The sequence below is a fragment of the Equus przewalskii genome, chromosome 27, assembly GCF_037783145.1.
Source record: "Equus przewalskii isolate Varuska chromosome 27, EquPr2, whole genome shotgun sequence".
In the NCBI taxonomy this organism is placed as follows: domain Eukaryota; kingdom Metazoa; phylum Chordata; class Mammalia; order Perissodactyla; family Equidae; genus Equus; species Equus przewalskii.
Window position 1 is genome coordinate 38260924 of NC_091857.1, and position 141257 is coordinate 38402180.

General features: G+C 50.6%; 3 protein-coding genes across 14 annotated transcripts in view; 2 read left to right on the forward strand and 1 right to left on the reverse strand.

Moving 5' to 3' along the window:
* The first annotated feature begins 4292 nt into the window (after positions 1–4292).
* PKNOX1 (PBX/knotted 1 homeobox 1) lies at positions 4293–65018 on the forward strand. 8 transcript variants are annotated; one of them, XM_070597323.1, is made up of 12 exons: positions 4293–4507; positions 32481–32547; positions 33650–33754; positions 36867–36994; positions 39854–40025; positions 42035–42205; positions 46205–46304; positions 47516–47613; positions 53264–53392; positions 56768–56844; positions 59121–59293; positions 61713–65018. In XM_070597323.1, exons 3-12 carry the CDS (start codon positions 33704–33706, stop codon positions 61922–61924), a joined length of 1311 nt encoding a protein of 436 aa, XP_070453424.1. In that variant the 5' UTR covers positions 4293–4507; positions 32481–32547; positions 33650–33703; the 3' UTR covers positions 61925–65018. The 8 variants fall into 8 exon arrangements, with proteins under 8 accessions (XP_070453424.1, XP_070453430.1, XP_070453428.1 ...); XM_070597327.1 differs by having other exon boundaries at positions 4378–4507; positions 46208–46304; XM_070597324.1 differs by having other exon boundaries at positions 4378–4507; positions 32484–32547.
* A 12867-nt stretch (positions 65019–77885) lies between these two features.
* On the reverse strand, positions 77886–104008 carry LOC103545085 (cystathionine beta-synthase-like protein). Of its 2 annotated transcripts, none has more exons than XM_070597604.1 (16): positions 103765–104008; positions 99366–99567; positions 95984–96090; positions 93790–93924; positions 92311–92390; positions 92086–92220; positions 91470–91539; positions 90163–90254; positions 89217–89342; positions 88481–88565; positions 86733–86838; positions 84755–84832; positions 84407–84541; positions 83603–83711; positions 80692–80776; positions 77886–78718 (listed from the first exon to the last, which is right to left on the reverse strand). In XM_070597604.1, the coding sequence occupies exons 2-16, from the start codon at positions 99557–99559 to the stop codon at positions 78588–78590; spliced, it is 1668 nt and encodes a 555-aa protein (XP_070453705.1). In that variant the 5' UTR covers positions 99560–99567; positions 103765–104008; the 3' UTR covers positions 77886–78587. The 2 variants fall into 2 exon arrangements, with proteins under 2 accessions (XP_070453705.1, XP_070453706.1); XM_070597605.1 differs by lacking the exon at positions 103765–104008 and adding an exon at positions 102614–102754.
* Positions 104009–139591: 35583 nt separating this feature from the next.
* Positions 139592–141257, forward strand: part of U2AF1 (U2 small nuclear RNA auxiliary factor 1) — a 13516-nt gene continuing 11850 nt past the window's right edge. Inside the window, exon 1 of one of the 4 annotated variants that reach the window (XM_070597616.1) lies at positions 139592–139783. In XM_070597616.1, coding sequence (XP_070453717.1) covers positions 139740–139783 — 44 coding nt within the window. In that variant the 5' untranslated portion in view covers positions 139592–139739. The remainder of the gene's footprint in view (positions 139784–141257) is intronic. The other 3 variants (XM_070597617.1, XM_070597618.1, XM_070597619.1) reach the window with 3 other exon arrangements.

The following is a 141257-nucleotide window of genomic DNA, read 5'->3' on the forward strand; positions in this document are numbered from 1 at the left end:
AAATGTTGCAGGCTAGATTCAGGGGGCCTGTCGTCTACCCAAGGTTCGGGCAGCCGTCATGATGCGACTTCTGACTGAGAAGTTCTGGAAGATGCTGTGAAATAGGAGACGCAGAGAGAAGCTTCTTGCCGTCAACACAGCTGTCCTGGGGCAGGTGGCTGGGACAAAGGCTTTTTCCCGGGGAAGGCTGGCCAAAGCCTGTGCAGTCAGAGTAAAGCCAGGAGTCGAGGTTCCTCCACTGTGGCGTTTCATCTTGATGGCTGTCATTTCAGGTGAACACGTCTTGCCTTGCCGGCAGGTAAGCACTGAAGACAAAGGGACAAAGGGCCGCCTCTCCTGAGTGCATCCTCAATAAACATTTTACTGCCGAGCAGGTGTTAGGTTACTGACTGAGAGACACATGGCCCTGCTGAAACATTGATCTTGGACTTCTATTGTTCAAGCCACCGAGTTCGTGGTACTTTGTTACAGCAGGCCTAGCAAAGTAAGGAGGCTTGGAATAAGCAAAAAGGATTACTGGGTACCTCCAGTGGGAAATGTCCATTGCTTAGAGATCACCCTCTGGGTTATCTGATTCTGGCTTTTCATTGCCTTTGAGCTATTTCACAGTCTACATAGAGAACGGGTGATGATGCGAATGACTTTAGTCTATGGATGTGAAAATGAATTGTGTGGTGGAGGGACAACCCTCACCCTATGCTCCTCAAATCCTGGTGGTCATGTCCTCGTGTGATCCCCTGCTCTAGAGTGTGGGCAGAACCTGCGACTTGCTTCTAACCGAAAGAACAGGCAAAGGTGATAGCATGTCGTTCTGGGATTACTTTATATAAGAGGCAGCTTCTGTCTTCCTGGCAGACTCCCTTCCCTGCTAGCTTCCATGAAGCAAGCTGCCATGTCCTGAGTTCCTCTCTGGAGAGGCCCAAGTGGCATGAAACTGAGCCCTGCCAACAACCATGTGAGCCTGGAAATGCATCCCTCCCCAGTCAAGGCTTCAAGTGAGACCCCAGCCCCGGCTGACACCTTTGTGAGGGCCTGAAGCGGAGGACCTGGGCAAGCCATGCCAGGATTCCTGACCCACAAAAATGGTGGGATATAAATGTGTGTTGTTTTCAGCCACTAAGTTTCTGATAATCTGTCATGAAGCAATACATAACCAATACCCCATGTCTTAGAAACATTCATTCATGCATTCAACAAATATTTATTTGCCAGGCACTAGTACACGTGCTCAGCATACATCAGTGAACAAAACTGAGTAAAATTCTTACTCCTATGGAACATAAATCCTAGTGTTTATGTGTGTGTGGGAGAGGTGTTGGACAATAGATAGAAGTTCTCTGGTTACGCCGTTGCCTCATATGTTACATGTATCTACACAAGTACCACGGAGAAGGAAGGAGGGGGACAGGGAGTGGGTTAGGAGTTTTCAACTTCAAGCCTCTTTGGAGAAAGTGATGTTGAGAAAGACTTTGGGGAGGTGAGAGAGACAGCCATGCAGTTATCTTTGGGAAGAGTCCTTCAGGCAGAGGGAATAGCTAGTGCAAAGGCCCTGGGGCTGAATCACACCAGGAGTGAGTGAAGAGCAGCAAGGAGGCAGACTGGAACAGAGTGGGTGAGGGGGAGGGTGGTGGGAGCTGAGGTCAAAGGTGCAGGGGGAGAAAGAAGATCATGTAGACCCTTGAGGGCCACTATAAGGACTTTTTTCTCTGAATGAGATGGGGAGCTCTTGGAGGGGTTGAGTCAAGCAGGGATGTGGTCTGACCTGTATTTTGAAAAGGATCATCCCCTACTCATTGCTGGTGACTTCTCGCCCTAGCCACCCATGCAAACCAAAGCAACTTATGCATCAGCCACACTGGCCGCCTTAAGCCGAGAGACTTGCCCTCATTTGTAAGTGGTTTTCTCGCTCATTTTTCTTTTTTCTTTTTTTTTGAGGAAGATTAGCCCTGAGCTAACTACTGCCAGTCCTCCTCTTTTTGCTGAGGAAGACTGGCCCTGAGCTAACATCGTGCCCATCTTCCTCTACTTTATATGTGGGACGCCTACCACAGCATGGCGTGCTAAGCAGTGCCATGTCTGCACCCAGGATCCAAACCGGTGAACCCCGGGCCTCCGAGAAGCAGAATGTGCGAATTTAACCGCTGCGCCACCGGGCCGGCCCCTCGCTCGTTTTTCTTATGGAAGCCTCCAGATCCCAGCCATCCTATAAAGACAGCCCAAGCCCGGCCTGCCCACCTCCCCCAGCTCAGCCCTGCACAGCACAGCACCTCTCCTCGTGCCCAGCCAGGCAGCCACTTGCTTTGTGTGCTGGATCGTAAGTTCTGCCAGGCAGGGTCCAAGTCTTACCTTTCTTTTACACCCCCCCCCACCCCTCTGCAGCCTGAGACACGGCTGGAACCCCGGCAGAGTTCCTTCTGCCTTTCCCAGTGGCTTCTCTCAAGCACTCCTCTGCCTCCTGGACTGCCCCCCACCGCATCATCCCGTTTCTCTGAACAATTATGTGTGGACTTTGCTTCACACAGCTAAACGTGGTCCTTGGGAAAACAGTAACAAATCTTTAGAAAAGAAATTGGAAAGAGAAGAGCCAGAATGTCTGGTTGCTACAAATGGTCTTTTGGTTTGGAACCACCTGGGGCTTAGCATGAGGGAGGCGGCCTGGGGGAAGCAAAGGGAAGCTAAGGAAGCATTGCCCTTCCAAGGCCCCACACCTACTTAATCTGGAGTGATTTTCCCTGAAGAGGACCCCCAAATGTGTGAGCCCCAGGGCCAGAAGACCTGGAGGTGACTGCTGATGGTGCTTCCAGCCCTTCCTCTGTTTTCTGGAGATAGCCAGGAAAAGAGAAAAAGGAAGGGTGCAGATCATGGGGTGCAGGCAGAGAAGACCAGATGGGCCTCACGTGCCTTGTGGCTTGTACCACACGGACAGCACACACCCAGGTCCTCCCGGTTCCAAAACCCCTGCTGCCTCCCCTCCTTGATGGGAACCAGATGAAAGCTTCAGACCAGGGTGGGGACTAGGGTGAGGCGAGGGAGACCAGGGCCGCTTCATGGCCCCCTGGACCAGCAGTCCCACAGGGCCGCGGCTCAGGAGGGCCCCCACTTGGTTTACTGTTCTGCTCTCCCTGTCTTAAAATTCTTGGTAACACTGGACCCCGCACATTGGGTAGCGGCCGATCACGGAGTTTGTGGCGCCCCCTCTAACTTCGGGTCCCAGTCCGTGCTCACTGGCCTCCCCTCGGCCAGGCCCTGCTGCAACCTTCTCTCTGGAGAGCGCCGTTCTGCAGGGCCCCGCAGATACTGTTGTGGCATCACCGCGTTCGTGCAGCCCTGAAGACTTATGAGGAATGTCATTCCGGGCTGTTCACGACTGGACCTACCCAGGCTCCTCCAGGCACACGTTCCTGTCCTGGGTCTGCCTCTTCCCGGGGCAGCGTGGGAGCCGCCAGGGGGGCCCTTCTCCAAGCTATGTATGGACTCCAGACGGCGGAGCGAATGTTCCTGCAACAATGAATGGCCAGTAGGACGACCCTTGACGTTCGGAGGGCAAGGCCACCGGCGGGACCTGGGGGCGCACTGCAACAGTCGTTGATCGTTCACCTTGGAATGCAGACGACACTTGCCGCGTACCCCTAGGGAGGCCGCTTCACCTGCAGAGAGGGCCTGCGTGGGTCACCCGGGGGACAGGTGTATTGAAGGCAGAGCGCGGACCAGTGGCGAGCCTGCAGCAGTGGCCGGAGCCCGCACCCCGGGGACACATGACGCCAGGGGTCTGGCCGGTCGTCGGCAGACCGCGGGCGCCGAGCACCCCACCGCCGCGGTTTGGGGCCCAAATGCCCACCCGCCGAGCCGCCCGGGCCGCGCCCACCGGGACAAGCCAGGGCTGCCGCGGGCCTGCACACACAGGGGGCGCCGCGCAGGAGAGGGAGATTCGGCGCCGGACGCCCGTGCGGCCCGGCCTCCGAGGGCCTCCGAAGGCGCCGGGGTCCGCCGGGGCCCACCTGCCGCCGGGGGCGCGGAGAGCGGCCGGCGCCTCCTCCGCGATAGTACCGCCCACCCGCTCCGCCGCAGCGCAGCGCGTGGCTCGGCCCACCCGAGCCGCTTCAGGCTCGCTGGGCAGCGGAGCTGAGCGAGGGGGCGTGGCGCGCGCCCAGGTCACGCCCTCATCTGCATAGTCATGAGGAGGGAGCCCTGCCTGCGGGGGGCGGGGTCTGGCTCGGGCGCGAGGCGGGGGCGGGGCCGGCCGCCGCCCGCCACCGCCTCGCTCTCCGCCCCCGGCGCGCGGGCCCCGCCCCACGCCGCCGCGGCGCAGGGACGGGGCGGGGCCCGGGCCCGGCAGGCCCCGCCCCCTATGTGAATATTGATGCGGCGCGCGTCGGCGTCGCCCTCCTCCCATTGAGCGAGGCTGTGTCGCGTGGCCCAGCGTCGGCGTGACGGTTGGACGCGGGCGCGGCACTGCGGGTCCCGATTGCTGCAGCCGCTTGTCAGTGTGATGAAGATTGGCACCCAGGTAAGCTGTCACTCAACCGCTCCGCCGCCGCCGCCGCTCCGCCGCCCCGTCCCTATCAATCACGCCGGCCCGCAGGCGCCGCGGCCGCCGCCCCGCCACCGCCGCCTGGGTCTCCGCGGGCCGCCGCCGCCCGGGAGGGCCGCGCCGGACCCGCCGCCCGAGGCAGGGGGCGGGGAGGGGGCGCGGGTGGGGGAGGGGAGCCGAGGCCGCGGGGAGGGGCACTGTCCGCCGGGCCGGCGCGGGGGCGCGCCCCGCTTGTTTTTCCGTGTGGGTTGAGGGACGCGGAAATTTCTGGAAGGCGCGGCCGCCGCCGCCGCCGCCGCGCGGGGCCCGCTGCTGAGGCGCGCGCTCCTAACCGTCCCTTTCGGAGCGCGGCGCGCGCCCCTTGCGCGGGCGGGGGCGGGGCGGGGGTTGGGGCGCGGGGGCGCGCGGCGGGGGCGGGACCGGGCTGAGAGGCGCGGGGGCGGGGCCGGGCTGAGGGCCGCGGGGGCGCGCGGGCGGGGGCGGGGCCGGCGTCCAGGGCAGGGGGCGGGGCCGGAGCTGGCGTCAGGGGCAGGGGGCGGGGGCGGGCGGACGCGGGGCGGGCGGGGGCGCACGGAGGCGGGGTCGGCGTCAGGGGCACGCGGTCGCGGGGCCGGGGGCGAGCGGGCCCGGTGGTTGGAGCGGCGGCTGCCCGGGGCGCTCGGCTGGTCCTGGGGCGGCGGGCGGGGAGATGGCGGGCGGGCGGCCTGCAGGAGGGGGCGCGCCTGGCCGATGCCCCGCGCCCCTCGGGCTGCGAGGGCCCCGGCCGGCCCCGCTGCGGGTGGGGCGGGGCGTCCTGGGGGCCCGAGGTGCGTGCAGACGGGCTGTGCTGCCCTCCTCCGCGGGCCGGGGTCGTCTTCCCGGAGGGCGTTAGGACCGGATCGCTGTAATAAACGGCGGCCGTGGGGTGGGCGCGTGGGTGTGGGCTCGGGCGGCCGCTCGCCGCGTTTCACGTTCCTGTAGACAGAAGTCGTGAGTCACTTCCGAACAATTCGGAAACGTCGGGTCCGCTGTATCTCATCCTGGAGGCTGCTGAAATGCCCTGTTTGGTTCGTGGCGCCGCTAGGCTCTCTCGCGCAGTGTTTGGCTCCCAAATACGTCTTGGGATGTGTTGCTGGAGTCGCGTCCGTGGAGGTGAGGGCGCAAGTCAGATACTTTGGGGGGCGGCACCCGGCCTGAGCACATGGGCACTGGGTAAATGGATCGAGCCTTGCAGCCGCCCGGGATGTGCTTGACTTGTGTAAGGGGGTTGTAACTTAATTGAGATTGCAGGAATTCGATTTCTACGAAAGCCACTGTTTTGTCCTGAGGAAATGAGGACTTGCCACTTCAGGGTGAAGGAAGCCCTCAGCTTTAGTTGGGTGTAACTTTACGATTTTTCCTGACGTATTGAACAAGAAAATATTTTATATGTTTGTGTAATACATGATATTTTAATAAGTTGCGTTATGTTTTCTATAATCTAAATATTGTAAGGGAGAATAGAGGCGAAATGTAAAAGTGTCTGCTGTGCAGTTATTGGGGAGGCACTCAAGTCCGCGTGGAGGAACGATGACGTGGAAGCCGGCAGACTGACTCGCATCAGCCTTTCATCACTTTTTCCTTGATTTACTGAGCGCGGAGAATGATGTGTGCATAGTCTGGTTACAGTATGATTGCCTCTGCCATGCCCCAGCGTGTCATATTGACTGACACCGTGCTTTCCCACCAGCAGTGGAAGGACCCTTCCTACCTGAGAGGTTTAAAAATGGGAGTTAGTAAACGTGGTGGGGGACATAGGACTTGAAAGAGTGACACTCTAGGCTTGTGATGGAAGTGTCAACAAGTTGCATGGCTAATGATCCTGGACGCAAACGTTTCGTGGGACTCCTGTCCCTGTTTACTGTACTTACATTTCCGTGTCAACGTAGCAAAGCTTTAGAAGAGCGCTGCATGTGAGTAGCAGAAATGGAAAGGTACTGCGGGTGCCTGGTCACATTCCAGCTACAACTTTCACTTTTGTTGCGAGTTGTTAAACTGTTTGAAACTGTCGAGGAGAACCCTGACACAGTGATGCAGAGCCTGTGACCCAGGGGGCCTTTGCTGTGCTCCGCCCGGCCTCCTATGGAAAGGGTTTAGATGAAATGACTAGGATCAGGAAGGGAAGCCATTCTATTGAAATAGTTAGCAGAATACTGACAAACTGGTGATAAAGTGCCCTCCGTGCCCTTTCTTAGCTCACTCAGTAACACATGGAGCACCTGCTCTGCTAATTCCCTCTGGGGCAGCGACGAGCCTGCCTGCCTGTGAGACTTCTGTAGCAGCTTTAACGCTTTGTGAAAATATCTGTGGTTTCTGTTGGTGAAAAAGTCCCAGGTACTACTAAGGCTCCAGGATTTAATGTCTCCCTTCCTAATTGGATGAGTGCTAAATTTCAGCCAGAGGTTATTGCAAATGAAGATGTGGGTCTTTCTGACTCAGCTTCGCAGAGAGCAAGTTAAGAACCTCTGCACTGGAAGTCGGTTTACTCTCAGCAGGTCCATTAGTAGGAATATGTAGGTGCCCTTTGTCTCGTTCCTCAAATGATGGTCGTGATGGCAAAGGTGATGGGGAAATAGGAGCAGTGCAGCTGAGGGAACTCGAAGCTGAGCAGTTGGAGTCCCGGAGGAATAAACGTTCAGGGGCCACGGGGCGTGGTCATTTGGTGGAAAGGCCTGGCTGCAAAGGCTGTCAGTTGAGGCCTCACCTGCCACACTGGACTGCCCACCACGGTGTGCATGGAGTAGCTCGCCTGCAGCCCACTCTTGGCCAACAGCCGCCGGTTTCAGTGTGTCGGCGCCTCCCCAGTCTGGTCAGTGTTTCTGGGGAGCTGGCTCACAGCGCCGCATGCTGTCGCAGCAGTGTCCTGTCTGACGAGGTTTGAACTGCAGTTGCTCGGAAGTGCTGTGGTTCTGAGGACGTGCCTCGGGGGTCCTGGGGAGGGGACAGAGTAGCTTCTTAAGGCTATCTGGGATTCTTTGGGGAAAAGGTTTTACAATTTCAGAATCTTGAAAACTACTGATCTACCAGGTTGAGAGACTGAAAGTCTGTGAGTTAGTAAAAACTTGGGGTTCATTTTATTGTCTCGGGTCTTTCTTTAAATGATAGAATGTGATCATCCCAACAGGTCCAGCCACCAGGCCCTGCCTTCTTCCCCTGGGGTAAGCCGCTCAGCGTGGATTGATGGTGCTCCTGTCTGGGGGAGATGATTTCTGCTCAGGGTGATCCCATCACCCGAAAGGCATGTGTCATTTGGCGCAGCCTCTGGCTGAGTAAAGCCATGTGCGGGTACCGCTGCAGGGCACGATTGTTGGAAATGCTGCTTTTGTCATTTGCCCTCTGTGACTGATGCTTACGGGACAATTGTCTGTTTTAGTCGGGTCTCAGGGTGGCAGGGAGCAGGCTGACTTCAAGTCCGGGTGTGTACGGTCGCACTGGAATAAGGAAAATAGGAATCTGCTGGGATCCCGGGATCTGCCGGAGTGCTGGGCCCTGGCGCTCAGCTCCACTGCTGCTCTCCAGGGTCTGCTCGTTCGCACACTGTTGGTGGCGTCTCCTCCCCACGGCTTGGGCCCTGCTCTGCCCACCTCGTCCTCTTCCTCTTTCCCAGCGCAGACCCCAGAGAGAGTGACGGAGCTCTTGCCCACACCCCACTTCCCAGGTGCTGGTCAGGGGCTGCCTGGTCCCCAAGCTGTCCCCAGGGAGGGGTGGGCTCCTCCCATCTGCACCCCCGTCCCCTTTCCGCAAGGTCTACAGTGGGGTTGGCTCACTCAGAGGGGACTGTGGATTGGTAGGGACTGTGAGTGCAGTTTCCAGAACAGTCTGATCAGACTTTTGCAGAAATGATGCCTTAACAAGAGCTTAGTAAGCTCTCAATATATGTTGTCATATGTTGTCTGATACATTTCATCAAGGTTTGTATTTTTTTGCATTAAAAAAATTAGGAATTTAACTCTGCATTCTTCTGAATTCAGTTGTGTGTTTGTGCATACTTTTTTTGACATTTATTTCAGCAGCAAATACCCCTGTGATCCTGTAGGGCATGGGTTCTCAACTGTGGCACTGTTGACATTTGGGGCCAGACACTTCCGTGTTGTGGAGGCTGTCCTGTGCATTGTAGGACTGTAGCAACATTTCTGGTCCCTACCCACTAGATGCCAGTGGGACCCCCTCCCCCAGTTGTGACAACCAAAAATGTCTTCAGATAGTGCCACACGTCCCCTAGGGGACAGAAATCAGCCCTGGTTGAGAACGACTGATCCTAGTATAACATTTCCCAGAATGTATCGTGTGGAACCCGAGTTTAATGGGACACGCATACATTTTTACATATCAATCAGTTAAGCTATTTTGTGTTGCATTTTTAGTCAGCATTATCATGTGTGTTTTCATGTATTTACATAATCCACACATTTCTCATTTTAAAAATTTATCTAAGATCCTGTCACACAATTCTGGGATTCTATTTTTTTTCTATATTATTTTATGGTCATGCCTGATGTTTCAGAGCCTTTTGGGCATTTAGATTTTGATATTTTCTACGTTTATTATCCTCTGGCTACCAAGCTTGGTGCTAGTCAGATGACGGGGGACGTGGGTAGGAGGGGTGGCGCCGCTGGGCCCGTGTCTGTGGCGCTCTGTCCCTGAGCACACCGACAGTGCCCTGGGAGAAAGATTGTCTGCGTGAAAGGGCCCTCATCCCAAAGAGGTGGCATTTCTATTCTCCAAAAAGCATTCATTGACACTTAATAACAAATACATCAAGTTTTGAGTGCCAGTTTTTAATGATGCCAATGATAGTCACGGTCTTAACAAAGCTGCGCTGTGAATTTAAAATCTACCAGCTGTAATAGACCATCCAGCTCAGCATTTACTAAAACAGATTCTAAAACCATTAAAACACCTTTGTTATTAGAACTTTGCTGTGTCTTTAGTGGATGTATGCGGACTTTTGGCTTAGAAAAACTTTATTTGGACAGATTTTGTTTTAACAGGATTTAATGCCTATGATTTTTTTTGAATATTAACTTCAAGTTGTACCTCTCCAAACCCTGTTTGAAAACTAAAGTGACTTCTTGAGAGATGTTTTCCTCAGAACAAGTTATTGCTGGAACTTCTGCCTGGGCCGGGGGCTGTGAAGCCAGGACGGAAGCCGGTGGGCAGGCAGCTCACGTGTCTGAGCGGTAGTCACCTAAAACGTCCTGCACACCGAGTGAGACCTCACTGAGCTGTGGTGACGCACAGGTAGTGTCCTGAAAGGCGTCTCGGAAAAGATCTCCTTTTTCTGAATATAAAATTTTGACAGTTGCCTTGGATTCCTCGACAGCTTTTCTAGCTTTATTAATGAACAGGTTTAGTGTGGCAAAGGATCATCAGTTAAATGTTTTTGGGAAAGATTAGTAACCAAAAAAAATCTGCAGATAGAGTTTGGAAGTGTCTCTTGACTCTTGCTGTTATTTCCATCTTGTTTCTGGCTTTATAACCACCTCTCTTACAGACACTAACACTGAAATTACCCTAGAATTTCCTGTGTTTTTCTGTTAGTGGAATTGGTCATGTTCATTAGTTAAAGCAGCTTTGAGAGCAGCTGGGAGGCTGACCTGCTGGGAAAGTAAACCCTTTGCTGGGATGGCAGCAGGCCAGTTTGCAGATTAAATGAAAAATGCAATAACAAGTGTTGGAGAGGATGTGGGGAAAAGGGCACTCTCACACACTTCTGGTGGGAGTACAGACTGGTGCAGCAACTATGGAAAACAGCATGGAGATTCCTCAGAAAGCTAAAAATAGAAATACCACGTGATCCAGCTATTCCACTGCTGGGTATTTATCCAAAGAACTTGAAATTGAGAATTCAAAGAGATTTATGTACTCCTATGTTCGTTGCAGCATTATTCGCAATAGCCAAGATGTAGAAGGAACCCAAGTGCCCATCAATGGATGAATGGATAAAGATGTGGTGTGTATATACAATGGAATACTACTCAGCCATAAAAAAAAAATGCCATCTGTTCATCTGCAACAATATGGATAGACTTTGAGGGTATTATGCTAAGCAAAATAAGTCAGAGAAAGACAAATGCTGGATGATTTCATTCACATGTGGAAGATAAACATATGGATGAGGAGAGCAGGTTAGTGGTCACCAGAGGGGAAGTGGGTGGAGAGGAGGTGAAAGGGGTGAAGGGGCACATATGTAGGTGAGAGATCAAGACTAGACTATTGGGAAGGCAGCTGCAGTGGCCTGGTGGTTAAGTTCAGCACACGCTACTTTAGTGGCCTGGGTTCAGTTCCAGACCTATACCACTCATCTGTCAGTGGCCACGCTGTGGTGGCGGCTCACATACAAAAAGAGGAAGATTGGAAGTGGATGTTAGCTCAGGGCGATGTCAGCAAAAAAAGCCCCCAAAAACTAGACTATTGGGGAACACAATGCAGCCTATAAAGAAACTGATACATAATAACGTACACCTGAAATTTATACAGCATTATAAACCAATATGACCTCAATAAAATAATTAAGTAAAAAAAAAAAATCCAAAAGACTTGATGTCACCAAACTGAGAGAGCAAATTTTGGACGGGTTAAAAGGAGTATATAGTTTGTATTTTTAAAGGATAAGATGTCTCTTTGGACAGCTGTACTTTAGGCCAGGGGTTGGCAGAGTACCCATCGGTGGGCCAACTCCCGCTGTGACCTAGGGCCATACATTCTGCATTTTAAAGGATCATAAAAAAAGAATATGCAGTAGAGACAGTTTGTGGCCTGCAAAGCCTAAAATATTTATATCTGGCCCTTTAGAGAAAAAGTGTGCTGACCCCCACTCAGTTCTCAGTTCTCAGTCCTTCTGGATGTAAATAGAATCAAATAGCAGAACTCTGTTGAAGAAATGTGAATGATAAAGGGGAAAGGTAGGACATTGTCCCTCGGTGGACTGTATGGACTTCTACGACCTGTATGTGATGTCGTCGCCGTAAAAACAGCCTGTGCAAATAGCTCTTACCTCGTAATTAGAATCATAAAGACAGACATGTGAATAGGGGCTGGAAGCTGAATCTGGAATGTCCGCTTTGGTGGCTAGTTGCCGTCCCCTTGTGGGGCTGTTGTTTTTCTCTTTTGTTGGCGTCTGAGGCTGGGAAACCCTGCTTTGTTGATGAAGTCGGGATATAGGGTCGAATTCTTTCCTCCGGGTGTCACCGCCTCACCCAGAAGCAGTTGTTCTGAGACCCCAGATGCCACCAGGAAAGCATGAGGGCTCCTTCCTGGGGGGCCTCTCCTGTGGCCTGCGCCTCCTGCCTCAGCCGGCCGAGCTGGCCAGTGCCCGCGGGAGGGCCCCTATAGGGCTGGTAAGGGCCGCCTTCACTGGTCTTTGGCTTCTCAGGGCTTCTTTTTTCTTTCTAGAATCCCTCCCACCCTTTTTTTCTGTCTTCAAGTCTTTCTCAGCATTTCTTCTGTAAAGGGAATTTAAAAAGGAGACTGAATCGTCGTACTTCGGTGACATTTATTTTCTTGTGGACCTTTTGACTTGTCAAGACAATGTTTAGTTAACTTGCCTGAGAATGTACTTTACCTATTGTTTATCTAGATGTTTGTTTTTCTGTTTCAACTTTAATGGCAGTCAAGTCTATCCTACGCATATATCCTGTAACTATTTTAAACTTTAAAGGTCTCTCCATTTTTATGTATGTTATTTTTCCTTGTTTTAAAAAAATTCTTCTGTGAATCATGTTCCAAGTGGAGAACTCAGTTATTGACTTTGCATGGAGTGGAATACATGCTATGGAATCTTCCCAGTATATCTGCCTTCAAAGCTTAAAAGAACGTTTTTCTAATGTAGTTTTCTTGTACAATAAATAATACTGAAAGTCACGATTATAATGGGAACAAAACATTTAAATATTTTCTGTTTTTAGTATTCCTGATAGGGTATCATTAAAATTATCTGAATTCTTGTCTAGACTAATCAAAATAAAGATGTTCAAAAGTATTGACTGTAAGATGCTGTGCCAAGTTTGATGTGATCCCCTATGAAAGGTGGCAGTGTAGTGCTGTGTTGACGAGTATGTGGGGTATTAAATGTGTGTGTGTGTGCTTGTGTGTGTATGGTAGTATATGGGTTATATGGCATTAATTGTGAATGAGCATTACAGCTAAGTAAACCCCACAGATAACAAAGTTGAACCTTTAAATGCCCGGAAATTCATTTTAAGGGTTTGAAAAAATGCTCTAAAACAGTCCTAGATGTGTTTGCCATCCCAGTTTGTTGTATGCTCACTACCAGCACTGAGCGTGTAAAGATGAATAAGTCGCAGTTCCTGCCACTAAACAGCACAGATTCAAGTATGGAAGTGTATGAGCGTAAGTGTACATCTCGTGGACGGAACGGCGACTGTCACAGAAATGGATTGGGACATAGGTGTCAGTGTTGACTTCAGGTCATGTGAGAGTAACCAGGAGAAGACTGAAGATGGGATCTGTACCTCCCAGAGGGCCAGAGGGGAAAATGGAGCAAAGGAAACTGTATCATTTCAACATAAGGGAGTTAAGGAGAAAGAAGAAGGCAGAGATGCCTGCTTGTGTATTAAAAAACAAGCAACTAATGTGAGATGGCATGAACAACCCCAAATATGTCCGAAACCACAATGAATGTGAAGGGGTTAAATCTCCCAGGTGATAAAAACTCAAGATTTAGTAGAAAAATGAAATTGAACTAAATGGAGTATATAAGTGACACATCTAAAACTGACACAAGAAGGTGCTGGAGACCAAAAACTCTATCAGTCCTAAAAGAAGAAAGCAGGTTGAGCAATACTGGTATCAGACAAAACGAAACTCATAGTGAAAAGCACTGGAGGAATTCTTCATACCACTCAAAGGTATAGTTAATAATCATAAACTAACAAGGAAATGTAGAAATATATAACATAGGTTGCTTGAAATAGGAGAAGTTGCCAGTTCTACACTTGGAGGGGGAGATCCTAGTGTGACTCAGCCAGCCGCAAACCACGTGGGCTGAAAAGAAGAAAGGAGGTGGAGCAGGAGCTCTCAGCCTGGCCCTGTGGACAGCTGGCGCCAGATCATTCTATGCTGGGGACCGTCCACACTCTCTGGGATATTTGGCAGCATCCCTGGCCTCTCCCCACCAGATGCCAGTAGCTACCCTTCTCCCTCATTGTGATAACCAGAAATGTTTGCAGACATTGCTGAATGTCTCCACTTGAGAACCACTGATATAAAAGATTTAAATAATATGGCTAAACGGATATGTGTAGAAATTTGTGCCCAACAAACATAAAGTATAGATTCTCTTCAGTTACGTGGAACATTTAACAAAAACTAGCCATGTACTAGGCTGCAAAGAAAAATCCCAAGTTTCAAAAAGTAAATCCTATAGACCAGGTTCTCAGACCACAGTGCAACCTAGTTAGAAACCAAGAGTGAAAGGATAGCTAAAAATTTCTGCCTGAAAATGGTAAGACCCCTTCTTTATAATCTCTTGGGTTAAAGAAGAGATCAAAAACTGTTTTCAGAGTCTGTGTAAATGAATGACAGAGGGCTCTATACCACAGAATGGAGCAAAAACAGTTCACAGGAGAAAGTGTATAGCTTTAAATTCATGCATTAGAGAACGAGAAAAATAAATGAATTTGGCTTTCAAAGCAAGAAACTAGGAAAATAAAATTAACAAAGAAAATAGAGGCAAATTTTGTAAAGCTGATTAAGAAGAAATGAGAACACAATTATTTACAAAAGGGACCTAACTACAGATATGAAGATTTTAAAGTGAGAACACGCCATGTACAATTTGGTGGTAATACATTTGAAGAGCTGCAGATGGTGTGAAGACATAAATGACCCAAACCGACTTGGAGGTAGAAAAGCTGTACAGAGCAGCAACTTTAGGTGGAATTGAGAAGGTGGTCAGAGTTCTCTCTTTAAAAAGGCACAGGTATGGATAAGTGAGTTAGACCAGACTTTCACGGGACAGGTTGTTACTGTATTGTATAAATTGTAGGAACCATTCACTAAACAAAAAATTAATGAGTGCCTGCTGTATACCAAACCTTGTGATAGTGGCTGAGGACATAATGGTGACCAGGAACAGATAGGGTTCCTGCCTGCCAGGAAGTAGTAGAGATGACAGGCTAATCAAAGACCCATCCTAATAGTGTAAAATCCCAGCCATAGTAAGGAATGTAAAGAAGGCGTGTTTTGCTCTGAGATGTGGGGCAGAGGTCAGGACAGCTCTCCTAAGATGGGGTGATGGATGTGAATGGGAGTGAGCAAGGGGACGAGGAGAGAAGACCATTCCAGATAGGGGTGGGGACTGTGTGTTCTGAGGCTTAGTGGGAGGGAGAGCATGGAGCTGTGGAGAACTTGGAAGGGCCCGGTGTGACTGCAGTGCAGAGAGCAGGGGTGATGTGGGGGGAGGGTGGGAGGAGGACAGGTGAGAGCCCAGTGATGCTGGACAGTCATTGACTGTGTTGAGATTTATGATCTGTATCTTGTAGGCGGCTGGAATCCCCTGAGGGGTTTTAAACAGTTTGTCATGATCAGATGTAGGTTTCCAGAAGACCCCTTTAAAGACTTGGAGACATGCCCACGTCCACAGTAGGGGACTGGTTAAATAAACTCTGGTGAGTCTATGCCGTGGAGGACTCTGCAGCTTTAAACAGGAGTGAAGGTGATGCTAACCTGCTGGGAAGCATCTTTAGGATACAGGAAGTGAAAAACGTGAGGCTGGAACTGTGAGTAGAGTATGGAGTTTTATCCAAGAAAGGTGAAAGAATATTTGCTTGTGATAAAAAAAGGAAGGTTAAACCCTAGACTGGTTAAAATGAGGTTCCTTATTGGGGAGGGAGGGAGTGGGATCTAAGTTGGGTTTCTGAACATATCATCTATAGCTTTGATTCCTGGAGCCATGTGAATGTTTTATGTAGTTTTAAAATAAAATTAAATCAAAATGGGGGAAAATAGGATCTAAAAATTAAAAAGGAAAATGAATCAAAAGAACCTAATTAGGAATTGAGTTGATGGCTTGACTACACAGAGAAGAATTATACTCAAGTGACTTCAAAACAAATTGGATTGTACGTCCTCATGGGATAAATCCTAAAGACAAAGGAGCTGCAAAGAAATCTTAAGGGCTGGCCCGGTGGAGGAGTGGTTGACTTCACAGGCTCTGCTTCAGCTGCCCTGGGTTCATGGGTTCAGATCCTGGGCATGGACCTACATGCTGCTCATCAAGCCACGCTGTGGCAGTATCCCACAAACAAAGTAGAGGAAGATTGACTCAGATGTTAGCTTAGTGGCAATCTTCCTCAAGAAAAAAGAAGAAGATTGGCAACAGATGTTAGCTCAGGGCCAGTCTTCCTCACCATAAAAAACACAAAAAACAAAAAGCAAAAATATCTTAAATGGTTTCTAGTACAGTCATGTGCTGCATTAACAATGTTTTAGTCAACCACAGACTGCGTGTACAATCGTGGTCCCATAAGGTTACTACCGTATAGCCTAGGTGTATAGTAGGCTATACCATCTAGGTTTGTATAAGTACACTCTGTGATGTTCACACAATGACAAAATTGCCTAACAGATGCATTTCTCAGAACATAGCCCTATCGTTAAGCAACACGTGACTATATTGATATTGTTAGTAATAGTATTTGTATTGTTATTTTGAAACTAGATTTTCAGGGTAAGAGAAAAGCTATACAAATACGAAATCAAAGCAGTTAAGTAAGTACCCTCTAATCCCAAATTTGAATTGGAGATATCAGTGTTAACTTGTTAAAAATTTTTAATGAGAAACTATTTCCTATCTCTGTCCATTGAAAAGGCCTAGAAACAGAGACCGACTAGTAGCAGTGGGTACACATGTGGGATCTACGTATCATTTCCCGCTCTACGGAGAGCCCCTTGGATGAAGGGCAGAAAATGAGCAAGATGAGCCTGGAGTATCTTATTTTACCCAAAAGCAAGAAAGCTATCAAGAATTACTAGGGTTTGTTAAAGGCTCTAGGAGGTAACTGAAGGGGCTTGCATCGGCCAAAGATGGGGTAGTTTGGAACATCAAAAAAAATATATATATATATATGTATATATATATGTATATATATAACTATTTATTTAAAAAATGTCCACACCCCTGAGATCATAATGTACTAAAAACAGCCTCCTGGTCACTATTGGAGAATGCTAGGAAACCAGCACTTTCTTCTGGAAATTGATAACCAGAGGGAAGAAGCAAGCCTTGAGAAAACCCATCATTGGGGCTGCAGGGTGGAGAATGGATTTAGGGTGGGATGGGCGTTGGGAAGAGTGGCCAGGGAGAAAGGTCTGGGATGGAGACGAGATGGGAGCACTTCACCCCCTCTTCAGCGAGATGATTGTTTCTCTAAACGTAGCCGTTGAATCAAAGCTGGCTGACTCTTCTCCAAGGTGGAATTCCAGAAAGGAATCTTTGCAGTTGCAACTGGGGTGTTTGTTGCCCACCATTTTAACCCTCGTCTGCTCAGGGGTAGCATCAAGTCTCCTTCCTACACTGTCAGTATGCGTTTGCTACGTCGTGCGTTCCTCACACGCGTTGAGCGGGCATGAAGGAGGAGTCCCTTTCCTCTTCAGTAATCTGTGTTACAGTATTTTGGAGATGCCCAACTTCCAAACCTTGGCTGTTATCAGCAGATGCCACTTCTACCAGTAAGTATCAGGCCGTCATTTTCTTTAGACTCTGATGTTTGCAGAGCAGAGTTACATGTGGCTGTGGCTTTGAATGTTGCATCCTTGCCGTGATTGCAAGTCATTCTCGTTTACCAGGTGGATTGCCTTCTTCATCTATTCTCTTAAATAATGTTTCCCATTTTGAATGACACCATAATTCGTAGATTGAATTGGTGAAATTAACATTTGTAGGCACCAAAGTTGTACACATTGTCAAATACTGTGCTGATTTCCCTGTGTGTTCTACAGTTATCTTAGAAACATAGTTATTGTATTCTTAGAGATAATGTGTGGAAGAAATGGCAGGGCTTCGGATCCAGAGAGACTGACCTCATGAAGGTGTTTAACCTCCTCGTATCTCTTTCCTCATCGTAGTCTGAGGACAGTGTTACACAGCATCTGCTGGAGTGTTCTGGTTACCACTATTGTGAACCCAGATACACCGTTGCTGGTATGAAACATCCATTTCATTATGCTCACTGACCTGTGGGCCAGGAATTTGGAAGGGGTGTGGTGGAAATGGCCCGTCTCTCCATCTCTGCTCCATGACATTGGGTCCTCAGCCAGGCAGACCTGGAGGCGAGGGCAGCTTGATGACTGAGGGCCGGAGGCTTCTGGAGGCATTTTCTCAAATCCAGCGGTTGATGCTGGCTGAAGCTGGGACATGAGCTGGGGCTGTTGACCAGAGCACCTCCGTGTGACTCCCCATGTGACCTGGGCCTCCTCACAGCATGGAGGGGGCTTCCTGGTGTAGTCAGGCTTCTTACATGGGGACTCAGGGCCCCAGCAGTGAGTGTCCCAGAGAGCAAGGCAGAAGCTGTCTCACCTTTATGACCCAGCCCTGGAGTCTCACCCCGTCACTTCTGATGCATTTTCTTGGTTCCTGGTAAGTCCCTAGGTCAGTCCAGATTTAAGGGAAGGGGACAAAGATCCCACGTCTCAATGGAAGGAGTGTCAGAGAACAGGGATGTGTTGTAAAGTGCCTCATGTAGGCCTCAGCGTACTTAGTAGACACTCAGAAGGTATGTCTTGCCTCATTTTTCCTTGCCTACCTTCCCTCACTAAGCCCCGCTGGGATGGTGACTGTACGAAGTGAAGACTGAACCCTTAGAACAAATCCTCGGTGCATCTCTGCATTAGCGTGGGCTGTGTAAAGAGGACTGTGACACAGAGCCGTGCGACAGCATCCTTCCAAATCCCCAGGGCTTTAACCCTGCGAGTGCTGCTGCTTTCCCAGCCCAGCTCGCCCGTGTCAGTGTGCCCGGGTTAGACAGCGGCACACGACCAGACACTTGTGCAGCATGCTTGGAGAGCGGCGCCGGAGCCCCGGGTTCCCCAGCACTCTCAGTCTGTACAGGAGTCCGTTGAGTTCAGAGAGCTTTTGTACACACAGCAAAATTCCACAGCTTTGTGCACTTTTGGCACTTTTTCTTCAAGCCCTGCCAAGTCTAATGTCTTATTTCTTCTGTTCCACTGGCCTGTTGATCTGTTCTTGTGCTGTTACCCACTTTTTGTTGTTACTGTGGCCTTGTAGGATATTTTAAAATTTGGTATTTCTTAAATCTTCTAAGGGTACTTTAGCTGTTCATGGACCTTTATTCTTCCATGTAGTTTTTTTCTTTCTTTCTTTCTTTCTTTTTTGGTGAGGAAGATTGGCCCTGAGCTAACATCTGTTCCCAATCTTCCTTTTTTTGCTCGAGGAAGATTGTTGCTCAGCTAACCTCTGTGCCAATCCTCCTCTGTTTCTTTTTTTCGTCTGTGAGATGCCACCACAGCATGGCTTGTTGAGCAGTATGTAGGTCCACACCCGGGATCCGAACCTGTGAACCCTGGGCCACCAAACTGGAGCGTGTGAACCTAACCACTGTGCCACCAGGCTGGCCCCTCTTCCATGTACAGTTTAGAACAGCTTTTTTGAGTTTATCAAAAACAACATGAATCTTGATTGGGGTTGTATCTGCACGATTTATAGACAATGACATATACCAAGAAAAACCTGTAGACTCTCCATAAACCGTTAGACCTAAGGGGGGCCCAGCAAAGTTGGTGGGTACAAGGGTAGTCTGCACACACTGGGGACACATCCAGCAGTCCATCAGCAAGTGTAATGACAATGAGATGCTTTTGACAGCAGCAAGAAAAACCAGAAAATGTTTATGAGTTAATCTAACCGTGAATACGGAGACCTTTGTAGAGAAGACAATTGCTCTTAATAAAGGATGTAGGAGAGGAGCCCAGGCTCTTGGATAGGGTGCCTGGGACCTGTAGAGTGGTCCCTTCTCCAAAAATTCATCCGTAAATACTTTTTCAGCGTTGTTATAAAGTTGTTCCTCCACGCAGGGACCTTGTCTCCTTTTCTGCATCAGCTCTAGCATTTAGAGCAGCCTGGCACAGAGAAGACCTGCAGTAAATGTTTGTGGACTGGACAAATGGTGCAGCCAGATGCCCGGCGGATTGTGCACCCTGCCTGTCCACTCGGCAGGCCACGTGAGCTGCTCCTGGGTTTTCCCATCACATTAATGGTTGATGCTGGGTGACTGTCATTGATTACACGTCCCCCTATGGATGACATGTAGGTCTGTTTCCATTTTTTATTAATGTGGATAAAAAACATTGTTTGCGTCTAGCTTTTCTTGCCATGAATTTTTAATGCCCTTTGAAGTGAGGCTTTTGAGCACAGAAGAGATTGAGATTATTATTTTTTTGATGAAGAAGATTGGCCCTGAGCTGACGTCTGTGTCAATCTTCCTCTGTTTTGTATGTGGGACGCCACCACAGCATGGCTGATGAGCAGTGTGTAGGTCTGCGCCCAGGATCTGAACCCGTGAACCCTGGGCCACTGAAGTGCAGCACACAAACCCGACCACTACTTCACACTGTGCCACTGGGCTGGCCCCTACTTGAGATTGTTTTTAAATCAACATTCATTAAAGCTACAACGTTACAGGCCTGTTTTTTTCCTCTACAGTTTTCTGTGGAATTTACAAATTTTATTACTCTCTTTAAATTTAGTAAATTTTAACCTTCATCTTTAAGACAGCCTTTGATCAACTCAAGACGATCAGACTGAATATACCATGTTTGATGATCAGTCCTGTCTACCATCTAAATTCTCTTACACATTTTGAGCCACAGTTTTACGTTTGGTAGATTTAATTTTCTTTTTAAGCACCTTAAATATTTGACCAAACAAGAAAAACCTTCTCAAGGAGATCTAATAATTTAAAATTATACATACAGCAGTCTCCCCTTCTCCATGGGGAATATGTTCCAAGACCCCCAGTGTATGCCTGAAACCGTGGATAGTACAGAACTCTATGTGTACTGTGTTTTTTCCTACATGTACATACCTATGATAAAGTTTACTTTATAAATCAGGCACAGTAAGAGATTAACAACAATAGCTAATAATAAAATAGAACAATTATAACAATATACTGTAATAAAAGTTACCACAGACCTTAGCAACCTCAGCATATGATTTTTTTCTTTCCTTATTAAGTTCAGAATTTCACCTTTTCTCTTAAAGGAAGCAGTTTACAACTTCTCTTTGGCATATCCGAATTTCCAGCATGACTGCTCTTGCGCTTTGGGGCCGTTGTTAAGTAGAATAAGGGTGACTTGAACACAAGCGCTGTGATACCATGACAGTTGACCTGATAACCTAGATAGCTACTCAGTGACTAATGGGCAAGTAGCAGGTAGCATGTATGGTGTGGGTCCGCTAGACAAAGGGATGATTCACGGGACAGGGCGAGAAGGCGTGAGATTTCATCACGCTGCTCAGAAGGCATGCAGTTTAAAACTTAGGAATTGTTTATTTCTGGAATGTTCCATTTACTGTTTTCAGACTGCAGTTGACCATGTGTAACTGAAACCACAGAACGCAAAGCCACGGGTAAGGGGGGACCACTGTACAGTGAGTCTCAAGTTCTCAGATTTTCCAAACCTGTCTCAGGAAGTGAGCTCCATGGGATCAGGATCTCTTGTTTACTGCTGTAATCCAGGTACCTACAATAGTGCCTGGCAATCAATCAACGACTAAATGAAGAAATGTTTACAGTCTTCATCAAAATCTCTTACACGTTTTCACTAAAACAATCAAGTCTGAAATCAGTAACTCAATTATACATTTTAAATTGCGATGAAGGCCAAGTTTTCTTAAATACCACAAACACCTTAAATGTCAAACACATAGGTTATTCTGAAGCTAAATACAAAAATATTAAAATTTGCATCTTTCCCGGGGCTTAGAGATGCCACTAAAGCAATAATTAAGTCGTCTCGACACGTAGGGGTTCCCCTCGGGCCACATTGGCTGGAGAGTTGTGGCTGGGCTGAGAGGAGCGGAGGGCCACTGCCGTGGGGCCTTCCTCTGCCCTCCCACCACACACTGTGCCTTCCTTCCCAGTTTCTATGGACTTCCCAGCCAGTGGGGACCTCCCCAGCTTCATCCACCTGGTCTGAGCAGGAAGGATTCACCACCTGGATCCAACTGGGCAGTTTATAGCTGGCTCTTTTCTGGAAAACTTCCTTATTCTTCAGTCAGTCTGGACTAGGATGCTTTAAAATATTAAAATGCCAGCCTATTAGATTTGGCCCATATTTTTTATTTTGTCTGACTTTAAGGTCACAACACTAATGCTATATTCTTAGGTTGATTTTTAACATAATTTTTTTTTATGCTCACTGTACATAAGGTCAAATTGCTTTCCAAACCAGTTACATGGTTTATGAATTCTAGGATTCCTTCAGAGTTCCAGGTTTTACTTCATCTTTGCTAGCAAAGTGTAGTACTGTTGTCTTAAGTTTGATAATTGCTAGATGAAAAAGAATATATTATTTAAAAATTTGTATTTCTTTAATTACTAGTGAGTTTTTGTTTTGTTTTTGCTGAGGAAGATTCTCCCTGAGCTAACATCCATGCCCATCTTCCTCTACTTTTTAGCATGTGGGCTGCCAGCACAGCATGGCCTCTGACAGAGCGGTGTTGGTCTGTGCCTGGGAACCGAACCAGGGCTGCCAAAGTGGAGCGTGCTGAACTTAACCACTAGGCCACTGGGGCTGGCCACTAGTGAGTTTTAACATTTCTGTACAGGAAGGTTGGAAAGTTGTGTTTTCTTCATTTGTATTAGCCTGGCTGGAACTCTTGAATGGGTACCAAGGTGATAACTTCAGTAAATGATGTGTCCTTTTTTTACTGCATGAAACTTGTAGAAATAAAATGGACAAAAGCTGTGCCTAACCCTTAAATACCCTAGGATTCTAAGTCCATTGGGTTAGCACTTCTTCGACTTGGAGTTTAGAGCCCCACGTGATGCTAAGAAGTTAAGACACTGTTGTTTGAGTTTGAACATAATAGAAACATTTTTCTGTGTAATAGGGGAAAAATAGGGACTGATTGTTTCTAAATCTCGTTAGCCTTTGGTTTTTACACAGTGCCTAATAAAACAGTTTTTGATAAACCAAGGGGGGCCTGCTGACTGTTCATTCTTGGGTCGGATGCTTTCAGTTACTGCTCACTTTCCCTTAGGCACTCAGATTATCTTGGGCCTGCACCTGAGCAGATGGACAGAGGCCTTGACGGGCAGGGAACACCTCCTGAGCCCCAGGAGTCATGCTGGGATGAGCCCTGTGAATGCTGCTGGGAGCTATTTGCCTGCTTGCTCGCGGGTACCGGTCGGTGTTATGACCCAAACATACTGGATCGTTTCGCTGGAGGGTGGAATCTGGACTCTCGGATTATGAGTAACCAGTTTGCAGATAGCCCCTCCAGGGTGCTGGTGCCCCTGCCTGTCTCTGCCTCCCTGTGAGCCTCCGGGCAGACGGCGCCATCTGCTGGCAGCCTCTCTCCGGCTCCTGGGGTTCCCGTGGGGATGCTGGTCCCCTTGCACTCTGCCCCCTGTTTTTACACCGCAGTACGTCTTAGTCATGTCAAGTTGCCCTCTTTTTTTCAGTTTCTTGCATGGTGTGCCGCTGCAGAGAGATCACATATTTTCAACGTTTTTGACACAAATTTCAAATTTTTCCTTTAGAACAGTTGGACCAAGTTGTATCAGATATTGAAGTATTAACCAGTTTTGGGAGAGAGAAGGACTGCAAAGCCATATGGTTTTCTTTCTTTTATTGAGGTCATATTGGCTTATAACATCGTGTAGTTTCAGGTGCACATTATTATATGTCAGTTTCTGTATAGACTATATCACGCTCACCACCAGTAGTCTGGGTTTTATCTGTCACCTACGTACGTGCCTCTTTACCCCTTCCATCCTTCCCCCCACCCCCTCAGCCTCTGGTACCCACTGATCTGTTCTCCTTAGCCATATGTTTAGATAAAACATTTCTTTTAAACTAGTATCCTTTCATATTGTGAATATATTTTGTTTCCTATTAAGCACAAAATGGATAATTTTGCTGGAAATCTCAATATCGTTTTGGTCATCTGATCATATAAACTTTTTAGTTTGACTTTAGCTTGTCTTCCAGATAAATTGCCAAAAATGACTCCAGATCAGACAGACTGATGTTTTTAAGAAAGGACTTGCTTTACAAAAGAGAATGTTTCTTGTCGGGTGGGTGGTTAGATTTTTAATATAAATACAAGAAATATATAGGAAAGTGGATTTTAAGTTCTTTCCTGTGGTTTTGTTTTGTTGTAAAAGGTATCCAAAAAATTCGTGGCCAAGTAATAAGGTTTTTAAATTTTGTGTGTTATTTGAACACTAGCCTTTGGGAGGATTTCATAAACAACTTATGCTTTTTTTCCTTTTTGGTATGATTTTTCTGTGTGGTCTGAAATTTTTGTTTCTTTTTTTTTAATTGAATTCATAATAGTTTACATCAATGATATTTCAGTTGTACGTTATTTCTTGACTGTCACACATAAGTGCTCCCCTTCACCCCCTGTGCCCACCCCCACCCCCCTTCCCCTGGTAACCACTGAACTGTTTTCTTTGTCCACGTGTTTGTTCATATTCCACATATGAGTGAAATCACCTAGTGTTTGTCTTTCTCAGTCTGGCTTTTTCGCTTAGCATAATTCCCTGCAAGTCCATCCATGTTGTTGCAAATGGGATGATTTTGTCTTTTTTGTGGCTGAGTAGTATTCCATTGTATATACATATACCACATCTTCTTTATCCAGTCATTGGTCGATGGGCACTTGGGTTCCTTCCACATCTTGGCTATTGTGAATAGTGCTGCAGTGAACATAGGGGTGCATATGTTACTTTGGTTTGTTGATTTCAAGTTATTTGGGTAGATACCCAGTAGTGGGATAGCTGGGTCATATGGTAGTCCTATTTTTAGTTTTTTGAGGAATCTCCATACTGTTTTCCCTAGTTGCATTCCCACCAGCAGTGTATGAGGGTTCCCTTTTCCCCACACCCTCTCCAACATTTGTTATTTTTAGTCTTAGTGATTACAGCCATTTTGACAGGCGTAAGGTAGTATCTTAATATAGTTTTGATTTGCATTTCCCTGAGAATTAGTGATGTTGAACATCTTTTCATGTGTTTATTGGCCATCTGTGTATCTTCTTTGGAAAATGTCTGTTCATATCCTCTGCTCATTTTTTGATCAGACTGTTTGTTTTTTTGTAGTTCAGTTGTGTGAGTTCCTTATATATTATGGAGATTAACTGCTTGTCAGATATATGATTTGCAAATATTTTCTCCCAATTGATGGGTTGTCTCTTTGTTTTGATTCTAGTTTCTTTTGCCTTGCAGAAACTCTTTAGTCTGATGAGGTCCCACTTGTTTATTTTTTCTTTTGTTTCCCTTGACTGAGAAGACATGGTATTCGAAAAGATCCTTTTAAGTTCGATGTCAAAGAGTATTACACCTTTATTGTCTTCTAGGAGTTTTATGGTTTCAGGACTTATCTTCAAGTCTTTGATCTATTTTGAGTTTATTTTTGTGTATGGCCTGAGATAATGGCCTAGTTTCATTCTTTTGCATGTGGCTGTCCAGTTTTCCCAACACCGTTTATTGAAGAGACTGTCTTTTCTCCATTGTATGTTCTCAGCTCCTTTGTCGAAGATTAGCTGTCCATAGATGTGCGGTTTTATTTCTGGGCTTTCAGTTCTGTTCCATTGATCTGTGTGCCTGTTTTTGTACCAGTACCATGCCGTTTTGGTCACTCTGGCTTTGTAGTACATTTTGAAGTCAGGGGTTGTGATGCCTCCAGCTTTGTTCCTCTTTCTCAGGATTGCTTTAGCAATTCAGGGTCTTTGGTTGCCCCATATGAATTTTAGGATTCTTTGCTCTATTTCTGTGAAGAGTGTCATTGGGATTCTGATTGGGATTGCATTCAATCTGTAGATTGCTTTGGGTAGTACGGCCATTTTAACTGTGTTTATTCTTCCAGTTCATGTGCATGGAATCTCTTTCCATCTCTTTATGTCATTATCAATTTCTTTCACTAATGTCTTATAGTTTTCATTGTATAAGTCCTTCACCTCCTTGGTTAAATTTATTCCTAGGTACTGTATTCTTTTAGTTGTGATCGTAAATGGAATTGTATTCTTGAGTTCTCTTTCTGTAAGTTTGTTAGTAGAGTATAGAGAAGCAACTGATTTTTGTAAGTTGATTTTGTACCCTGCAACTTTACTGTAGTTGTTAATTATTTCTAATAGTTTTCCCATGGATTCTTTGGGGTTTTCTATGTATAAGATCATACCATCTGCAAACAGCAAGAGTTTCACTTCTTCACTCCCTATTTGTATTCCTTTTATTCCTTTCTCTTGCCTAATTGCTCTGGCCAAAACCTCCAGTACTATGTTGAATAACAGTGGTGAGAGTGGGCACCCTTGTCTTGTTCCTGTTCTCAGAGGGATGGCTTTCAGTTTTTTACCATTGAGTATGATGTTGGCTGTGGGTTTGTCCTATATGGCCTTTATTATGTTGAGGTAATTTCCTTCTATCCCCGTCTTGTTAAGAATTTTTCTCATAAATGGCTGTTGGATCTGTCAGATGCTTTCTCTGCATCTATTGAGATGATCATGTGGTTTTTATTCCTCAATTTGTTGATGTGGTGTATCATGTTGATTGATTTGCAGATGTTGAACCATCCCTGTGTCCCTGGTATGAATCCCATTTGATCATGATATATGATCCTTTTGATGTATTGCTGAATTCGGGTTGCCAAAATTTTGTTGAGGATTTTTGCATTTATGTTCATCAGTGATATTGGCCTGTAGTTTTCCTTTTTTGTGTTGTCCTTGTCAGTCTTTGGTATCAGAGTGATGTTGGCCTCGTAGAATGTGTTAGGAAGTGTTCCATCTTCCCCAATTTTTTGGAATATCTTGAGAAGGATAGGTATTAAATCCTCTCTGAAAGTTTGGTAGAATTCCCCAGGGAAGCCATCTGGGCCTGGGCTTTTATTCTTTGGGATGCTTTTGATTACTGTTTCAATCTCTCTCCTTGTGATTGGTTTATTCACATTATCTGTTTCTTCTTGATTCAGCTTTGGGAGGTTGTAAGAGTCTAAGAATTTATCCATTTCCTCTAGATTATCCATTTTATTGGCATATAGTTTTTCATAGTATTCTCTTATAATCCCTTGTATTTCTTTGATGTCTGTTGTTATTTCTCCTCTTTCATTTCTAATTTTGTTTACCTGAGCTTTCTCTCTTTTTTTTCTTTGTAAGTCTGGCTAGGAGTTTGTCAATTTTATTTATCTTCTCAAAGAACCAGCTCTTTGTTTCACTGATCCTTGTTCAGTGGCATGTTGTTTAGTCTCCACATCTTTGTCTGTTTCTCAGCTTTTTTCTTGTAATTACTTTCTAGCTTTATGGCATTGTGATTGGAAAAGATGCTTGTTATTGTTTTAATTTTCTTAAATTTGTTGAGGCTTGCCTTGTTTCCTAACATATGGTATATCCTTGAGAATGTTCTGTGCGCACTTGAGAGGAATGTGTATTCTGCTGTTTTTGGATGGAGTGTTCAATATATGTCTATTAAGTCCAACTGGTTTAGCTTTTTATTTAATTCCACCATTTCCATGTTGATTTTCTGTCTGGATGATCTATCTATTGATGTGAGTGGGGTGTTCAGGTCCCCTACAATTATTGTGTTATGTTTGATATCTTCTTTTAGGTTTGTTAATAGTTGCTTTATGAACTTTGGTGCTCTTGCTGTGTTGGGTGCATAGATTTATAAGTGTTATTTCTTCTTGGTGGAGTGTCCCTTTGATCATTATATACGGCCCTTCTTGTCTCTTTACCTGTCTTATCTTGAAGTCTACTGTGTCTGATATAAGTATTGCAACACCTGCTTTGTTTTGTTTGCCATTGGCTTGGAGTATTGTCTTCCATCCTTTCACTCTGAGCCTGTGTTTGTCATTGGAGCTGAGATGTGTTTCCTGGAGGCAGCATATTATTGGGTCTTGTTCTTTAATCCATCTCACCACTCTGTGTCTTTTTATTGGAGAATTCAATCCATTTACATTTAGGGTGATTATCGATATTTGCAGGCTTAATACTGTGATTTTATCACTCGTTGTCCGATTCTCCTGCATTTCCTTTGTTTCTCGTCCTGTGTGTTTTGATCTACCCATTGAATTATGTAGTTTTTTATGATGTGTTGCTTTGTTTTCTCCTTATTTTATATTTGTGTCTCTGTTCTGCTTTTTTGTTTAGTGGTTACCATGAGATTTGTATTCAGAATCTCGCGTATAAGGTAGTTCATTTTCTGAGGGCCTCTTAACTTCCTTAGTCTAAACTGATTCAGTCTCTTTGCTCCTCCCCTCCTAAGTTGTTTTTCTCACATCTTATTCCATCTTGTGTTGTGAGTCTGTGGTTAAAATGACAAGATTATCATTGTTTTTTGTATTTTCCATCTGTTTATCTTTTTTTCTTTTTGAGGAAGATTAGCCCTGAGCTAACATCTGCTGCCAGTCCTCCTCTTTTTGCTGAGGAAGACTGGCCCGGAGCTAACATCTGTGCCCATCTTCCTCCACTTTATATGTGGGATGCCTGCCACAGCATGGCTTGCCAAGTGGTGCCATGTCTGCACCCAGGATCCGAACCAGTGAATCCTGGGCCACCAAAGTGGAACATGCGCACTTAACCACTGTGCCACTGGGCCGGCCCCTGTCCCTTTATCTTTAATGCTGTACTTGAGTATTTGCTATCCTGTTCTGATTCTGTCTACATATTTATCTCCTTACTCCATGGTTTGTAACCCTTTTCTCCCTTTTTTTTTTTTTAGGTATGAGAGCCTTCTTGAGGATTTCTTGTAGGGAGTGGTCTTGTGGCTATGAAATCCCTTAGCGTTTGTTTTCTGAGAAAGTTTTTATGTCTCTATCATATCTAAAGGATTTTTTGCTGGATAGAGTATTCTTGGCTGAAAATTTTTGTCTTTCAAAGACTTGAATATGTCATTCCATTCTCTCCTATCTTGTAAGGTTTCTGCAGAGAAATCTGCTGAAAGCCTGATAGTGCTTCCTCTGTAGGTTATTTTCTTCTGCCTTGCAGCCCTTAGTATTTGTTCTTTGTCATGAATTTTTACCAGTTTTACTACTATATGCCTCGCAGTAGGTCTTTTTACATTGACAAATTCAGGAGATCTGGAAGCCCCTTCCACACAGATTTCTGTCTCTTTCCCTAGGTTTGGGAAGGTCTCTGCTTTTATTTCTTTGAACGCACTTTCTGCTCCATTCTCATTCTCTTCTTATGGAATACCTGTAATTCTTATGTTCCATTTTCTCATTGAGTCGGATATTTCTTGGAGACTTTCTTCATTTCTATTTAGTCTTAGTTCTTTCTCTTCCTCTGTCTGGAGCATTTCAATGTGTCTATCTTCGATTATGCTGACATGCTCCTTTGTGATGTCTACTCAAGCGTTCACGGAATCTGTATTTTGTTTTATCTCTTCCATTGTATCTTTCATCTGTAATATTTGTGATTGATTCTTCTTTATAGTTTCAATCTCTTTTGTGAAGTAGCACCTGAGCTTGTTGAATTGTTTCTCTACATTCTCTTTCACCTTGTTGAGTTTTTTGATGATAGCTATTTTTAATTCATTGTCATTTAGATTACATATTTCTGTGTCCTCAGTACTGAATTCTGGGTACTTGTCGTTTTCTCTCTGGTGTGGAGATTTGATATAAAGTTTGATATTGCCAGAGGGGGTGGCTCTGTTTTTACGCATCCTGATATTATTTGGTTGCAGTACTGCCTGTCGCCACTGTGTTGGGGTCCAGAGCTGCATTTCTGAGCCCTGTGCTTTCAGCCGAGATCCCAGACAGTGGTGTGGGTGCAGGGCAGGTGGGCAGAGGGGCACTTTCTCCTGCGTGCACTCCAGGCTTTCTTGCTCTGATCTCGCTGTCTGGTCTCCTGGGGTGTTGGCTTGATGAAGTCAGTCCCCGTGAAAGCTCTCGCCCTGGTAGAGGCCTTCCCTCTAGGCTGCACGGGCCCTCGGGGTCCTTGATGTTGCCCTGGACAAACGTCCCCTCGGTGGCAGATCACAGTCTGTAGGGGAGGGAGTGAAGTTCTCTCTAACCCCATCCAGCTCCCCTGAGGGGCTCCAGCCTCTCCACCCTCTGTCATATGACTGCGTGTCTCTCCGACGTTTTTGTGTTGTGTTTTTTGTGTCCTCTGTTGGAGTAAGAATGTCCCTTTTCATTGTATGTTGGAGGGGAGAATCCTGGGCAAGTTCATTCCACCATGATGCTGGCATCCTTTTACTTCCCAAAGCTATACATTTTTAAATTAAATTCTGACTTTTCTCCAATGTTTATTATGGGCATTTTGAAACACAAAAATGTTGGAAGAGTAAAAGGTGACCCCCTACAACAGTTGTTGTACCCTGGCCACGGTTTGGTTAGTTGTGTGTGCTCTTGACCATTTAAAGTAAGTTGTGGATATTGTGACCACACCCCTAAACATTGCAGCCTGTGCTCCTTAAAACAAGATGCTTCCCGTAAACGCGCAGCATCGTTACTGCCTGTAACACAGTCTGCAATGTCGGCCCATATTTGCTTCATAGTCACAGCTCCCCAGAGTGCCCTGTTGTCTCTTACAGATTTTGTGTTTTAAACCAGGACCATGTACTGCATTTGTTTTTTGTTTATTTAGTCTCTTCTAACCCAAAATAGTTCTCTCACCTTTTTTATAATTCTGAAAGTTTTAAACTTTAAAAAACTTTTTGCGTTGAATTTCAGACTTAGAGAGAAGTTGTAAAAATTGTACAGAGACTTCCCATAAACTTGTCCCAAATGTTAACATTCTGCCAGACTTTCTTTATCATGCACACTCTCTCCATCTCTCTCTTTCAACTCCTCACCCTGCCGTGTGTGTGTGTGTATCTGTGTCTGTGTACACGTAAATACATACACACACACCCCCCCCCCCCAACACATTTGAGAGAGTAGCTTGTAGACATGATGCCCCTCTGTGGCTAAATTCTTCAGTATGCATTTCAAAACAAAGATACTGAATTAATTAACCATAGCACAATGATTGAACTCCGGAAAGTCACATTTTACAATACTCTTGTCTACTCTGACTTTGTTTAAATTTTGCCACCGTGTCTCACTAAAAAGCTTTATAGCAAAAAGGAAATAACATTTTGGGGTCTAGGACCCAACTCAGGATCCCACATTTTCTGCTGGACGTTTGTCTGTAAACAGACGTCTCTATGTGGTGCCTGCTGTGCATCAGAGACTGCTGGTTGCTGGGGACACAGCAGAACAGGGCCCTGGGCCTTTAAGGAGTGTGCAGTGGAAATGTGCCTTTGAGATCCCGTGGGGCTGAGTGCAGGGTGTAGGTGGGGGTGTGGGGAAGGCGTACACTCCAGGTGGGGCTGAGCCGCTGGGAAGACTCTGGAGAGAGGGTGAGGGTGACGACATGTGTTCATGGACTGGCCATCACGGAGAAGGCCAGAGTGCTGGGCAGAGCTACCAGGCTGGGGGAGAATGCGGCCTGCCTGGAGAACTGAAGATAGCCATCCCTTTACTGACACAACGTGGAGTAGAGTGGAGTGGGGTGGGCTGGACAAGGGTGCTCTGCTGGAGGGCAGGGTCGGGCAGGGCCACCCCAGGCTTGATCTGCAGGGGCGGTTTTGACTAGATGTGTGATTTCGAAGGGTGGAGAATGGAGGGGAGGAGGGTAAGACTTGGGGATCGTGGGGCTCCTGCTGTGATCAAGGTGTGCTCCCCGGTGCTGGCTTGGAGTCAGTGCCCTGGGGCACAGGGGCTCAGGACACTCGAGGAGGGCCAGGTTTGGGTCAAGGCAAAGACCTGTAGGAGAGGTTGAGTGACAGGTTTGCAAATGGCGCCTCTGTCTCAAGACTGGGGCCAGGGGTCAGAGGGGGCAGCTTGGGTGCTGACTCCTCCTGAGTTCACGTCCCAGCAGGGGGATGGCTGAGTCCCGGGCCCCTCTCCCTCCCCACTCTGTGCAGGATTTCCTGTCCCCACCGCTCAGACACCGCTGCGGGTCCCTGCGGCCACACTCAGCTGCAGAGAAGTGGCTGACACCCCCTCCTCGGTCCACCTCCCCCACCATGTTGGTGGCATCACTTGGTTCCACTCTTGCACTGGCTGCTGCCTCCTTCTGTGCCAGGTCCTCTGATGTTCCCGCCTTCTCACATGGCGTGGCTCCCCTCCTCTCTCTTCCCAGGCGGTCTCACCCAGCCCTGTGGCTGTACCTCCTGCCTTAGTGTGCTGGCTGCCATGAGTCCCACATGCTGGGTGGAGGTAAACAACAGAAATGTGTTCTCCAGCGGTTGTGGCGGCCAGAAGCCCCCAGTCAAAGTGTCGGCTGGGCCTCACTCCCTCTGAAGGCCGAGGGGAGGGTCCTCCCTGCTCCTCTAGCTCCTGGGGACTCCTTGTGTGCTTGGCTTGGAGTAGCATCACTCCAGCTCCTGCCTTGGAGTCACACAGCCGTCCCCTCAGTGTGTCTCAGAGCTTCCTCTCCCCTCCTGTCAGTACACCAGTCATGGGACACGGGGCCTCACTTCCATCCAGCAGGATCTCCTCTCAACATCCTGGACATAGTCAACGTCTGTAAGGAGCCTGTTGCTCACTAAGGTCCCACGTGCTGGGATGGGGGCTAGGACTGGGCGGGGCTTGGAGGACACCATTCGACCCTCTGCACATACTGACCCCACCCTGAGGATGACCAGGCTTGTATTTCTGGCCCAGACTCATTTGCTCAGAATGTCCTCTGAGCAGCACCTCACTCCTAATGTGTCCCCACTCTTGCTTTCTCCTCCAGCAGAGAAGCTGCTCCTCACCGTCTGCTCCATTTCGGGACATGTGGCTCTGCTCTGCCAGCTGCTCAGGTGGGAACCCTGGACCCCTCCCAGACCCCACTCCACCTCACCCCAGGCCATCTGCTCCCCTTGTCCATACAGCTGCCTGCCCAACCATGGTGGCACCCCCGTCCTCTTTGTGTCCCCAAGTCACGCAGTCTGTCCTTCACACAGTCAGAGGGACCCTCCTGAGCTGTAACCCATGCCACCCTTCTGCTCAGACCTCCCCTGGTTTCTGGTCTCTCCAGGAGCACCGACAGTGTTCACTACAGCCTCCGAGTCTGGCTGACCTGGCCCCGTGTCGCCTGCTCCCTTACCTTCCCCTCTGCCTTGACCACTCTGCTCTGCTCACTACCTGTCCCTCAGACAGGCTGGCCCTGCTGGTCTCCCTGCCTCCAGGTGTCACAGGCAGCTCACTCCTTCCCTGCCTGGTGTCTCCCCCAGGCGCCAGCACTGGCCCTCCCCCAGACATCCTACATCCCTCTGCTCATCACCTCCTGACACCATTGACCTGCGTGCGTGTGACGGGTCCCCGAGCCCTTGTTTCTGTCGCCGTGTGACATGCAGATGTGAAAAGAGTGTCTGGCACAGCTTCCCTGGGCGCACTTCATCCGTCCTGTCTGAGACCTGGCTCCCTGACCTCAGCAGGGGCTGAGCTCTCAGTGTTAGGCACCTGCTCAGAGAGGCCTGCCCGTCACACAGCCTGGGAGCCACTCACTCACCCTCTGTCTTACCCTGGGCGGCCCCTGCCAAGTCTCCAGGCGCACGTGCTGCCAGGGTCCTGCTCCTCCTGGCCTTGTCGCCTGTTGTTCACAGCTGCGCCCCAGGGCCCAAAGCCGTGTCCCGCATGTGGGGACATTTACCAGATATTTGTTGGGTGAGTGACTGAACAAATCCTAATGGCTGAGGAATGTGATAACAGGTCGGGGCCTGGGGCCCATACAGATGCGTGGTCGCTGAGTAAATGGGGTGATGCTGAGGAGCGTTTGCCTGATGACCCAGTGCTAAGGATGGTGTTTCCTCTTCATGTAAAAATATGGATTTTAAAAAATTGTATGGGTGCTGTGGAATAAGGGAGACACAAAATGCTGTGCAAATATTAACTGATGCTTTTCTGCTTTTGTTTTCCCAGAAACCATTTGCTTTTGACTCAAGATGATTTGATGTTATAGTAAAACTCCTAACCATGATGGCTACACAGACACTGAGCATAGACAGCTATCAAGATGGGCAACAGGTGAGAGCTTGAGCTTCTTCTGCCTTCTAAGTACAGTCCATCGACCTGGTTCTCAAACACGCACAGTGCTTCGTAGACTTGTAATTCGGTTTCCGTGAGCTGGCGGGTTCAATTTAAGTGTGTCGTGCATTTACTAAATGTCGGTGCTCAGAAAGATGAGCTGTAGAATTGTTCAGATCATTCCCTGAGTGACACCAAGACTGCTGGTCATTCTGGCTCCCCCTGAACCACAGTTTCTTGGGAATTTACCTTTTTAATGTCAGTGTCAGTCAGTATTGTTGCTTTTAAAGAAAAACTGGGTGTTGTTGACGGTCACAGGTTCCCGTGTCCGGCAGTTGCTGGTCTGAGCGGGAATCGTGGTTTCGTTTCCCCAGGTGAGAGCGCAGGGCCCGCCCCGAGAATAGAGGTGGCACAGTGCAGAGCTGTCTGTATCTCTGACCTGCTCGTGCTCAGACGGCTGTGCCCACACAGCTTTCTTGGCTGCCTGGGTGGCTTCCTGACTGCCTTCCCACCGTCCAGGAGACTTGCTTTCCCTCAAAGGGACAGTTAAAGCCTGTACAGGTGTTTTGTCTTCTGTGACCTGAAGGACTTGGGGAGCAGAGGGAGGCGGGAGCAGCTCAGCGGAGGCACACGCAGCCTCTCTTGGGGGCATAGGGGCTTGGCTCATTCCCCCTCTTACTCTGGAGCCCTGGAGCTCCATTCCACTGAAGACAGTCCCCCCTGCCTTTGCTCCGCTGACCACAGGGTCCGGAGGCGGTAGCAGAATGCCCAGCGGCTCTGTCCTCTCCCGCCTGAGGACATTGGTGAGCCGGATCAACAGATCAAGCCCGGTGTGCTCACCATGTGTGGTCACAGCCCCACAGCGGTGAGGTTCCATGTGGGCAGTCAGGGCCTGGGGCTGCACCCCTCCTCTCCCAACTCTTGTGTCTTTCATCGGTGGCCAGTTTGGGACTGTTCCTGGTTTGGTTCTTGTCGCACAGATTTTGTTTGTTTTTCTTGACTTTTTTTAAAAGTTTTTAAGTGTTTTTCGCTTCTTAAAAGAATTGAGGTGGGGAATTCCGTTTTAGCCAGCTCTCTCACCTGGGAGTCCTTTGATATTTCCAAGTGATTTTGTGTCTAAAATGCAAATCTCTGATGTCCCCTCCTCTCCCCCTGCTGAGGCCGACCCTGAGGCCCTGCCTTGCCTGGCCCTGGGACCCTCAGGCCACCCTGCAGCCCCTCAGGTCACTCACCTCTGCCGCCCTGCTCCTGGGCCTCACTGCCTTGTGACCTGGCGCCTTCTTTCTCCTTCGCTCCTCTGCCCTCAGGCAGCAGCTTGGCCAACTCCCTCCTGACCTGCTGGTCTTTGCTTCCGTCATCCGTCCCCCGCCCCCACCCCTGCCTGCCCTGGTCCCATTGCAGCCCGCTCCCTCCCGTGTTCTCCTGCCTCCAGCCCCTTCCTCGGAGCTCTGTTCTTCTGTAGCACTGGTCACCTTCTGACACGTTGTCTCATGGGATGGTCTTCTCTGCCTACCCGTGTCCGTCTTCCTCTGGCCAGTCTGCACCCCAAGGCTGCCGAGTGTCCAGTGCCATGCTGGGCGCAGCGAGGGACAGCACCTCGCCTTTAGTAGCTGGGCACTTCCCCATGAAGTGGACAACTCTTTGCAACTATTATTTTAAATAAGCATTGAATATTCAACAGTGTAAATATGAAGATTTACTCAGCCATTCCTCTGAGGTTGAACATTTAGGTTTCTCTTTTTAATACAATCATTAAAAAAAACCCTTAAATAAATCTTCTTAGGGGGGCTGGCCCCGTGGCTGAGTGGTTAAGTTCACGCACTCCGCTGCAGGCGGCCCAGTGTTTCGTTGGTTCGAATCCTGGGCGCGGACATGGCACCACTTATCAAACCACGCTGAGGCAGCGTCCCACATGCCACAACTAGAAGGACCCACAACGAAGAATGGCTTGGGGGCTTTTGGGGAGAAAAGGAAAAAATAATAAAATCTTTAAACAAAAATTAAAAAAAAAAATAAATAAATAAATAAATCTTCTTAGGGTGTTTTATAATACTGCCTGATTTCCTGCCAGAAAGCTTCTGTTGGATTGGTCTTTAGTTAGCTGCTTTAGTGTTTTGTATTTTCATGAGAGAGAGAAAAACAGTCTCCCCAGTGCACCGTTCCGTCTGAAGGCAGCAGAATGGAAGGGTCCTTGCTCACTCTAGATGGCAGGAGGGACGAGATGAGGCCCAGAGCCTGGAGCTGCAAGGCCGCCCCTCAGCCCACAGCCCTGGACGTCAGGGTGGAGGCCGTCGAGAGCTCCCCCCCAGCTGCTCCAGGGGCTGCTTCCTCGAGGGGCAGAGGTGTGGCAGCAGCGGGGGGGGGGGCAGGTGCATCCCGCCCCTCTGGTCCTGAGGAAGCCGAGGGGTGGTCGTCTGCTCATGGACACTTGCAAGTCCACTGCAGCGATTGTGGGTGTCTGTAAACTGAATTCTTTATGTTAAGGATTTAAATACTTTTTAACTAAGTTACAAACAACACATTTAAACAGCAAGTGTAAAGTAATTTAAATGATAATATCCTTAAGGGTTCCTCTTGTGTTTCATATTATTTCTTTAAACACAGCTGGTCTTTCCTTTCTGAATACAGTGACTTTTCTTAAAATTTTTATAGCGTGTGTATTCCTGAAGTTTAAAGGTAGATAGGGGAGAATGTGGGCCTGTCGCAAATGTTAGCATGTCGGGTTTGAGTTGTTTTTGTGACTAGAGAAGAAGAGCTTGGGCCACTTGTTTCTCCTCCTCTTGTTGTGATGTGCTTCGGTCTGGACGCACAGCAGGTGGGGATCCCGAGCTAAACTGCACACACCTGTTCCCTTCAGTGGGGCACGGCTGCTGTGCTGTTGAAAATCAGAAGCATTTCACAAATACTGGTTCTCTCCGTTTTTAAATGGTTTGCCCATTTTAAATGCCTGTCAGAGTCAGACGAGTTCTGTTGGTGGTGTCCTTTGGCGTTATTGCCAGGTGTGTAATTGTCTGGCAATTTTCCATCCCGGTGCTTTCCTGTTTGAGAGTAGAGTACTAGGTAGCAGTTGATTTTGTGTTTAGTAACAAGAATTCTCCTCCTGATTTTGCAGATGCAAGTAGTAACAGAATTAAAAACGGAGCAAGACCCCAACTGCTCTGAACCTGATGTGGAAGGAGTGAGCCCTCCCGCCGTGGGGGCCCAGACGCCGATGGACGCAGACAAGCAGGCCATTTATAGGTAGGAGGGATGTGAAGCGTGTGGGTCGTAGGAGGCGGAAGGAGAGTGGGAAACCCAAGTGGAAGCCCAGAGCCGTCAGCCAGGCAGAGCAGTAAGGCAGGATGCGACGACTGCTGGGCCGAAGGTTTCTCACATTAAGATGCTACTCCTAATATCTTAATAAAAAGGGTTTGAGAGAATAAATCTACATTTAATCATCCTTGCAAAAAGAAATCTTCAGGCCCAGATGATGTTAGTGGAGAATTCTACCAAAAATATAAAGAATTCCAAAGCAGCCAATCTATACAATCTCTTCCAGAAAATAGAAGAGGGAACGCTTCCAACTCATTCTGTGAATGAGCATCACTCTGACACCAAAGACAACATGAAAAAAGACAAGTACAGACAAACGTTCCTCATGAATTCAGACATGAATATCATCAATGAAATATTAACAAATTGAATCCAGAAATATGTAATAGCAGAGTAATATTGGAATAATATAGAATAATCTCTGGTGACCAAGTGGGGTTTATCTCAAGAATGCAAGACTGTTTCAGTATTCGAAGATCAATCAGTGTGATTTACAATGTGATCGTAACAAGTGAGGCAGAAAAGCATGTGACAAAAGTCATCAGCCAATTATCATTAAAAACTGTCAGGGGCCAGCCTGGTGGTTCAGCAGTTAAGGGCACACGTTCTGCTTTTCAGCGGCCCAGGGTTTGCCGGTAGGGATCCCAGGTGCGGACATGGCACCACTTGGCAGGTCATGCTGTGGTAGGCGTCCCACACATAAAGTAGAGGAAGATGGGCACAGATGTTAGCTCAGGGCCAGTCTTCCTCAGCAAAAAGAGGAGGACTGGCAGTAGTTAACTCAGGGCTACTCTTCCTCAAAAAAAAAAACTGTCAGGAAAGTGATAATAGAGGGGAACTTTCTCAACCTGATTAAGGGCCAATGCAAAACCCTACAGCTCACTTCATGCTTAGTGGTGAGAGACTGAATGTTTTCCCCTAAGATGGGGAATAAGGCAGCGATGTCCACTCTGCCTCTTGTCCAGCCCTGTGGTGGAAACCCTATCCAGTGCAGTTAGGCAAGGAAAAGAAAGAGAAGGCATGCCAGGTTGGAAAGGAAGAAGTGACAGTGGCTCTAGGCATAAACAACACGAGTGTCTACATAGACAATCCCAGAGAGTCTGCCAGAGGACTTCCAGAACTAAGTGAGTGGGTTTAATCAGGTCACAGCGTGCGAGGGCCCCACATAGAAACCAATCCTTTCTCCACACCAGTCATGTACAGTTGGAAACAAATTAAAAAGACAATACCATTCACAACAGCTCCCAAAACATTTAGATATAAATCTAACCAAACTCGTACAGATCCTTTATGCTGAAAACTATAAAATGCTGATGCAAAAAAGGGAAAACATAAATAAATGGTGGGACATACCATGTTCATGGAGTAGGAGACTCAACACAGTAAGGATGTGGGTTCTCCTGAGATGGATCTGTAGATTTAACACCATTCCGATTAAAGTGTTAGCACGTACTTTTGTACATATAGAGAAAATAATTCTAAATTTTATATGGAAGTCAAAAAGAACTAGACCTGGTAAAACAATTTTGGAAAGGAATAAAGTTGGAGGAATGAACAATAGCTGAGACTTGGAAGCAAGCCAAGTGCCCATCAACAGATGAATGGAAATGAAGAGGTGGTGTCTATACACCATGGACTACTACCCAGCCACAAAAGAGACAAAATCGTGCCGTTCTCGACAACATGGATGGACCCTGAGGATATTATGCTAAGCAAAATATCTCAGACAGAGATAGAAAAACAGTATGATTTCACTCATGTGGAAGATAAACACACACATAGACAAGGAGAATAGGTTGGTGATTACCAGAGTGGAAGGGAGTTGGGGAGCTGAAAGGGTAAAAGGGGCACATATGTATGGTGATGGATAAAAACTAGAGTATTGGTACCAAACACGATTCAGTCTATACGGAAACTGATATATAATAATGTACACCTGAAATTACACCATGTTATAAACCTATACGACCTCGATAAAATAATTTTTAAAAAAAGTTGAAAGAGTCAGTCTACCTGATTTAGGATCTGTTGTCATGTTATAGTAATTAAGATCTTGTGATATTGGTGAAGGGATAAACACATAAGACCAGTGTCCCAGAAAATCCAGAAATAGATGTACGCAAATGTGAGTCATTTGCTCTTTGTCAAAGGTGAAGAAGCAATTGAGTGGAGAAAAGTTTGACTTTCCAACAACTGGTGTTGGAACAATTGGACATCCATATGCAGAAAAAGATCCTTGATCTGATCTCAAATCTTATACAAAAATTTACTCATAATGGAGTGTAGATCTAATTGTAAATTTTAAAACTGTGAAACTGGCGCATCCCTACAAGGGAATACTATGTGTCCATAACTAGGAGTGAAGCACTGACACATGTTGCTACGTGGATGAGCCTTGAAAACGTTATGCTCAGTGAAAGAAGCCAGACCCAGAAGGTCACACATTGCGTGACTCCATTTATCTGCAACGTCCAGAATCGCCCATCGATAGAGACGGAAAGGAGATGATGGTGGCCTGGGGCTGGGGTTTGGGGGGAAGTGGAGAGTGACGGCTGATGGCTACAGGGCTTCTCTGGGGATGATGAAAATGTTCTAGAACTGGCTGTAGTGATGGTTGCACAACTCTGTGAATATACCAACAACCATTGAATTGTAAACTTCAAATGGATGAATTGTATGTGAATTATATCTCAAAGCTTTTACACAAAATAACACATATATACCTACTAAAACATTGTTGTGAAAAGGTAGAACATACTTTAAAAAATTTTTTCTTTTTTCCCCCAGGCATCCACTGTTTCCATTGTTAGCTTTGTTGTTTGAAAAATGTGAACAATCTACACAAGGCTCAGAGGGCACGACTTCTGCCAGTTTCGATGTGGATATTGAGAATTTTGTAAGGAAGCAAGAGAAGGAAGGAAAACCCTTTTTTTGTGAAGATCCAGAAACTGACAATTTAGTAAGTAAAATGTTTTATTTGTATTTTCTATTTCTTCCAAATGTAAAATCTGTTGAATGAATTTTAAACTTCTAATTAGAACTTCAGACTGTTTGTAGTTCTGCTAAAGGGGAGGATCTCGTCCATTCATGGCATAGCCTGTTTTATGTGCGTGTGGCTGGAACGTCTCCAGTGTCCAGCCTTCTCTGGTTTCACTCTCCTTCAGGGGGCAGGTGAGACGGTTGAGCCTGCATCCCGATGGGACTGGGGAACCCAGTTCTCTCCTGAGTCTCTGAGGAGGTCCTGCGGGGGAGTGGGGGCCTGCTCACCTGTCCTGCTTCTCGGGGAGCACGTCTGCCCAGCTTCTGTCTTTGGCTGTCCCCTGATCCTGGATGCAGGACTTTATTCTCCAGGACAGCTGTCTTGAGGCTGACGCTAATATGAGTGGGTGACAAAGCTGTGTGAAGACTCCGGGAGACCCAAGATGAGCACAGAGCAGGGGCTGGCTTAACAAAGGCTCCGAGGCCCTCACTGCCTCCCCGGGCCTTTCCTCTGAAGTCAGTCTGTCCCATGATTAGCACAGAGCAGGGGCAGGCCTAATAAAGGCTCCGAGGCCCTCACTGCCTCCCCGGGCCTTTCCTCTGAAGCTGGTCTGTCCCATGACAAGCACAGAGCAGGGGCAGGCGTAATAAAGGCTCTGAGGCCCTCACTGCCTCCTGGGGCCTTTCCTCTGAAGCCGGTCTGTCTCATATGAGCCCCCTGCTCCCAGGGCCAGTGCTCCAGCATTCAGGCTTCTCTGTGCGTTCCGAAGGAAGGGGGAATTCTTGGGGTTAACATTGTTGCACCTGAGGGAGTGGTGCCTTCCGCGCTGGGGGAGCCCTGTCCCCTGTTTCTGGCGTGCGGCCACAGCGTAACCAAGAGTTTCCACTTCCTGTGGAACCTGCCAGCTCCTCACCAAACCTTAGTCAGGCCCTTAGCAGCAGGTGGAAATCTTTTTCCAGAATAAATTGCCTGCATCTTAGTTTTTTGCTTTTTGTTTTAAATTTCTCATTACATATTCTTAGAGCCTAATAGATTTTGTAGGCGAGAGTCTGACTTTGTCTCCTCCTCTCTGAGATGGGGCTACAGTGCCTGCCGTTTTGGGGTGAGGCCCAGAAGCTCTCTCTGCCTCTGAATCTCCGTCCTACGGCCATCCTTGACTGGGGCACTTGTAGCAGAGTCTCCCAGGCTACAGGAACCGAGTCTCTCCTGAGGGTGTCACAGCATAGGCCCCGCAGTGCTTAGTGACTGATAATTCTCATTACTGACCGAGCGACTGATCGGTTCGTTCCCCAAATTCCTGTGAATTACCACCACCAAGGTCACGGGGAAGGAGCTGAGCTTTGGGTTGTGGCTTCACGGGAAAGTGGTGCTTATGCTAATGGTTTCATTATTTGTGTCAGTTATTTACTGCTGTGGGACAAATTACCCCAAAACTTAGTGACTTTCTATAAAACTGTGAAACTTTTGGAAAAACGGTAAGAGAAAATCTTTGGGATCTAGGGCTCGGCAAAGAGTTTTTAGACTTGACACCAAAAGCACAATCCATGAAGACTGGCAGAGTTGATAAGTTGAACTTTATCGAAATTAAGAACCACCAATGAGGTAGGTATGGATTCACCCCCATTTATAGATGAACAGGAGCAGAGTGAGGGTGAGTAACTTGCCCGTCATGGAATGAGTCTGAGATGGAGCTGGTTGAGGCCCGGCTGTCTCCTGGTCCTGTGGCTCACTGAGGCCAGTCGTGGGATTGTCTGTTTTCCCCGCACACCACATGGAGCCCAGATCCCAAACCACAGGTCAACGAGGCTGGAATGATTTGCTGCTTTGCCTTATTTCTCGTGTTATTCCCCCTCTGTTATTGCCAGTACAGACGCCCTGGCTATGCAGTGTTCCCGCTACTAACTGAGAGTACTCGTGTGCTGATGAGTGTAAGTTACCATCATGCTCTCTTTGTCTTGTCTGAAAGTCTTCATTTTCTCTGCTTGTAGATGGTAAAAGCAATCCAGGTTTTGCGCATTCATCTTCTTGAGCTGGAAAAGGTTAATGAACTCTGCAAAGACTTCTGCAGTCGATATATCGCTTGTCTAAAAACGAAGATGAACAGTGAAACTCTGCTGAGTGGAGAGCCCGGAAGCCCGTACTCCCCTGTCCAGTCCCAGGTATTTTGTCTGGGTCCTGCTCTGCTGCTCAGCTCCTGTACCCTCTGCGAGGGTGAAATGCATTGATTCCTGAGACCTCCATCGCTTTCAGAATAGTGGGCCTGTCGTAATGGCTGTGCTACTCAAAGGAGCTTCTAGGTCTCTGAACCCGCCTGGGCTGGACGTGAGCTCCAAGCTGGGAGACTGTCCATCAGGCTTCGTGCATGAAGGAAGTGAGGCCTCCATCTGGGTACTGGACCCGGATCCCATGTTCTGGAGGATGGAGTATCATTCTTTCCTTTCTTTTTTTAAATATGTTTTTTATTATTTTTTAAAATTATGATAAAGTACACGTATCATAAAATTTACCGTTTGAACCATTTTTAAGTGTACAGTTTAGTGGCATTAAGCACATTCACACTGTTGTGCAACCATCACCACCATCCATCTCCAGAACTTTCCATCTTCTGCAAACTGAAACAGTGTTCCCACTAAACAGCTCCTCATTCTCCCCTCCCCCAGCCCCCAGCACCCACTGTAATACTTTCTGTCTCTATGAATTTGACTCCTCTAGGGACCTCGTATAAGGGGAGTCGCACAGTATTTGTCCTTTCATGTCTGGCTTGTCTCACTCAGCACAGTGTCCTCGGGGTCCCTCCGTGTCAAAGCACTGTGTTATGTCTTGGTCATTCTGATCGTGTGTAGTGACATTTCCTCGTGGTTGTAATTGGCACTTCTGTGATGGCTCCTGATGTTGACCATATTTTCATGTGCTTATTTGCCATCTGTACATCCCCTTTGGTAGAATGTCTGCTCATGTCTTTTGCCCATTTTCTAAGGGGATTTTTTAAAAAATCTGTTGAAGTTTTAGAGTATTCTACATGTTAGTCCTTTGTTGGGTGTATGATTTGCAAATATTTTCTCCAAGTCTGTAGCTTAGCTCTTCATCCTCTTAACAGGGTCTTCTGCAGAGCGAACATTTTTAATTTTCATAAAGTCCCATTTATCAACTTTTCCTCTTAGGAGTCGTGCTTTTGGTATCAAGTCTAAGAACTCTTTGCCTAGCCCTAGATCCCAAAGATTTTCTCCTATTTTTTTCCCAAAAGTTTTATATTTTGGGGCCAGCCCGGTGGCATGGTGGTTAAGTTCACACGGTCCGCTTCAGCAGCCCGAGGTTCTTGGGTTCCAATCCCGGGCACAGACCTACACGTCGCTCAGCAAAACATGCTGTGGGGGCATCCCACATACAAAATAGAGGAAAGATTGGCAATATTAGCTTAGTAACAATCTTCCTCACCAAAAAAAAAGTTTTATATTTTACATTTAAATCCATGACCCATTTTGAGTTAACTTGTATAAAATGTGAAGGTTTAGGTTGAGGTTCATTTTTTTGCCTATGGATGTCCGTTTGCTCCAGCACCATCTGTTGAAAAGGCTGTCTTTCCTCCATTGAATTGCTTTTGCACCTTTCTTGACAATCAGTTCGGCTTATTTGTAGCAGCTATTTCTGTGTTTCTCTTCCATTGATCTGTGTGTTTATACCTTATAGCTTGATTACTGTAGCTACATAATATGTCTCAAAATTAGGTAGACCGATTCCTTCTGCTTTATTCTTCTTTTTCAAAATTATTTTAGCTATTCTAGTTCCCTTGACTTTCTGTATAAATTTTAGAATAATCTTGTCTATATCTACAAAAAATGTTACTGAGATTTTGATAGGAATTGCATTAAACCTGTATACCATTTTGGGGAGAATTGACATCTTTACTATGTTGACTCTTCCAGTCTGCAAACATGCTATGTCTCTCCGTTTATGTACTCTTCTGTCATTTTTCATCAGTGCTTTGTAGTTTTTGCCATAGAAGTCTGGCACGTGTTTTTAGAATTCTACCTAAGTATTTCCTGTTTTTGAGCAATTGTAAATGTTATTATATTTTTAACTTCAGTGTCCATGCTAGTACGTGGAAATACAGTTTATTTTTATATGTTTATTTTGTATCCTGTGACCTTGCTGAATTCACTTACTAGTTCTAACAGGTCCTTTTTGTAGATTCCTTAGGATTTTCTACCTATTCAGTTGCGTCTTCTGCAAATAGGGACAATTCCAATTCCTCCTTTTTGGTCTGTATGCCTTTTATTTCCTTTTCTTTCCTTATTGCATTGGCCAATACATCCAGTACTATCTTGAATAGGATCAGTGAGAGTGGACATCTTTGCCTTGTTCCCAATCTTAGGGGACAGTATTCATAAGCCTTTCACTACTAATTATAATTTTAATGGTAGGTTTTTTCTAGATACCCTATCAAATTGAGGAAGTTCCCCTCTCTTCCTATTTTTCTGAGAGTTTTTATTATGTTGAATTTTGTCACATGCTTTCCCTCATGGTGTGATATGTCTATGTGATTTTTCTTCTTTCACATGTTAATGTGGTAGATTACATTACTTGATTTTTTGAATATTGAACAAGCCTTGCCTTCCTGGAATAAACTCCATTTGCTCATGGCACATAATTCTTTTTATATAGATTCCTGAATTCTGATTGCTAATATTTTGTTAAGCCTTTTGTGCCTATGTCGAGGGATATTGGTCTGTAGCCAGGATAATACAAGCTTCATAGAATGAATTGGGGAGTATTCCCCCCTTCTTCTATTTTCTGGAAGAGGTTATGTAGAATTGGTGTTAATTCTTCTTTGACTGTTTAATAGATTTCTCCAGTGACACTACCTGGACCCAGAGATTCCTTTTTTGGAAGTTTTTAAATTACGAGTTCAGTTTCCTTACTAGTTATAGGGCTATTCCAGTGATCTATTTCATACTGGATTTTGTTGAAGTTGTCCGGTGTGTCAAGTTGTTCAGTTTGCCGTTTTCATCTCTTGATGTCTGCAGGGTCTGTAGTGATCTCTGCTGTTCATTCCTGGTATCGGTAATTTGTCTTCCCTCTTTTTCCGTCAGTCTCACTGGAACTTTGTCAATGTATTGATCTTTTCAAAGAACCAGCTCTTTTTTCATTGATTTTCCTCTGTTCTTTTTCTGTTTTCAATTTCATTGATGTCTGCTTTGATCTTTATTATTTTCTTCTGTCCACTTGCTTTGGTTTCATTTTGTTCCTGTTTTTGTAGGTTCTTGATGTGGGAGCTTGGATTATTGATTTGGATGGCTTAATTTTTACTCTGACCAAACTAATGTGGCAGATGTTGTGTGTACCTTCCAAAGCTGGTGCATTCAAATGCATGTGGTAGCCCACAGAGTGATCGTCTTTGGACACGTCCACTTAGGCTATTTACCTGCTCAGAGACCTGGTGCCTGTGCTGCTCAGGCCCCGTGCTGGATGCCAGGTGCAGGAGAGGCCTCCCTCGCCAACTGCCAATCCAGCCACCACAGTAGCCCATTTGCATCTAACTTCACATGAAGAGGGTCTCCAACGTGGTGTTGACAGACATTTTCATGGAGCTTGCTGCAGGCCAGGCCCAGCCCAGCACTCCACAGACATGAACCCCAGGGGCACAGATGTGCTTTCTGCTGTGGGAAGGGCAGGTCCAGAACTGTGTCAGCACCAGGGGTGACCCCCAGCACTGCTCAGAACGCCCCATTGCTGTGGCATCATCTTTTCAATATGCTCATCCTGTCCAGAGGCTTTGGTTCTTAGAAAATCATGAGTCTGAGCCAAATGGAATGGAAAAGGTGTGTGGTGAGATGAGGCGGTTTTGGTCTTCCTAGACACACCTCCCAGGTTTAAGGTGTGTTTAATATGGTGATGAGTTGAAAGATAATCTTTTTGGAAGCCAAATTGAAACTGATATCTCAATCCTGATCATCATATTTAATGTTCGATTTCACACCTCTTGGTCTCCAGATATGTAAGTCATGCTCTATGGAGGGCTTGTCATCTGATTATGCTCCTTCTCTCAAGCAGCTTTCCTTTACTGACGATACCTTTTTGCCACTTGTTTTGAAGTTTTAAACATGGATTTTGTTTTCTGTTTTCTCATAATCCCGTCTCTCTGTGTTTCTGATCCGCAGCAGATTCAAAGTGCCATCACAGGCACTCTCGGGCCCCAGGGGATCGTGGTGCCAGCATCCGCACTGCAACAGGGGAACGTAACCATGGCAACAGTGGCAGGTATGACGGCGGGAAAAAGGATGATTTTTCTATGAGCTTTTGCAGAAAAAAGTCCTTTATATTAGAACAAAGAAGTGCATAAATATAATTTTTAATTAATGCCAATTCCTGAGGTAGGAGTGCCAAAATCTAGAGGTCTTTGAGTGCTTTTTTCTTGTTAATTCTCAGTAACAATATTTTCTGCAAATTGTCTTTCCCTACCAAAAAATATCGGGAGAAAAGGTTTCATATAGGGGTTGAAAATATATAGCGAAAACCAATTGTAATTTTCAAATAGCATAGTTTTTAATTGTGCTCTTAGCAGCACCTAGAAAATCCTAAGTTGTGTCATTAATTGATGACAGGCAAATAGAAATGCAGTCTTAGTATTACTTGTATAATAAAAACTATTGCAAGAAGGGGACAGGGGCCGGCCCCGTGGCTGAGTGGTTAAGTTCGCGTGTTCTGCTGTGGCAGCCCAGGGTTCGGACCCTGGGCACAGACATGGCACCGCTCGTCAGGCCATGTTGAGGCGGCGTCCCATATGCCACAACTAGAAGGACCTGCAACTAAGATATACAACTATGTACCAGGGGGGATTTGGGGAGATAAAGCAGAAAAAAAAAAAAAGATTGGCCACAGTTGTTAGCTCAGGTGCCAATCTTTAAAAAAAAAAAGAAGGGGACAGATTCTAAGTTCTTTGGTACATCTAGAACATGGCAAATACCAAACCGTCTTGAAAGTGGAATGGGGCATGTAAGGAGGGGTGAGATTTATACTAAAAATCCCCTGTAATAGCACAGAGGGAAACCCCCACAGGAGCATGAAAGCACAATTGATTAAAAATAACTATAATAAAAATATTTGTTATCTAACACCTTTGGCCAAGACCTGTCATATGTGCCAGTTGTGGGGAAAAGTAGAAAGCAGAGGCTAGCAAAAGGAGGAATTGCAGACCCCTAAGCCAACCGTGCCTTGTGCGCGTCGTAAAGGGCATGGGGTGCCTGGGTGGCCCTGTGCCTGCCTGCCCTGGGCACTCGAGCATGGCTTGTCCAGTGAATTCCTTTTAATAATTCGTAGCAACAAGTCAGCTAGCAAAGTATTGCTGATCATTGAAATGATTTAAAAAGCTTGTCAAACTAGAGGTTTTATTTCTTCCATAAGAATATTGAGAAGAATGGTTTTAAATTGTTGAGACTTAAAAGTGGTTTACTTTTTTCTTCCTTTTTCAGGTGGCACAGTTTATCAGCCTGTCACAGTCGTGACTCCCCAAGGCCAGGTAGTGACACAGGCGTTGTCGCCCGGGACGATCAGGATCCAGAACTCCCAGGTGCGTGTGCCATGCCTATGGAAGAGCTTTGGGGGAGCATGCTGTATGGGGTGGGGTGCTGGTTGAACCAGGCTTGAGCTGGTCCCTCTGTGTGAAGACCCTTGTCTCAGCCTCATGTAGCAGTCTCTAGTAAGCTGAATGTCAATGTTTTGTTTCTTTCTTACTCCTCATCTCCCTCGTTGTGAAAAAGTTGCAAAGCTCAGAAAAGTCTAAGGAAGCAGGAAAAGTCACCATGATCCCCCCCAGCAACCACTGTTGTCCAGTTTGATGTTGGTGTGTGTGGTTGTCTTCACCTCAGGGGATTCGAGGCTGTGTGGACGCATTCTTCCCGGCCCCTGGTGGGTCACAGCAGAGCCACCAGTCAGGTCTTCCAGCCCACGCCAAGGCCCACTCGCACTTCCAGTGGGAGCTGCCAGCAGGGCCTGTGGGCTCTGAAGAGCTCTCCAGGGCCTTTCTGCTGTGCACCAGCTGGACAGAGCCCGGCTTCGGCCTGTTCCTCTGGTTGTCTGGGCACTTGGTTGTCGCCCTCCCACACCCTGCTGAGGAACCTGTGGGAGGGCTCCTCCTTCCCCTCTCCACCCTGCTCAGCCCCCTGCCTCCTAGTAACACCAGCTCCCAGAGCATAGGAGGCAGCTTCCGGGCAGAAGCGACAGAGCTGGATGCCCGCCATGCTGTCCCTCGACCCCACCCACCCCCTCTCCCCGTCATCTTCCATCCATTACAGTCTCTGTGAGCACGAAGCAGTGGCAGTCGCAGAGCGTTTCCCGGTGTCGAAGGGCACTGTTTTCAGAGGAGCGCGTCTTAAAGTCAGGCCTCGCTTACCCAGGAGGGCTTCCTCCGCCTGCTGTTTCGGAAGGAAGTTTTCTACGTGACTGAGTGTTCCTGCAGATGGGCCACCAGTGCAGACAGCGGTTGGGAGAGTTCAGGGGGTCACCCTCTCCTGCCACCTGACCCCCTGCTCCCTCAGGGACCTGCGACCGTAGCTCCCGTCCTGGCTGCCTGTGGGCTGCCTCTGCTCTGGTCCCAGTGGCCCTGGGAGGCCCCGTGAGCTTGTCGCCTCCCCATCATGTCCCCAGCTGTGTGTGGCTTCCAGGGTGGAGGGCTCGGAAGCTGCTCAGGGCTGTAACAGGAGAGCGAAGAGTTTCAATCCCGAGCCCTGGTGGGGTGTTTTTTGAAGGAAACATGCATTCGACGTCCAATTCTAGCTTAGCTATTTGGGCTGTTTTGGGCTCTTTTCTTCCTTCTCTTTGAGCTAAAATTTGAGTTCTTGCTGTGCTTCAGATAATCAGGGCGAGTAACTTACCAGTGACAGTTTCTGTTTTTGTGTCAGAAACTGTCAGGGTTGGTTTTGTCAAGAAAATTGGTGATTGTCTATCAGGACTCGTGTTGTCGCTATGGCAGTCACCATTATTCCTGACTGAATCTCAGCAGTGGTGGCCGTCGTGGACACGCCCTCGCAGCACTTGCTCCCGTGCCGTCCCCATCCCCCCTGGTGGATCCCCGCTCAGGGTGTCTGGCTGGGCGCTGGGGGTCGTGGGCACACACGGAGGCCATTTTAGCGCAGCCTCCCTGCCCCAGAAGAGGATCGGCCGCCATGGGGGCCCAGAGCCCATCAGAAGCAGCCAGAGTGTGACTCTCTTCCTCGGGCATCTCGGCTGAAAGTCTTTAGTTACATTTCTAGTGCAAACCCACTTAAAGACAGTTTGGAGAAAGTGACAAGGAGCCGGGGGGCTGAGATTTTGTTGACTTCCTCTCCCTCCGCCCCTTCCCTGTTCCCAGGAGAGTCTGATTTGTACAAGCTATTTATATATTTTAGGTTTTCGCTGTGGTTTGGCCTCTGATAAGGTTTTTTGCCTGTTTTTCTCTGTACAATGATTTTTAGTTGCCTTATGCGGTTGCTGTGCCGTAGCTCAGCGTGTCTGGGTGCGGACAGGTCCGGGACAGGTTCCCGCAGTTCCTGCCGCCCTCCACTCCCCTCAGGCAACCATTTCAGATCTTTTAGCCATTCTTTTGCATTTTGCCCCATATTTCTAAATAAAAATCCCCTCTCCTGACTCACCCCTTAAACGTCTCATTCTGGCTTTTTGTTCTGCTTGGTGAGGGGCCTGTTCTCTCCATCCCATGCCTTGCCATGACTTGTCACGTGTCTCCCCAACTCCTTTAGATCCCAGTGCAGTCAGAGCTGTTCCAGTGTTAGCGTCGTCATGACCAAGGACACCCCAGTTTCTGATTACAGTGCTTTTCTGGTTCAAATGTTTGTTTCTGCCTGAGTTAATAGCTGTTGTTTTTTCCCTTTGCTAAGTGTTCACGGTGTCGATGGCTAGATCCTCCCATGTTCTCCAACACCCTCTCTGGTTCCCCTGCGCCTGGCCTGTGAGGGAGCACGTTGGGGCCGTGCGTCCAGGAGCCCTCCAGCCTCCCAGACTCCTGGGCCGGGCGCAGGGCACGGGGCGCATTCTTGGACTTTCCTTGGACATCCCCTTGAGGACTCCGTCTCCTGGAGCCCATGTCTTCTACTTTCTTGGTTTTATTCCCCTTTTGAAAACTTCTGGAGAAAATGTGCATGAGAGGTACATTTTGTTGAGACTTTGCAAACCTAAAAATGACTTTATTTTGGTTTCATACTGATATGCAGTCTGCTCACAAGGACAATTCCGGGTGGAAAATGGATTGCCCAGAGTCCGGAGGCCTGCTGTGGGTGTGTTCTGGCAGCAGGGTCGCTTTGAGAAGGTCTATGTGGCTCTGTTTTCCAATCTTTTGTGTTTTCTCTGCTTTTAGATGTTCCTCTTTTCTCTGAGTCTTTGGTACTGAGCAGAAGGAGCTTGTGTCCTTGGGTCTAGGACATTTTCCTGCACTCGCTCTGTGACAGTCTCCCCCACATGCACCTTCTCTTTCTGGAGCCGTAGTAAGTGAACATGGTGCCTTCTGAACCAAGTCTCTTGGTTTTTGTATTTAAATTCCCATTATCTACTTTTTGTCTGCTTTCTGAGAGATTTTCTTTTATCTTCCAACTCGTCTATTGAGTTTTAGATTTTCGGTGTAGTTTTAATTTCTAAGAGCCCTTCTTCCCTCTCTGTGCTTTTCTCTTTGTTTTGAAGTAGCATCTTATTTTTGGTTCATGGATGGTGGCAGTTTTTTTGGATTTGCCTTCTCTCTGTTTCCTCTGCATCTCAAAGTTTGTTCACTTTGGTGTCTGTTTTTTGTGATGGGGGCTTTCAAGTGTTTGGGGCCATTCGGCTGTCCTTTTAAATGTAAACATGAGCCACTTGGAAAGCTCTTTGGTGCTTGTCCGGTGCTGGGCTTGGCAGGCTGCCTTTTCTGTTGGCTGACCTCCATATTCTGCCATCCCTTCGTCTTGTCTTCAGTTTCTCCAGAGAAGGACTCTGATTTCTTGCCTATGGCATAAGCACAGTGGCAGGAGCAGGTGTGGGCTGGGCTGGCTCTCTTCACCCCTCTTTCTGGCCCTGCCCCTCACTCCCACCCTCCAGCTGTGCTCAGTCTGCCCTGAGTCTGCAGCCTCTAGTCTGTTTCTTCGAGAAAGAAACCCAGAGTCTCCTGCAGAGGTGGAGGCAGGTGGGTCATCTGCAGAGAATGATGGGGGAGGGGTGTTGTCTGGAGAGCTCAGTGCTTCTTAAACGGACTTCCAGCCAGTTTCCTAGGCTTCTGAATCCCCCTGCCTTGTCCAGGCCAGGCTGGGCTCGAGTCCAGCCGGTGCCAGTGGGTCATCTCTCGGCCCTCAGCTTGCTTTCCTCTCGCGGCTTAGTTGGCATGTCCCAGGTCCCCTTGGCGGCATCCGTGAAGGCGAGCCACGCAGCCAGCTGTCACTTTGTCTATTTCTGAGCCCACATCTGCTTTAACCCTGCACAAAAAAAGCAGCACTGAAGCACATGTCAGATTTCATGGGGAAGATCATATATTGAATTGAGACAGATAAGGCAGGCAAGCTAAATTTTGGGCCTGGTGCTTTAAAACTAGTTTTAAAAGTTCATTTTCCATTCTTTTTCCTGTACACACAAACCTGAGTGTACAGGCGGTGCTTAATACCTTTTGCTTTCAGTCCTTTAACAAATAAACAAATACATTCCAAAAAACAATTATGCCCTTAGTAATAATCTTGAGTTTTAAGAAATTATGGATATAGTTAGTGGTCTTACTGTCTCCTTTAAGTCATAAATCCTGTCTGTTTAGAGGTGGGTGTTCAGGCCTTTTAAGAATCTGTCCGGGGCCAGCCCCATGGCTCAGTGGTTAAGTTCACATGCTCCACTTCAGTGGCCCAGGGTTTTACTCAGATCCTGGGCACAGACCTAACACCACTCATCAAGCCACGCTGATGTGGCATCCCACATAGCAGAGCCAGAAGGACCTACAACTAGAATATATAACTATATACTGGGGGGCTTCGGGGAGAAGAAGGAGAAGAAAAAAAGGAAGATTGGCAACAGATGTTGGTTCAGGTGCCGGTCTTTAAAAAAAGAAAAAAGAGGGACTGGCCCCGTGGCTGAGTGGTTAAGTTCGTGCGCTCCGCTGCAGTGTTTCGTTGGTTCAAATCCTGGGCGCGGACATGGCACTGCTCGTCAAACCACGCTGAGGCGGCATCCCACATGCCGCAGCTGGAAGGACCCACAACGAAGAATATACAACTATGTACTGGGGGGGGCTTTGGAGAGAAAAAGGAAAAAAAAATAAAATCTTCAAAAAAAAAAAGAAAAAAGAATCTATCCAAAATGATGTAAATCTAGAGGAAGTGCAGAAAATCCTTTAACTGTGTCTATGAGTAGGCCATACCGAGATTGACCTACAGAAGTTGACGTTCATTTATTTATAGAGTCATATGTGAACCCTGAGTTAAAGCGTGAGAACAGCAGAGATGTCCCTCATGTGCCTGTGCTTGTGTCCTCCCCTGGTCTGAGTGGTGGACACTGGTGACCCCGTCTCTGCAGGCCCACTGGGGCGAGACGCTGCACCTGGGACGCGTGCCGGGCCTGAAGCACGGCCTCGTTCACATCAGCGCTTTTCTCACCTTCATGTGAAAGACACTTGTCCAAGAAACGCTCCGCACGTCCTGGCCTCTTGAAATGGATGGACAGGATGTGTTTCATGCTTTCTCAGGGGTGAGGGAGGCACTGTCTTAAGTGGCTGCTGAGGCCGTCACCCTGTTGCTTTGTGGTGCCTTAGTCTGCACATTGTGTGTTTGTTTCTTTCCCCTCTCTTCAATGGGCATGACCTCCTCGTCTGTGGCACTTTCAGCTTCCCTGTCCGTTCTCACTGGTTGTTTGAAATCTCTTTTAGGCTAGGAAATCAGGTGTAATCATGTCCATTAGTAGAGGGTGCCAGATGAGAGCAGGTGGTGGACCAGAGGAAAGTGGGATTCGCCTGTGTGCAGAGTAAACGACTCGAAGGCCTTCTCAGCAGCCATCCTGTCTGCCTCACTAGACCAGGGGCCTCTGTGTAGTTGAGACATAGTGTAGACAGTGATAATGTGGAGGGAGCCATATCCTCAAAAAATTAGCCCATACTGAGCATATGCCTTTACTGAAATAAGTCCTTTATCCATAGCATCCTTGGTTATTTTCTCCATCTGCATTCATAAGCTGCTTGGATATGTCATAATTTCTATGCTTTCTAACATTGTTTTTCAATTGTTTAAAAGCTCCAGTTACAGTTAAACCAAGATCTAAGCATCTTGCATCAAGATGATGGCTCATCTAAGAATAAGAGGGGAGTTCTGCCGAAGCACGCTACCAATGTGATGAGGTCGTGGCTCTTCCAGCACATAGGGGTAAGAATGGGGTGGCCTCGCCGTCAGCAAGACCCTCAGAGAGCCTTTCCTTCTGGCTTATTTCCTAGAAAACATTTACTTGTATGGGCTAATAGACCTGGTTTTAAGTATCAGTGTTTCGTTGACTGTCCATAATGGGTTGAGCATGGGACAGAAGAGAGAGTTACCAAAAAGTGGAGGACATCGCTTCAAGAAACTTAAAATAAACGAGAGGTCCCCCTGGTGGAAAGGGAATAAGTTCAGCTCCTATTGACTGTATATGTGCGCCTGAGAGAAGGTACCCATGCACGATGACCGGTGAGGTGAGGTTAGTTAGAGAAGTGGGCAGAGAAAAGAGGCATTTGGGCAAAACCCTGGAAAATGGCAGTTTTATGTATTGGATTTGACAGGGAGATGTGATGAGGTCAAAGGTGGAGATGTACAGTTGAGCCTGTCGACAGCAAGGTCAGCAGAGCTGGCCAGCAGGCAGTGCCGACTCCTCCGCATTGTGTCCGTGCACCACCTGTCCTCCTTGGCTCGTGGCCGTGTCTTCTCTGTGAAGACGTCCTATCGTAGGAAGCACATGCTTGCCAATGGATGTCATGGCAGGACTCACTCGTTAGCTGGTTGAGGCCCCTGTCCTCACACTGCTGGGCTTGGGAGAGACGAGTGACCCAGAGCAGCTTTCAGGAGCGACACCCCGGTTTGGCAGCCAGGGTCAGAATGACCAGGAGCTCGTGGTGGGACAGGGTGGGAAAGTGGACGTCCCTGCCCTTACAGCCGTGTCCGTGCAGGGGAGGAGAGCCCACCAGGGTGTTCGGGCGCAGAGGCAGAGGCCACTTGTGTAGTCGGGAGTGCAGGAGTCCAGGAGGTCTGGCAGAAAGCTGCCTGGTGGCTCATGACCCAGCCTTTCAGCCAGGCACTTCCATCCTGCGCTCAGGGTTCTCTGGAGTGTGCATGGCCCAGGCCACCAGGCTGCTCCTAAGAGCTGTGGGGGTCAGCCTGGACCTGCCCCTGTGCTTCGTGCCGTCATCACCCTAGTGTCTTCGGCTGCACCCATTTCCTCACCATCTCCATCCCAGTGCCGGTGTGGCTCAGCAGAGGTGTCTGTCACCCTTCTGGAGGCACCTGCCACCTGGGCCGGAGACCTGCATTTGTCACCTGTCTCCATCCTTGCCCTGACTGGGAACCCTGAGACCAGCACCTGGTCTTGGTCGTCTCATGTCCCACTGGGAGGTTAGCCCTTGTCACTGTTGGGCAGCCCCCTTTTCTTCTAACTGGAGTCAGGCTCCTTTGCTGAGGGACGGGGGTCTGAGGGAGCGACTGGCTCCTGGCTTTGAACTGGCACGTGATGTTGCTGAGCAGTTCTAGGGAGGGGGGACCCTCTCCCTTTCCCAGAGGGAAGCCCCGAGGAGCCCCAGCTGCCCCTCCCTGAGCACTAGGACCCTCAGCTCCTCTCTTCTCTGTTGCTCTGGGGCTCTGGTCTCTGCTGAGCCGTTCCCACCACAGGACACAGCAGGACATGTAGGGAGGAAAAACGGTGCTATCTTTGGGTGGTATGACCATGTGTAGACATGTATCCTAAAAAGATTCACTAGAAAATGAAAAGTTTTGTGGATAAGATGGTACAGTGGTGGTCATCATACTAATTGGAAATGAGTCGGTGTGTGAATTAGGACATATCAATTTGATGGAATATTATACAACTGGTTACCCTGATAAATGAGAGCTGTAAGCACCAGGAAGCTTCCAGTAAATGGTAGTAAGTGAAAAGTGGAGCATACGTATTTCTGTGTATACTGATTATTACAACCAATAACTCTATCTGTAATATAATGATTAGAATACAAACAAATAAGTGGTGGGATTGGGTATTTTCCTTGTAAGTTTCTCTGAATGTTTTAATAATTTCTAAAACAATAACCCCTGCTCATAGGTTCAACTAAAATGCCATTTTTTGTCATATGAACCACTTTCTATCTCTCTGCCCTTATTTCTTTGAAACACTGTCCTCTCCTTGTGGTTTTCCTAACACTATGACAGCACTTACTACCTTTTTTCCTCTCATTTATGTACTTAGGTTTCCTGCCCCCTTTTTATTTCATGAGGTTTTAAAGGGCAAGAACAACATTTATGTTTCCATAACCTCCAACTCAGGGCCGTATGCTCGTCCGTAGAATCAAATTGAATTGGTATCAGTTTCAGGAAACTAATAGTCTGCTGCTCAGATCAGTCCGATGCTGTTCCATCATCACCAGATGTACAGTGACTCTTCCAGCAGATACTGAGAGTTCACGTAAAGTAAAAGCCAAAGTAAACTCCCACTTCCTTACCCTGTTGGTGCCATTCACTCTGTGGGGTCCCAGTCGGTCCAAAGTAAGGGGCTTCTGTGCATATAGATTTTCGAGTAAATGTCTTATTGGTTTCAAATGTGGATGGTAATCAGTCTTGGAGAAATTGTTTATTACTGTAGATAGAAATCATTTTCCTTTGGTACTTCTGTGAATTTTGATAATTACTTCTGGTTTAATTCCATTTTTTTTAAAGTGAAATGTTCTAATCATATGTAGAAGAAAGAGTCATATAACAGACACTCCCATCCCCAGCCCTTGGTCCAGTTCTTTACTGGCAGCACATGTTAACCTAGCAGAGGTTTGTTCTTGGAGAGCTGTAGATGACCTCAGTGCATCCCAGTGTGCGTGTATCCTCGCAGTGACCAAGGTAGAAGTCTGTCCCCTGAATGTGCTGGGCCTGGAGCTGCCTGCCTAGCCCCTTCCTGCCGCCTCTGTTGATCCAGCTGTGGGATGGGGGGAGTGTCTGAAGTCTCCCACCTGTTTCCTCTGCTGTAAACTAAGGTGATGACCCTGTCTGTCTCAGAAGGTGTTTGTGAGGAATTGGTGAATGACTATAGAATGTACAGGGATGATACACGTGGTCTGTCTTGCTGGCAGAGGTTTCATGGGTGAAAACTCAAGCATTTATCCACTTTAAATGGATGCAGTTTATGGTTCATAAATTATACCTCAGTGAAGTTGATACAGAAACTGTCGATGGCATCAGGTGCTTAGAACAGCACCTGGCCCAGCACAGAGTGGCCCCTGGGTGGGCAGCTGCCTCAGTGGCGGTGTCACCATGGTCCTCACCCTTGAACGCTCAGTCTCTGTCTCGCCACTCCTCTGCCCGTGCTTTGACCAGGGCAGCTGGGAGAAATGCTTCATTCTGTTTGGGGCATTTCTAAAAAAAGTTAGAAGACTAAAGTTAGGTTTTAGCTAAAATCACTATTGACACCTAACAGTTTTTTACTAATGATGATTTGCGTGCTTCTACTTTCCCTAGGTAGTCTTGAGTTCCTTTTTAAAGACTGAAGTTCATGGTAACCCTTCTTTGTATTTTTAGCATCCGTACCCGACAGAAGATGAGAAAAAGCAGATAGCTGCTCAGACAAATTTGACACTACTCCAGGTCAACAACTGGTAAGAGTGCCCCTTTCTGAGACTGTGCTGTCAGCACAAGGGAGCACCTGGCAATGCTGACATGAATACATAGTACAATTTGGTTGAAAATATGAGTTCTTTTAACTAGGAATCCTTTGTTACCATAGCGCTGGAATTGGTGGCAGGATACTTGCAAATAAATCAGCGCACACTTTCAGCATTTTTAATGATCTATACTTCCACTATGGACATTTTGCCTACTTCCTGCTTCCCGATTAGAAATGCCTTTCTCTGTTGCATTACTACCCCCAAACCCCCACATTCATTCAAAGATGTGACATTTTCGCGGATGAGCTTTGATTGGTGGATGGCCAGTTGAGGTGTCCTGATCTCTGGTGGCCCCCTGCAGCTCTGCCACCTTGTGAACCCCTGTGTCACTTTGTTCAGCTGTAACTGAGGGAGGCAGTCCTTCGGCCTTCCGTCTCTATATGGTCTTGTGCTACAGCAGGACTTGGGGTCCTAAGAGGGAGACGCCCGGGGTGACAGTTACTTTATAGAGGAACCATCCTGTTCTCGCTCTGGTGTCACAGGTTACGGTGGGCCCCTGTGCGTCCCCTTAAATGAGAGCTGTTCACCTTACTACATGGCGTTAGGGTCTAGGGGACACTTAGATCTTGTTTGTTAGTCATTTGTCTCATTTTGGTTGACTTACTGTTCAGGTGTTGGAAACTATTTCAGCTTGATAAAGTTGGCGTGCATAAAAGAAAAGACAGCACAAGTTCTACCACTTGTAAACATTGTTATCTTTTTATTTTAACTGTTAAAGTGTAAACTTGAAAGTCAGGTAAGTTCCAATATAAATGATAAAATCTCCCAACTTATGCAATTATATGTGCGGGAGATATGCGTGGTGTTGCATTAAATGCTTCTGTTATCTTGCATTTGGGCCATTATTTTTAAGTAGGAATAATACACCACACTATTTGAATTATTTCCTGTTAAATCTTTTTAGATAGTGTTAACAAAAATTTAAAGCTTTCAAGTATATTCTCTCAAGAGCTTAACTACCTTGTCGCTCATACCCCAGGGAAAAGAAGACAGAAAAAGCGCCTTGGGCTGGGTGGTCTAGCTGTTTCTGGATTGGTCAGGGACATTGTGTGCATCTGCACAGCCTCTGCTGTGGTGGGTGCTTTCCAGAATGGCTGTCATTTCACTTCTATCACAGGTGTGTGGTGGCCGTGTGGCCGAGGGGTGTAGATGGACAGGAACAGGGAGCATGTGCATTAGGCATCTTCTGGGTGCTCCAGAGACTGCGGGGGAAAAAGACGGGACCCAGGCTGCCTCCTGGGCTCTCCCTCCCCTGCTGTCCCACATGTGCAGGCCAAACTCGGGTTCTGGGAGGGTGGAGATTGAGGAAAGCAGGCTTTTCTCTCTACATCTTTTCAGATTACTACTGTCTTTATTGATGGGAGGCTGCATCCTGCACGCCTCGTGGCCGTGTACTTTGTGCTCTCTACGTGGGGCCAGGGCACCGAGTCAGTGCCTGGTCTCTAAACGCAGCTGAAGTCTGTTGGGGATTTTGTCCTTGTGCTAGCCACGTGTCTAGGACAGTTTAATGACCAGTGACTTCAGCTGTCTAAGACATAGCTCGTCGTTGGGAATAGTCTTTTAAAGAGTTGAAACTCTGACCTCAGAGCCCTAATTTGTGGTGGCCCGAGACAGCAGTCCACAGCCATGTGCTTCAAGGCCTGGGTGTCTGTCCATGCTCAGGCCATCTGTCCACTCTCAGGGCATCTGTCCATGCTCGGGCCATCTGTCCATGCTGGGGGCATCTGCCCACACTCGGGCCGTCTGTCCACACTGCGGCCCGGCCGAGCGGGGCTTTGAGATGGAGACAGGGCTGCGAGGCCTCGGGTGTGACGAGCCTGCAGGCCCGACAGCTCTGCTGCTTTAACCTTCTCCTCCTTAGAGAAAATGACGTCAAACTCGCACCCTCAACAGTCTCATCAGTGTCGGCCCGGATATCGTTCACAGACCTGGAGTAAATGAGTTAAAGTGAAGAAAAGGGCCACAGCCAAGCTGGTCTTGACTCAGACGAGTCATTTTAAAAGCAGCCTACCCTGTTTTTCTGGATATTCACACAGTATGCTTGTCATTACTCTTAAATATTTGTAATAGAGAATATGAGTTATCCTGATTGCTTGGGGGTGGTTTGTGAAGCAGCCTGTTTACTGGAAGGACTTGTCGCCCCTGCAGAAGGTCTTTAAAACGGCCATTTTGATGTAAGTTTTTCCTTTGTCCACGTCAATGCTCAGGTTCATCAATGCCAGAAGACGAATTCTTCAGCCAATGTTGGATTCTAGTTGTTCAGAAACTCCGAAAACGAAGAAAAAAACTGCTCAGAACAGACCGGTTCAGAGGTTTTGGCCCGACTCCATTGCGTCCGGCGCTGCACAGCCGCCACCGAGTGAACTCACCATGTCGGAAGGTACGGACAGCGGCCGTGGGGCCAGGGCCACGAGGTCAGGGGCACAGGGCAGGTGGTGGCGAACGTGAGAGCGAAGGGGCTGGATGACCGTGGCTCCCCGTGAGCTCTGGGTCTGGGGAACCGTATGCAGTGGTCTGTTTTTGCACTGAAACGTGAGGAAGGCCCTGTCTGCAGAAGCCCCCTCTGGATGCTCGTTAAGGGGGGGTGCAGAGCTGTTGACGGTGTGGCACTGGGGACCGAGAAGATACACAACATGGGTGAAATGTCACCTCCGTCTCAAGACGCAACTGGACGGTGAATGCTGTGCCTTGTTCCCTTTTTGTCTTCCTTCTCCCTCGGGCTTCGGTGCACAGCACTGAGTCATGTTCTCACCCCTTGGCCTTGTGCCCGTCTCAGCCTGTGTGGACCCTGCAGCCCTCGCCTCACTTTGCTGGTTCCCGTTGGCCCTGCCCCTCTCGCCTTGTCAGCATCCTTCTGATGTGTGTAATAAGCATCTTTCTGTTTCCGTGAGTTCTCCAAATCTTGCAGGGTTCTGTGCACGTGTATTTTTAAGTGTATATAAATGGCATTATCATCTCCTTCTTCCTTTTTTTCACTCAGCAGTGTACTGTAATGAGGTTGGGAAACTTTGGGGCCGTTATTTCTTCAAACGTATTTCCCACCCCCACCCGCCCCTGCAGGGACTCCAGCTGTCCCTCTTGGGTCATTAAACTCACATGGTCACGGATGCCTTGTCATCTTTCTTTCTGGATTCTTTTCCTTTATTTCATTTGGCTAGTTTCTATTTCCGTCCTTCAGCTTCACTGAGCTTTTCTTCTGCAATGTTGGACCTCCCACTAATCCCATCCAGTGGATTTTTCCTATTAGACAGTGCAGTCTTCATCTCTAGCAGTTCCACGTAGTCGTTCATCTTTCATGGGTCTACTTAGGTTTTGAACATAGAAAACAGTTGCAGTGAGTGTTTTGATGTCCTCCTCTGCTGACTCCAAGCCCCATCAGTTCTGGGTCGGTTTCTGTCGCCAGTGTCTTCTCCTCACTGTGGGTTGTTTTCCTGGCTGTTGGCAGGCCTTGTCAGCTCTGCCTGGGGGCCAGACGTTGTGGGTTTTGCCTTGTTGGGGGTGCTTTTGTGTTGGAGCTCTGTCCAGCAGTTCGGTTACCCGGGACAGTCTCATTCCTGTGTGCCTTCCTTCTGAGACTGTCCTTGTTCCACGGTCCCTCAGTGCTCTGCCCCAGGCTGGGGCTCCACCCGGTGCCCCGTGCATTCGAGCTGTTTCCTGTCTGGCAGGGTGAGCTCTGATCTTTCCGGTGGTTCTTCCTGGCCGCCGTCGTCTCCTGCCCACCCGCACTGTCCGTCCTCTGCACAGGGCTCAAGGCGGCCACAGCCGCGCTGGTCTGGGGTCGGGTGGGTCCTCACAGTGGGCTGTGAGTCGCGCTTCTTTTGTTTCCATCTCACCTCTCTTAAGTTGTGTTATGTGCATTTAAAGCTGCGGCTCCATCATTTGGGTTTTGATATGTAGTGGTCTCACATTCGTATTTAACTAATTTCTATTTTTCAGGGTTTGTTTTCTCTTTTAATCCAAGAATTAGTTAGAAAGGTATTATTTCTCTCCCTCCCTCCCTGCTTGGAAAATCAATACTTGTCTATCGAGGAAGAAGTTCAAACAGGACCAGCCAGTGAACAGTGAACCTGTCCTCCCTCTGGCGTCTACTCTTGTCCAGAGACAGTCCTTATTCCCAGTTTCCTGTGTGTGCTTCCAGTGCATGTGGGATCAGATGCTCTGCGTAGACAAGAATGAGCGCATCTCTTTAGAAGTTTTCCCCCAGGACCAATATAGCGTATCGTACTGTCTCCTCTTGCTTTCATCGCTTGTTGGTACACCTGGAGATCTTGCAGGCGAGCACCTGAGGTCTGCTGGGTTGTGTTTAATAGCAGCAGAGCATTCCATGGCTCAGCATCCCTCCTCCCTGCCACCCGTAGGCCCCTGGGTTGTCTCCGCTCCTCTGCCCTTGGCCTGGGGGACAGGCAGGCCTTGGCCCTCACAGGTTTGCTTTCTTTTTCCTTTTCGTGCTTGTCCTTGCCTTGACTTGTTTTCCTTGTCCCGTTTGCCCGTCTAGATCCGTCTTGTCAGCCTCTTTCCTGTGCTCTTGGGCCTCTCGTTCTCCTTGTAGCACTCACTGTCCGCCCTGGGCGCCTGGCTTCTTTATAGTCCTGACCCCCAGAGGCCTGCTGTAGCCTGAGTTTATGAGCCAAGCAAGGTCTGAGGCCGATTCTAGAGGCAGTTTCCTGTCGAGCATCCCAGAAACACACGGGGGTCTGGGCATGAGGTCACACAAGCAGACAGCACCCAGCTGAGTAATAAATGTGTTCCCCTGCCAGCGCTAAGCTGAAGAGTGACCACCCGTGTCCTGCCCCCCGCAGGAGCTGTTGTGACGATCACCACGCCTGTGAGCATGAATGTGGACAGCCTCCAGTCTCTGTCCTCAGATGGGGCCACCCTGGCAGTACAGCAGGTCATGATGGCGGAGCAGAGCGAGGATGAGTCTGTGGACAGCACGGGGGATGGCGGGGCTGCGCTGGCGCCCACCCACATCGGCGGGCTGGTCCTGGAGAACAGCGACTCCCTGCAGTAGGGGCCGGGCGCCAGGACCTGGGCGGACGGCCTGACTGTTTATAGTTTGCACAGCAAACATTTTACACAGTTTTATTTCTAATATGTTTTATATGTAGATATAGAAGAGTGCACTTTTGTATTTCATAGTCGGCTTCAAGAGCGTCTTTGCTGGTGCAGCGACTTCTTTCAAGTGTGTGTGTATGTATGTGTGTGTGTGTGCGTTGTGTGTGTGTGTGTGTGTATGTGGATTTTTAAGGAAGTTCTTTAAAGGTTTAACGCTAAAAATGTGATGAACGACAAACACCCCTGTGAACCCCTGATTAGATTAAGGACTAGTGCTGCCATTTTCTAAGAAATCATGCAGTTTTCATTTAGTTCGGTGGTCACAGCAGGTCTCAGTGGGCTGCTTTACTGTGTGGCTCATGGCTTTGAAAGAAGCATCTGCACCTTAACGCTGCCAGTGTGAGGTGGATGGCAACACATGACAATAAACTGAGTGTGACCTCGTGGTGAATGTACGCGATTCCAATATGCTTAAGTTCTCTCATATTCCGTGAGCCTGTTTCGTTTGCTATATATAAAAAGAATCTCCTATTTTTACCTTGCTGGAATTATTGGATAAAAAGCTATTTTTATAAATTCGTTATGAATTGGATTATGACTATATTGAGGATGAGATTTCTAGAGAAGAAACAATACATGCTTACCATTTCCATTTGGAGTGTGCTGAATTGACCAAATTTAATGAACCTGCCCAAAGTTAGCTAGCAGTCCATGGTTCTCTGCTATCCTAGGGTAGTAATTGACATTTACTACTGTAAAAGAAAAAGCTATGTAATGAAATTATCTTCAAATTTTAATTTATATGTAAATGCTCAGATTGTAGTTTACACTTGATCTGAACATATATCTAAAGGTATTTGCTACATAGGACTTAGGGACGTTAAGTGACATGGTCGCCAGGAATCAGTTGAAAGCTGTTACCATACACATTTCAGTCTAATTTAAATTTGACTACAGTTAAATGGTTACTATACCATGTTAGCTGTGTATTGCTCTAGAATTTTTAGTTAGCCATATGTTACGCATAGAATGTTTATTATAAACTAATATAAAATGTCCTCCATCCCATTGGCTCAGAGCTCGGGTGAATAACACACACTCAGCTTTGTTACATGATTCACAGATGTTCATGCAGTGACAAAGATGGACTGGGCCGTGATGACGGCGCGATGGCAGACTTCCCTGCCATCGGCTCTCGCACGCTTGCTATTGGCCCTGGTGTCGATGTTTTCTCCTTGTACGTTGTTGCTTAGGAATTTCCAGAGCCCTACCCTCTGGCTTGGTCATAGGAGAGTTGGAATAATTTCAGGACTTCCGTTTCTGGGGACAGGATGAACCAGAAGAGTAGACTGGGTTTTGTTTGCCTTGGTTTGTTTTGTGTTTGTTTTACTTGCAAGTGGGCTTTTTCTCAGAACACAGGCCCCTGGTTTCACAGAGAAAGTCTTTACACAATCTTCAGTGGGATGCCCAAAACTCAGGCGTTTCCGAGGGATGGTTTTGCGGTTGGGAAGATCGTCAGCTCTTGAGGTCCAGCACTAGCGATTGTTTATGGACCAGGGTTACACTGAGGGATATTTTGAGCTAGGGCAGATTTTTTTCTGGAACTGACTTTTTCTCTAAAATTTATTAATTTAAGTAAATCATAGGAGAGTACTTCCTAGATAACTTAGAAGGCAGCAAGAAATACATAGAAATTTCTTTTAAAAAATTTCATGAGCTTTAAAAGAAAAACTTGTCAACTCTTTCTGGGGAGAGAATAACATTTTTAAGCAGGTATTGCTTTCCTTATTTATAAAGAGTTTTCAATATTTTAAGTCAAGTCTACACAAGTTTCCAAGATCATTTTAACTTCACTTAAATTCTGATGTTGTTGGACTTGTTAAGACGAGGCCCTGTGGAAGCCAGCAGCCGCCTCCTTCTCCCCTGCTGCCCGCACCCGCTTCCTCTGCCCATCTCAGCCACGGGGCCCTTGCGCTTGGCTCAGTGAAAGCACTCGGAGTGGACTCGTGCTCGGGTCCTTGCTTCGTGCCCCCACCAGCAGTCACCTTCGCTGGGGCGGAGGTGGTTGGCTGAGTGCTGTGCAAACCATGTCGGTTTGGAGACCGGGCTGTGTCGGGTTCGACCAGCCACGCCAGCCTGGGTTCCACCTTCCATGCCCAGCGACACAGCGTCACTCTCTCCAGCTGAGGTCAGTTTTCTTGAGCCCTCAGTTCTTACTCACCACATCCAGAGGAACAGGGTAAAGGTCACTTAGAGAGAGGGCCCATGTGTGGACGTAGCCTGAGGCTCCTTTCACGTCTTCCCGTGACTGGCTAAGGTGCTTCTGAACAGCATCGACACGGAGAGCCGTTTCCATTTACAAAACCACTGCCCGGCATATTTGTGTTCAGTTTGCCTCTGTAGACCCCATTTTCCAGCCCTCGGACAACCCCGCTGAGCTTTCATTTTCAGTGAACAGATTCGATCCTGACTTTGCTCCTGTGAAATCCTTCCTTATGAAGGATACTTTTGAATGTGCTTTGAGACCCAGATGAAGCATGTTGTTATCCCGGCTGCTCAGCTGTCATACAGAGGTCCGGACGGGCTCTGCTGGAGCCCAGACAAGCTCCAGCTGACGGACTAGCTCAGCTTTCAGTGTTTGGTTCCAGAGGGTAAAATGAATGTAAGTATTTGCCCAGTGTGCAGAGTGAAGTGAGCAGAGGCAGCAGCCAGCTCACAGAGCACAGAGCAATGTCGCTAAAACCGTGCCCCAGAGGGTCCCAGGGGTCATCTCTGTGTCACCTGTCAGCTGACCCGATCCTTCCCTGTGTGAGAGGGCGTGGGGGCGCTGTTCTCTTTAGACACCCTCAAACCTCCCCAGAGGGTGCGGACGGTCCGTCTCTGGCAGGTGGTGACAGAAATCACCCAGCGATCTTCCTGTTGAGTCATGTTTGTCCATGGACTGACAATCTTTAAAGTGTGAATACTGTAACCATATGTTTTCTTGGATTGTTGTCTTTCAAAGGGATTTTTGTGAAGCAATTGATTTATCAAAGCAAAAAAATTAAAAATAGAAACACGCTTCATGGACGTTTCATTTCCTAAACTTCGTGTCACCACAGGCTGCTTTTCTATCCTCAGTAAGACGTGCAGATTGTTGACATGTTTTTCTGGTGACACGTGGGGTTCGTAGTGCCCCCAGCACATTTTAAAGATTAGGATTGCACCGCTCTGGGACATTCAGATTATTTACTTTTTCAAGAGTCTTTTCTTCAATTACTTCAGGTAGTCATTGGTTTTCCAGGAAAAAATGGGAAAGTTTTTGTTTGTTTGTTTTTTGTTGTAGTTTATCATAAATCTAGTCACTTTGATAGTAATGAGAAGAAAATGGTTTGTCTGGAGGTGTTCCCTTTCACAGTTGATGTTGTAAGCACCTGCCAGGACCGGCCCTGAACAGCCAGAGCAGGCGCATTGAGACGGTTCCACAGGGTTTTTTTCTTTGTAGTCCCGCGTGTTTTAACTCCCCAGACTGCTTATGCTCAGAGGCTGGAGCAAGTCAGCAGGCTTCACTGCTTTTAAAAAGTGCATCTAAAATTGTGAATCCTGGTGCAGATGAGTGCCAGCGATGGAGTACGTGGTTTCAGGAGATGCTGGTTGATGGGACAGAAAATGGAAGTCGCTGTCTTGTCTCCCCAACTCCCTTAGGCCGGAGGCCAGAGGGTGGGTGTGAAATTGAACCAGGTGAGACCTTGGCCCGGCCCTCGAGCCCTCTGGGCTTAAGTGCTTCGTTTGTCAAAGGAACGAGCTGGTTTATAGGGTTTATTCCAGCTCAAAAATAATGTTTATGACTAATAAAATTCTATCTGTGTAGAGAGGGACGAGTGAACAGGTAATAATCTACACATGCTGAAAGCAAGCAGTCTATTTGGATTAACTGTTGAGTGTTTTGCACTGGGATGTGAGGCCGCTGTCCTAAATCGTGGATGCTATGTTTAGTCCACATGCTGGGCTATACACGCTCCAAGAAGAAATTCTTAGCACAAATTATCCTTGCCCTTTTGCAATCAGATCCTCTTGTCTTCACTGAGACCTAAGATCTCCACTCCATTTTTAAAACAAAATTTGCGACCCTACAGTGCTGCAGCATCTCGGCGCACGAGACTTAGTGAAGCTCCTGCTGTCCCGGAGGCAGGCCGTGGGCTCCGGCGCTGCAGCATCTCGGCGCACGAGACTTAGTGAAGCTCCTGTCCCGGAGGCAGGCCGTGGGCCTGCGGTGGGTCTCCGTGAGCCCGCTCCTCCTCACACTGACCCAGGACCCGCCTCTGCAGAGGGGAGGGGACGGACTATCCCCTCTCAACTAGGTCTTTTCCAGCTCTGCCCTGCTTAGTCCACATAGGACCGGTTAGTGTCGCCTAACTGAATAATTTGATAAGTATTTTACATACAAATAGTATTTAGAAGGCCTTATCTTGCACAGATGTTCCTGTTTCTTTATGTCATTATTTAAGTAGACCCAAGCCTTCAGCCCACAGAAGCCAATCGTGGCTTTCACAGAAATCAGGAGCCTTGCGTCCGGTGCGTTTGGAGAGGAGCGTCTTGATGTTGGTGGCTTTAGTTGCTTGCACATCTTTAGAAAATGGCCAGTAGAAAACATCAGGTATATTTCAAAATATTTTGCTTCATGTTAACTCATTTTTTTCCTGATATTATTTTAACACCATCAGAAAAAGCTGTGAAGCCCTCAGTGGTTTCTGCACTCTGTGTGTTAGTGTAGACCTGAGTTTTCAAACCCCTGTTAGGAGAGCCCGTGGAGCTGGAGGAAACCCACCACGGAATCGAGCCGGGGAAGCGAGGAAGAGGGGTGTTTGCAGAAGGAGAGGAGTGTCCGTCATCCCCGCCCCGGGGGCAGCTGGAGCTGTGACAGAGCAGCGTCAGAGAAGCAGCAGAGCCAGGAGAAGACAAGGCAGGAATTCATCTTGTCACCTTGGGGTGAGGAAGACCTTTTAAGTCCCCAGATACATAAGTCATAAGACAAAACATTGGTGGATTTAGCCAAATCCCAAGGTGGGATTTCTGTTCTGTGAAGGACACCAAGGACTGTTAACAGTCAGCAATCTGAGAGAAGAGTTTTTGCCTCTCTTTTTTAACATCTAAAGCAGACACGGAGTTCATATTTAGGATTAAGGGGAATTCCTGGAAACCAAGAGAAAAATGACAGAGGATGTCAACAGGTGGTTCACTGAACGGAAACCCCAAACGGCCCGTGAGCGTAGGAAGAAGTGCTGAGCCCCAGCCTTGTCAGAGAGGCGTAACTCAACCACAGAGGGCTCCCCTCTGTCTGCCAGGCGGACTTGGAAAGGTGGCATCAAGGGTGTGAGGAAGTGGGAACGGTACCTGCTGCCAGGAGCGTCACTGGGACAGCCTGTGCGGTCCTTCTGCCAGGCCTGTGGGACCTTGTCCGCTCTGCCCTGGGTGCCACCATCTCCCCAGGAGCGGTTGGTGTAAGGACCTCCACCGAGATGGTCTCAGCAGCGTTGTCTGCGGTGGCAGCGGCTTACGGAGGCACCTGGGTGTCCAGACCGAGGGGAGTGGCTGGCAGATGTGGTAGGCGCATGGCTGTAGGGGCTGTGGGGCAGCCGGATGCCAGGAACCAGCTGACCTGTGGCAGACGGGTCTTCTTGGGGCTGATTCTGAGGGCTGCTTCATCTCTTGACCGTGGGTTGCTGTTTTCTTTGTTGTGTGTCTCATGGTTTGTGAGTGAGTGCTGAATATTGTTTTGTAGGGACCAAACAGTAGATGCACTCACGCCCAATGGGCCGCCTTTCTGACAGGCCCTCGCTGAGGGGTTGAGTGCGTCTGTTGAGCGCATGTGCTGGCTTTAGGTTTGTCGTTGTTTGTGTTACCTTCAGCCTCTCCAGCCAGAGGGTTTCCCTCTGTGCTCCCACCTCGCCTCCAGCTTTCAGCAGGCCCTGCGCACCTGAGCCACCGAGGGGGTCTCTCTGCCCGTGCCCCTCCCCCAGGGGAAGATGCAGTGTGGGTCGAAGTGGGGGCAGGCTGTTCTGGTTTAGCCCCTGCCGTAGGTGGGTACTGTGTCCTGGGGCTCAGGGGTCAGCCTCTCCAGCGGTCGCGCCCAGTGCTGCCTCTGCCCTCAGACTCTGCCTTGTGTCTGGGTGGGGTTTTGGTCGGGAGTGTGCCTTAGCAGGACAGTGGCTCTGAAAGGGCTTCTGTGCCTCCCCTGGAAGTGGTGGTCTTTAATTGGGTGGGGGGGGGCTTCCTTCCCTGGTGGATTAAGGCTTTTGCTTCACGTGAGGGAAGGGTCTGGATGGTGGGTGGGGTATTGTGCCTGCGCACCCCAAGGAGGGTCTCTCCAGTCCCCGCCCTGCTCCCTGTCCTCCTCACCAGCACCCGTGTGAGTGAGCGCTGACCCCCCATGGCTGGCCCCTGAGCTCTGTGTCACCTCCCAGCCTGCAGGGGCTTGTCGCCTGGTAGCCTTGCAGTCACAGCTCTCTGAGCCCCAGAAGAATTAGGATTTTGTAGATTATCCACTTTTTCTCATTGTTAGGGTGCAAGGAGTGTTCTTGTGGCCTTCTACATTGGGAATGGAAGCAGAGCTGCAAAATGATTATTAAAAACAAGATTTTAAGATCAGTTAGAATGGAGAAAAAAGCAGAACGAGATCTGTAACAACATCACATTTAGGTAAATGAGACATGCACGGCACGCTGTTTTTGAAGGACATGTACAAATATGTAGAAAAAAGGGAGGGAGGGCAGCATTAGGAGTGGGTCCCGAGGCCGAGCCAGTGTGCAGTGAGGGAGGTGCGGCCTCGTCCACGCCGGTGGACAGCATCAGGAGCGCTCTGCATGGGGGATCCGAGAGCTCAGCAGAGGGGAGCCAGGAAGCAGAGAAGGAGGCTTGAGGTCACTGTTGTTCAGAATTTAAAGGGTGGTTTCGTTGTCTCCCACCTTACTGTTGAGCACTCTGAAGCCATCTGGATCCTGATTCTGTGGACAACAGTGTTTATTTTCTGCAGGGGTCGGGGTCTTGTGACAAGGTGTGTTTTTCCACAGCCATATTTGCAGTCCCACAGGCCCTTCTAGGACTGTGTCCATCGAATGAGTCCCCTTCTCCTGAAACTGGGTGAGGTTTTATTGCTGCTCGACGTCAGAACGGGATGCAGTGGCTGTGACGCTGGGAGACTGAGGTTAAGACCAAAGGTGGATAGCTTCCACCTGGCCCTTTCTCTCCTGGGACACTTGCCCTCGGGTCCCAGCCGCCATCTTGTAAGGAAGCTCAGGCTGCACGCTGGGGTCATGGATGGGGTTCCAGCCACAGCCAACACTAACTGCCAGACCTGCAAGACTGAGTGAGCTTGCAGATGCTTCGAGCTGCCGCAGGGACAGCTGCTCATAACATGCTATGCCATTATTAAGCAGCCCTGGTAAGTGGAGCAGGCCTCTCTGTTGCCTGGGCTCTGCGAGGCCATGGCCTGCCTCCACATGGGCCTGCTTTCCTCCACTGCACCGCGTCGAGCACTTGGTGGGCCGTTCCAGTCGTGTGCTCGCCTCTCTGAAGCTCCTGCTCAGACCCATGAGAAGACACCCAGCCGGCCTGGTCGATCCTGATGCTCATTCTGATCTAGTCACTAACCATCCCCTGACAGTGCTGTTGGGCCCAAGAAGAGCCATTTAAAGGCACTTGGAAAGGAGTGGGCTGCACATAGGCCTGCGTTGCAGGGACCTCACTGCACCAGCCAGACACCTGCTTCGTCCCCCGTGCGAAGCTTACATTTGACTGTGTGGTGCCATCTCAGCTGAATAGGCAGCGAGGCTGCTCTGCGTGCCAGTTCACTTAATTCCTGACGGAATGCATTTCTGATTCAACCTGCTTACTGAGAGCCCACCACGGGCCAGGTGCCGGGCTGAAGATGCGGAAGAGCCCCGCACTCCTTGCTGAGATGCTCCTGATCTGACAGAGGAGGCAGAAGGGAAGATCCCGCGTGCAGGCCAGCCCGGCACCGGGAAGGAAGAGCCTGATTGTTGTGACTAATTCACAGAGGCCAGACTGAGTTAATGAGCAGCCCAGAGCATGACACACAGTGATGGTCTAGTTCTGTTACTAAAATGCTTGGGAAACAAATCAGTTGCAAACCAATGTGTCTACACTGAAGTCTTTAGGGGCCTGATCTAAATAATGGGCCCATTTGTAAATAGCATCTGTGTCCTTAGGATTACTTGCGCAGCTAAGTCTTGGAAGCAATTGGTTGTTTGAAGTGGGTCACGGGGGTTCTCACTAGACATTTGCCCAGCAGACCCGTTTTTTTTCTTCTTTAAACATTGAGCACAAATGTGAACAGCACCACTCTCCACTGAGCCCAGAGTGCTGGCTTCCTCCCCAGGGGGGCTCCCGTGTGGCCATGGGCGGCTGCCATAGCAACTGGGGCTGCAGGCTGCTCGTTCGGTCCCCCTGTGGGTGCTGCTGCTTCCTGGCTGAGTCCCGAGGTCACGTGCCCTGTCGGGACACATGCGATGACTGGCTTCGGTCAACTGAGGCCCTTGCCCAGGCAGCACAGAGTCACCGCCTGCCCCACCCCAAATGTCACGCTTTTGGGCGCCAGCAGGGTGGCTGGGCTGATGGGGAGGAGGAAGGGATGGGTGTTACACAGATCGGCAGTACCCACCACCCTGGGTTTCCTCTTCCTGCCTCGGCGGCTGGGCGTGATCCCAACAGGGACATGAGGAGAAGCCGTGTGCCCGGGCCTCTGCGTGGAGTCCAGCGTGGCATCACTCGCGCACACAAGGATGACTGCAGGCACTGGCACGCCCACGCCTGCTGGTCCTTTGCAGGACGAGTGCTGGGGTTTGATGGCCCTGCAGCGTTTTCCTCTTCTCATTTCCGATTGTCCTTCCCATCAGCCGTTCTGCCTTCTAGCCACAGTGCTTAATTTCAGCCTCAGCGTCTGTCCCTTCTCTCAAGTCTCAGAACATGCCTCTGATAGTTTCTCAGTGTTCATACACGTGGTTCCTCCATCTCTCCCTCTCCTTAAAGTTGTGAATCTCTAAGTAAGTAAACACCTGTTCAAAAATGCAACCTTCGGGCTGGCCTGGTGGCGTAGTGATTTAAGTTCACGTGCTCCATGCTTCAGCAGCCCAGGGTTCATGGGCTTGTATCCCGGGTGCAGATGTGCACACCACTCATCAAGCCAGGTTGTGGCGGTGACCCACATACAAAATATAGAGGAAGATTGGCACAGATTTAGCTCAGGGACAATCTTCCTCAGCAAAAAAAATTATGCAATCTTTGGTTTTATCCACTAAATTAAGTTTAAAACAGCTGATGTATGTTACACAATACAGAAATGCTAAATTTTAAATTTAAAAAAATTTAGAGGACTTCAAAAATTCTGAGCTTTGCAAGTGCAAATTGCAAATGAGCCTGCAAACACCGTGCCTGACCACCTTGCCTGCCACTGCTGGCCTTCAGAGGGGTTGCCTTTTCAAATTCACCCAAGGGTACCATGTGTGTTGGCAGCCAGATCAGCCAGTGTGTTCCAAGCGTGTGTGACTTCAGAAGTGCCGACAAAGGGCAGAGGTATACTCTTTATCCCTTCCTTCTCCCTGCTTACTGGAATATAGACATAATGGCTGGCACTCAAGCAGCCATCTGGGATCATGAGGTAGAAGCCGTGTGTTGAGGATGGAGGAGCAGCAAGGTAGAAAGGTCTTGGGTTTCTGTGCTGATGGAACTGCCCTATCAGCCTTGGCCTGCTGGCCTCTGAACCGTGATTCAGTGAGAGAAATAAACCCTCTAACTTGAATGGAGCCATCCTTATCTGGGATTTCTGATCACTTGCAGCAGAATCAAATTGTAACAGATAGGGAGAGTCAGGATGCTCATTAGCATACTGAAGGCTCTGAGAAGTCCTGCAAACAGAAACAACCCAGTTTCACCCAGTGCTGCCAGACCTAGTCAGCTGCAGAACTCTTCCCGCCATGCTGCTCTATACCCCTCAGCAGTCCTCAGCAGAGGAACAGTGCTTCGGGCCACAACTTGGCGCAAATGGAAACTCCGACTTTGGTAACTATCATGCATCGAAGCATGCTTTCTACAGAACTTCATCCAGGTGACGGGTTTCAGACGTCCCTGGGACCCCATTTCTCAGTGATGGATGGGGAGGGAAACAGGGCCAACCATCTCAGGAACAGACACTGTGAGATTTGGGGCTCAATCATGGTTTGAAAGTCCTCCAATAGCAAGCTGTGGAGCTGCTCCCTGCAGAGTCTGGATCTAGGGCGGTGCACAGTGACGGGTGATGGAAGTCCAGCTGTGGAGCTGCTCCCTGCAGAGTCTGGATCTAGGGCGGTGCACAGTGACGGGCGATGGAAGTCCAGCTGTGGAGCTGCTCCCTGCAGAGTCTGGATCTAGGGCGGTGCACAGTGACGGGCGATGGAAGTCCCAACAGCGTTCGGGTCCTGGGGGTGAGTGCCTGGCCCAGGAGTGCATTCTATGAAGGGGGCCTGCAAGGAGGAGAAACACGGGGAGGATTGTGGTAATCTTACCGAGTGCCAGGACGTACCGTGGCGCGGGTCCCGATCGAGTCTGACTTGATTCTAAATGCCTGTGATGTGGATCTTGTTAACTCCATTTCAGAGACGTGGACATTGGGGCAACTTGCCCGAGAACCCCAGACTGATAAGTGGCGGAAGCCGGATTCAAATCCTGATGGGACTGGTTCCGGGACTCCACTCATCTGGGAACAGAAACTCTCACACGCTGGGTAGGGGGTGGGGAGGCAGTTATGGGCTGAACTGTGTCCCCTCAAAATTCATATGTTGGAGTCTTAACCCCGTGCGTCAGAATGTGGTCTTCTTTGGAAACAGGGTTATTAGCAATGTACTTAGTTAGGATGAGGTCATTAGGGTGGGCCCAGCCTAGTGCGTGGGGGCCTTATAAAGAGGGGTGATTTGGATACAGAGACACATGCAGAGGGAGAAGGCCATGTGAAGGTGGAGGCAGAGATGGGGGGGATGTGTCTACAAGCCAAGGAACCCCAAGATTGCCAGCAGCTGCCAGAAGCTGGGGGAGAGGATGCAACAGATGCTCCCTCACAGCCCTTGGAAGGAACCAGCCCAGCCCACACTTTGATCTTGGACTCTTTCCTCCACACAGCAGAGCACACATTCCTGTTGTTTAAGCCCCACATTGGGGCACTTTGTTGCAGCTGCGCTAGCGGAGTGACATGAGTGCGAGCCACGTGGCCGCCTCGTGGAAAGCTGGAGTCCCGCTTCCAGTGACTCCTCCCCTCCTGTGTCTAAGCCGTTCCTGTTACGTTCCCGTTATGCTGGGCTCAGCCGTAAGCAACAGAGCCCCGAAAGAACGGTGGCATGACAGGGAACTGAGTTTCTTTCTCATAGAAGTCCAGAGGTTTGTGTCATGACAGGACCTCCCTCATGGGGCGCTCGTGAAATTCAAACTGAGCAAATATACCTGAAATGCTTAGGGCGCTGGCTGGCTCATAGTAATCATCTGTAGGCATCAGCCACTGTGTTTAAAAAGATGCATGGCAGCATCGTTTGTCAGCAAAACTCTGGAAACTACCTAACTGTCGGTCATGGGAGGCTGGGCGAAGAGCTGGGGTGAGGTCGCTTAATGGGACAGGACCCAGCAGCAGAGACGAGTGGGCTGGCGAGCTGTCTACGCACATGGAAAGTCTCAAAGCAGGAAAAGACAGTTGTAAATGACACAGACCAGCACTAGTTCAAGAATGCCACATATCGCTTAGGGACACGTCACGGGCGGCGAGAATAATACAGGCGCGGGAGCGTTGGCACCAGATCCCGGCGAGCAGCTTTTCAGGATGCAAGTCACACACGGGGCGCCAGCTGCCTTTGTAAGGTTTTATTTCTTAAATACGGTGGTCATCGTTCTCTACACCTTTCCGTGCGTCTGAACCAGCCCTTCAAATCAGCAGTGTGTTACGCTGAGCGAGGGAGGCAACACAAGCGTGTAACACTGACAATTCCCTGTATGTGCACTTGTGCTCGTTTCCTGGGGCTGCGGAAACGGCGGACCACAAACTGGGTGGCCTAAGCCACAGAAGTGTCCTCCCTCCGAGCTCTGGAGGCCACAAGTCCGAACTCAAGGTGTCGGCAGGGCCGTGCTCCCTCTGAAGTCTCGGGGGGAGATCGATCCTGCCTCTCCCAGCTTCTGGTGGCTCCAGGCACCCTTGGCTTGTGGCTGCATCGCTCCGGTCCCTGCCTCCCTGGTCCCACTCCTCCTCCTCTTGCTGCGTGTGTCTCAGGTCTCCCTCTCGGCACCTCCCTGATAAAGGCCCTTTTCCTAGGCACCTCCCTGATAAAGGCCCTTTTCCTACGCACCTGAGGGCATTAGGCCCATCTGATAATCCAGGTAACCTCCCCACCTCGTCAGCCTTAACTTAGTCACAGCTGCAAAGACTTTTTCCAAATGAGGGAAGATTCACAGCTCCAGGGGCTAGGATGTGATATCTTTGGGGGCCAGTATTCTACCTACCACAGTTCTTTAAAAAAAATATTAAAAAAAAATTTTGCCATCCTCAGTCAAATCACCAAATCGGTCATCCCCCAGGAGGACACAGCACATCTTACGTTGGCTTTGCACGGTCCTGATCCCTCCTCGGACCCTGGTTTGGAAGGCCTCTGCTTGGAGTGTTATCTCTGGGGTGAAGCCCGCTCTTTCACAAGGGACCCGGGAGATGGGGCTGTGAGGGGCTCCGTGTCACCACCCAGCAGGGCAAGGCCCCCACCTGCCCGGGCATAGGACGCTGGTAGGAGCCTCACTCTTCTAAGGAGCTGATGACCAAGGAGCCCGCCATTCCCAGAAGGCACAAGCAGCTGTACCAGGGATGCCGTGAATGCTGGAAGGAGGCGGAGAGGAGGAAGCCGTGTCAACAGCAGCCTCTAAAGGACATGGAGGGAGATGGCCAGGGACATGTCAGAGGCAGCTTCTGAGCCCCACGGCCCAACTCTGCCCAGCCAGAAAGCTCCTGAAGGAGTATGACATGACTGCCCCGAGGGTGAGCCTCCAGACCATCGTAGGCCTGCCCACAGGGCTTCTTGGCCTTCGGAGGGGCTGTGATTGGCTGTAGAAATAAGGACGGGCCCCTCAGGCTGCTGTTCTCAGCGTGTTCTACTACAAGGGTTGGGGGGCCACCAGGAGGTTCTTTCCCACCGGCCTCACAGTGCAGACCCCAGGTCACGGCCAGGCTGCGCTGGATGGGGAGTGGGTGGCTCTGAGCCCACACTGGCCATCGTTGTCGTACTGTACACTCGATGGTACCCAGGGGCCAGGCTATGAAACTGTCATGTTAAAAATTGTTGAACATCAGTACTGTCGCTGCAAAGTACATTGTGGACCCTTCCAGGGTTCTTGCAATTGCGGGGTGACGATGTGGGCCACCAGACAGGATTCTCTTTCATCCGTCTGGTTGTTGGCTCACAAAAGCCTAGTATAGAGACTACTGAGTTTCAAAAATTCCCCAAGACATTTTCCCCTTTCTCCAGAAACTAGGTTTTACCAGCTTTGTGTAAAAAGATCATTCTTCATCAAAGTCATACACAGATAGAGGTCCAGTCCTTCCAAATGGCTTCTGATGAGCGAGAGCAGGCCCTGCCCCACCGCCCGCTCCGGGGACGCCCAGTCTCAGTTCTCCCAGCTGCATCTCATGGTATTTGCACCCAGATTTCAAAGAACTTGCTTATGCTACTTGTTTCCCAAGTACAGATATTTCTGGCAGTGTCCTTCTGTGGAGGATGAAGGTTCGTCTCCCCATATGCCCTTCCCTCTAGTACAAACATACTCCTCTTCCCTGATGCTCCAGTAGAGTTCATGATCATTTTGGAGTAATCAGTATTCAGTGTTTACACAATTATAATGAAGCAACTATTATTCCCAGCTTAGTTGTGTTACGTACTGTAATTACATTCCTTACATAGCCTTCAAATCGTCTCTTTTTTGTTTGTGGTGTTTTCTAGGTCCTATCACAACCCCAAACTCTCCATAGGTTCACAGACCTCTGCTAAACTTTGTCTCCTTGCCCACCTCGATGCGTTGCTCCTGGAGCCTCCATCCTATCGCAGTCTATGGCTACCCAGCCCTGTGGTCCTGGAAGCTGCCTTCCCCATCATTCTGGGGGTGCCCTTGGTGATCCCACCTGGTGGAGCCCGTTCCCTCATTTTACTCCCTTGTTTTGGTGGAGTGCACCTTCCAGTGCTTTCCGACAGGCCACTTGCCTTGGTGGAAATGGGCATGTTCCCCCTCCGTTGTTAAGGGGGAGAGTGCTTGCATCAAGGATTCTGGCCTGTTTCTCTCTTTTCAGATGCTTCCAGGCTCTGTTCGCTTGCCTCCAAGCCTGCACGTGCTAGAGATGGTGAAGTCAATGCCCTGCTTCCCGAGACGTTCTGTGCAAGCTGGGTTTCCCCACCCTGCTCTGGAAGCTTTTGTGTTTGGATCTTCTTGTCCCAAGCAGTTCGACATTTCACGATGATGTTCCCTGTGTGGGTCCTTCCCCATCCATTGTGCTGGGTCCTGGGGGGGCCCTCTCAATCTGCAAAGTCATGTCTTTCAGTCTGAGACAGTTTGTTGAATTATTTCCACTGGTGATTTCCTTCCCTAAGTTTTCTCTTTCCTCTCTGGAACTATTACTAGTCAAATATTGCAATCCAAGAAGCTCAAAGAATTCCAAGCACAAGAAACATGAAGAAAAATACATCAAGATACATCATGATTTCCAAAACAGTAGTGAAAATGAGCAAAGGTGGAAGACTCACACTTCCTGATTTCAAAACTTACTACCAAGCTACGGTAATAAAAACAGTGTGGTGCGGGCATAAGGATAGACATGTAGGTGGATGGAATAGAATTGAGAGTCCCGTACATCTATGGCTGATTGATTTTCAACAAGAGTGTCAAGACCAGTCAATGGGGAAAGAATGTCTCTCAACAATTGGATATTTACATACAAAAGAAAGAAGTTGGACCCTACCTCACACCACGTGTAAAAATTAACTCAAAATGGATCAAGGAGCTAAATATAAGAGCTAAAACTATAAAACTCTCAGAAGAAAACATAGGGGTAGATTTTCATGGCCTCAGATTTGGCAGTGGGTTCTTATATATAATACCAAAAGCATAAAAAAGAAAAAAATAGATAAATTGGACTTCATCAAAATTAAAACACTGTGGTACACCTAAGATCATTATCAAGAAAGAGAATAGACACCCCATAGAATGGGAAAAAATATTTGTAAGTCACCTATCTGAAAAGTCTGGTACCCGGAATATATGAAAAACTCCTACAACTGAACAACAAAGACAAACCAGTTTAAAAATGGGCAAAGGATTGAACAGACGTTTCTCCAAAGACACACAAATGACCAACAGGCACGTGAAAAGATGCTCAGCATCATTAGTCATTAGGGAAATGCAGATCAAAACCACAATGAGATGCCACTTTGTGCCATCATGGCTATAAACAAACAAAATCCAGAAAATAGCAGGTGTTGGCAAGGACACAGAGAAATGGGAACCTTCGCGCATTGCTGGTGGGAATGTAAGATGGTGCGGCTGCTGTGGGACAGTTTGGTGGTTCCTCAGAAGATTAAACAGAGTTATCATGACCCAGCAATTCCAGTCCTGGGTATATAACCAAAAGAATTGAAAACAGGCATTCAAACAAAAACTTGTACATGAATGTTCACAGCAGCCTGACTCACAAGAGCCAAGAGGTGGAAACAGCCCAAATGTCCATCAGCTGATGAATGGATAAACAAAACCCAGCCTATCCATACCATGGAATATTATTCGGCCATGGAAAGGAATGAAGTCCTGATTCATGCTACGGTGTGAATGAATCTCAAAATTATGCTAAGTGAAATAAGCCAGACACAAAAGGCCACAAATTGTATGATTCCATTTATATGAAATATCCAAAGTAGGTAAATGACAGAAAGTAGATTAGTGGTTGCCAGGAGACGAGGGGAGAGACTGCTTAATGGGGTGATCAAATGTCCTGGAACTTGGTAGAGGTGATGGCCGCACAACATTGGGACGTTAATAAGCACTACCAAATTGGACATTTTAAAACTGTTCATTTTAGGTTATGTGAATTTCACCTCGATTAAAAAACCCGTCAAGCCACTCTAACCACCCAGCCCCGAGCGGACGGCCCTGCCGTGAGAAGGGCCAGGGAACCGATCCCCACTTCCTCAGCCCCCTCGGCTGCTCCCCATCCTGGATCTTCTCCATCAAAGGCCCTCCCCGTCTCATCCACGCTGCCCATTCCCTGCCCGGGGTTCGTCTGCCTGGCTGAGTTCTCTTTTAATGAGATTTCCTTGTTGAAACATTGTAAGAGAAAGTTAAAGAAAAGCACATCTGATCTAACAAACCATAAATACATTCATTCAGGTAGCCAGATGTTACTAAAGGGAGACTAACATTTGAGCTGGCCCCGGCTACTCGATACCTGTCACGCTAGAGCGATGCCCAGCGCCAGGTGGGGAGAAATCGCACATCTGTTTGTTTAGTGTTGACGAAAAGCAAGAGAGCCTGGACCCCGAGCCGACAGTGGGTGGGTGTCAGGGCTGGGCCACTGCCCCCGCAGCTCAGGGATCCAGGACACTTCCTGACTTGGTCTTCTGGTCCTGCTCCCGGGCAGCCACAAACTTCAGCAGGTCAATGGCAGTGACCACCCCGAACACTGCTTGCCTCTTACTGGACTTCCCGTTGTTGTTGTCTGAGGAGGGAACAGGGGCAGGTTTAGAGGCGCCCGTGTATGGAGCTGATGGAGTGCCCCCACCCACCTCCACTGCCAGAGGCTGAGCCCAGACTGCTGCCTGGGGGCCCGGCCCAGGCAGGGAGGGCTCCCGAGTCCCAGCCCTGAGCCTGCCCGAGTGTGGCACCCAGGGCAGCCAAGGATGAATGCCGCCCTCTCCTGACTCGAGCTGTCTGGGCAGAGCCACCCAGAGCAGCCTCCTGCCTCTCTGAGCCACACCCACCAGCAGACGCCCGCCGAGGCCTCATCGATTCCAAACCGCGTACGGCTCTTCCTCGGTGCCCAGGGCTCGAGTCTAGGCAGGAAGCTCCAGCCCTGCCCACATCCGTGACCTGCATCAGCTCCCATCTCTGGCCTAGGATTCTGACTCCACCCACGCCTGGTTCTCAGGCTCAAAACGAATGCCGGCCCCCGGGCCCCACCCCATGCAGCCCATGGGCAGAGAGGGTCGGGGGATGGTTAATTTTATGTGTCGACCTGACTGGGCCACGGAGGGCCCAGATACTTGGTCAGATGTATTCTGGGTGTCTTTGCATGAGATCCACATTGATCGGGTAGACTGAGTAAAGCGGCCAGCCCCTCCCCAGTGTGTGGGGGGCCGCATGCAATCAGGTGAAGGCCCGAATGGAACAAAAAGGCCAACCCTCCCCGAGCAGAGGGAACTTTTCCTGCTTTGGACTCGAACCGAAGCACTGGTACTTCCTCGGCTCAAGCTGCCCACTCAGCCTGCAGACCGTGGCACTTGCCAGCCTAATCCTGGAAGCCAGGTCCCTACCATGGGTTTCTTTCTCTGGATACACACATCATATCAGTTCTGTTTCTCGGGAGAGCCCTGACGCATAGTTGTCAGGAAGCACCCAGAGGGCCAGAGTGAGTGGGAAATGCAGGGTCGCATCCCATTCCGTCCGACCCCCTTTGCCAGCACCTCCGGGGCCATCTGTCCCTCATGCCTTTGGGGGCAGAGGTCGCACAGGTGGGGATGGGGGTAGGCTGGGCATCCCACCGGCCTACTCAGAGCATTTCGGGAAAAACAAGGGGACACAGAAGAGACCAGCCACCCGCACTTCAGGGACTTTCGGGCAGGGGGCGGCTGTGGAGAAGCCCGTGCAGGCCGCTTCCCTGCTGCTCGTCCCTGCGGGGAGGGCCGTGTGCAGCAGCCCCGGAACCTGGCCCTGCCGACCCCTCGGGAGACCCGTCCAGAGCCTGGGTAGGCAGACTTTCTGCAGAGGGCCGTGCAGTCTCTGTTAGGACCACTCGGCTCTGCCAACACAGTGGGCAAGCAGCCTGGACAGCGAAATCAAGCACGGCTGTGTCCCAGGAGACTTGATTTCTGGACTGTGAGACGAGAACCTGTCATTTTTCTTGGAGATGTTCAAGTATAAGTAAATAAGAGACAAAGAGGAAGAGCCCTCCTACCCAGGCTGGGGGGCCCGGGACCCTGGACGCCCTCCTGTACTCTTGGGGGCTACATTCTGACTGCAGCCATGCACAAGGGGCGGGTGGTGGGGCGTACATAGCCGCAGTCCCCCCGCCCCTTGTGACCAGGCCTGGCCCCGCGCTGTGGAGCCAAGGGCCAGGGAGGGGCTGGACGCGGGCCGCTCCAGGACGCTCCTAGTTCTCCTGATTCCCACGAGCCTCGTCCTCCCCAGAAGCAGGACGGCACCCCGGGACTGCAGAGGGGCGCTGAGGAGGCTCAGGAAGCAGCTTTGGGAGCAGAGTTATGAAGACCGGTGGCCTCACTGGGGTCCCTCTGAGACCCACGCCCAAGGCTGGGTGGCTGAAGGTCAGCACCACCGACTCCCTAGATGCCCTATGAGGCACAGGGGCCTCAGTGCCGCACAAATGCTCATGTCAGGTAGGCGCCTTCAGAAGCCTGGGGATGGGGACGCAGCGGCCAGTGCCCCGCAGGGCTCCCACCTCCCGGCCCCACTTACACTGGATCTGCTCGTGGACCACCAGGGCGAAGTGGTCTATCTCCAGGATGTGCAAGAGCTTGCCTAGCGGGTCAGTCAGGAAAATCTGGAAGAGAAGCCGTGGTCAGCGCTCACCAGGGCAGCCCAGCCAGGCAACAGGAGAGGTTGGGCATTGCTCCAGAAGGTTCTCATGCTGATTCAGAAACTGAATGCAAGCCTACAAGTCACCACCAACTGACCCAGAGGCCCTGATCCTTCCACTGGGTCTGGTGGGGATACGTGTGGCCATCCCCTTGGGAAAGGCTGCCAGACCCCTTCCTCCCCCAACATCCCAGCGCCCAGCCTGCAGTGCCTGGCCCAGCTCACACTCAGGAAAGACCCTGGGGATGTGGGCAGCAGGGAGGGGATTGACCCCAGGGCCCCTCTCTCGGCCCAACTGCATGGAAGTGGAAGTCACAGTGACCAGATGCCCGGAGGGAGGATGTCTGCTACTGGGGAGAGGCCGACGCGCCCCCAGTCTGTGTCTCCATCTTCGAGAAATAAGTCTGAGGAGGCTGCCCCGGTTCCAGCCTCCCTGCCCTCGGGAGGGTGTTCGTCTCACTCCCGGCATTTCACATGTCAGAGCACAGGCGGCAGTAGGTTCAGGTGAGGACAGAAACCATCCCCTCCTCTTAAACCTTCAATCAGGCTTAAGGTGACATCTCTGCAAGTCGAAGTCGTCTGAGGCCATAATTCATTTCCAGAGATCTTTCTGGTTTGGAGTGACGCAAAGGGCAAAGAAAGCAGTAGGCGGGGACAGAGGAAATGGAACGAGCTTTCCACTCCCCACCCAGCGCTGTGAAGGGGATGGACACCGGCAGACCTGGGCAGCCTGGGACCCCACCCGCTCTCACCACCGGCCACAGCTCAAGGTCCTTAGACAGGTATTTACAGACGGAGGGCACGGGCAGTGAAGCCCCAGGCCACACCTGGTGTTAACAACCGTGTCAGGTCACCTGTTTCCTGTCCCTGGACCTGGAGAGTCCTCCGCCCCGTGGCCTTCCCTGCTTCAGTTCCCTGGGGAGGGTCAAGGGCTGGATGACCCCCTCCTGGGGGCGGTGAGGGCTGCCCATCAGACGTGGCTGCACAACCCCCAAGGTGACTTCCAAGCACAGTTAGCCCTGGAACCTGACTGGGCGCCCTTCCCATCTCAACCCTGGCGACGGGGGTGATGTCTCCATACAAAGCCATGCACTACAGGGCTGGGTGAAAGGTCAGCAGACCTTACACAGCGGCCGCCAGCTCTGCCCTTTGGCCCTCAGCTCTGCCAGCATGAAAACAAAACAGAAAATCGTGGTGCCCACCAGAGCAGATACCCATCCCAGTAGAGAGGGGCAGCAGAGCCAGAGGAGGCCTGGTCCCGGGATGCGGGATGCAGGAGCGCGGGCTCAGCCCTTCCCCGAGGGAGGGGCTGGGCACACACAGTGGAGAATCAACACGAAGGCCAGAGACACAAGGGAACCGGACTCTGCCACGGAAAGTAAGGAACAGTGTGCACGCCTCGCTGTAGATGGGTCTCAACACCGTGCTGCGTGCAAGAAGCCAGGCAAGGGGTCCACACGTAGGGCTGTGTGCAGACACCGTCTACCGTAACAGGAAGCACATGAGTGTGCCCAGGGACGGGGTCAGGGAGGGGCGGAGGCTCAAGGGGCACGAGGAAGCCTTTGGGGCCACGGAGACGTTCACTCTTGACTGTGGTGATGGCTTCGTGGGTGTACATTCATGTCCAAATCAGGAGAGGCCGAGGGCCTCTCCCAGGGGACTGGCAGGGCCGGGAGAGCAGGACCCACCCCTGTCTTCTGTGGTCTCTCCAGCTGCAGGAGCTGGAGGAGAAGGGGTGAGGGGTCTGCAGGGACCACGCGAGAGGCAAGGGCAGCGGGGGTGGAGATGGTGAGAAATACATGGATTCTGGTGACATGTCAGCTGTGGGTGTGACGGGGAATGAGGAAAACCAAGTTCCTTCCCAGATTTGGGCTCAACTCCTTAGCCTTCCTAATATGAAACAGCCAACAAGGGCCTGGCCCAGTGGCCAAGTGCTTAGTTCACACACTGCTTGAGCAGCCCAGGGTTCAAAGGTTCAGATCCCGGGCACAGACCTGCACACTGCTCATCAGCCATGCTGTAGTGGCACCCCACATACAAAAGAGAGGAAGATGGAACAGATGTTAGCTCAGTGACAATCTTCCTCGCACACACACACACACACAAAGCCAAAATAAGACCAAGAACACCCCAAACAGCCAACAAGCTGCCAATGCTGCTCACTGGGAGGTGGGAGGGGAATATGGTTATGAAATGTCAGGTGCCACTGGGACTGGGTGAGAGGATGTCCTGACTCCCCCACCCTCAGGGACACCAAGAGCAGCGTCCAGGTGGTTCTGCTCAGGCCCATCAGAGGGTGGCCACCATTGTCTCAGGATGACCAGAGGGTCTGACCAGCCCTGACACAGCAAGGGGTGACACCACAGAACATTCTAGTTCTTATTAAATAATTAGGCACGCCAGGTATTCTTAAATGAACGCATGCCCTGGAAAAATTAGGGCCATACGTTATGGAAACAATCACGCTGGCTGATGCCCCACATGGCTGAGAGGATGGGCCCCGGGCTGGGCTTGCTAATGACCCCCAGACATCGCAGAAACACGGTGAATGCTGGTGAGCTCTGCGCCCCCATGAGAGCCCCTCCCGACCTGGGCGCCTCCATTTGCAAAGTAGGGGTGAATCCTCAGATTTATGGGTTTGATGGAGTGGAGCCAGCATTGGCCTGCTGACACCTCACGTGGTGCTGCAGGCTGGGGACCCGGCCCCCTCACACAGGAAGCGCTGCGCCCTGCCTTTGAGGACAGAGCTGGGTCTCGGGCGCCCACGGCTCGAGCGGAACGGAGCCCGTACCTGTTGGAACTGCTTGTAGATGATTTTGCGGACCTCGTCCGATGGCTGAATCTTCCCAGCGAGCAGGGACGACAGCATGTTCCCACGAGTCACCATCCCCAGGATCACCCTGCAGCAGGGGGCCGGGGGGCAGAGGGCAGGGGGCAGGGGTCAGTGCAGGGGCCTCTCCCCAAACAGCAGAACACGCCCACGGCCACACTCTGCGTCCGATCCAGGTCTTTGGCCAAACTCGGAACTAACTCCTCTGAGAATTCAGCAAGTATCTGCCGAGCGCCTCCATGCGGCGGGAGCACCACGGGGACCAATGCCTGCCCCTGGAGCTGCCCCCAGTGTGTGGAGACAGTAAACTGAGTCCTTTGGGTATTTTCCTTCTGACAGGTGTCAAGAGTGACCAGCCCACCGGTGTCCTGGGACACGGGACTTTCTGGGCTAGAACAGGGACAGTCCCAGGGAACCCACATGGTGGTCTCCCGGGCAGGCCTTCCTCTGTTGACAGCCTCAGAGTGAAGCCACTATCTACCGCCTGCATCCTGCATGCACACGGCGAGTGCAGCAGGCCGGCACAGGGGCATAAGCCCTACGGGTCACTACGGCAGGCCCCCCGCCCCGCCAGTGCCCAGAGACAAGACATCCAATGGGCGGCCTCATGCAAGGACATCTTGATGCAAAGTGACCAGGGTCAGCCAGGCAGCTGTGGGGTCCACATGGCTGCCCTGCCCAGCATCACTGACACAGAGGAGCGTGGAGCCCAGATCCAAGCAGAGCCCAGTGGGCAGAGCTCGGATGGTGGTGCCCGACACTGACCCTGATTCATCGACCACGGGTGCCTGGTCGAAGCCGTTCTCGCGGAGGATCTCCATGGTGTGCTCACAGGTGACCGTGGGCAGCACCGTCAGTGGAATTGGCAGGCTCAGCTCCTGGACTCTGAGGTGCCACCACCTGAGGGAAGCGGGCAGGGCAGGGAGGGCCATGAACTGGGGGGCGGGAGTCAGGGACAAACGCTTGCACATACGGGCGGCGTCACAGAGGGGGACCGCGGGGATGACCCGCCAGGTGTGGGGCACAGCACAGGGGCCCCAGGTCCCGGGGACACGTGTCCACAAACACCACAGGTGTTTCCAGGGTGGAACCTCTGCTCAGAGACATGCTCACCATGGCTTCTTCGTCAGGACGTCCTCCTCATTCAGGAAGCCCTTCTGCAGCATCCACTTGTCGCTCAGGAACTTGGACCTGCAGGCGCCGGGGCCACCAGGGCCCGGACAGAGGGTCTGACCACCGCCTCTGCCCAGGCTGAGGGCACACGGTTCTCAGGGGAAGCCCAGCACTCCTCCCCGGACCCCGCAGGTCCAGCAGAGACCCCAAGCGGCTGGCTGGGGCTCCAGGGAGAGGCCTGGGAGCCAGACTCCAGAGAGACCCCAGCTGGGACCCGCGGGTCGATGGGGCACCTGGTCAGCCAGGGCACACAGGCCTGCGGCTGGATGGCTCAGAGCATGGAAGGTTCTGTCCAGGGACCTTTGCCATCGGGCCCCCTGGGGCTCCCTGGACCTCTGCCCCAGCCCCACTCGAGTCCACTCTGGAAGATGGAGTCTGTCCCACCTGGGGTCAAAGGACACCAGAGCAGGCCAGGGGACTGCCACGGCCCTACCCTAACAGGGTAAACCGAGGACCAAGGGAGTAGGGAGCAGAGAACCCACCACCAAGACATGCTGAGTGGGCACACAGTCATTCACGAACACACGTGCCATCTCACACACCCACTCCATGTCTCACACACTCTCCATCTCTCATGCACACACTCCATCTCTCACACACACTCCATCACTCACTCCATTTCTCACACACACTCCACTTCTCACACACTCCATCTCTCACACACTCCATCTCTCACGCACACTCCATCTCTCACACACTCCATCTCACACACACACTCCATCTCTGACACATACACTCCAACTCTCACACCCTCACTCCGTCTCTCACACTCTGCATCTCTCACACACTCCATCTCTCATGCACACTCCATCTCTCACACACTCCATCTCACACACACACTCCATCTCTGACACATACACTCCAACTCTCACACCCTCACTCCGTCTCTCACACTCTGCATCTCTCACACACTCCATCTCTCACATACACTCATTCCATCTCACATACAAACCACACTCATACACATACCTCCATGCTTTGTTACTCACTCACTCTCTCACACACACACACATACACGTGTGCATGCACAGCAGGCCGGCTGAGCAAAAGGGGAAATGGGCGTTCTCACGCACTGAGCACAGTAGGCAGTCACCTAGCTCAGGGCAGTGTGGCAGTGGGCACGCAGATGTGAATGCCTCCACCATTGGGAACCCAACTTGGACCCCACCAGTGGCCACCGAGCTCCCTGGAGACACGCAGTCCTGCCCCTGGGGTCGGGGAGGCAGCCCAGGGGGTGCGGGCGGGAGGAGCCCTTTAGGTCCTGGCCCCTACTGCCCAGAGGCCTGCTGCAGAGCTAGCACAGCCCAGTTTCAGCCAGTGACCCCGGGCAGGGCCCTTGGCCCAGGGGACAGGAATTCACGGCAGGAGGCTGTGAGCTGCCATGTGGGGAGTGCAACCTGCGCTCCTGTGAGGCTGGACCGGAAGCGCACAGCGCTCAGCACCGGCAGCCGCGAAGGGCCTCAGAGGCCGGGCACACACATGTCACAGCAGGTTCTGAGGGGTCGCCGGAGCCCCCCCCCCAGCCCTCCCCCCTCCCCGACGCAGGGGAAACCCCGGAACGAGTGGGGGCGGCAGGGAGGAGTGCTTAGGGCGGCGCCCCCTCCCCCTCCCTCGGCTGCGGCTCTCAGAGCAGCGGGGCTCGGGGCTGCGATGGAAGCAGAGCCGCCTGCGCACGGGGCTCCACCAGGCACGTGCCCGCTGCCACCGCGAACGTGCGCTGCCTTCGAAACGCGGCTCTTAGACCCAAGGGGACAAGGTTGGACGAGGAAATGAGCGCCCCAGCCTGGAGGGGCCCGGAGGGCGAAGCAGAGTTCCCAGACCCGCGGACCCCCACCCCGCCCTCCTTCCTGCTGTCAGATCTCAGGGAGCACAGAGGGAGCGGAGACAGCTCCAAGGACGGTGCAGGAGGGAGGCTCACATGTAGTTGCGAACCGAGTCGGGCAGGATCACCACGCAGCGCTGGCCCTCCTGCAGCTCCTGGGCGGCCTTCACGGCCCCGGCCATGGCACAGCCCGAACTGCCACCTGCCGAGGGGGTCGTGAGTCAGACTGCAGTGTGCATGTGTGCACACGCATCTGCACGCACGCCTGCACACCCGGACACGTGCTGGAGGGATCCGCGGGGAACCAGCCGCCATGGCTGCCTCTGGAGGAGGCGCCGGGCTCCGTGCTGGGAGGACCCAGCTCCTCCCCATCCATCTATGGGCCTCTCGTCCCCCTGAGTTTCATGTCTGCTCAGGATTTCATGACTAAACCCTCCCCAAGGAAACAGAGCCCCTGGAGCCAATGGGACGCCGCTCAGTAGGGTGGGGCTGGTGCCCCCAGGAAAACGCCACGAGACCCACCCAAGCACCAGGGAGCCCAGCACGGGCCTCATGTCACTGACCGCCCACAGCCGCCCGCCAGGCAGACGACGCCCTTCCCCACTTTGCAGACCAGCCGTTCCCGGCCCAGGAGCCCGGGTCAGAGGCAGAGGGACGGACCCCGAGAGGTGACTGTGCTCTGCCGTGCGCCTGCAGCCCCTCTGGGCCGCGCTAAGGAGGCACGATGGAGCCGCCAAGAGTGCGCCCCGCAGGAAAAGGGGCCCTTCCTCCTAAATGGTGGAGGCGGGCCTGCTGCCAGCATCCACGCTCAGGCTCCATGTGCACTGACGACGGGAAGCGGGGACACACCAGGAGCACCACACGGGCAACGACTACGAAGAACAAAGTTGCCTTTTCACGACAACATCCTTTTGGAAAGGTTTTTCCAATCACAGGGGCTGGTTTCCGATCTCTAAACTGGGGCTCGGCTGTCCAGGGACCCGGCCACGCTGAGGGCTGATTTCCTTCCATCTCCTCTGTCCCCACCCCCAAGGTGACACAACACGGAGCGAAGGCACGTCTCAAATGACCTCCTGCTATATTCCCGCGGAGATTTAAAGCGGATTCGCTGTGCATCCTCTCGCACGCAAGTCCCCTGGATCGAGGTCGAGCCTCTTCCTTGTGGGGCCCGGACTGGCCTCGGGGCTCCCAGAGGAGGGAGAGTGCGTGGGCACATTGCCCGTCTCCTTCCGGCTCAGACGCCCGAGTGACCACACCCTCCAGCCTCTCCCACCCCCGCCCAGCGTCAGACCCCTGCAGATGGGGAGCCCCCAACCCAAGGTCAGTGCTGGTCTTGACTGAAAACAACAAGTGTCCCAAGAGCGTTGGCCTCACCCCAAAACCCACCGCACAGAGGCCCATGTTGCCAGGACAGTCCTGAGGGGGCGGAGCTAATGCCACTCACTGTCAGCCCCATGGCCCGCTCTGCAGGGGGGCCAAGGCCCCAGAAGCCTACTTCGTCTCTCAGGCCAGCAGGTCACAGACCCCAGCCCCCTCGCATCTCCTGCTCCTTCCCTCTTGGGTCTGGGTGCCATGGCCCCCTCCCCAGAAAAGGTGTTACACATCAAAAACAGAGCACGTGGACCCCAGGGACCCCAGGAATATGGACCCTTCTCCAGCCATGCTCTGGAGGGGCGCTTGATGCCCCTGCCCCACAGCCTCCTGCCCTTGCCTGTGCAGGTGACCCCGCCTTGAGCTGGAGGACAGGAAGTCTGGCCTTATGAACAGCTGGGGTGGACAGACAGCACCCCATCTGTCCTCTGGCACCCCGCTGCCACCCTACAACCCACCCGCCTGCCACTCACCGCACAGCAGTCCCTCCTGCGAGATCAGCATGCGGGCAAAGGTGAATGTCTCCTGGTCAGTGATCTTGAACCATTTGTCCACCACCTGCAGGCAGGACCCAGGGGACAGGCTCGGGAGTGGCTCCAGCAGCTGTGCGGTGGGGGTGGGGGCCCCACAGCCCATGTTTGCAACCTCACAGACGACCTTGGTCCAGGCGGCCGTGACCTTCAGTGGACGCAGCCCCTCTTCTGGAATCTGGGACTCACGTACACAAACCCAGAACTCTACCTCTCCCTGTTGCAACACAGCGACTACAACCACTGCGCCCGCCCCTCTGCACTGCACGGCCTGGTGTCCCTGCAGGGTCCGCTGTAGGTCCCTCAGACCGAAGCACCCTTTAGGGTCCTTAAAAAGAGCCTGTCCTGGGTCGTTACTTCCCCCACCCTCCTGCTCACCTGCCCCACTGCCCGGCGCTCCCTCCCTCTGCAAGCGCCTGCCTTGTGCACAGGGCTGCACCCTTGACGCCAGCTGTCTTGGCCTCTTTGCCGAGCAGCGTCACGGCACCTACTGGGTACAGCACTGCCTGCTGCCTAGTCTGGACCTTGCAGACTACGCTTCCTCTCCCTGCTGCCACAGCGCTCACTTCTCTGTTCCCACTCGGGAGGAAAGCTGGGCCGGCTGCCTGTGGTCAGGCGTGCCCTGAGGGCCGGCTGGTCACCGCACCCGCCCTGCAGAGGGAGCGCTCCGGCCACCCACCTTCCGGTCCAGCACCGTGGGGACGAAGTCATAGCCGATGCCCTCCACCTCGTAGGCCGTCTGCTCCGTCTGGTTCAGCTCCTCAGGCTCTGCCAGGATGGAGCCCACGGGATCCACCCCGACGATCTGCAGGGTGGGTGGGAGGAGGGACCAAGTCTGGCAAAAGTCGCACCTGGACGCGCCTGGTGACCATCAGGGCGGCCAAGCCCGCCGCTAACAGGTGCCAGTTAACGATCTGTCTCTGGGATGCGGGCCTCGTTCCCAGGCCTCTGGGGCAAGACTCCAAACTGAGAAACCCAGGCCCAGGCCCTGGGAGATCACAAGGTAAATGTCCAGCTCGGGGCACTCAGGGGACGCCGGGGGAGAAGCGGCTTCCCAGGGGAGCTCCTCCTGTGCAGGGCACCCCAGGACAGCCCTGAGAGACCACCCTGGGGGACAGCCGGAGTCGTGGGGACGAGAGGCGGTGCTGGCACTGAGCTCTTCCTGGATGGCACAGGAACCGTCAGAGGGAGAAGATGGGCCCAGCACATGAGCTGGGTATGACACAAGCCCTCCCAGGTCCACACTCAGCCCCAAATCCAGGCCCTTCCCCGACTCTCAAAGCCCCAGGTGGGCAGCCGCGGGACCTGAGCCTAAGAGCTTAGAGCTTCTGGAATGATCCTTGGAGGCCACTCAAATCCACTCTCCCAATCAGGGTCGGGGGTTCACTGGGCCCTTTATCTCCCAGGCAGGTGCAGATACACACCCCGTACAGGACTCGAGGCTGCCTAGGCAGAAACGTCAGGAGCGAGCACTTTCAGCTCTAACGCAGAGGCCTCTTGCGGGGGCCAATGCCAAGGACTCGATGACTGAGCCCCAGCCACAGTTCAAGCCTCAAGCCGTCCAGCCTGCCTCTCCTGGGCAGGGCTGCGTGCCTCCCCCGGGCCCCACCACCCCGCTCACTCACTCTGCATCCAGGGCACTTCTCCTTTAGCTTCCTGCCAATGCCCGTAATGGTGCCGCCCGTGCCCGCTGAGGCCACCAGCATGTCCACCTTCCCTGTTGGGAGGAGAGCCCATCAGGGAGAACATTCTCGGGCTGGCCCACCGCTCTTAATAATAACTGAAAACACACTTGATCAAAGTGAAGGCAGTTACCAAAAAGTTCAAAATAAAAACTATTCTCAGAGGTCAACAGCCTCTCATCACAGTCCTTTATCTTTAAAAAGCGTTCACAGTGACAGGGACCCAGTGACTTGCACTGAGTCTTTGCTTAACGACATGCAGCTGCTGAAATCGCGGTTTGCTGTGGATCCACAAAGCCTGTCCAGAGGCGTGGTGGCACCGGGGACAGGGCACAGGCAGCTGAGGGACGAGCCAGGCTCTTCGCTGTGCACCGTCTTAGGCTGTTCGGTTTTGGATGATGGGATTAAGTGCACTGAATTATCAAGGTAAACAGACTCAGGCACTCAGGCTCGGCTCTGAAACCATCCTGGCTCTCCGATTGCAGGGCGCCGGCTTGGCCTCCTGCAGACAAGTCGGCCCGGCGCCTGTGCAGGGCAGAGGTTGTTCGTGCCAAAGGGAGGAATTCTCACACATGAAGCCCGGGGCAGCGGATGCCTGGACTTTGCTGCCTGGCTCCTGGGCGAGGAACGAGCCTGCACTTCAGGGCCAACGCCAGCACTAGGCTCCAAACAGTTGCCAACCCCGGCAACTTCTGCCTAAAATCTCCCAGGGAAACAGCCTGTCCAAGAACATCACAACCCCGAGGGCCGGGGCACCGGAGGTGAGGAAAGGCTCCCAGGAGATGCAAGTCCACACAGAGAGTCAGCCAGTCGCTGACGTCACCACCCCGGTTCCAGAGACCAGTAAACCCAAAGGCTGAATTCAGCGCCCAGGTTGGGGCTTGACGCCGAGGGCCGTTCAGCAACTGAAGCCCTGGCTGCGAGCCCAGCACCAGCCTGGACCACCTCGCACCCTGCACTCGGAGGTCCCACGGGTCTGCAGGACAGTCTGCTGGGTAAATCAATACGACCGAATGGTATGTTTGGTGTTACAGGAGAGGCCAGGCAAAGTCCAAGAGAGCACAACAGAGGGAGGAAACTGCTCTAGGGAAACGTTCTACAGAGCATTTCCCAGAGAGGGGACGTTGGAGCTGTGTTTTGAAGGATGAATAGGAGTTTACCAAGGAGAGGGTAAGTGACTTGTGCTCTCCTAGGCAATCAGGGATTGATGCAGTCAAGATGGACAGAGGGGTTAAGACAGAAATACACACCGTCACACTGCTGCAGGATCTCCTCAGCAGTGGTGTCGTAGTGAGCAAGGGGGTTGTTGGCGTTGCGGTACTGTGCGGAAAGAAGGCAAAGAGGTCATGAGGGAGGTGAAATACACTGACCCGGCAGCAGCCCCAGGACAGCAGGCAAACAGCTCAGTGCAGGCCGCAGGGGGCCCAGCAGCTCAGGGAGAGGGGCCAACGGCACAGGCAGTTTCAGGACCCTCAGCAGGTGCAGAGCATTAAACCCAGCTCTCCAGAAGATGCGATTCCAGAATTAGCCCAGAAGTGAAATGGGTGAGACAGAAGAGCTTCCGGCAGAAAGGTTTCTAAGCATCTTATGCCTGTAGAGAGCTTCAGGGCCTCTGCAAAGGGCAGGCCCAGCCAGCGCACTGAACTGAGCCCGCAGAGGCTGGTACGGACAGAGAGAGCCACGGGCTCGGCCCATCCCGCCAGCTGCATGCCAGAGAACCTGACCCGGCCGGGAGAAGCCAGCGCCCATGTGCCTGAGCAGCAGTCAGCTCTGCAGCGAGCCTCCTGCAGAGGCGGCACCACCCCCAAACCCCGACAGAGATCCCGCCGGGAACGCCCACAATGTCCCGCAGGCCCCAAGCCTCACCTGGTCCAGGATGTGAGAATTGGGGATCTCGTTCTTCAGCCTCCACGCCACCCCAAAGTGTGACTCAGGGGAGTCGAATCTGGCATTGGTGGGTGTCCGCACAATCTCGGCCCCCAGGGCCCGCAGGACGTCCACCTGCAGAGGAAGCCGCTGCCTTTACCCGCCTGCCAGGCTGCTGCTCAGGGGCAGGGGTCCCTGGGAGACGGCCCCGCCCGGCCCGCCTACCTTCTCCATGCTCATCTTCTCCGGCATCACGATGATGCAGCGGTAACCCTTCACGGCGGCAGCCAGGGCCAGCCCGATCCCTGGGGACAGCACACGGGGTGAGAGGGACCACGGTGCCCTGGACCCTGCCCCGTGTACCTGCAGCCTCACCCCCAGCCCCTAAGGCCTGGGAAACAGCACTGCAGGATCCCAGAAATGCCCACGTCATCCCCTTCTGCCCCCCAGTGAGGGGAGGAGAGAGAATGCTGGAGGTAGAAACAAAGAGGTGAGTGAGCTCAGAGAGGAGGAGCAGAGGGGAGAACGCAGGTGGACTCCAATTCCTCCAGCTGTGGCTGGGTCCAGGCCGGGTCCTGAGCACTGCAGGAGATGATGAAACCCACACAACGAGAGCAATAAGAGCCAACACGGTGGAGCTCACTGTGAAAACCCCGGATCCTTCGAGAAACCGAATGAACCTGAGGGGATTAAAGGTCAGCAAGCCTGCCACTCCCACCACGGCCCAGAGGGCACAGGCCTGAGGTGCCTCCTCCCGGGTTCCAGAGGGGTCACAGGGCCACCGTCCAGAGACAGAGCGTGCGGGCCCAAGAGGATGGCTGTCAAGCCTGGAGACCTAATGGAATCCGCCCGCTGGGTTCCAGACTCGCTTGGGACCTGTCGCTCCTTCACTTCTGAAATGGGAACGTCCATCATGCCTGTCCCGCCACCGTATGTTGGAAGCACATAACATGTCCTGTCTCATGGGTTTCCACCTAGAGGGGAATTCCGCTCAGGATGAATGGCGCCTCCAGTCTCACCCCTCTGATGGAGATGAGATTTAGATGAGATTGTGGACTTAGAGTAGATGCCGGAATGGGGTAGGACCTTTCGGGGCTGTTGAGATGGGAGTGAGTGTATTTCGCATGAGAGAAGGACAGGAACTCAGGGGGCTAGACGGCAGTGTGTTACGGACAGAACTGTGTCCCCCAAATTCATACGCTGGAGTCCTAACCCCAGCACCCCAGTGTCACTGCATCTGGAGACAGTCTTTGAAGAGGCGATCAAGGTTACATGAGATCATACGGGGGGCCCTAATCCCATATGTCTGGTGTCCTCGTAAGAAGAGACCAGGAGACACACACACAGAGGGACGACCAGGTGAGGACGCAGGGAGAAGACGGCGTCTACAAGGAGAGGCCTCAGGAGACACCTGGACGGCGGACTCCAGGCCCCAGAACCGTGAGAGAACCAGTCTCTCTGGTTGGCTGAGCCCCCAGGCTGTGGCAGTTGCCACCTCCGCTCTGGGACACGAAGACACACTTTCAGTCCCAGCGTAGCTGCTCGTGAAGACCCCAACATCATCGACGCAGGCCTGGGTGGCAAGACGGCAGGGAGGCGGGCTCCTGCACACCAGGGGCTGAGGAAGCTGCCAGGAAGGAGGCCAGCGCACGCGGCAGCAGGTCACCCCAGGCCAGAGGACCTCCTGGCTTGTTCAGCACCCACCTGTGTTCCCGGATGTCGGCTCGATGATCGTGTCCCCAGGCTTCAGAATCCCAGCCCGCTCGGCGTCCTCGATCATCCTCACGGCAATGCGGTCCTTCACACTCCCGCTCGCATTGAAGAACTCGCACTTGGCCACTGGGAGCCAGAGAGGAATCACGAGGAGGAAGAGGCTGTGAGCCCAGACTGGTCCTGCTCTCCCTCCCCAGGACCTGACGCCCCCCGGGAGGCAGAGACAGGCCGGGTCTTTCTGGTTCTGTAAATCGTCCCCTCTCCATTGCCACCTCCCACCTGCACCTGCACGAGGGTGCTCGCCCCTCGGAGCCTCTCCCACCCGCCCATCCCACCTGCCTTGGACCACGTGGCAACTCCGAGTGGATGACACAGAAGCATCCCAAGGAGCCCCCGCTGGGTGGATGGATCAGAACCCCCCTCCCGAGGGGCAGCCCAGTCCCAACAGTGACGTGGCGTGAAAGGGCCACTGAGTTGAGCCCCTGAATGCGGGGCAGATGGCCCAGCCATACCCAACGGCCCTGCCAACGACTTGACGTCCTGCAGCCACGGCCCCTGGATCACAGCTCCTGACCGGGACCTGCACACCCTGCAGGCCTCCTCCCATCGTCCTCCTCCCCTGGGACAAAGGCCCAGTGACACGGGGCTCTCTGCTCTCCCCGACCTGGCCGACGAGACATCCTCTGCTGGGCCCAGGCCTTTGCTTCTGTCTTTCCTTGTGGGAGGATGCCCTCCCATCCCTTAGAAAGATGCCGTGTTTGTAAAGGGGGAGACACTGCATCCCACGAGACTGGGAGGACCCGGTGCTGGCCAACAGCAACCGCAAAACCACCCTCCTCCTGGTTCGTCCCGGTTTTGAAATCCCACCACTGGACAGACTTTCTCTCCCAGAAGCAGGAGAGGGCCCGGCGGGGACAGTGTGCATGTGTGCACATGTGTGTGGGCTCCCCAATGCCTGACCGCTCAGCAGGACCCACGCCCAGGACCTTTCCAGCTCCCACACTGGAAAGACTTAGTCAGACAATTCTGGCTCTCCCATGGGAAGGCCAGCATGCAGCCGGGATCTGCGCTGACCTGTCTGAGCCTTGGTTTGTCCATCTGTAAAATGGAAACACTGACACCTACTTCAGGGGCTACTGCCAAGCTGATGCAGCAGGCCAACCCCACTGGGCACTAGTTAATGGTCTCTACTATCTGATAAATAGCACAGAGCAGGCGCCCCTGGGCTGGGAGGTCTCCAGGGGCCGTTCATGCAGTCCACATGTCCAGCTGTGCTGGGGGGTGTGGACTGCCCATTGCTTCTCAGAAGAGTCTCTCTCCAGAGGGTTGGGGGGATCATCTGAGGATGATGCCCCAGGGGAACCAGCCATCATGGCCGTAGCCCTCCCCCGGTGGTGCCACTCCCAACAAGCTGACCCTGAGGGCCTGCTCATGCCCACCCCACGCTCTCGTTGTCTGTCCTCTCCAGCTCACTCTGCCTGGCCTACTGTGCCGGGTGCCCCTCCTCGGCCTCTGCACCTGCCGCTTCCTCTGTGACAAAGTTGAAGTCTACTGGGGCCCCGTGTCGGTGAAGAAACCCCCCACCCTCTGTGTTCCTGGAAACAGCTTCCTGCAAAGAAGCCCCTTCCCCATATGACTGAGGTAAGATCCCCAGGTGACCCCCTTGTTTACCTAGGACAAGGCCAGACACGCCCCCAAATTCCCACTCTTTGTCTCATAAATGACAGATGAACTCTCTGTGCCCACAAAATGAGCGGAACAGAGATAACCACTTCTGCCCAGCGGATGCCTGAGACCCCCTCATCTCGGAAGCCGTCCCGTGGTCCCACAGCCCGGCAGGAGCTGGTCTATCCTCCCCAGAGAAGTCTAAGGTGGAAGAGCAGCTCCTCGGGTCTGGGGTCCCCCTCCTGCCACAGCTGAGTAGGGCCAGTCTGCTCTGCCTCCCGGGTCTGGAACGTTCTCTCCTTCATCCAGGGCTCGGCTCACGGGTCACCTGGTCCCAGAGCGGCCAGCTGTGTTATCCTGTCAGATCATTTTCGGATCGTACCTGATGTGGTCTCGGTCCTTCATTAACCAGCTTGTTTCCTGGCCTCTCTGCCCCCAGGAGGGTCTGAGGGGCCCCCGCCACCCAGGGCCACCAAGTCACTGCTGGGCCAAGGGTAGGACAGAGGATCTGGGTACTCACGGAGCTCACACTTCAGGCCAAACTTCTTCCCGATCTTATTGATTCTCACCAAGGGGGTATCCCCAATTTTATGCAGGATATCTGGCAAGATTTCAGAGGCTTTCAGCCTAAAACAGAGGAATCCATGATTACTCAGAAAACAAATCAAAACAGGACCAGCCTTGGCTGTCCAGCACATTGTTCCAAATAAATCAAGAAATAAACCAAAGAGTCAGCTTTAATGTGGGAGCTGAGTGGTGAGGACACAAACCTACACATGGATGGAAGGTCACAGTCACATTCGCACACACACGTGCGCGTGAGCACGGGAGCTCGCCTGGAAACCTATGGAAACGAGCAGCGTCTGCAGCTCAGGTGATGCAGCCACACCGACGCTGTTCCCCGGGTTTGAAAATGCACTGCGGTCACTTAGGACGCTATCAGGGGCAGCTGGGTGAACGGGGCACAGGACTTATTATTTCTGCAACTTCTGGTGAGTGTTAAATTATTTCCAAATAAAAAAAGGTAAACTAAATGAACACTGACTTCAGGACAACAGGCCCTGGTCCGTCCATCTGGGACCTCCAATTCCTCTCAGCTCGCAGCACCTAAGCCCTGGGATGTCCCTTTGCTTTGAGGGAAAAACTGGTGGCAACCCCAGGGCAGAGCCTCAGACTGTGTGGTCACCAGGCAGTGACGGGGGCTGCAGAGAGCCACCCAGATGCCTGGCCTCACTCGGAAAGGGTGGGACACAGACGGTGTGAACAAAGACCCTGCCCGGAGACACTGTCGCCCTTGGGGTCAGGGTCAGGACGAAGCCCGGGGGGGCCTCCAGGGTCACAGTGGGCTTCCTCCTCACGGGCCGTCTCCCTCACATTCCAGTGACCAGTCCCCTCCCCCCAGCTTCTTCCACCCGACAAGCTGGGGGCAGGTGACAGGCAGGGGTGGGACAGCTGCAACTGGGCAGCATCTTGTTATGTGTGTGCAACTGTGATAGAGGTGTTTCCTGAATGGCCCCCATGAAGTTTCCTCTGTCGTCGCCCTCAGGGACCGCTGCCAATTCCACACTCTCTCCCTGTCTGTGCCAAGGAGGTGCTCAACAAACATTCATCCGGGAAGATGCACAACTGACCTGCGTTTCAGGACAGGCCATAGCTTCTCAGCCCCCTGATTTCTCAGTTACCTTTCCGCGGTTCTCAAACTCAAGGGAGCCCCATTCTCCGGCACAGGAACCCATTAACCCCTTAACTCGGCAGCCTCCTTGTGCAACCCCTAAGGTGGTGATCCAGCTCCCCTGGGACCTGGGGCAGCTAGGGAACACTGCATTCCACCCCTCAGCCCAGACAGGTGGCTACACCCAGAGCTGGAATCCACTGCATCCTTCCAAGGTGGCGAGGAGTTAAACGGACACTGCAAGGCATGCTGGAGGCAGGCTCAGCAAAGAGAGGTGGGGGATGGGATGGTGGGGGGAGGGAGAGCCTGGGCCTGGGGCGAAGGGCTCCTGACCCCAGCCCTGGAGGGAGGCCCGGCCCTCGAAGCAACACCAGGGTTGACTCATCAGCTAGATTAAGCCACAGCAGGACACCTGTCAGGGAGGAACCCAGGGCTGGCAGGTGGCTGTCATCCCCCTTCCCCCACCTGCAGGGCAGGCCATGGAGAATTCTGGGGTCCTCACTCAGCACTGGGCCTTGTGGGGCGGCCACCTGAGAAGCTGGCCCGAGGTGCTCAGGGCAGCAGCCCCGGGAAGGAACTTACCAGGGAGGGGCCCGGAGTCAGCTTACCTCCACTGTGATTACTTTCACAGCCCAGGAGGCCTCGGGAGGCCGACCCCACAGCATCTTAGAACAAACCCAAACTCCTGACCAGGGACGGGGCCCTGCCTGGCCCTCCCCCTCCACAGCCCCTCCTCTCTGCTACTTCCACTCTGGTCCTCTTTCTAAACCCACCCTCCCTCGGAACTCGCTGGAATCCCCTCCCCCCAATATCCACACAGCTGCAGCCTTCCGCCTCTCCAGGTACCAGTTCTGAGGCCGTCCCCAGGCTGCCAGGCCCGTCACTGCTCCCACCATCAGGCTCCCTACGACCAGCTCCTGCAGGGGACCTTCGTCTAGTGTCCTCCTCACAGATGAGCCTGAGCCCAGCTCCCTGAGAACCGCGTGCCTGAACCGGGACACGCGCTTCCTAGATGGAACAGCAACCCCTGCAGAGCTTTCTAGAGGGCTAATTCCACCACTCTGTGAAGGGTAGATGCAACACGATTTATGACCTGGATAGGATAGTGTCTTTCCAGCCCAGGCCCGAGGGTTAGAAGCTCATGTGAAACCTGGGGGATCCACGGCTCTTACCCCCCCGCCCGGTCCCCAGCAGCCACACCTCAGCCTCCCACAGGCTTTCCGCCCACTGCTCCCATTTGTTTCGGAGTGACGGCTCACCCCGCCCGCCTGGCAGCCGACTGGGCCTCCTGAGCTGCCGGCACCCGGAGGCATTTAATGTTCGGAGCGTCTGGATTTGCAGACCTTCATTCCTATTACGGGCCCACCGAGGAGCGCATCTCCCTACCCGCTCCCAGACTGGATGTTAAAATCAACGATCGTAAACGCGGCAGAGCAGTGTATACGGAGTAAGAGTCAGACATCCAAAAGGCATGTTCTTTGACTCCTTCGTCCTACTTCTGGGAGATTATTCTAAGGAAATCAAGATCATCCTAAGACTTGGCGAGCGTGGTTTGAGTTTCACGATGATCAGGCATTTGTGTCTTTTTTGCCTCCCCACGATCGATCTCCTGCACCTGGAACATGGCCCAACGATGGCAGGTGATCAATCAAGTCGTTGATGCACCGACAAAACGGATGTGGCGTTTCCTACTGCAGTTCACAAGGAGAGAACTGCAAACATCTAAATGCCCAACAGATGCCTTAAGAGTTAGTTTATTCACCCAACAGTCTCTGTGCAACCACGAAAAGAGCCCACCATAGAAAAGTATTTCCTGCCCAGGAGAATGGTTACGGCCTAGAGTTACGTAGAGAAGTGCAGGCATGATGCTAATTACCGAAAACACGCGCACACACCTCAAACGCGAGCGTGCAGCCAGATGCTCTGGATTGGAAACCTCACTCCTATCCGTCACTCAAAGTGTGTGACCTGGGCACATCCGTCTACTGATTCAGCATCTGCTCTTTTTAGGCGCTGACCTAGGTGCTGGCCACAGGCACACAAGCCCTGGCCTTTCTGGGCCTTGGGTGACTCATCTGTAAAGTGCCTCGCGCCAGCGCACCACCCACCCAGAGTGATTACAAGGAGTGGGGCACACCCCAGGTCCACCGGGCCGTGTGGCCTCCATATAACAAACTCTTCCCCTCCAGGTTAGGGATGGACTGTGTCGGGATCATAAACAGGGACTTACGAGGGAGCATGGTGATGTGGAGAGTCGGCGCTCGGGCTGCCCAGCTGCCAGGAGCACTTGCTGGGGGTATCCGGGAGGATCCATGAGCACGCCTTGGCTTCCTTGTCCTCTGTGGGTTCCTCCTCCAGGCGTGCCTTTGAGAGGTGGGGGCACTCTGCACACCCTTCTTTGGCTTGGGTTGTCTCGGAAGGCATGCTGGGATCTGTCAAAGGGAGGGGAGGAGACGCTGGTTTAGCTCACCTCCAACAGTGCCGAGGCACCTGCTCTGATGTGGTTGCATCCAGGGAATTCTGCTCAGCCACCCCCTCTGAGTCGGGGGCTCCACTCCTTCAAAGAGCTCAGCAAGAACAGGCATAAAACGAAGGCACCAGCTGCGGTGGACAAGAGTTCAGGGGTTTCTCAAAAGGCTAAACACAGAACTACCACGGGACTCAGCAATTCCCCTCCCAGGCATATATCTAAACAAATGGAAACAGGTGTTTGCACACCATGTTCACAGCAGCATTATTCACAACAGCCAAAATGTGGAAGCAAGCCAAGTGTCCATCCGGGGATGAATGGATGAAGAAAATGTGGTATATCGACACATTGGAACATTATTCAGCCATAAAACAGCAATGAAGTTGAAAATCTTCTTAATATGCATGTGCGTGTACAGGTTTGTGCGTACACACACACACACACACAAAGATGACTACGCAGGGGAGATGGATATGTTATCTGACTTGACTGTAGTGATCTTTTCACCATGTATACAAAAACCAAGGTGGGCACCTTAAATCATACCATTTTATATGTCAAAGATATCTCAATAAACTTGTTTTAAAAAGACTATTTATATGATAGAAATAATAAGAGAAAAATGGAGATAATAATAAATATATTTCCATCTTAAAAAATAAAAGGAATGAAGTTTTGATATACGCTACGACATGCATGGGCCTAGAAAACGTTCTGCTTAGCGAAATAAGCCAGACCCAGAAGGACACATACTGTATGATTCCACCTACATGAGGTCCTGGATTCATAGACAGAAGGAGAATCAAGATCATCAGCAGCTGGTGGGGGGGGTGGGGGTCTCTGTCGAATGGGTACAGTCTTTGTTAGAGATGATGGAAAGTTTTGGCTACAGATAATGCTGATGGCTGCACACTGTGAGTGTACTTAACCCTACTTACATATGGTTAGCATGATAAATTGTGCGTTACGCCTATTTTATCACAATTTTAAAAAATCATGTGGAACCTTAAAATAGATGAGACAGGAAACAAATCAAAACAAGGAAAGAAAAGGCGGGCCCATACTCAACGGTGAGGCTGCAGCCCTGCCGCTGCGTCCAGCCAGCACCGGCCGCTCTTCGGAAAGACCCTGTGCTGCCTCCTCCGACCCCACCCTGGAAGGAAGGCCAGGCCACCGCTAAACACAGCCACCACTCTCGGACCAAGGACTGCAATTCACCCCAGTTCAGACTCGGGAAGGAGACGTGACAACCGAATGTAATGAGGCCCCCTGGACGGAATCCTGGAGTGGAAAGAGGATAAAGGCAACTGAGGAAATCTGAGCAAGGATGGACTTCAGTTAACAGTAGCGAGCAGTAATTGTAGCAGAGGTGGCACATTCATACAAGACGTTAAAACTCGGGGCAACTGTGTGTGAGGGGCAAGGATGTGGGAATCCTCTGGGCTACCTTCTCAATTTTTCTGTAAATCTAAGACTGCTCTCAAAACTCTCTAAAAGACAAAAAATAAAGACTCTAGAGCCCTGTGGGCTTGGAGGAGCTCCTGCTGGGGGAGGTGGCTCAGGGTGTTCTCCAAGGGCAGCGCCCATGCCGACCCTGGAAGCAGGAGGGACCCCAGCCCCAGCCTTGTACCTCCTCTGCTCCCCAGGACACTTCAGAGGCACTTTTGCTGTGAAAAGGTCGAGTGGCCCAGGCGGAACTGAACTGAAGGCACACGTGCTGCTCACATGCAGGTGTAAATCTGCTGGGGGGCCGGCTTACTTTCTGCAGCCCCCCGCCCACCCCGGGTCTGCTGGCCATCAGCAAGGAGGGAGGTGGCCCCAGCTGGTTCCCTTTCTTCCAGCGCGGGTGACCAGATGCAGACCTGCGCCCCGCAGATGACCACAGATGCCCAGGCCAGAGCCTGACCACGAGGGAGGCAGTGACCTCCCTACCCTTTGCCATTTGCACCCCTTCCAAATTCACCAGGCTTTCCGGGGGAATCCAGCTTCCCAGTCTTTCTGCCCCACACGTCCTAGACCGGGGATTCTTTCTGGTCTCGGGATCACCCTCTTCTTTTTCAGAGGTTCGGGTCCCCCTGAAACCATGCAAGGATGTCCCGCGTCCTTCTCCTCCGCCCTTTTAAAGAGCCCCACCCTAAGCGGAACAGCGACTTCTCTCCGTGGTGAGCCCGGGTGGCCCACAGGGAGGGGCTTCTCCCATCCCGCAAAGCCCCCTCGTCCAACGCCTCCCTCCCCATCCGATGCCCGCAGCCCACGCCCCCCGTCCTCCACTCCCGCGGCCAGAATCCCGCGTAGCCAAGCCCAGTAGACGCTGCACCCGCGCGCCTTCTTTTTGGCTACTTGCCTCGCCGGGCTCAACCTCCGGCAAGGTAAGGGGCAGCTGGGAACACAGGTCGCAGCCGACTCAGTCTCGCAAGAACCCAAAGGCCATCGGTGGGACGCTCGCACAGCGATCCGGGTCCAAACCCGCGAGCTCCGGCCCGCCCGGCCCGGCTCGGCTCTCCCGGGCCACAGCGCCTGGCGGGCGGACGCATGTGCGTCCCGGGAAGGTGGCCTCACCTGGCGCCGCCCGGCTGGCTCCGGCCGCGCCTTCAACCGCAAGACCCTGCTGGGGTCACGACGCCGCCAAGGGCACGCTGCCCCCTGCACGCGCGCACCCGCCCGCCGAGAGGGTTAGGTTAGGGCCGGAGGTGCGGACGGTAGCACTCCTCTTACAAGGCGGGAGGTTTTCGGCGGCAGATCGAGACCCTGCAGTCGATCTGGACACCGCTGGGGTCACCCGGCTTCGGGAGGGGCACTTTGGGTCACCCCCAGCTGATCCTGGGGAGGCTGAAACTTTTGCGCTCCCGCCCCTCCCCCACAGCCCCCTCCAGCTCCCCAGCTCAGCTGAGACTAGCCCAGGGTTCGGAGATGTGGGGGATCGCAGGGCACCTTCCCTTCACCCCCTGCGAACGTGCCCGGGACAGGGCCCCGCGTGCCCTGCGCTCCTTTTCCCCACGGCCACCCACCTCGCGTGGCGCTCGCCCGACTCCGTCAATGTTTACCCTCACCCCATTCAACAGGCGGAAAAGAGCAATTTGTGAAGCGGCCATTTCCCATCCAAAATGCAGCGAAAATTCAAAGATTGGCGCATCTCCCAAAGAATTCCCTCCCCGGGTCCCAGCTGGACGCTCCCGCTCGCAGCGCTCCCGGACCGCTCCGCAGCCGCGGGGGTTGGAGTGGGGGCCGGGGCCACGTGCGCGCTGAACCTCCGGCTTCAGGACCATCTGGATGAGCTGGAGGGGGAGGGTCCGGGGCGCGGGGGGCGCCGGCTCAGCTCCACAGGCAGATGATGCAACTCTGGGGGAGGAATGGGGCGACCCGGGACCCCTGGCAGAACCCCAGCCCGACTCCTCCGCCCAGAATGGAGCGGGTCTCGGTCCAGCGGGTGCGCACTTGGACGGTCGCGCGGGAAAGGGGAAAGCTGGGCGAGTTTGGGCGCGGCGAGCTGGACGCTCGACAGTTGTGGGCGGAGAAGAGACCCCGGGGCCGGCCGGCCTGGCGGGGACCCGGCGGCCGACAGGCGCCGCCGCCGCGCTCCTCTCGCTCGGAGCTGCCCCACCCCCGCCCGCCCCTCTGCCCAGGCGCTGGCCCGCCCCGCCCCACATCCCATCCCCACCCTTGGAACCCGCCCTCGTTACTGCGGGACCCAGCCCTCTCCCAGACCCTCTATCCGCCCCTGGGATCCCGCCTCCACCCCACCCCCACTGCCGCGCCCACATCCCCTACTCCCTATTGACGAAACCGGGGGTCCCCGTCACCCTCTTTTACCCTCCAACCTTCGGGATCCCCGCCCGCTCCTGCCCCCAGATCTCGGCCCGTCCCTCCCCTCCGCGTTCTCCTGGCCTCCGCCGTCCCCCGAGACCCCCTCCCATCCCTCCCCTCTCCTACCCTGGCCCATCCCTCCTCTTCTCGCTCTCCTCGCCCTGGTCCCCAGGACCCTGCCCGCCCCTCCCCCCGGACTCCGGCCCATCCCTCCCCTCCCCCCTGCCCCGCGACCCCAGCCGGGTCTGCTCTTCCCCCCGCGCCCCACCCCGCCCCGAACACCCACTGGACCCGCGGAGTCCAGGCGTGGTGCGAACGCTCTGTACCGGGCGTCCGGATGCTTTTACTTGGTTACCTGCTCGCTCTGCGGAGCGTAATGAATATTTATTGATGAGTTTTAAAGCATGCGGCCTCGGTGGGAAGGACGGGTAGGGCCTGCCGGCCCCTCGCGCCCGCCCTGCACCCGCGGCCTCCGGACCCCCGGGCTCAGATCGCTCCGGGCGCCACAACCCGGGCGCCGAGAGCGCTGGGCAGGCGGCGCGCCCTGGGCGCTCAGCACCCAGGCGGGGACCCGCCTCAGCGGCGGCTGAGCAGAACTCCCTTCCGGCCCTGGGCTTGCAGGTGCCCGGAATACTCAGTGTCCCGCCGTCCGAGCTTCCTGTCTGCTGGGCCCGGGACCGCTGCCGCGGGGCAGGGAAGGCCCTGAGCCCGAAGTCCAGAGCCACCTAGAACAGAGATGTCACGCAGGCTCTCCCCATCAACCGGACCCCAGGGGCTGCAGGAGGACGGTGCCCGAGGCCCTGGGAGGGCCGGAGCTCACAGTATTCCAAACCCACGTGCTCTTGACTTGTAAGGAGCCCACATCTCGAGGTCACTGCAGCAGAAGGGAGGACCCCTGACCCCTGAGTTTCTCGGGCACCTGGAGTGACTGGCAGTGGAGGGAGGTGCCGCCCGGCCGGGCACAGGGAGGCGCAGAGGTATTTACCAAGCACCTTGTGCTTCCGCTTCATCCCCAATTACTTAGCAAGCCCCTGCCACGGGCCCACCTTTGTATCAGCCCTGAAACAGCGGGAATCCAGACAAACCGGGCCCCACCGCTGCGCTGTTCCCATTCCAGCCGACAGGCTCAACCACACTGTCATTTTATAATAAAATTTCCACGAATGAGAACTGATGTGAGGAGCGACCAAGCCGGCAACGAGGGAAGAGACGGGAATGGGAGCTGGTCTTAGATGAGGCGGTGAGAAGTCCTCTGGACAGGCACTGGTGGGGAGACCTGAGGAGCCACGTCTTGCTCTTGGGGAGGAACGCTGCAGCCATGACAAGTGAGGGGGCAGGAACAAGCTCAGGGGGCTAGAGGAAGGTGGGAAGTCATGTGGTTAAAGTTGGGGGGGGGGGGCAGGGGAGGCTCCTGAGGGCCTGTAGGCCAGGGGCATCTGGGCTTTAGCCTCGGGGAGGGGACGCTCTTGGAGGGTTTCCTGCTGCGGAGGTTTTGATTATGCTCTGAATTATTTTATCTTGGCATCACTTCAGACTGTGTCACAAAAGTGGCAAGAATAGTGTAAGGATTCCCAGATTCTCAAATGTTAGACTTTTACCAACCCCTGGAAACTGTGAGTGGGACCTTATTTGCAAATAGGGTCTTGGAGGATATAATCAACTGAAGATGAGGTCACACTGGGTAAGGGACGGGAGTGCTAAACCCAGTATGACTGGTGTCTTCATAAAAACAGAAATGGACGCGGGCCCACGGAGAGGAGGAGGCCATGTGAAGACAGAGGCAAAGATGGAGTCCGTGGCCAAGGCAAGCGCTGCCAGCACCACCAGGAGCTGGAGGGGCAGAAAGACCCTCCCCGGAGCCTTCGGAAGGAGCAAGGTCCTGCTGACACCTTGATTTCGGGCATCGAGCCTCCAGAAGCGAGAGACAGCAAATTTACGTGTTTTAAGCCATCCGTGTTTGTGGTAGTTTGTTATGGCAGCCCAAGGACCAAAAAAAGAAAAATTAAAAAAGACTTTTGACATGATTTCTGACTGTCAGAAAAGTGGCAAGAAGAGTACAAAGAATTCCCAGATGCGCTACAACCAGATTTTCCAAACGTTAGATTTTTATTACATTTGCTTTGTACTTCTCTGTCTCTGTCTGTGTCTCTCTCTATACATATAATATGGATCTAAGTATCCATCATCTATTTATCTGTCATCTATCCATCTAGTTTTTCTGAATGGTTGACAGTAAGTTGCAGACAGGATGTCTGTTTATCCCTAAAGACTTCAGTGTGTATTTCCTAAAAACAGAGATGTTTTCTGTAACCACAATACAACTGTCAAAATCAAGAAGCTAAAACTGCTTTAAAGAAAATAAAGTCTTAAAAAGATAAACACACAAAAAGGTCAACATTGCTACAAACCTATGATCTAATCAACAGACCTTACTCAGACTTTGCGAATAGTCTCAACAGTGTCCTTTATAGCAAATCCACCCTCGGTGGCCGTGTTTCTTTAGTCATTCTTTATATTAAGACACTCACATTTTTGAAGTGTACGGGCGAGACATTTGTCCTTGTGGTTAGACCCAGGGGATGCGCTTTTGCTGGAAGACCACGGGAGGGATGCTGAGTGACTGTCTGTGACCTGTCGGGCACCCGCTGTGTGTCCCATCTCTGGCAGTGTTAACCTGGGCCACTTAGTTAAGGTGCTGTCTGCCAGCTTTCTCCACTGTTGCTTTTGTTAGTAGTAGCAAAACTTACCGTTTTTACTATTTGCAACTGCTAAGTATCTGTAGGGAGATACTTTGAAACTATGTAAATACTCTGTTACTTCGCAAACTCTCACTTTCTAGTTTTAACATCCTCGGATGATTTGTGTCGGAACCACTTTAGACTAAAATGGTTGCCAAGTGGTGATTTTTCTAATTCCATCATTTCTTTTATATTTATTGTTTGGCACTCAACTATAAGGGTTTTTCTTCTCCCTCCATCATTTATCTATTCATTTTTGTATACCAGTGTGGATTCATAGATTTTTTTTAAACATATTTTACCATTGAAAGCGCACAACCCAGTGGTTTTTGGTATACAAACAATAATATTTAGTATTCATGGAGTTGTGCAACCATCATCACAATTTAATTTTAACATTTGCGTCACTCCAAAAAGACACCCTGTACCCATTAGAAGTCACTCCCCATTCCCCCTCCCAACCTCCCAGCCATAGGTAAAACATAGCTCCTTGTTTGCATTTCTAACAGATTCATGGATTCCGGCTTTATTAAATAGGTTATAATCTTTCACTATCATTATTTTGATGTTAAAATGGCCCCTGATCAGGAATCAAGCTGGACCCTGTGTCTTTTTGTCATTTCCCATCATTCTTTGAGCACCTCCTGTTTTCTGGCACAACAAGATGGTTCGGGCTCATCTTGGTTTTCCCAGGCCCAGTCTGGGGATGGGACATTTCTCCAATGGGTGCTTGTTAGGGGCTGAACTGTGTCTTCCCCAAATTGGTATTTTGAAGTCCCAAACCCCATACCTAAGAATGTAGCTGTGTTTGTAAAGTCTTTAAAGAGGCGATAAGTGAAAATGAGGCCATTAGGGTGACCAGGACTCTCTCCTTGACCAACTTTGGTGGGGCCCCTCTGAACCTTCTTCTCCACTAGCCCCGCCCCCTGCTCCCCTTGTCTTGGGCCTGCCCAGCCCAGTTTTGGCAAGAATCCTGCTAAGTCAGTTTAGAGAGCATCCCCTCCCCCCTTGATATTGAATCACTGTGATATCTGATCAAGTGCCTCACCTTTGAGGTAGAAGTTCTCGGTCTGCCTTTAACAAGATTCTTATTAGGTCAGTTTAGGAAGAACCCACCTAGCTTTGATGTCTCCTTGTAATTTTCCATGCGCTGACCCCCCACCCCGACCCCGGTCCATGGCCACAAATCTCCAGCCATCCCTGTTGCATTCAGAGTTGAGCCCCATGCCCCCCTGCATTGCGGTATGCTGATTGCAATTGTCTCGAATAGAGTCTTCCTTACCATTTTAACAAGCATCAGAATAATCTTTTCTTTAACAAGAGTAGGGTCCTGTTTAAACAACAGACATTTATTTCTCACCGTTCTGGAGGCTGGAAGTCCAAGATCGCGGTGCTGAAGATCCGATGTCTGGCGAAGGCCCCCTTCCTGCTTATGGATGCGAGGTAGGGTTGAAGGAGAACAAGCTCTCTGGTATCTCTTCTTATAAGGGCTGTAATCTCAATGTGGGGGCTCCACCCTCATGACCTCATCACCTCCCAAAGGCCCCACCTGCTAATACTATCACATTGGGGGTTAGGATTTAGCATACAAATTTGGGGGGGGTGGGTGGGAGGGGCACAATATTCAGTCCGTAGCAGGCCCAAACCCAAATCTGACTGGTGTCCTGACAAGAAGACACAGGGGTGCACCTGCACAGGAGAAAGACACAGTGAGGACAGAGGGAGAAGGAGGTCATCCACAAGCCAAGGAGAGAGGCCTCAGGAGAAACCAACCCTGCTGACACCTGGACCTTGGACTTGCAGCCTCCAGAACTGGGAGAGAATAAATGTCCATAATGATGGCGTTTGTTGCTACCCCACCCAAGTTCCCTAAGGGCCAGCGGAAGGGTGTGAAGCTCAGCAACTGGCAGGTGATTGAGGCAGATGAGGGAGGTGTGTCTGGGAGATGCAGGACCCGAGGCTGCGTCTTCCAGGTACAGAACAGGGCGGGAGGAAATGTTTCTGCACCCACAGGATAACAACGCAAACTGGAGAAGAGCTAATGGTAGGAGCAGCCTGCGCCTCTCCCACCCCCAGTTCCAGGCCTCAGAGGCAATGTCTTCGGTCATTTCTTTTTACAGCTGCCTGCCAGACCATGGTGGCACCCCCCGTCCTCTTTGTGTCCCCAAGTCACGCAGTCTGTCCTTCACACAGTCAGAGGGACCCTCCTGAGCTGTAACCCATGGCACCCTTCTGCTCAGACCTCCCCTGGTGTCTGGTCTCCCCAGGAGCGCCCACAGTGTTCACTATAGCCTCCGAGTCTGGCTGACCTGGCCCCGTGTCGCCTGCTCCCTTACCTTCCCCTCTGCCTTGACCACTCTGCTCTGCCCACTACCTGTCCCTCAGACAGGCTGGCCCTGCTGGTCTCCCTGCCTCCAGGTGTCACAGGCAGCTCACTCCTTCCCTGCCTGGTGTCTCCCCCAGGCGCCAGCACCGGCCCTCCCCCAGACATCCTACATCCCTCTGCTCATCACCTCCTGACACCATTGACCTGTGTGCGTGTGACGGGTCCCCGAGCCCTTGTTTCTGTCGCCGTGTGACATGCAGATGTGAGAATAGTGCCCGGCTCAGCCTCCCTGGGCACACCTCTGTCTGTCCTGTCTGAGACCCGGCTCCCTGACCTCAGCAGGGGCTGAGCTCTCAGTGTCAGGCACCTGCTCAGAGAGGCCTTCTCCCTCCCGTTTTCTCCTGCCTCCAGCCCCTTCCTCTGATCTCTGTTCTTCTGTAGCACCGGTCACCTTCTGACACGTTCTCTCAGGGGATGTTCTTCTCTGCCTACCCGTGTCCGTCTTCCTCCAGTTGGTCTGTGCCCCAATGCGGCCACGTGTCCAGTGCTGTGCTGGGTACAGTGAGGGACAGCACCTCACCTTTAGTAGCTGGGCACTTCCCCATGAAGGAGGCGACTCTTTGTGAACATTATTTTAAATAAGCATTGAATATACAGCAGTATAAATATACAGATTTACTTAGCCATTCCTCTGAGGTTGAACATTTAGGTTTCTCTTTCTTCAAAATCATTTACAAAAACAACCTGAAATAAATTTTCTAAGGCTGTTTCATGATACTGTCTGATTTCCCGCCAGAAAGCTTCTGTTGGATTGGTCTTTAGTTAGCTGCTTCAGTGTGTTGTATTTTCATGAGAGAGAGAAAAACAGTCTCCCCAGTGCACCGTTCCGTCTGAAGGCAGCAGAATGGAAGGGTCCTTGCTCACTCTAGACGGCAGGAGGGACGAGATGAGGCCCAGAGCCTGGAGCTGCAAGGCCGCCCCTCAGCCCACAGCCCTGGACGTCAGGGTCGTGGCCATCGAGAGCTCTCCCCCCAGCTGCTCCAGGGGCTGCTTCCTCGAGGGCCAGAGGTGTGGCAGCAGCGGGGGGGCAGGTGCATCCCGCCCCTCTGGTCCTGAAGAAGCCGAGGGGGTGGTCGTCTGCTCATGGACACTTGCAAGTCCACTGCAGCAATTGTGGGTGTCTGTAAACTGAATTCTTTATGTTAAGGATTTAAATACTTTTCAGCTAAGTTACAAACAACACATTTAAACAGCAAGTGTAAAGTAATTTAAATGATAATATCCTTAAGGGTTCCTCTTGTGTTTCATATTATTTCTTTAAACACAGCTGGTCTTTCCTTTCTGAATACAGTGACTTTTCTTAAAATTTTTATAGTGTGTGTATTCCTGAAGTTTAGAGGTAGATGGGGAGAATGTGGGCCTGTCGCAAATGTTAGCATGTCGGGTTTGAGTTTATTTTGTGACGAGAGAAGAAGAGCTTGGACCACTTGTTTCTCCTCCTCTTGTTGTGATGTGCTTCAGTCTGGACGCACAGCAGGTGGACATCCCGAGCTAAACTGCACACACCCCTTCCCTTCAGTGGGGCACGGCTGCTATGCTGTTGAAAATCAGAAGCACTTCACAAATACTGGTTCTCTCCGTTTTTAAACGGTTTGCCCATTTTAAATGCCTGTCAGAGTCAGACGAGTTCTGTTGGTGGTGTCCTTTGGCGTTATTGCCAGGTGTGTAATTGTCTGGCAATTTTCCATCCCGGTGCTTTCCTGTTTGAGAGTACAGTACTAGGTAGCAGTTGATTTTGTGTTCAGTAACAAGAATTCTCCTCCTGATTTTGCAGATGCAAGTAGTAACAGAGTTAAAAACGGAGCAAGACCCCAACTGCTCTGAACCTGATGTGGAAGGAGTGAGCCCTCCCGCCGTGGGGGCCCAGACGCCGATGGACGCAGACAAGCAGGCCATTTATAGGTAGGAGGGATGTGAAGCGTGTGGGTCGTAGGAGGCGGAAGGAGAGTGGAAAACCCAAGTGGAAGCCCAGAGCCGTCAGCCAGGCAGAGCAGTAAGGCAGGATGGGACGACAGCTGGGCCGAAGGTTTCTCACATTAGGATGCTACTCCTAATATCTTAATAAAAAGGGTTTGAGAGTATAAATCTACATTTAATCAACCTTGCAAAAAGAAATCTTCAGGCCCAGATGATGTTAGTGGAGAATTCTACCAAAAATATAAAGAACTCCAAAGCAGCCAATCTATACAATCTCTTCCAGAAAATAGAAGAGGGAACGCTTCCAGCTCATTCTGTGAATGAGCATCACTCTGACACCAAAGACAACATGAAAAGAGACAAGTACAGACAAACGTTCCTCACGAATTCAGACATGAATATCATCAATGAAATACAGACAAATTGAATCCAGAAATATATAATAGCAGAGTAATATTGGAACAATATAGAATAATCTCTGGTGACCAAGTGGAGTTTATCTCAAGAATGCAAGACTGTTTCAGTATTCCAAGATCAATCAGTGTGATTTGCAATGTGATCATAACACGTGAGGCAGAAAGGCATGTGGCAAAAGTCATCAGCCAATTATCATTAAAAACTGTCAGGGGCCAGCCTGGTGGTTCAGCAGTTAAGGGCACACCTTCTGCTTTTCAGCGGCCCAGGGTTTGCCGGTAGGGATCCCAGGTGCGGACATGGCACCACTTGGCAGGCCATGCTGTGGTAGGCGTCCCACACATAAAGTAGAGGAAGATGGGCACAGATGTTAGCTCAGGGCCAGTCTTCCTCAGCAAAAAGAGGAGGACTGGCAGTAGTTAACTCAGGGCTACTCTTCCTCAAAAAAAAAAAAAAAAAACTGTCAGCAAAGTGATAATAGAGGGGAACTTTCTTAACCTGATGAAGGCCAATACAAAACCCTACAGCTCACTTCATGCTTAGTGGTGAGAGACTGAATGTTTTCCCCTAAGATGGGGAATAAGGCAGCGATGTCCACTCTGCCTCTTGTCCAGCCCTGTGGTGGAAACCCTATCCAGTGCAGTTAGGCAAGGAAAAGAAAGAGAAGGCATGCCAGGTTGGAAAGGAAGAAGTGACAGTGGCTCTAGGCATAAACATCACGAGTGTCTACGTAGAGAATCCCAGAGAGTCTGCCAGAGGACTTCCAGAACTAAGTGAGTGGGTTTATTCAGGTCACAGCGTGTGAGGGCCACATATAGAAACCAATCCTTTCTCCACACCAGTCATGTACAGTTGGAAACAAATTAAAAAGACAATACCATTCACAACAGCTCCCAAAACATTTAGATATAAATCTAACCAAACTCGTACAGATCCTTTATGCTGAAAACTATAAAATGCTGATGCAAAAAAGGGAAAACATAAATAAATGGTGGGACATACCATGTTCATGGAGTGGGAGACTCAACACAGTAAGGATGTGGGTTCTCCTGAAATGGATCTGTAGATTTAACACCATTCCGATTAAAGTGTTAGCACGTACTTTTGTACATATAGAGAAAATAATTCTAAATTTTATATGGAAGTCAAAAAGAACTAGACCTGGTAAAACAATTTTGGAAAGGAATAAAGTTGGAGGAATGAACAATAGCTGAGACTTGGAAGCAAGCCAAGTGCCCATCAACGGATGAATGGAAATGAAGAGGTGGTGTCTATACACCATGGACTACTACCCAGTCACAAAAGAGACAAAATCGTGCCGTTCTCGACAACATGGATGGACCCTGAGGATATTATGCTAAGCAAAATATCTCAGACAGAGATAGAAAAACAGTATGATTTCACTCATGTGGAAGATAAACACACACATAGATAAGGAGAATAGGTTGGTGATTACCAGAGTGGAAGGGAGTTGGGGAGACAACAGGGGTAAAGGGGCGCATATGTATGGTGACAGATAAAAACTAGACTATTGGTGACAAACACAATACAGTCTACACGGAAACTGATATGTAATAATGTACACCTGAAATTACACCATGTTATAATCCTATATGACATCAATAAAATAATTAAAAAAGCAAAAGTTGGCGGAGTCAGTGTACCTCATTTTAGGATTTACTGTCACGCTACAGGAAATAAGGCACTGTGATATTAGTGAAAGGATAAACACATAGACCAATGTCCAAGAGAATCCGGAAATGGATCTGCCCAAACATGAGTCATTTGGTCTTTGTCAAAGGTGAAGAAGCAATTGAGTGGAGAAGAGTTTGACTTTCCAACAACTGGTGTTGGAACAATTGGACATCCATATGCAGAAAAAGATCCTTGATCTGATCTCAAATCTTATACAAAAATTTACTCATAATGGAGTGTAGATCTAAATGTAAATTTTAATACTGTGAAACTGGTGCCTCCCTATGAGGGAATACTATGTGTCCATAACTAGGAGTGAAGCACTGACACATGTTGCTACATGGATGAGCCTTGAAAACGTTATGCTCAGTGAAAGAAGCCAGACCCAGAAGGTCACACATTGCGTGACTCCATTTATCTGCAACGTCCAGAATCGCCCATCGATAGAGACGGAAAGGAGATGATGGTGGCCTGGGGCTGGGGTTTGGGGGGAATGGAGAGTGACAGCTGATGGCTACAGGGCTGCTCTGGGGATGATGAAAATGTTCTAGAACTGGCTGTAGTGATGGTTGCACAACTCTGTGAATATACTAAAGACCGTTGAATTGTAAACTTCAAATGGATGAATTGTATGTGAATTGTATCTCAAAGCTTTTACACAAAATAACGCCTATATACCTACTAAAACATTGTTGTGAAAAGGTAGAACATACTTTAAAAAATTTTTTCCTTTTCCTCCAGGCATCCACTGTTTCCCTTGTTAGCTTTGTTGTTTGAAAAATGTGAACAATCTACACAAGGCTCAGAGGGCACGACTTCTGCCAGTTTCGATGTGGATATTGAGAATTTTGTAAGGAAGCAAAAGAAGGAAGGAAAACCCTTGTTTTTGTGAAGATCCAGAAACGGACAATTTAGTGAGTAAAATGTTTTATTTGTATTTTCTATTTCTTCCAAATGTGAATCTGTTGAATGAATTTTAAACTTCTAATTAGAACTTCAGACTGTTTGTAGTTCTGCTAAAGGGGAGGATCTCGTCCGTTCATGGCATAGCCTGTTTGATGTGCGTGTGGCTGGAACGTCTCCAGTGTCCAGCCTTCTCTGGTTTCACTCTCCTTCAGGGGGTAGGTGAGATGGTTGAGCCTGCGTCCCAACGGGACTGGGGAACCCAGTTCTCTCCTGAGTCTCTGAGGAGGTCCCTCGGGGGGTGGGGGTCTGCTCACCTGCCCTGCTTCTCAGGGAGCACGTCTGCCCAGCTTCTGTCCTTGGCTGTCCCCTGATCCTGGATGCAGGACTTTATTCTCCAGGACAGCTGTCTTGAGGCTGACGCTAATTTGGGTGGGTGACAAAGCTGTGTGAAGACTCCCGGAGACCCAAGATGAGCACAGAGCAGGGGCTGGCTTAACAAAGGCTCTGAGGCCCTCACTGCCTCCCCGGGCCTTTCCTCTGAAGCCGGTCTGTCTCATGTGAGACCCTTCTCCCAGGGCCAGTGCTCCAGCATTCAGGCTTCTCTGTGCTTTAGAAAGGAAGGGGGAATTCTTGGGGTTAACATCAACACCGCACTGGAGGGAGTGATGCCTTTCTGCTATAGCCAGAATGTCCCAGGCCACAGGGACCGAGGGTAAGACTCGGGGATCGTGGGGCTCCTGCTGTGATCAAGGTGTGCACCACGGTGCTGGCTTGGAGTCAGTGCCCTGGGGCGCAGGGGCTCAGGACACTCGAGGAGGGCCAGGTTTGGGTCAAGGCCAAGACCTGTAGGAGAGGTTGAGTGACAGGTTTGCAGATGGCGCCTCTGTCTCAAGACTGGGGCCAGGGGCCAGAGGGGGCAGCTGTGGTGCTGACTCCTCCTGAGTTCACGTCCCAGCAGGGGGACGGCGGAGTCCCGGGACCCTCTCCCTCCCCACTCTGTGCAGGATTTCCTGTCCCCACCACTCAGACACTGCTGCGGGTCCCTGCGGCCACACTCAGCTGCAGAGATGTGGCTGACACCCCCTCCTCGGTCCACCTCCCCCACCATGTCAGTGGCATCACTTGGTTCCACTCTTGCACTGGCTGCTGCCTCCTTCTGTGCCAGGTCCTCTGATGTTCCCGCCTTCTCACACGGCATGGCTCCCCTCCTCTCTCTTCCCAGGCGGTCTCACCCAGCGCTGTGGCTGTACCTCCTGCCTTAGTGTGCTGGCTGCCATGAGTCCCACATGCTGAGTGGATGAAAACAATAAGCTTGAGCTTCTTCTGCCTTCTAAGTACGGTCCGTCGACCTGGTTCTCAAACACGCACAGTGCTTCATAGACTTATAATTCAGTTTCCGTGAGCTCGCAGGTTCAATTTAAGTGTCGTGCGTTTATTACATGTCGGTGCTCAGAAAGATGAGCTGTAGAATTGTTCAGATCATTCCCTGAAGACACCAAGACTGCTGGTCATTCTGGCTCCCCCTGAACCACGGTTTCTTGGGAATTTACCTTTTTAATGTCAGTGTCAGTCAGTATTGTTGCTTTTAAGGAAAAAAGCTGGGTGTTGTTGACGGTCACAGGTTCCCGTGTTGGCCAGTTGCTGGTCTGAGCGGGAATCGTGGTTTCGTTTCCCCAGGTGAGAGCGCAGGGCCCGCCCCGAGAATAGAGGTGGCACAGTGCAGAGCTGTCTGTATCTCTGACCTGCTCGTGCTCAGACGGCTGTGCCCACACAGCTTTCTTGGCTGCCTGGGTGGCTTCCTGACTGCCTTCCCACCGTCCATGAGACTTGCTTTCCCTCAAAGGGACAGTTAAAGCCTGTACAGGTGTTTTGTCTTCTGTGACCTGAAGGACTTGGGGAGCAGAGGGAGGTGGGAGCAGCTCAGCGGAGGCACACGCAGCCTCTCTTGGGGGCATGGGACCTGCAGTAAGACTCTGGAGCCCTGGAGCTCCATTCCACTGAAGACAGTCCCCCCTGCCTTTGCTCCGCTGACCACAGGGTCCGGAGGTGGTAGCAGAATGCCCAGCGGCTCTGTCCTCTCCCGCCTGAGGACGTTGGTGAGCCGGATCAGCAGATCAAGCCCGGTGTGCTCACCATGTGCGGTCACAGCCCCACAGCTGTGAGGTTCCACGTGGGCAGTCAGGGCCTGGGGCTGCGCCCCTCCTCTCCCAACTCTTGTGTCTTTCCTCAGTGGCCAGTTTGGGACTGTTCCTGGTTTGGTTCTTGTCGCATAGATTTTGTTTGTTTTTCTTGACTTTTTAAAAAGTTTTTAAGTGTTTTTCGCTTCTTAAAAGAATTGAGGTGGGGAATTCCGTTTTAGCCAGCTCTCTCACCTGGGAGTCCTTTGATATTTCCAAGTGATTTTGTGTCTAAAATGCAAATCTCTGATGTCCCCTCCTCTCCCCTTGCTGAGGCCGACCCTGAGGCCCTGCCTTGCCTGGCCCTGGGACCCTCAGGCCACCCTGCAGCCCCTCAGGTCACTCACCTCTGCCGCCCTGCTCCTGGGCCTCACTGCCTTGTGACCTGGCGCCTTCTTTCTCCTTCGCTCCTCTGCCCTCAGGCAGCAGCTTGGCCAACTCCCTCCTGACCTGCTGGTCTTTGCTTCCATCATCCGTCCCCCCTGACACCCACCTGCCCTGGTCCCATTGCAGCCCGCTCCCTCCCGTGTTCTCCTGCCTCCAGCCCCTTCCTCGGAGCTCTGTTCTTCTGTAGCACTGGTCACCTTCTGACACGTTGTCTCATGGGATGGTCTTCTCTGCCTACCCGTGTCCGTCTTCCTCTGGCCAGTCTGCACCCCGAGGCTGCCGAGTGTCCAGTGCCATGCTGGGCGCAGCGAGGGACAGCACCTCGCCTTTAGTAGCTGGGCACTTCCCCATGAAGTGGACAACTCTTTGCAACTATTATTTTAAATAAGCATTGAATATTCAACAGTGTAAATAGGCAGATTTACTCAGCCATTCCTCTGAGGTTGAACATTTAGGTTTCTCTTTTTAATGCAATCATTAAAAAAAACCCTTAAATAAATCTTCTTAGGGTGTTCTATAATACTGCCTGATTTCCCGCCAGAAAGCTTCTGTTGGATTGGTCTTTAGTTAGCTGCTTCAGTGTTTTGTATTTTCATGAGAGAGAGAAAAACAGTCTCCCCAGTGCACCGTTCCGTCTGAAGGCAGCAGAATGGAAGGGTCCTTGCTCACTCTAGACGGCAGGAGGGACGAGATGAGGCCCAGAGCCTGGAGCTGCAAGGCCGCCCCTCAGCCCACAGCCCTGGACGTCAGGGTCGAGGCCATCGAGAGCTCCCCCCCAGCTGCTCCAGGGGCTGCTTCCTCGAGGGCCAGAGGTGTGGCAGCAGCGGGGGGGGGGGGGGGGGGGGCAGGTGCATCCCGCCCCTCTGGTCCTGAGGAAGCCGAGGGGTGGTCGTCTGCTCATGGACACTTGCAAGTCCACTGCAGCGATTGTGGGTGTCTGTAAACTGAATTCTTTATGTTAAGGATTTAAATACTTTTTAACTAAGTTACAAACAACACATTTAAACAGCAAGTGTAAAGTAATTTAAATGATAATATCTTTAAGGGTTCCTCTTGTGTTTCATATTATTTCTTTAAACACAGCTGGTCTTTCCTTTCTGAATTCAGTGACTTTTCTTAAAATTTTTATAGTGTGTGTATTCCTGAAGTTTAAAGGTGGATAGGGGAGAATGTGGGCCTGTCGCAAATGTTAGCGTGTCGGGTTTGAGTTGTTTTTGTGACGAGAGAAGAAGAGCTTGGGCCACTTGTTTCTCCTCCTCTTGTTGTGATGTGCTTCGGTCTGGACGCACAGCAGGTGGACATCCCGAGCTAAACTGCACACACCCCTTCCCTTCAGTGGGGCACGGCTGCTGTGCTGTTGAAAATCAGAAGCATTTCACAAATACTGGTTCTCTCCGTTTTTAAATGGTTTGCCCATTTTAAATGCCTGTCAGAGTCAGACGAGTTCTGTTGGTGGTGTCCTTTGGCGTTATTGCCAGGTGTGTAATTGTCTGGCAATTTTCCATCCCGGTGCTTTCCTGTTTGAGAGTAGAGTACTAGGTAGCAGTTGATTTTGTGTTTAGTAACAAGAATTCTCCTCCTTTCGCAGATGCAAGTAGTAACAGAGTTAAAAACGGAGCAAGACCCCAACTGCTCTGAACCTGATGTGGAAGGAGTGAGCCCTCCCGCCGTGGGGGCCCAGACGCCGATGGACGCAGACAAGCAGGCCATTTATAGGTAGGAGTGATGTGAAGCGTGTGGGTCGTAGGAGGCGGAAGGAGAGTGGAAAACCCAAGTGGAAGCCCAGAGCCGTCAGCCAGGCAGAGCAGTAAGGCAGGATGCGACGACTGCTGGGCTGAAGGTTTCTCACATTAAGATGCTCCTCCTGATATCTTATTAAAAAGGGTTTGAGAGTATAAATCTACATTTAATCAACCTTGCAAAAAGAAATCTTCAGGCCTAGATGATGTTAGTGGAGAATTCTACCAAAAATATAAAGAACTCCAAAGCAGCCAATCTATACAATCTCTTCCAGAAAATAGAAGAGGGAACGCTTCCAACTCATTTTGTGAATGAGCATCACTCTGACACCAAAGACAATATGAAAAAAGACAAGTACAGACAAACATTCCTCACGAATTCAGACATAAATATCATCAATGAAATATAGACAAATTGAATCCAGAAATATATAATAGCAGAGTAATATTGGAATAATATAGAATAATCTCTGGTGACCAAGTGGGGTTTATCTCAAGAATGCAAGACTGTTTCAGTATTCGAAGATCAATCAGTGCGATTTGCAACACGATTGTATTAGGTGAGGCAGAAAAGCATGTGACAAAAGCCAACAGCCAATTATTCAAAACTGTCAGCAAATTGATAATAGAGGGGAACTTTCTTAACCTGATGAAGGGCAATACAAAAACCCTACAGCTCACATCATACTTAATGGTGAGAGACTGAATGTTTTCCCCTAAGATTGGGAATAAGGCAGGGATGTCCACTCTGCCTCTTGTCCAGCCCTGTGGTGGAAACCCTATCCAGTGCAGTTAGGCAAGGAAAAGAAAGAGAAGGCATGCCAGGTTGGAAAGGAAGAAGTGACAGTGGCTCTAGGCATAAACAACACGAATGTCTACATAGACAATCCCAGAGAGTCTGCCAGAGGACTTCCAGAACTAAGTGAGTGGGTTTAATCAGGTCACAGGGTGCGAGGGCCCCACATAGAAACCAATCCTTTCTCCACACCAGTCATGTACAGTTGGAAACAAATTAAAAAGAGAATACCATTCACAAGGGCTCCCCAAAATTTAGATATAAATCTAAGAAAACTCATACAGAACCTTTATGCTGAAAACTATAAAATGCTGATAAAATAAAGGAAAACATAAATAAATGGTGGGACATACCATGTTCATGGAGTAGGAGACTCAACACAGTAAGGATGTGGGTTCTCCTGAAATGGATCTGTAGATTTAACACCATTCCGAGTAAAGTGTTAGCACGTACCTTTGTACATATAGACATGATAATTCTAAATTTTATATGGAAGTCAAAAAGAACTAGACCAGGTAAAACAATTTTGGAAAAGAATAAAGTTGGAGGAATGAACAATAGCTGAGACTTGGAAGCAAGCCAAGTGCCCATCAACGGATGAATGGAAAGAAGAAGTGGTGTCTATACACCATGGAATACAACCCAGTCACAAAAGAGACAAAATCGTGCCGTTCTCGACAACATGGTTGGACCCTGAGGATATTATGCTAAGCAAAATATCTCAGACAGAGAAAGAAAAACACCATATGATTTCATTCACATTGGAAGGTAAACACACACATAGATAAGGAGAATAGGTTGGTGATTACCAATCAGGAAAGTAGTTGGGGAGCTGAAAGGGGTAAAAGGGGCGCATATGCACGGTGATGGATAAAAACTAGAGTATTGGTGCCAAACACGATACATTCTATACAGAAAGTGATATATAGTAATGTACACCTGAAATTTACACCATGTTATAAACCTATACAACCTCAATAAAATAATTTAAAAAAATATTGGAGGAGTCAGTGTACCTGATTTTGGGATTTATTGTCACATTACAGTAATTAAGATGTTGTGATATTGGTGAAGGGTTAAACACATAGACCAATGTCCCAGAGAATCCAGAAATGGATCTATGCAAACATGAGTCATTTGCTCTTTGTCAAAGGTGAAGAAACAATTCAGTGGAGAAAAGGGAGACTTTCCACAAATGGTGTTGGAACAACTGGACATCCATATGCAGAAAAAGATCCTTGATCTGATCTCAAATCTTATACAAAAATTTACTCATAATGGAGTGTAGATCTAAATGTAAATTTTAATACTGTGAAACTGGTGCCTCCCTATGAGGGAATACTATGTGTCCATAACTAGGAGTGAAGCACTGACACATGTTGCTACATGGATGAGCCTTGAAAACGTTATGCTCAGTGAAAGAAGCCAGACCCAGAAGGTCACACATTGCGTGACTCCATTTATCTGCAACGTCCAGAATCGCCCATCGATAGAGACGGAAAGGAGATGATGGTGGCCTGGGGCTGGGGTTTGGGGGGAAGTGGAGAGTGACAGCTGATGGCTACAGGGCTGCTCTGGGGATGATGAAAATGTTCTAGAACTGGCTGTAGTGATGGTTGCACAACTCTGTGAATATACTAACAACCATTGAATTGTAAACTTCAAATGGATGAATTGTATGTGAATTATATCTCAAAGCTTTTACACAAAATAACACATATATACCTACTAAAACATTCTCGTGAAAAGGTAGAACATACTTTAAAAATTGTTTTCTTTTTTCCCCCAGGCATCCACTGTTTCCCTTGTTAGCTTTGTTGTTTGAAAAATGTGAACAATCTACACAAGTCTCAGAGACATGACTTCTGCCAGTTTTGATGTGGATATTGAGAATTTTGTAAGGAAGCAAGAGAAGGATGGAAAACCCTTTTTTTTTGTGAAGATCCAGAAACTGACAATTTAGTAAGTAAAATGTTTTATTTGTATTTTCTATTTCTTCCAAATGTAAGATCTGTTGAATGAATTTTAAACTTCTAATTAGAACTTCAGACTGTTTGTAGTTCTGCTAAAGGGGAGGACCTCGTCTGTTCATGGCATAGCCTGTTTGATGTGCGTGTGGCTGGAACGTCTCCAGTGTCCATCCTTCTCTGGTTTCACTCTCCTTCAGGGGGCAGGTGAGACGGTTGGGCTTGTGTCCTGACAGGACTGGGGAGCCCAGTTCTCTCCTGCAGGGCCCCCCCCGCCCCCAGCATGGAAAGGCACCACTCCCTCGGGTGCCACAATGATGTTAACCCCAAGGATTTTCCCTTCCTTTGGAAAGCACAGAGAAGCCTGCATGCTGGAGCACTGGCCCTGGGAGCACGGGGCTCACATGAGACAGACCGACTTCAGAGGAAAGGCCTGGGGGGCCAGTGAGGGCCTCGGAGCCTTTGTTAAGCCAACCCCTGCTCTGTGTTTGTCCCCTGTGTCTGTCGCGTGCAGCCCCAGCATAACCAATGGTTTGCCCCCTGGGTTCAGCCTACATGCTCCAGCCTCAGTACTCCTTCTCTGATTTGTGGATGCTGAACCATCCCTGTGTCCCTGGTATAAATCCCATTTGATCATGATGTATGATCCTTTTGATGTGTTGCTGAATTCGGGTTGCCAGTATTTTGTTGAGGATTTTTGCATCTGTGTTCATCAGCAATATTGGCCTGTAGTTTTGCTTTTTTGTGTTGTCCTTGTCAGGCTTTGGTATCAGAGTGATGTTGGCCTTGTAGAATGTGTTAGGAAGTGTTCCATCTTCCCTAATGTTTTGGAATAGCTTGAGAAGGATAGGTATTAAATCCTCTCTGAAAGTTTGGTAGAATTCCCTAGGGAAGCTGTCTGGTCCTTGGATTTTATTCTTTGGGATGCTTTTGATTGCTGTTTCAATCTCTCTTGTTGTGATCACTTTATTCAGATTATCTGTTTCTTCATGATTCAGCTTTGGGAGGATGTAAGAGTCTAAGAATTTATCCATTTCCTCTAGATTATGCATTTTGTTGACATAAAGTGTTTCATAATATTCTCTTATAATCTGTTGTATTTCTGTGGTATCCGTTGCTATTTCTCCTCTTTCATTTCTAATTTTGTTTATCTGAGCTTTCTCTCTTTTTTTCTTTGTAAGTCTGGCAAGGGGTTTGTCAATTTTATTTATCTTCTCAAAGAACCAGCTCTTTGTTTCATTGATCCTTTCTACTGCCTTTTTTGTTTCGATAACATTTATTTCTTCTATGATTTTTATTATTTCTCTCCTTCTGCTGACTTTGGGTTTTGTTTGTTCTTCTTTCTCTAATTCAGTTAGGTGTAATTTGAGATTGCTTATTTGGGATTTTTCTTATTTGTTAAGGTGTGCCTGCTTGGCAATGAATTTCCCTCTTAATACAGCTTTTGCTGCATCCCATATGAGTTGATATGGCATGTTATCATTTTCATTTGTCTCAAGATAGTCTTTGATTTCTCCTTTAATTTCTTCAGTGATCCATTGCTTGTTCAATAGCATGTTGTTTAGTCTCCACATCTTTGTCCCTTTCTCAGGTTTTTTTCTTGTAATTAATTTCTAGCTTTATAGCATTGTGATCGGAGAAGATGCTTGAATTCAATTTTTTAAAATTTATTGAGGCTTGCCTTGTTTCCCAACATATGGTCTGTCCTTGAGAATGTTCTGTGTGTACTTGAGAAGAATGTGTATTCTGCTGTTTTTGGATGGAGTGTTCTATATATGTCTATTAAGTCCAACTGGTTTAGTTTTTCATTTAATTACACTGTTTCCTTGTTGATTTTCTGTCTAGATGATCTATCCATTGATGTGAGTGGAGTGTTGAGATCCCTTACTATTACTGTGTTATTATTGATATCTTCTTTTAGGTTTGTTAATAGTTGCTTTATGAGATCTGGTGTGCCTGTGTTGAGTGTATAGATATTTATAAGTGCTATGTCTTCTTGGTGGAGTGTCCCTTTTATCGTTATCTACAACACCTCTTTGTCTCTCTTTACCTGTCTTATCTTGAAGTCTACTTTGTCTAAGTATTTCGACACCTGCTTTCTTTTGTTTGCCATTAGCTTGGAAAATTGTCTTCCATCCCTTCACTCTGAGCCTGTGTTTGTCTTTGGGGCTGAGGTGTGTTTCCTGGAGGCAGCATATTGTTGGCTCTTATTCTTTAATCCATCTTGCCACTCTGTGTCTTTTTATTGGAGAATTCAACTAATTTACGTTTAGGGTGGTTATTAATGTATGAGGGATTAATGCTGTCATTTTATCACTCACTTTCCAGTTCTTCTGCATTTCCTTTGTTTCTCATCCTGTGTGTTTTTGTCTATCCATTGAATTATGTAGTTTTTTAAGATATGTTTCTTTGTTTTGTCTTTATTTATTATTTGTGTCTCTGTTCTGCTTTTTTGTTTAGTGGTTACCATGAGGTTTGTATTCAGAATCTCGTGTGTAAGATAGTCCATTTTCTGATGGCCAGTTATTTCCTTAGTCTAAATTGATTCAGCCTCTTTCCTCCTCCCCTCCTAAGCGGGGGTTTTTTTTGGTGTTTTCCTTCCCTTTATCTTTAATGCTATACTTGAGTACTTCCTATTCAATTTGATTCTGTCTACCTATTTATCTCCTTACTGTGTGCTTTGTAACCCCTTTCTCCCTTTTTTCCCCTCAGTTATGAGGAACTTCTTGAAGATTTCTTGTGGGGGGGGGGTGGGTCTCATGGCTACAAATTCCCTTAGGTTTTGTTTGTCTGGGAAAGTTTTTATTTTTCCATCACATCTGAAGGATATTTTTGCTGGATAGAATATTCTAGGCTGCAAGTTTTTGTCTTTTAAAGATCTGAATATTTCATTCCATTCTCTCCCAGCTTAGAAGGTTTCTGCAGAGAAATCTGCTGAAAGCCTGACAGTGGTTCCTTTGTAGGTTATTTTCTTCTGCTTTGCTGCCCTTAGTATTCTTTCTTTGTTATTAATTTTTGCCAGTTTTGCTACTATATGCCTTGCAGTAGTTCTTTTTGCATTGACAAATCTAGGAGATCTGGAAGCCTCTTCCACATAGATTTCTCTGTTTCCCTAGGTTTGGGAAATTCTCTGCTATTATTTCTTTGAACACACTTTCTGCTCCATTCTCCTTCTCTTCTCCTTCTGGAATACCTACAATTCTTATGTTGCACTTCCTCATTGAGTCGGATATTTCTTGGAGACTTTCTTCATTTCTTTTTAGTCTTATTTCTTTCTCCTCCTCTGTCCGGAGCATTTCAACAGGTCTGTCTTCAATTATGCTGATACACTCCTCTATGATGTCTACTTGCGTGTTCAGGGAATCCGTATTTTGTTTTATCTCTTCCATTGTGTCTTTCATTTGTAATATTTGTGATTGATTCTTCTTCATAGTTTCCATCTGTTTTGTGAAGTAGCTTCTGAACTTGTTGAATTGTTTCTCTACATTCTCTTTTACCTCGTTGAGTTTTTTAATGATAGCTGTTTTTAATTGATTGTCATTTTGATTACATGTTTCTGTGTCCTCAGGAATTCTGGGTACTTGTCATTTTCTCTCTGGTCTGGGGATTTGATGTAGTTTTTGTTATTGCTAGAGGGGGTGGGTTGGATGTTTTCTAGCCTGATATTATTTGGTTGCAGTTACAGCCTACCGCCACTGGGTGGGGGTTGAGAGCTGCATATTCTGAGCCCTCTGCCTTCAGCTGAGATCCCAGGCAGTGGGCAGGCACCGTCCGGATGGGCAGAGGGGCACTTTCTCCTGAGTGCACTCCGGGCTTTCTTGCTCTGATCTCACTATCCGGTCTCCTGGGGTGTTGGCTTGATGAAGTCACTCCCAGTGAAAGCTGTCGCCCTGGTAGAGGTCTTCCCTCTAGGCTGCACGGGCCCTCAGGGGTCCTTGATGTTGCCGCGAATGACCATCCCTCCCCACCTCCTTCCCTCACAGATCCTCCCATGGTGGTGGGCCACAGTCTGTAGGGGAGGGAGTGAAGTTCTCTCTTACCCTGTTCCAGCTCCTCTGAGGGGGGCTCCAGCCTCTCCACCCTCCATCGTGAGGTTGCATGTCTCTCTGACTTTTTTGTGTTGTGTTAGGATGTCGTCTGTTGGAGTATGGATGCCCCTTTTCACTGTATGTTGGAGGGGAGAGAATCCTGGGCAAGTTCACTCCGCCATGATGCTGACGTTCTCCGCTCCTCTGCCCTTGGACTGGGGGACAGGCAGGCCTTGGCCCTCACAGGTTTGCTTTCTTTTTCCTTTTCGTGCTTGTCCTTGCCTTGACTTGTTTTCCTTGTCCCGTTTGCCCGTCTAGATCCGTCTTGTCAGCCTCTTTCCTGTGCTCTTGGACCTCTCGTTCTCCTTGTAGCACTCACTGTCCGCCCTGGGCGCCTGGCTTCTCTATAGTCCTGACCCCCAGAGGCCTGCTGTAGCCTGAGTTTATGAGCCAAGCAAGGTCTGAGGCCGATTCTAGAGGCAGTTTCCTGTCAAGCATCCCAGAAACACACGGGGGTCTGGGCATGAGGTCACACAAGCAGACAGCACCCAGCTGAGTAATAAATGTGTTCCCCTGCCAGCGCTAAGCTGAAGAGTGACCACCCGTGTCCTGCCCCCCGCAGGAGCTGTTGTGACGATCACCACGCCCGTGAGCATGAATGTGGACAGCCTCCAGTCTCTGTCCTCGGATGGGGCCACCCTGGCAGTACAGCAGGTCATGATGGCGGAGCAGAGCGAGGATGAGTCTGTGGACAGCACGGGGGATGGCGGGGCTGCGCTGGCGCCCACCCACATCGGCGGGCTGGTCCTGGAGAACAGCGACTCCCTGCAGTAGGGGCTGGGCGCCAGGACCTGGGCGGACGGCCTGACTGTTTATAGTTTGCACAGCAAACATTTTACACAGTTTTATTTCTAATATGTTTTATATGTAGATATAGAAGAGTGCACTTTTGTATTTCATAGTCAGCTTCAAGAGTGTCTTTGCTGGTGCAGTGACTTCTTTCAAGTGTGTGTGTATATGTGTGTGTATGTGTGTGTGTATGTGTGTGTGTGTATGTGTGGGTTTTTAAGGAAATTCTTTAAAGGTTTAACGCTAAAAATGTGATGAACGACAAACACCCCTGTGAACCCCTGATTAGATTAAGGACTAGTGCTGCCATTTTCTAAGAAATCATGCAGTTTTCGTTTGGTTTGCTGGTCACAGCAGGTCTCAGTGGGCCTACGGGCCCAGCAGCTGCGGCTCCAAGGAGAGACTGGACTAAAGTTACAGATTTAGCGTCCATCACACAGAGATGGTGCCTGAACCTGAAGGAGGGTCCGAGGTCTCCCAGGGTGGCTGATGGCCCTGAAATTCCTCCAATTCCGCCTTACTGGAATAAGCCAGACAGGCCCCCTTCCAGGCACAGGGAGAGGCAGGGACCTCCCAGAGGAAGGCCATGAGAGCCCAGAGGGGTTGAGGGCCACCTCTAAAGGTAACCCCAAGAGGCCCTGGCACCCTCGGACTTCTCCACGGCCAAACCAGGCCTCGTTCCAAGACCTTCTGGCTCACGAGGGACATGTGCAGTGGCTGTCCTTCACCTGCTGGCCCCCGTCTCCTGCTAGAAATCTGTGGGGTGATGGCACTCGCTGGTGATGAGGTTTTAAGGTTCTTAAAAGAAGAAGGCCCCTCAGAGGCCCCTTCCCCTGGTCTAGTCACACTACTGTCTGTATTTGTCTTTTACTCCCGCCTGAAACGGAACCACTGGAGTCTGAAGGAAAGCCGTCTCCCGGGGCCCCTGGGAGGAGCACAGCGCTCCTGCAGGGTCCTGTCTCTGCTAACTCAGAGTTCCAAATCCTCCTCCTTGGGATAAATCTTGCATCAGGTTCTCTGCACCTCTTTATACCCCACCCCCTGGCTCACCCAGCTTCCCCTCCTGAACCCAGGAGACCTGGCCCCCCTGTCTTCCTTAACCAGGGATGATGGCCAGTGGCAACAAAGGCCAACATGTGACCACCCCTCCAAGGAAGCGGATTGTGGTCTCAGGGCCTTGGGAAGGCTGGTGCCAGGGGAGCCCTTGGGCTGCCCCTGATGTTTGCAGTCCTATTTCCATCAGAGATAATCAGGCCAACCATCAAAACACAGCCCCTGTTCTGGAATGAAAACCAGCCTGGGCTCAGAGCAAACACAGACGCCAGAGACAGCTCACCCCTGGGCCATCAGGGTCCACTCAGGAGACGGAATCCACATGGCAATTTGAATACGGAAGGTTCATGACAAAGAATTATTCACAGGGCATTGGGGTATGGAGAACTGGCAGTAGGACTTACAAGAACACTAAGGCGTGCAGGCATGGCAGACACAGGGAGCAGCCCTCAGGCTAACACAGAGCACCCAAGGAAGCAGGCGTGGTGTGGCTCCAGTACGGCTGTCTGCATGAGGAAGGCACAGTGGGGCTTGATGCATGGCGAAGTCACTGAAGGCCTTGCCAATGGGGTTGCTGGAGGTCTGCCCTCTGGGGTCCAGAGAAAGCCATCCTAAGGGGTGTCATGCCTCAGAACTCTCTGCAAAGTCACCCCACAGGGTGCCAGGAGAGGCTGCTTGTGGGAGGTGCCTTGCCAGGTCACTTCGCTGCAAAGACACAGGAAGAGATGCCAAAGGAAGGTGCTGGCCCCAGCGCACTGCTGGTGCTGTGCACTGAAGGGGCCAGGAGCTGCAGGGGCCTGAACACTGGAACCAGGAAGAGAGAACCTTTCCCTCTGCCGTGCATCCACAGGGCTGAGCATGGCTCCAGCTGGCAAAGAAGAACCATTCGCAAAGCCCACCTCCATTATCTAGAGCAGCCCACGGAGGGTGGATGTGAAGCTGAGAGGCAATAAACTGATAGCTGACAAGCCCCCGCCCTGCTAAGCCATCCCTACATTCAGTCCTTGCACAGAATCTACTGGGTGCCTCCCCCCGAGCTGGAGGACCATTTACAGAGGCAACTGAGACCCCAGCAAGGGTTACCAGATTTAGCACACAAAAGTGCAAGAGAAATTTCAGATAAATGATGGACAATTTTTTGGTATAAGTCTCATGGGGTGTTTGGGACACCATTATACTAAAATGTTTTGTGTCATTTTTCTGAAATTCAAATTTGACTGGGTGTCCTGCATTCTACCTAGCACCTGACCCCAGCACCGCCCTCAAGGACACAGAGTCTGATAGACACAGTGAGTTCCATTGAGGCATTTCCCTTGGTGGCTTCTGTTCCAAGAGCAACCATCACAGGGAGTGGCTGACTCCCCACTCCCCTCCTCTTGCTCCCTATGGGCTGGCCTGGGCCATCGCTGCTTTCGTCAGAATGTCTGTCACACCACACGTGGTCACCCCCCACTATCCTTCATTCGCTCGCAAACATTTCCTGGGATCCTCTTGCTGAGCACCAGCGCTGAGTCCTCTGGGGCTAGCTGTGCTTTGGAATTCAAAGCATTCAGAGCTGAAAAAATTAACAAGCCCATCTACTATATATTGCATAACTGCCATCAGGAGTCTGGGGCAGGACCCCAAAATCAAATACACTAAAGTTTCTGCAGCCAAATTCATCCCTCCAGTGGGATAAATATCCCATAAATACTATTGCCACTTGCTTCCAGCTGATTTACACAGTAATAAAGTGGTTCGTGAAATACTGAGCTAACTGCAGACAATAAATTCCAGTACTTCTTATTCTCGAGGAAAATGCTCAGTGAAGCTTCAAACAGACGCTGGTTCAAGGGGAGCTAAACGCCTGTCTGTGTGCGTGCAATGAGTAGTCTCTACGTCTGGCTGTTTGCGGTCTCGGGAAGAGGGCACAGCAGTGTCGCATGGCTGTGGTCATTGGGCTGGAGGTGGACGTTGGAGGAGGGTGGCCCCGAGTCATGATGGGGCCCCATAAGGACGGCGCTTCTCAGCATGTCTTCCCACGTCTCCAGTCCCATAAATGTCCCTGATTAATGTCTGTGAAGCCAGCGATTAGCAGGTCACGCATCATGACCCCATCGTCTATGGGGGCTTCCTCAGTGTCCACAGGGTCTTCACTATCTTCACCCCTCCTTATTCTTATCCGTCTTGAACCCATTCCAGCGATTTCTCCATCAGTCCGGAAGGCACAGGAGGTGCTTCGTTTCCACGTTCAGCATTTCTTCCAGGTCACTTTCCCCTGACTTACACCTTTTTTTTTTTTGAAGATTTTATTTTTTTCCTTTTTCTCCCCAAAGTCCCCCAGTACATAGTTGTATATTCTTCGTTGTGGGTCCTTCCAGTTGCGGCATGTGGGACGTCACCTCAGCGTGGTTTGATGAGCAGTGCCATGTCCGCACCCAGGATTCGGACTGACGAAACACTGGGCCGCCTGCAGCAGAGCGCGCGAACTTAACCACTGGGCCACGGGGCCAGCCCCTGACTTACACTTTTGGGGTAAATAATGAGGCTTGTTATCACCTTCTTCTCCTACGGGAAAGCTTCATTTCCAGGCTCAGTTTCAAGCATCGTTTTAGATCACGGTCTACGCCAAGCGTGTGTTAGGGGCGCTGTCTGTCCAAGCATTAGCGACAGTGTAAACGGCAGTCCTGCGGCTGGACTTATTCAGGGAGCCCTGGTCTCTGTTAACTGCAGGAAGCGTACATACAAAAAAGCACTGATATTCACTCTTCATGGAGTGTAAAGCTCCTTCCACAAATGGGGGAAAAGTAAATGTCAGAAACGTTACTTTTCAAAAGGCATTCAGGAGGAGAACGTGTGCAGTGGTTGTGCAGAAATAATAAAGTGTTAGTTTTCTTCCCGTCAGCTTATCCGCAGTGGAGTCATGCCGCTGATAGAAAGGGGTCATCTGACCAGGCAGCACACATTTCTGGGTTACCAACACACGTCTGTTTGCATAATAGGATACAAGGACACAGCTTGTGCCATTCACAACCTGTGGCTTTTTCCAGTCACCGCCAGCTTCACCCTGAGTCAGTCTGCACTCCGCATGCTGAAACCCTGCCCTGCCCCCCGCTCAACCATTCTAATGCCTTTCTAGAAACGGAGCACAGGCCCCGGCTGCCTCATCAGTGTGGAAGACCCGGTCAGACAAAGGTTTTCATCCCACTACGATTTTAGCAAATCCCACAGTGTAATTTTCAGACGTTTCCTGAATATCTGCCAGACAGTCAGCTTGTTTTACATCACGACACTTCTTAAATTTCCACAGCCAACCTTCTGAATATTCATGCTCACCTTTAAAGATCAATTCTTCCGACGGTACCCGAGCTGTTTCATGACCAGCCAACCACTCCTTGGCGTATGTCGGCATCTTCATTGCCAACTCGACTCAGTCCACTCCTGTTCCATCCCTCCTCCTCCCCCTCCCCATGCAGTGTTTTCCATTTCTCTATGCTTCTTGGTCATCGCGGATGCTGTAAAAGCTCACCTGCTAGTGTTTTGATTTCCTAAGTCGTATGTCTCGGCGGTTCCCAAATTCACTGACTCCCTGCTCTTGATAAGGGCAGCGTTTCCATGTGTCCCGCCCACAGAAAGCAACGGGGCGTCTTTAACGCTTTTTTATGCATTCACAGTGCGATTGAACCCAAAGTCACAGAAAGAAAAATACATTTTAAAATTTAAAACACACACAATGTCAGCGAGCAGCAGAGACGCCTTACCACTGGGAGCGTTGGGCCGCCCCACCACCTCAGGTCAGGTCGGAGTTTGCAGCAAACCGAATTTTGGCACCGTGAGGAAGGTAGAAATACTCCTCTACCCTCTAGGTCCTTCTGGCTGACCTAAGAAGACCCAGAGAGAGAGAGAATAACAGAGGAAAAGTCAAAGAAAGTTTAATAACATGTACACCTGGGAGGAACTCAGGAAAACTGAGCAACTCGCCAAAATGGCACAAGCCATTACCTGAAACACCGCCTGCCACTGAGAACAAAGGAGGACGTTGGGGGTAATGGTTTGGGACTTCAAAGAGAAGGAAGGCAATTTACATGGAGATGAAAAAGCAAATGTTTGATAAGCAAATGTTGCCCATGCCTTGCAGAGACGATGAGAGATGGAGAGGACGTCCATTAAATGGCCTCGTTGGGTCCCTCCCTGTCTACCAGACCTAGTTCATATCATGCGACAGTTATCTATGGTGATAGCTCCTTCCTGGAGCAGCCTTTCTATCTTAAATTCTTTTAGCCAGTTAGGGGGAAGGTCAAAGTTTCTTTCAGAGTCTTTTGTTTTTAAAAGTAATCAAGCCAAAGAGTCACATTTTGGGGTGGCCAGTTCTGATGCCCCACGGCGCCAAACCTACAGGAAAAAACACTTCTAGCTTTCAGAGCTTTTTGCACTTTGGAATTGCAGATAAGGGACTGTGGATCTGTTCTACCGGAGAATCAAGGAGAAGATGGACCCGGGGTCTTCAAAGAGCCCGCAGTCTAGTAGGAGAGAGATATCAAGATACAAGCAGAGCTGGGGCGACGGTGAAGGCAGCCATGGCGCAGTGAGCACTGACTGAGTAAGCACCAAGGTCTGCACCGCGCTCCAGGGTCGGAGTCCCTGATCCCATTAGCAAATGGAAACTCTGAGTCCAGAGAGGTTCATGACCAAGTGCCAGAGACTGAATGTTTTTGTCCCCCCCCCCAAGTCATTGGTTAAATCCTAACCCCCAGTGTGATGATGTTAAGAGGTAGGGCATTTGGGGGGTGATTAGGTCATGAGGGTAGAGCCCCCATAAGGGATTAGGGCCCTTGTAAAAGGGACCCCAGAGAGCTCTCTTGCTCCTTTCCCCACATGAGGACACAGCCAAAAGAGGGCCGTCTCTGAACCAGGAAGAGGACTCTCCTTAGATGTTGGGTCTGCTGGCATCTTGGTCTTGGCTTTCCAGCCTCCAGAGTTGTGAGAAATAAACTTCCATTGTTTACAAACCACCCAGGCTATAGTGTTTTTGTTACAGCAGCCTGAATGGACTAAGGCAGAAATTAGTACCGAGAAATGGGGTGCTGCTGTAACAGATTCCTAAAAATGTGGAAGCGGCTTTGGAACTGGGAAACGGATAAAGACTGGAAGGGTTTGGAGGCTGATACTAGAAAAAGCCTGCATTGCCGTGAACAGATTGTTAAGGGCAATTCTGGTGAGAGTTCAGAAAGAAAAGAAGAGAGCTGGAGAGAAAATCCCAATCTTCTTAGAGAAGACTAAATAATCCTGAACAGAATGTTGGTAGAAATACGAACGGTAAGGCCATTCTGGTGAGGTCTCAGATGGCAAGGGGGAACGTGTTACTGGAAACCGGAGGAAAGGTGATCTGTGTTGTCAAGTGGCAAAGAGCTTGGCTGAATTGTGTTCACGTCCTGGTGTTTTGTGAAAGGTAGAATTTGTAAGCGATGAAATGGAATATTTGGGTGAGGCTATTTCTAAGCCAAGTGTTGAAAGTGTGACTTGGTTCTCCTGAGTGCTTACAGTAAAACAGAAGAGAGAAATGACTTAAACACTGGACTGTTAATCAAAAAGGAAGCAGATCTCAAGGATTCAGAAAATTATCGGGGCGATTACACATCGCAAAAACTGACAACACTAAGGATGTGCTCAACGGACCGTGGATAAGGAGATTAGTCAGGATCAGCCATCTCAGCAGAAGCCAGGAGCTGGCTATTCTCCAGGACAAGGGAAGAACGACCCTGATGGCAATTCAGAGATCATCAGAGCTGCCACTCCCAGCACAGGCCAGAGTGCACAGGCCTGGGGGGCAGGGCGGTTTCAAAGGAGGGACCACTGGCACCTGTGGGACCTCAACTAGGTTCCAGCTGTCCTCTGCAGCCCCAGGTGTGGCTCCAGGTTGGCTGGTGCAGCGTGGGCTTCCCCCTCAGAGTCATGGGGACATGGCTGCCTCCACCTAGATTTTCAAAGACAGGGCTTCCAGGGAGAGCTGTGGTTTGGGACCCCAGCCGCAGAGAGCTGCTGTGTGGTGACCCAGAGTTGCCATGGGGATGGGGCAGAACTGCCCAGAGCCTTGAGGGACCAACCCCTGTCCAGCAAAGCTTGGGGCAGGACCCCCATCCAGCAGGGCTGGAGGGCAGGGTGTCCAGCTAAAGAGGACTAGTCTCCAGCCTCAAACTCTCACAACTTTGCCTTGTACGGTGGACTTGTGGGGGCCTGTTACTCTTCATTCTTTCCGATTTCTCCCTCTGGGAATGGGAGTGTCCATCCTTGTCCCACCACTGTATCTGGAGAAACATAACTCATCTGGCCTCAGAGGTTCCCAGCGGGAGGGGGCTCTGCCTCAGGATGAATGCAGCTCAAGCCTCACCCACATCTGGTTTAGGGATATTTAGATGAGACTTTGGACTTAGACTTTAGAGTTGATGCTGGAACAAGCCAAGACTTCTGGGGCTATTTGGATGGAGTGAATATATTTTGCATGTGAGAAGGACATGAATTTTGGGGGTACCTGGGGTAGAATGCTATAGACTGACTTTGTGTCCTCTCAAAATTTCCATGTTGACTCCTAACCCCCGGTGTGACCGTATTTGGAGGCGGGGCCTTTGGGAGGTGAGCAGGTCGTGAGGGTGGAGCTCTCCTGAATGGGACTGGTGCCTTTATAAAAGGGACCCCAGAGAGCTCCCTGCCCCTTCCAGCACAGGCAGACACAGTAAGACGTGGTCTACGAACCAGGAAGTGGGTCCTCACCAGACACCTGCTGGCACGTTGACCTTGCACTTCTAGTCTCCAGAATCGTGAGGAATAAACATCTGTTGTTTATAAGCCCCCCAGTCTGGGGTGCTCTGTTATAGTTGCCTGAGTGGACTAAGATACTAAGGTGGCACAGGTGGAAGTGGCAGGTGCCTGGTGGGCGAGCCCAGGTGCCTGGGAGCCATGGAGGGCTTCACAGGAAGTGAAGGAATCAATTAAGCATTTCCCACAGAGCCCTCTGTTGGAGGGATGAATTGTCACCTGGGAAAGGAGGAAAGAGCTGTGATTGACAACATTTGTGTGTCCCAAAAATTCATATGTTGAAACCCTGAAAGACAAGGTGAGTGGAGCTCCTTGGGCACCAATGAACTCTTCCTCAACACGACTCACCCGCCTTCCTCCCTGAGCCCCTCTCCTGCAATCTGAGCACATCTGAGTTCCTACTGGAATCTGCGTCTCCTGAGTTGCAATTCTTGAGACTGCAAATAAATTTTTTGCTTCTCCTGCGTTTTATGCCTCTTACTTGTTGACAAAACCCTAATCCTCAACGTGATGGTGAAAGGGGTGAACAGTTAGCCCTTGATGATAGGGTAGCTGGCAACTAAAGGTTTTTTTCTTTTTTGCAATTACTGATTATAGCTTTTAGTCATTCCCCAGCCCACTGTTAACTGTGCTGCTTGGGCAATATGCTACCTGACTCCCACTAGGTTCCTGTAGAGAATGTCTCCCTGGAGCCTGGGTCACCATGGCAATGGGTGTGTGAACTGTTTTTTAGGATTAGAACTCCTTGTCCAGTTCAGGCCGGTTGAGACCACCAACCCATCAACTGGGCCTGTGCAGGTGCCTGATAAGTGACCCTTTTGATGTCAAGAGACTAAAAACTCTTCAGATCATGCTCACACCACCATTTTGTGAACACGCGTCCTGTAAAGAGCCATGGAGTCTGAGTACGCTTGCCCAGATCATCCGTTACCTCAACTCTCCTCACCTCCAATCACATCTCTCCACATTCTCAGACCTCTTTGTCCCCCATCCCATAAATGTCCCTGAGTCCACACTTTCGGGGAGGCAGATCTGAGATCGATTCTCCTGCCTCTCCGCTTGGCTGCCTTGTGATTAAATCCTTTCTTTTTGCAAATTCATCATCTCGGTGACTGACGTAATTGTGCAGTGGGCAAAACAAACCTGGTTGGATAACAATGGTACCTGGAGATAGGGTTTGGGGAGGTAATTAGGTCATGAGGGTGGAGCTCTCATGATGGGATTAGTGCCCTTATAAGAAGAGACACGCGAGAGCTTGCTTTCCTCCCCCCTGCCCGCCGTATGAGGACGTACAAGAAGACGGCCATCTGCAAACCAGGAAGCAGGCCCTCATCGGGAACCACAGGGGCCAGCATCTTGATCCTGGACTTTCCAGCCTCCAGTACTATGAGAAATAAATGTTTGTTGTCTAAGGCACCTAGTCTGCGGTATCCTGTTATAGCAGCTGGAACAAACTAAGATGATAGTATAGGTCCTGTTGTGGTGATCCAGGTGCACCAAGGCATGGCCAAAAGGAACAGAGATGGTTGAGAGAAGCCAATGAACTAGAATGGATGTGAGAGTGAGGGAATCAGAAAACCAAGGGCAACCTATGCGGTGGATGGGTGGATGAATGGGTGGGTGGATGGACACATGGATGGATGGACAGATGGACGAAAGGACAGACAGGCGGATAGATGGACTGATGGATGCATGAATGGATGCACGCATGGATGTACAGACAAATGGATGCATGGACAAACCAATGGACAGATGGATGGACGGATAGTTGGATGGGTGGATGAAGGAATGATGCTCGTGGCCCTGGTTCTAGCAACCACATTAATTCTTTGTGATGGAGTCTTGTATTTCAGTTCAGCTTCCATGCACAGATCTTACCCCTGCCTTCTACCCCTTCTCCCAGGGTCTCCACAGGTGACACCCTATTTCCAGCTTCCAACTCTTCAGCAGTCATCCTCCCTGGACTGTGTCCTGCTGCTGCACCCTCTGGACGCCATACCACCCGCTGGACTGGCTTCTGTCTTGTCACTTATCTGGCTCAACTCTGAGTCTCTGCTCTTCCTAAGGGAAGTTCTGGTTTGCTGGTCCAGCTCTTCCTCAGGTGGGGGATGCTCTGTTGCCAAGAGAGATGCTGTTCTAACAGGTGAATTCATCCAAATCCTGGCACTCAGCATACAGCCCCTCCCAGCCAAGAAGACCCATGGTCCTGTCACATAGCTCACTTCTCAGCCACATCTTGTTGCTCTCTCTGCTGTGACAGCTGCTGTTGAGGCCATCTGGTCCCCTGGCTTCCTGACTCTGGCTCTCTTCCTCCAGATGTCACTGCCCAGGCTCCTCTGAGGGGTCCTGCGGCTGCCCCCCAAACACTGCTGTCCCTTGGGGCTCCGACCCTTGATCTGCTCTCTCAATATTTGGGGTCCTTAACCAACAGACAACATCCAGGACCTTCGAGGTCCTCTTGAATTTTGAGGCTAAAGACTTCTTTGGGAATCTGACAAAATTATGGACTATTTGTCCCCAGGAAAACACATATATACTAAAATCTTGTATACATGTTCCAGGGTTCCATATGCATTTATATACATTAACTCGATACATATTAATGAGTCCCAATATGCGACGCGACCTGGGCTCTCCCCTGAACTTCAGGTGCACATGTACCCATGATGTCCAGTGCAGCAGCCATTAGCCTCACATGGCTGCTTAAGTTTAAATTTAAATTAATTAAAATTACATAAAATGTAAAATTCAGTACCTTAATCACACTAGCCACATTTCAAGTGCTCAACAGCCATGTGTGGCCAGTGGCTATTGTATTGAATAGCACGGACATAGAGCATTTCCACCATCACAGAACGTTCTATCAGATAGTCTACTGATACGTACAAATGTTTGCTGGTCATTTCTACTTGAATGTCTGACGGGCAATTCACACCCACGCTGCGTTAGTCAGCAGTGCTGCCCTGATGCTGAGAAACAACTCTAAGGTGTCAGTGGCTTACAGAAATAAATATATTCCCGGCTCCCTCGCCTGCAGGGCATCTGGGGAGACTGATTCAGGCTGCAGGTCTGGTCAGGCCGGCTCCACGTGCTTCTCATTCAGGCCCCGGACTGCAGGGGAGCAGACACTTGGAACTTGCTCTTTCCCCAAACCGAGGAGCACTTAGAGCTTCCGTGAGATGTGGCTTACATTAGGTCTGCTCACATTCGGTGGGCCAAAGTGGGGCCAAGCCCCAAAACCGTGGGTGGGTCATAACATGTGCCCCGCCTGTGGTGACCCAAGGGCAGGCAGCAAGGGAAGGAAAAGCTATGGACAAACCTCCCACGGAGGCCAGGACTACTCCCGGATCCATTCCTCCTCAACCATTCTCTGCCTTAGTAGGTGCCCACTCTCCCCTTGGCCACTCAAAGAGCATCTAGAAGCACAGGCCAGGAGCTTGCCAATCCACCACCACCCAGCCGGAACACACAGAGGCAGGGATGGTGAGAACTCGCTCGGGGAACAGAGCACTGCACACTACGGAGCTCCTGGTGTCACTGGGGGCAGGGTGGGCTCACAGTGCAGATGCAGCAGCCCCGGTGGGTCCTCCCCAGACCAGAGCAGGAGTGCTCTCCCAGTGACATGATGAATGACCCAATTTCCTTTTAAAACCCCTTTTAAACAACAGAAATGTAGTCTCGTGCAGTGCTGGAGGCTGGAAGTCTGTCGGCAGGGCTGGTTCCTCCTGAGGCCTCTCTCATTGGCTTGTCGATGGTGTAGACGGTATCTTCTCCCTGTGATCTCTCATGGCTGCCCCTCTGTGTGCGTCTGTGTTCTAATCACTTCTCTTAAGCAAACTAGTCGGATTGGTTTCGCTCCCACCCTAACAGCCTGCTTTTAACTTAATCAGCTCTGTAAAGATCCCATCTCCAAACACAGTCATATTCTGATGTCCTGGGGGTCAGGGCTTCATGATATGAACGTGGGTGGGGGGGGGGGACACACAGTTTAGCCCATCACAGTATCTGTGGTCAGTTTCTGTAACTTGTGGCCCAGGACTCTGACCACTACACTTGCCACCCCCGCCGCAGTTCAGGCCCCATCATTTCTCACTGTCTCACTGGTCTCTTGTTCCCTTCCAATCCAGGCAGGACTCTAATGATGTCCCCTCAAGATTCTCAGCCCCTGGTTGTTCAAACTCTAGACTAAGGGCTGCCATCAAGACACCGCAGATGTAATGAACAAGACCTTCACACAGGGAGAGCATCCTGGGTCCTCCAGGGGGGCCCAGCCTAGTAATCGGAGCCCTTAAACAGAAAGATTTCTCTGGCTAGAGGCAGAGGCAGAGAGATGAGGCAGAGAGGCTCACAGCGTGAGAAGGACTCAACCCTCCCTTCCTGAAGGGAGCCATGAGCCAGGGAATGCAGGCGGCCACCAGAAGATGACCGACAGCCAGCAGGTAACAGGGAACTCAGCCCTCCAACCATGTAGAACTGAATTCTACCAACAACCTGAGTGAGCCTGAAAACAGTTCTTCCCTAGAGCCCCTGAGAGCCTGAGCCCAGGCTGGCCAACCCCGTGATGCAGCCTTGCGGGACCCAGAGTAGAGAAACTAAGTGAGGCTCCTAGGCTTCTGAACTACGGAACCGTGAGATTATAAAGCTCTGTTGTTTAAGCCACTTAGTTTGTGGTTACTCGTTACAGCAACAACAGGAAACTAATATATCATCCTCTATACAGCACTGAGTGATCTTTCTGAAGTACAGATACGATCATAGCCCCCTCTGTTTAAAATCCTCATTGGGGGGCCGGCCAGGTGGCACAGCGGTTAAGTTTGCACATTCCACTCTGGCGGCGCAGGGTTTGCCAGTTTAGATCCCGGTTGCGGACATGGCACCACTTGGCAAGCCACGCTGTAGCAGGCGTCCCACCTATAAAGTAGAGGAAGATGGGCACGGATGTGAGCTCAGGGCCAGTCTTCCTCGGCAAAAAGAGGAGGATTGGTGGCAGATGTTAGTTCAGGGCTAATCCTCCTCAAAAAAAAGAAACATAAAATAAAATAAAATAAAATAAAATAAAATCTTCAGTGGACACCCACCACCTAAACAGTGGTTCTCAAATTGTGTCCAAAGGAAACCCAGGGCTCCTCACAGTGGCTTTAGGCATACACAAGCATCTGATTATCATTTCTTCTTATGTGCAATCCATTCTCAAATGGGTTCTATACCAAGTTTTAACACACTAGAGTCCACCAAAATATTAAGCATTTCTGCCAGGACAACTCATTTTTGTGCAGTCCTCATCCAAGAATAAAACTTCTGTTGCTTCATCTGTCTAACTATGAAAGACTTGAGACTGCAAAAGAGGGAGGCGGTGCATTTGTCCCAAATACAAAAAGATGCATACAGGGGGCTACTTGTAGCAGGACTGCTAGTTAAAGCCAGAGACTGGAAACAACCCACATGTCCACCAACAGGGGACTGACTAGTTGAATAAACCATTCAACATCCACACAGTGGAGCTCCCGCAGCTACAAAAGCAGTGAGGACCACCCGCCCCTGGAGCACGTCCTCCCATGGAGCGATCTCCAGGATGGACTGTTGTTACATGGAAAAAGGCAAGGTGCAGAAAGGAGTGGAGAGAAAGCAGGGACCGCAAACGTATATACATATCTTCTTACACACAAAAAAAAAAACCCAGAATAAACTAGAAAACTTGGAAATGGCTAGCCCTGGGGGAAAGACCTAGCATCCCCTTTAGATCTGTAACCTCGTGCTCAGCTCCCATCCAGGCCCCTCTTCCCTCAGCGTTCCCCCGGTGTCCCATCTTTTCCGGGGTCTTTAGGATTTCAGGGTGCTACTGATCCCCATCCCATACCCTGCAGCCCCCCGCCCCAGCGCAGCCCCTCGCCCATCGCGGGGCACGGCCCCAAGAGACGTGCGGAGTGGCTTCCTGGGCGATTGGAGCCTTTCCGAGCCCCGCTGGGCTTCCCCGGGTCCGGGCCGCAACGCGGCGCTGCTCCGAGAGGGAGTGCGTGGGGGGCGGCCAGGGGCGCCCCGACTTCCTTCCTGGCCCGCGGGCGGTGGAGGAGGGACTCCCTGGAGGAAGGGTTCGACCGGCGGAGGGGTCGCCCAGGGAGAGTGCGGGGAGGGCGAGGCGCGTGCTTTTCCCGGAGCTCCGCGAACCCGCCCACGAGGGATCCAGGGCCAAGTAGGGGACGCAGGCCTCGGACCCCGCCCGCTGGGCGAAGAGCGCGGGCGCGAGGCCGGGGGCGCGCCGCCAGGGGGCGCCGGCGGGCGGCGCGCGGGCTCCCGTGCCGAGGGGGCGGTGCCTCGCGCACGCGCGCCAAGTTCCGCCCACGCGCCGGCAGCGTCTCGTCTGATTGGGCAGCGCCGCCACGCCGTCGGGGCGGGGCGAGCGTCGTCGCGTCCGGGTGACGTCTGCTGCGGGCGTCGGGCAGGGTCGGCGGCGTCGGCAGCGGTGTCGGCGGCGGCGGCCGGTGGGAAATGGCGGAGTACTTGGCCTCCATCTTCGGTACCGAGAAAGACAAGTGAGTGAGAGCCGCCCGCCGGGGCTCTGGGCCGGGGAGGCGGCGGGCGCGGCGGCGGCGGGGCCCGGGCGGCGGCGGCAGGCCCGGGCGGGCCGGGCGGGGGGAGGGGCGCGGCGGCCCTTCCGGCCTCGGGAGCCGCGCCGTCGCCTCGTGGGCGCTGGGCGGGCGGGCGCTGGGCGCAGGGCGGGCGCGGGCTTCCGCTGGGGCGGGCGGCGGCCTCTCCCGCCCGGGGCTCCTCGGCCGCCCCCGCCGTCCCGTCCGTGGGCCGCCCGGGCCCCGCGCCCTGCTTTCTGGGGCCGTCTCGAGTTGTCCCGAAGTTGTCAATGTTCCCGATGCCCCCAACTTCCAGCTTTTAATGTCGCGCCTGGCAGCTGTAGTACAAACCTCGCCAGTGTCGATCACTTAGCTTCCTCATTGTCGGGGTTTTGCCCCATTGACAAGCCTCTTGCGTGTGTAAGCGGTGATCGGGCCGGTCATAAGGACATTTGATGGGAAAAAGTGTTAGGGAGACGCCTGGGTTAACCAACCGTGAAAGGCGTGATCAGCTTTTAAGATACTTGAAGACGCAATTCCAACATAAGGGAAAAGGTGTTAGGTGGTCCCCCCCCCTTTTTTTTAAGGTTGCATGCCTTCCCTTATCAATTGTTAAAAGTAAAAAATTTAATTTTGGTCTTGCCATCTTGGCACGTATTAATTTCCAGTGCCTTGACTGAAGTTTAGACTAAACGGCATGTCTTCAGACATTTTGGGAAGATAATTCTTGTTTTGAAAACCTGAAGACTAAAGGTCTGGCTTAATCTCCTCTTTGAGTGAGTAGTTACCATCTTGTGATTCTGCCGGGCTGTGCAAGGTTTATGTGAACATACGTCTTTAATGATAAAATCTCAGAAGTGGTAAAAGATAGTTTTAATACCACTCTTTCAAACAGTTTAAATTGTTTCTGTTCTCCAGGATGGAGTCTGTCTTGTAAAATGTCTACTTTTACACACAGTAGAGTCTCCTGTGTTCTTGGGATGAGGGGGTTATATTTTTTCCTAGCAAAAATCACAAGAAAAGCATCAGTCATAGTTGCTCCAGAATCATATTGGGTGTCAACCCTAGGCCGGTCTCTGTGGACTCAAAGATGGATGGAGTGTGGATCTTGTTTTCAAGGAACTCAGGGAGGGAGGGCCTGCATGTCGTGTAAAGGATAATTATAGTAAGATGTATTAAAACCCTGTGAATGCTGTGGAAGAGGTATGGACCCTGAATGCAGAGGAGGCAGCTCGGGGAACTTGCCTTTCACCGTGATCTTCACTGAACCGGTCGGCTCTGCTGGGAAAAGAGGCTCCTCTGAGGCAGGCTGGAGAGCAGGCAGCGTTTCCCTCTGCAGCTTGTGTCAGCATGGCCGCGGCCCCAGCCCCAGCCCCGCCCCAGCCCCAGCCCCAGCCCCAGCCCCGTGCAGGGCTTTTTTCTTGTTCCTATAAAATACTGT

Excerpts from the sequence above, each read along its gene's own strand:
- PKNOX1 (XM_070597323.1), top strand. The coding sequence starts at position 33,704 with ATGATGGCTACACAGACACTGAGCATAGACAGCTATCAAGATGGGCAA. Across the intron at positions 33,755-36,866 it reads GCTATCAAGATGGGCAACAG|ATGCAAGTAGTAACAGAATT; the intron begins GTGAGAGCTTGA and ends CTGATTTTGCAG. Across the intron at positions 36,995-39,853 it reads GACAAGCAGGCCATTTATAG|GCATCCACTGTTTCCATTGT; the intron begins GTAGGAGGGATG and ends TTTTTCCCCCAG.
- LOC103545085 (XM_070597604.1), bottom strand. The coding sequence starts at position 99,559 with ATGCCTTCCGAGACAACCCAAGCCAAAGAAGGGTGTGCAGAGTGCCCC. Across the intron at positions 96,091-99,365 it reads CCACATCACCATGCTCCCTC|GCTGAAAGCCTCTGAAATCT; the intron begins GTAAGTCCCTGT and ends CCTCTGTTTTAG. Across the intron at positions 80,777-83,602 it reads TCTACAAGCAGTTCCAACAG|ATTTTCCTGACTGACCCGCT; the intron begins GTACGGGCTCCG and ends CTTCTCTTCCAG.